A 144179-nucleotide genomic window follows, 5' to 3' on the forward strand; every position below is an offset into this window, starting at 1 on the left:
GAGAAATGTGTCTTCATAGGATACCCAAAGGAGAAAGTTGGGTACACCTTCTATCACAGATCCGAAGGTAAGACATTCGTTGCTAAGAATGGATCCTTTCTAGAGAAGGAGTTTCTCTCTAAAGAAGTGAGTGGGAGGAAAGTAGAACTTGATGAGGTAATTGTACCTGCTCCCTTATTGGAAAGTAGTTCATCACAGAAAACTGTTCCTGTGACTCCTACACCAATTAGTGAGGAAGCTAATGATGATGATCATGTAACTTCAGATCAAGTTACTACCGAACCTCGTAGGTCAACCAGAGTAAGATCCGCACCAGAGTGGTACGATAATCCTGTTCTGGAGGTCATGTTACTTGACCATGACGAACCTACGAACTATGAGGAAGCGATGATGAGCCCAGATTACGCGAAATGGCTTGAGGCCATGAAATCTGAGATGGGATCCATGTATGAGAACAAAGTGTGGACTTTGGTTGACTTGCCCGATGATCGGCAAGCCATAGAGAATAAATGGATCTTCAAGAGGAAGACGGACGCTGATAGTAGTGTTACTATCTACAAAGCTCAAATTGTCGAAAAAGGTTTTTGACAAAGTTCAAGGTGTTGACTACGATGAGATTTTCTCACTCGTATCGATGCTTAAGTCTGTCCGAATCATGTTAGCAATTGCCACATTTTATGAAATCTGGCAAATGGATATCAGAACTGCATTCCTTAATGGATTTATTACAGAAGAGTTATATATGATGCAACCAAAAGGTTTTGTCAATCCTAAAGGTGTTAACAAAATATGCAAGCTCCAGCGATCCATCTATGGACTGGTGCAAGCATCTCGGAGTTGGAATATACACTTTGATGAGTTGATCAAAGCATATAGTTTTATACAGACTTGCGGTGAAGCCTGTATTTACAAGAAAGTGAGTGGGAGCACTACAGCCTTTCTGATAAGTATATGTGAATGACATATTGTTGATCAGAAATAATGTAGAATTTTCTGGAAAGCATAAAGGAGTATTTGAAAGGAGTTCTTCAAAGAAGACCTCGGTGAAGCTGCTTACATATTGAGCATCAAGATCTATAGAGATAGATCAAGACGCTTGATAAGATTTTCAATGAGAATATACCTTGACAAGATTTTGAATTAGTTCAAGATGGAACAGTCAAAGAAGGAGTTCTTGCCTGTGTTTCAAGATGTGAAGTTGAGTGAAGACTCAAAACTCGACCACGGCAGAAAATAGAAAGAGAATGAAAAGCCATTCCCTATGCCTCAGTCATAGGTTCTATAGAGTATGCTATGCTATGTACCAGACCTTTTGTGTACCTCACCAAGAGTTTGGCAAGAGGGTACAATAGTGATCTAGGAGTAGATCACTGGACAACGGTCAAAATTATCCTTAGTGGAATAAGGAAATATTTCTCGGTTATGGAGGTGATAAAGAGTTCGTCGTAAAGAGTTACGTCGATGCAAGCTTTGATACCGATCTGGATGACTCTAAGTCTCGATCTAGATACATATTGAAAGTGGGAGCTATTAGCTAAAGTAGCTCCATGCAGAGCATTGTGATACGTCTCCAACGTATCTATAATTTTTGATTGCTCCATGCTATATTATCTTCTATTTTGGACATTATTGGGCTTTATTATTCACTTTTATATTATTTTTGGGACTAACCTATTAACCGGAGGCCCAGCCCAGAATTGCTGTTTTTTGCCTATTTCAGAGTTTCGCAGAAAAAGAATATCAAATGGAGTCCAAATGGAATGAAACCTTCGGGAACGTGATTTTCAGAACGAACATGATCCAGGAGACTTGGACCCTACATCAAGAAACAAAAGAGGAAGCCACGAGGTAGGGGGCGCGCCTACCCCCCCAGGCACGCCCTCCACCCTCGTGGGCCCCCTGTTGCTCCACCGACATACTCCTTCCTCCTATATATACCTACGTACCCCCAAACGATCAGATACGGAGCCAAAAACCTAATTCCACCGCCGCAACCTTCTGTACCCACGAGATCCCATCTTGGGGCCTGTTCCGGAGCTCCTCGGAGGGGGCATCGATCATGGAGGGCTTCTACATCAACACCATAGCCTCTCCGATGAAGTGTGAGTAGTTTACCTCAGGCCTTCGGGTCCATAGTTATTAGCTAGATGGCTTCTTCTCTCTTTTTGGATCTCAATACAATGTTCTCCCCCTCTCTCGTGGAGATCTATTCGATGTAATCTTCTTTTGCGGTGTGTTTGTTGAGACCGATGAATTGTGGGTTTATGATCAAGTTTATCTATGAACAATATTTGAATCTTCTGAATTCTTTTATGTATGATTGGTTATCTTTGCAAGTCTCTTCGAATTATCAGTTTGGTTTGGCCTACTAGATTGATCTTTCTTGCAATGGGAGAAGTGCTTAGCTTTGGGTTCAATCTTGCGGTGTCCTTTCCCAGTGACAGTAGGGGCAGCAAGGCACGTATTGTATTATTGCCATCGAGGATAACAAGATGGGGTTTTTTTTTATCATATTGCATGAATTTATCCCTCTACATCATGTCATCTTGCTTAAGGCATTACTCTGTTCTTATGAACTTAATACTCTAGATGCATGCTGGATAGCGGTCGATGTGTGGAGTAATAGTAGTAGATGCAGGTAGGAGTCGGTCTACTTGTCTCGGACGTGATGCCTATATACATGATCATACCTAGATATTCTCATAACTATGCTCAATTCTGTCAATTGCTCAACAGTAATTTGTTCACCCACCGTAAAATACTTATGCTCTTGAGAGAAGCCACTAGTGAAACCTATGGCCCCCGGGTCTATCTTCATCATATTATCTTCCACCACTTAGTTATTTCCGTTGCTTTTTATTTCGCTTTTATTTTACTTTGCATCTTTATCATAAAAATACCAAAAATAGTATCCTATCATATCTATCAGATCTCACTCTCGTAAGTGACCGTGTAGGGATTGACAACCCCTTATCGCGTTGGTTGCGAGGATTTATTTGTTTTGTGTAGGTGCGAGGGACTCGCGCGTAGCCTCCTACTGGATTGATACCTTGGTTCTCAAAAACTGAGGGAAATACTTACGCTACTTTGCTGCATCACCCTTTCCCCTTCAAGGGAAAACGAATGCAGTGCTCAAGAGGTAGCAAGAAGGATTTCTGGCGCCGTTGCCGGAGAGGTCTACGTAAAAGTCAACATACCAAGTACCCATCACAAACCCTTATCTCCCGCATTACATTATTTGCCATTTGCCTCTTGTTTTCCTCTCCCCCACTTCACCCTTGCCGTTTTATTTGCCCTCTCTTTTTCGTTCGCCTCGTTTTCGCTTGCCTCTCGTTTGCTCGTGTGTTGCATTGCTTGTTTGTCACGATGGCTCAAGATAATGCCAAATTATGTGACTTTACCAATACCAACAATAATGATTTCCTTAGCACTCCGATTGCTCCTCTTACCGATACTGAATCTTGTGAAATCAATGCTGCTTTGTTGAATCTTGTCATGAAAGATCAATTCGCCGGCCTTCCTAGTGAAGATGCCGCTACTCATCTAAATAGTTTCGTTGATTTGTGTGATATGCAAAAGAAGAAAGATGTTGACAATGATATTGTTAAGTTGAAGCTATTTCCTTTTTCGCTTAGAGATCGTGATAAAGCTTGGTTTTCGTCCTTGCCTAAAAATAGTATTGATTCTTGGAATAAGTGCAAAGATGCTTTTATCTCTAAGTATTTTCCTCCCGCTAAGATCATCTCTCTTAGAAACGATATTATGAATTTTAAGCAACTTGATCATGAACATGTTGCAAAAGCTTGGGAGAGGATGAAATTAATGATACGTAATTGCCCTACTCATGGTTTGAATTTGTGCATGATTATACAATTTTTTTATGCCGGACTGAATTTTGCTTCTAGAAATCTTTTAGATTCGATCGCGGGAGGCACTTTTATGGAAATCACTTTAGGAGAAGCTACTAAACTCCTAGATAATATTATGGTTAATGATTCTCAATGGCACACTTAAAGATCTACTAATAAAAAAGTGCATGCGATAGAAGAAATTAATGTTTTGAGTGGAAAGATGGATGAACTTATGAAATTATTTGCTAGTAAGAGTGTTTCTTCTGATCCTAATGATATGCCTTTGTCTACTTTGATTGAGAATAATAATGAATCTATGGATGTGAATTTTGTTGGTAGGAATAATTTTGGTAACAACGCGTATAGAGGAAACTTTAATCCCAGGCCTTATCCTAGCAATTCCTCTAATAATTATGGTAATTCCTACAACAACTCTTATGGAAATTTTAATAAGATGCCCTCTGAATTTGAGACTAGTGTTAAAGAGTTTATGAATTTGCAAAAGAATTTCAATGCTTTGCTTGAAGAGAAATTGCTTAAAGTTGATGAATTGGCTAGGAACGTTGATAGAATTTCTCTTGATGTTGATTCTTTAAAACTTAGATCTATTCCTCCTAAGCATGATATCAATGAGTCTCTGAAAGCCATGAGAATTTCCATTGATGAGTGCAAAGAAAGAACCGCTAGGATGCGTGCTAAGAAAGATTGCTTTATGAAAGCGTGTTTTTCAAATTTCTATGAAAATAAAGATGAAGATCTAAAAGTTATTGATGTGTCCCCTATTAAATCTTTGTTTGGCAATATGAATCTTGATAATGATGGGACTGAATATGATCCACCTTTACCTAGAAGGCGTTCTAGAAATTCGGAGTTTTTAGATCTTGATGCTAAAATTGATAAAAGTGGGATTGAAGAGAACAAAACCCTAGATATTAATAAACCCACTATTTTGGATTTCAAGGAATTTAATTATGATAATTGCTCTTTGATAGATTGTATTTCCTTGTTGCAATCCGTGCTAAATTCTCCTCATGCGTATAGTCAAAATAAAGCTTTTACCAAACATATCGTTGATGCTTTGATGCAATCTTATGAAGAAAAACTTGAGTTGGAAGTTTATATCCCTAGAAAACTTTATGATGAGTGGGAACCTACTATTAAAATTAAGATTAAAGATCATGAATGCTATGCTTTGTGTGATTTGGGTGCTAGTGTTTCCACGATTCCAAAAACTTTGTGCGATTTGCTAGGTTTCCGTGATTTTGATGATTCTCTTTAAACTTGCACCTTGTGGATTCCACTATTAAGAAACCTATGGCAAGAATTAATGATGTTTTTATTGTTGCAAATAGGAACTATGTGCCCGTAGATTTTATCGTTCTTGATATAGATTGCAATCCTTCATGTCCTATTATTCTTGGTAGACCTTTCCTTAGAACGATTGGTGCAATTATTGATATGAAGGAAGGGAATATTAGATTCCAATTTCCATTAAAGAAAGGCATGGAACACTTCCCTAGGAAGAAAATAAAATTACCATATGAATCTATCATGAGAGCCACTTATGGATTGCCCACCAAAGATGGCAATACCTAGATCTATCCTTGCTTTTATGCCTAGCTAGGGGCGTTAAACGATAGCGCTTGTTGGGAGGCAACCCAATTTTATTTTTGGTTTTTCTTTTTGCTTCTGTTTAGGAATAAATATTTGATCTAGCCTCTGGTTAGATGTGTTTTTATGTTTTAATTAGTGTTTGTGCCAAGTTAAACCTATAGGATCTTCTTGGATGATAGTTATTTGATCTTGCAGAAATTTCCAGAAACTTTCTATTCACGAAAAATAATTGTTAAAAATCACCAGAACGCGATAAAATATTTATTCCAATTGCTTCTGATCAATAAACAAATTGCCTAGGTCTTACTATTTTGGCTGATTTTTTGGAGTTCCAGAAGTTTGCGTTAGTTACAGATTACTACAGACTGTTCTGTTTTTGAGAGATTCTGTTTTTCGTGTGTTGTTTGCTTATTTTGATGAATCTATGGCTAGTAAAATAGTTTATAAACCATAGAGAAGTTGGAATACAGTAGGTTTAACACCAATATAAATAAATAATGAGTTCATTACAGTACCTTGAAGTGGTCTTTTGTTTTCTTTCGCTAACGGAGCTCACGAGATTTTCTGTTGAGTTTTGTGTTGTGAAGTTTTCAAGTTTTGGGTAAAAGATTTGATGGATTATGGAACAAGGAGTGGCAAGAGCCTAAGCTTGGGGATGCCCATGGCGCCCCCAAGATAATCTAAGGACACCAAAAAGCCAAAGCTTGGGGATGCCCCGGAAGGCATCCCCTCTTTCGTCTACTTCCATCGGTAACTTACTTCGAGCTATATTTTTATTAACCACATGATATGTGTTTTGCTTGGAGTATCTTGTATTATTTGAGTCTTTATTTGTAGACATAGAAATTTGCAAGATCACCCTTTCCTCTTCAAGGGAAAACCAACGCAGTGCTCAAGAGGTAGCACATTGTAGACATAGAAATTTGCAAAATACTTACGGATCTGAATGTGACAGACCCGTTGACTAAAATTATCTCACAGGCAAAACATGATCACACCTTAGTACCCTTTGGGTGTTGGTCACATGTCGATATGAACTATGGGTGTTAACCACATAAAGATGTGAACTATTGATGTTAAATCACATGGCGATGTGAACTAGAATATTGACTCTAGTGTAAGTGGGAGACTGAAGGAAATATGCCCTAGAGGCAATAATAACGTTATTATTTATTTCCTTATTTCATGATAAATGTTTATTATTCATGCTAGAATTGTATTACCGGAAACTTGATACATGTGTGAATACATAGACAAAACAATGTGTCCCTAGTATGCCTCTACTTGACTAGCTTATTCATCAAAGATGGTTATGTTTCCTAGCCATAGACATGTGTTGTCATTTGATGAACGAGATCACATCATTAGGAGAATGATGTGATGGAAGAGACCCATTCCGTTAGCTTAGCATTTGATCGTTTAGTATATTGCTATTGCTTTCTTCATGACTTATAGATGTTCCTATGACTATGAGATTATTCAACTCCCGAATACCGGAGGAACACTTTGTGTGCTACCAAACGTCACAACGTAACTGGGTGATTATAAAGGTGCTCTACAGGTGTCTCCGACGGTACTTTTTGGGTTGGCATAGATCAAGATTAGGATTTGTCACTCCGATTGTGGGAGAGGTATCTTTGGGCCCTCTCGGTAATGCACATCGCTATAAGCCTTGCAAACAATACAACTAATGAGTTAGTTGCGGGATGATGCACTATGGAACGAGTAAAGAGACTTGCCGGTAACGAGAATGAACTAGGTATTGAGATACCGATGATCGAATCTCGGGCAAGTAAAATACCGATGACAAAGGGAACAACGTATGTTGTTATGCGGTTTGACCGATAAAGATCTTCGTAGAATATGTAGGAGCCAATATGAGCATCCAGGTTCCGCTATTGGTTATTGACCGGAGAAGAGTCTCGGTCATGTCTACATAGTTCTCGAACCCGTAGGGTGTTGGGAATCGTAGCATAATTTAAAATTTTCCTACGCTCACCAAGATGCATCTATGGAGTATACTAGCAACGAGGGGAAAGGAGTGCATCTACATACCCTTGTAGATCGCGAGCGGAAGCGTTCCAATGAACGTGGATGACGGAGTCGTACTCGCCGTGATCCAAATCACCGATGACCGAGTGCCGAACGGACGGCACCTCCGCGTTCAACACACGTACGGTGCAGCGACGTCTCCTCCTTCTTGATCCAGCAAGGGGAAGGAGAGGTTGATGGAGATCCAGCAGCACGACAGCGTGGTGGTGGATGTAGCGGGTCTCGGCAGGGCTTCGCCGAGCTTCTGCGAGAGGGAGAGGTGTTGCAGGGGAGGAGGGAGGCGCCCAAGGCTGTGTTGCTACTGCCCTCCCTCCCCCCTTTATATAGGCCCCCTGGGAGGGGGGCGCCGGCCACAACCCATCTAGGGCAAGGGGCGGCGGCCAAGGGGGGAACTTGCCCCCCAAGGCAAGTGGGGCGCCCCCCCACCCTAGGGTTTCCAACCCTAGGCGCAGGGGGGAGGCCCATGGGGGCGCCCCAGACCACTAGGGGCTGGTTACCCTCCCACTTCAGCCCATGGGGCCCTCCGGGATAGGTGGCCCCACCCGGTGGACCCCCGGGACCCTTCCGGTGGTCCCGGTACAATACCGGTAACCCCCGAAACTTTCCCGGTGGCCGAAACTTGACTTCCTATATATAATTCTTCACCTCCGGACCATTCCGGAACTCCTCGTGACGTCCGGGATCTCATCCGGGACTCCGAACAACTTTCGGGTTTCCGCATACACATATCTCTACAACCCTAGCGTCACCGAACCTTAAGTGTGTAGACCCTACAGGTTCGGGAGACATGCAGACATGACCGAGATGCCTCTCCGGTCAATAACCAACAGAGGGATCTGGATACCCATGTTGGCTCCCACATGTTCCACGATGATCTCATCGGATGAACCACGGTGTCGAGGATTCAATCAATCCCGTATACAATTCCCTTTGTCAATCGGTATGTTACTTGCCCGAGATTCGATCGTCGGTATCCCAATACCTTGTTCAATCTCGTTACCGGCAAGTCTCTTTACTCGTACCGCAATGCATGATCCCGTGACTAACGCCTTAGTCACATTGAGCTCATTATGATGATGCATTACCGAGTGGGCCCAGAGATACCTCTCCGTCACACGGAGTGACAAATCCCAGTCTCGATCCATGCCAACCCAACAGACACTTTCGGAGATACCCGTAATGCACCTTTATAGTCACCCAGTTACGTTGTGACGTTTGGCACACCCAAAGCACTCCTACGGTATCCGGGAGTTGCACGATCTCATGGTCTAAGGAAAAGATACTTGACATTGGAAAAGCTCTAGCAAACGAAACTACACGATCTTTTATGCTATGCTTAGGATTGGGTCTTGTCCATCACATCATTCTCCTAATGATGTGATCCCGTTATCAATGACATCCAATGTCCATAGTCAGGAAACCATGACTATCTGTTGATCAATGAGCTAGTCAACTAGAGGCTTACTAGGGACACGTTGTGGTCTATGTATTCACACATGTATTACGATTTCCGGACAATACAATTATAGCATGAATAATAGACAATTACCATGAACAAAGAAATATAATAATAACCATTTATTATTGCCTCTAGGGCATATTTCCAACAGTCTCCCACTTGCACTAGAGTCAATAATCTAGTTACATTGTGATGAATCGAACACCCATTGCGTCCTGGTGTTGATCATGTTTTGCTCTAGGGAGAGGTTTAGTCAACGGATCTGCTACATTCAGGTCCGTATGTACTTTACAAATTTCTATGTCTCCATTTTGAACATTTTCACGAATGGAGTTGAAGCGACGCTTGATATGCCTGGTCTTCCTGTGAAACCTGGGCTCCTTCGCAAGGGCAATGGCTCCAGTGTTGTCACAGAAGAGAGTCATCGGGCTCGACGCATTGGGAATCACCCCTAGGTCGGTAATGAACTCCGTCATCCAGACTGCTTCCTGTGCTGCCTCCGAGGCTGCCATGTACTCCGCTTCACATGTAGATCCCGCCACGACACTTTTCTTGCAACTGCACCAGCTTACTGCTCCTCCATTCAAAATATACACGTATCCGGTTTGTGACTTCGAGTCATCCAGATCTGTGTCGAAGCTAGCGTCGACGTAACCCTTTACGACGAGCTCTTCGTCACCTCCATAAACGAGAAACATATCCTTAGTCCTCTTCAGGTACTTCAGGATATTCTTGACCGCTGTCCAGTGTTCCATGCCGGGATTACTTTGGTACCTTCCTACCAAACTTACGGCAAGGTTTACATCAGGTCTGGTACACAGCATGGCATACATAATAGACCCTATGGCCGAGGCATAGGGTATGACACTCATCTTTTCTATATCTTCTGCCGTGGTCGGGCATTGAGCCGTGCTCAATTGCACACCTTGCAATACAGGCAAGAACCCCTTCTTGGACTGATCCATATTGAACTTCTTCAATATCTTGTCAAGGCATGTACTCTGTGAAAGACCAATGAGGCGTCTTGATCTATCTCTATAGATCTTGATGCCTAATATATAAGCAGCTTCTCCAAGGTCCTTCATTGAAAAACACTTATTCAAATAGGCCTTTATACTTTCCAAGAATTCTATATCATTTCCCATCAATAATATGTCATCCACATATAATATGAGAAATGCTACAGAGCTCCCACTCACTTTCTTGTAAACACAGGCTTCTCCATAAGTCTGTGTAAACCCAAACGCTTTGATCATCTCATCAAAGCGAATGTTCCAACTCCGAGATGCTTGCACCAGCCCATAGATTGAGCGCTGGAGCTTGCATACTTTGTTAGCATTCTTAGGATCGACAAAACCTTCCGGCTGCATCATATACAACTCTTCCTTAAGGAAGCCGTTAAGGAATGCCGTTTTGACGTCCATCTGCCATATCTCATAATCATAGTATGCGGCGATTGCCAACATGATTCGGACGGACTTCAGCTTCGCAACGGGTGAGAAAGTCTCATCGTAGTCAACCCCTTGAACTTGTCGATAACCCTTAGCGACAAGTCGAGCCTTATAGATGGTCACATTACCATCCGCGTCCGTCTTCTTCTTAAAGATCCATTTGTTTTCTATGGCTCGCCGATCATCGGGCAAGTCAGTCAAAGTCCATACTTCGTTTTCATACATGGATCCTATCTCGGATTTCATGGCTTCTAGCCATTTGTCGGAATCCGGGCCCGCCATCGCTTCTTCATAGTTCGAAGGTTCACCGTTGTCTAACAACATGATTTCCAGGACAGGGTTGCCTACCACTCTGGTGCGGAACGTGTCCTTGTGGACCTACGAAGTTCAGTAACTTGATCTGAAGCTTCATGATCATCATCATTAACTTCCTCCCCAGTCGGTGTAGGCACCACAGGAACATTTTCCCGCGCTGCGCTACTTTCCGGTTCGGAAGGGGTGACTATCACCTCATCAAGTTCCACTTTCCTCCCACTCAATTCTTTCGAGAGAAACTCCTTCTCCAGAAAGGACCCGTTCTTGGCAACGAAGATCTTGCCTTCGGATCTGAGGTAGAAGGTATACCCAATAGTTTCCTTAGGGTATCCTATGAAGACGCATTTTTCCGACTTGGGTTCGAGCTTTTCAGGTTGAAGTTTCTTGACATAAGCATCGCATCCCCAAACTTTTAGAAACGACAGCTTAGGTTTCTTCCCAAACCATAATTCATACGGTGTCGTCTCAACGGATTTCGACGGAGCCCTATTTAAAGTGAATGCGGCAGTCTCTAAAGCATAGCCCCAAAATGAGAGCGGTAAATCGGTAAGAGACATCATAGATCGCACCATATCCAATAGAGTGCGATTACGACGTTCGGACACACCGTTTCTCTAAGGTGTTCCAGGCGGCGTGAGTTGTGAAACTATTCCACATTTCCTTAAGTGTGCACCAAACTCGTGACTTAAATATTCTCCACCATGATCTGATCGTAAGAATTTTATTCTCCTGTCACGTTGATTCTCAACCTCACTCTGAAATTCCTTGAACTTTTCAAAGGTCTCAGACTTGTGTTTCATTAGGTAGACATACCCATATCTACTTAAATCATCAGTGAGAGTGAGAACATAACGATATCCTCCGCGAGCCTCAACACTCATTGGACCGCACACATCGGTATGTATGATTTCCAATAAGTTGGTTGCTCGCTCCATTGTTCCGGAGAACGGAGTCTTGGTCATCTTACCCATGAGGCATGGTTCGCACGTGTCAAATGATTCGTAATCAAGAGACTCCAAAAGTCCATCTGCATGGAGCTTCTTCATGCGCTTGACACCAATGTGGCAAGGCGGCAGTGCCACAGATATGTGGGACTATCGTTATCAACTTTACATCTTTTGGTATTCACGCTATGAACATGTGTAACATCACGTTCGAGATTCATCAAGAATAAACCATTGACCAGTGGGGCATGACCATAAAACATATCTCTCAAATAAATAGAACAACCATTATTCTCGGATTTAAATGAGTAGCCATCTCGAATTAAACGAGATCCAGATACAATGTTCATGCTCAAAGCTGGCACTAAATAACAATTATTGAGGTTTAAAACTAATCCCGTAGGGAGATGCAGAGGTAGCGTGCCGACGGCGATCACATCGACCTTGGAACCATTCCCGACGTGCATCGTCACCTCGTCCTTTGCCAGTCTCCGTTTATTCCGTAGTTCCTGTTTTGAGTTACAAATATGAGCAACCGCACCGGTATCAAATACCCAGGAGCTACTACGAGTACTGGTAAGGTACACATCAATTACATGTATATCACATATACCTTTGGTGTTGCCGGCCTTCTTCTTGTCCGCTAAGTATTTGGGGCAGTTCCGCTTCCAGTGACCACTTCCCTTGCAATAAAAGCACTCAGTCTCGGGCTTGGGTCCATTCTTTGACTTCTTCCCAGTAACTGGTTTACCGGGCGCGGCAACTCCCTTGCCGTCCTTCTTGAAGTTCTTCTTACCCTTGCCCTTCTTGAACTTAGTGGTTTTATTCACCATCAACACTTGATGTTCTTTTCTGATCTCTACCCAGCTGATTTCAGCATTGAATATACCTCAGGAATGGTCTTTTCCATCCCCTGCATATTGAAGTTCATCACAAAGCTCTTGTAGCTTGGTGGAAGCGACTGGAGGATTCTGTCAATGACCGCGTCATCCGGGAGATTAACTCCCAGCTGAGACAAGCGGTTGTGCAACCCAGACATTCTGAGTATGTGCTCACTAACAGAACTATTCTCCTCCATTTTACAGCTGAAGAACTTGTCAGAGACATCATATCTCTCGACCCGAGCATGAGCTTGGAAAACCAATTTCAGCTCCTCGAACATCTCATATGCTCCATGTTTCTCAAAACGCTTTTGGAGACCCGGTTCTAAGCTGTAAAGCATGCCGCACTGAACGAGGGAGTAATCATCAGCACGCTGCTGCCAAGCGTACATAACGTCTTGGTTCTCAGGGATTGGTGCTTCACCTAGCGGTGCTTTTAAGACATAATCTTTCTTGGCTACTATGAGGATGATCCTCAGGTTCCGGACCCAGTCCGTATAGTTGCTGCCATCATCTTTCAGCTTGGTTTTCTCTAGGAACGCGTTGAAATTGAGGACAACGTTGGCCATTTGATCTACAAGACATAGTGTAAAGATTTTAGACTAAGTTCATGATAATTAAGTTCATCTAATCAAATTATTTAATGAACTCCCACTCAGATAGACATCCCTCTAGTCATCTAAGTGAAACATGATCCGAGTTAACTAGGCCGTGTCCGATCATCACGTGAGACGGACTAGTCAAGATCGGTGAACATCTCCATGTTGATCGTATCTTCTATACGACTCATGCTCGACCTTTCGGTCCTCCGTGTTCCGAGGCCATGTCTGTACATGCTAGGCTCGTCAAGTCAACCTAAGTGTATTGCGTGTGTTCCGAGGCCATGTCTGTACATGCTAGGCTCGTCAACACCCGTTGTATGCGAATGTTAGAATCTATCACACCCGATCATCACGTGGTGCTTCGAAACAACGAACCTTCGCAACGGTGCACAGTTAGGGTGAACACTTTCTTGAAATTATTATAAGGGATCATCTTACTTACTACCGTCGTTCTAAGTAAATAAGATGCAAAAACATGATAAACATCACATGCAATCAAATAGTGACATGATATGGCCAATATCATTATGCTCCTTTGATCTCCATCTTCGGGGCACCATGATCATCTTCGTCACCGGCATGACACCATGATCTCCATCATTGTGTCTTTATGAAGTCGTCACGCCAACGATTACTTCTACTTCTATGGCTAACGCGTTTAGCAACAAAGTAAAGTAATTTACATGGCGTTATTCAATGACACGCAGGTCATACAAAATAATAAAGACAACTCCTATGGCTCCTGCCGATTGTCATACTCATCGACATGCAAGTCGTGATTCCTATTACAAGAATATGATCAATCTCATACATCACATATATCATTCATCACATCTTCTGGCCATATCACATCACATAGCACTTGCTGCAAAAACAAGTTAGACGCCCTCTAATAGTTGTTGCAAGTTTTTACGTGGTTTTTAGGTTTCTAGCAAGAACGTTTCTTACCTACGTATGACCACAACGCGATTTGCCAATTTCTATTTACCCTTCATAAGGACCCTTTTCATCGAATCTGTTCCGACTAAAGTAGGAGAGACAGACACCCGCTAGCCACCTTATGCAACTAGTGCATGTCAGTCGGTGGAACCTGTCTCACGTAAGCGTACGTGTAAGGTCGGTCCGGGCCGCTTCATCCTACAATGTCGCCGAAACAAGAAACGACTAGTAGCGGCAAGAAGAATTGGCAACATCAACGCCCACAACTGCTTTGTGTTCTACTCATGCATAGTAACTACGCATAGGCCTGGCTCATGATGCCACTGTTGGGAATCGTAGCATAATTTAAAATTTTCCTACGCTCACCAAGATGCATCTATGGAGTATACTAGCAACGAGGGGAAAGGAGTGCATCTACATACCCTTGTAGATCGCGAGCGGAAGCGTTCCAATGAACGTGGATGATGGAGTCGTACTCGCCGTGATCCAAATCACCGATGACCGAGTGCCGAACGGACGGCACCTCCGCGTTCAACACACGTACGGTGCAGCGACGTCTCCTCCTTCTTGATCCAGCAAGGGGAAGGAGAGGTTGATGGAGATCCAGCAGCACGACAGCGTGGTGGTGGATGTAGCGGGTCTCGGCAGGGCTTCGCCGAGCTTCTGCGAGAGGGAGAGGTGTTGCAGGGGAGGAGGGAGGCGCCCAAGGCTGTGTTGCTACTGCCCTCCCTCCCCCCTTTATATAGGCCCCCTGGGAGGGGGGGCGCCGGCCACAACCCATCTAGGGCAAGGGGCGGCGGCCAAGGGGGGGAACTTGCCCCCCAAGGCAAGTGGGCGCCCCCCACCCTAGGGTTTCCAACCCTAGGCGCAGGGGGGAGGCCCATGGGGGGCGCCCCAGCCCACTAGGCGCTGGTTACCCTCCCACTTCAGCCCATGGGGCCCTCCGGGATAGGTGGCCCCACCCGGTGGACCCCCGGGACCCTTCCGGTGGTCCCGGTACAATACCGGTAACCCCCGAAACTTTCCCGGTGGTCGAAACTTGACTTCCTATATATAATTCTTCACCTCCGGACCATTGCGGAACTCCTCGTGACGTCCGGGATCTCATCCGGGACTCCGAACAACTTTCGGGTTTCCGCATACACATATCTCTACAACCCTAGCGTCACCGTACCTTAAGTGTGTAGACCCTACGGGTTCGGGAGACATGCAGACATGACCGAGACGCCTCTCCGGTCAATAACCAACAGAGGGATCTGGATACCCATGTTGGCTCCCACATGTTCCACGATGATCTCATCGGATGAACCACGGTGTCGAGGATTCAATCAATCCCGTATACAATTCCCTTTGTCAATCGGTATGTTACTTGCCCGAGATTCGATCGTCGGTATCCCAATACCTTGTTCAATCTCGTTACCGGCAAGTCTCTTTACTCGTACCGCAATGCATGATCCCTTGACTAACGCCTTAGTCACATTGAGCTCATTATGATGATGCATTACCGAGTGGGCCCAGAGATACCTCTCCGTCACACGGAGTGACAAATCCCAGTCTCGATCTGTGCCAACCCAACAGACACTTTCGGAGATACCCATAGTGCACCTTTATAGTCACCCAGTTACGTTGTGACGTTTGGCACACCCAAAGCACTCCTACGGTATCCGGGAGTTGCACGATCTCATGGTCTAAGGAAAAGATACTTGACATTGGAAAAGCTCTAGCAAACGAAACTACACGATCTTTTATGCTATGCTTAGGATTGGGTCTTGTCCATCACATCATTCTCCTAACGATGTGATCCCATTATCAATGACATCCAATGTCCATAGTCAGGAAACCATGACTATCTGTTGATCAACGAGCTAGTCAACTAGAGGCTTACTAGGGACACGTTGTGGTCTATGTATTCACACATGTATTACGATTTCCGGACAATACAATTATAGCATGAATAATAGACAATTACCATGAACAAAGAAATATAATAATAACCATTTATTATTGCCTCTAGGGCATATTTCCAACATAGGGTCCGCACGCTTAACGTTCGGTGACGATCGGTAATATGAGTTTATGTGTTTTTGATGTACCGAAGGTAGTTCGGAGTCCCGGATGAGATTGGGGACATGATGAGGAGTCTCAAAATGGTCGAGACGTAAAGATCGATATATTGGACGACTATATTCGTACTTCGAAAAGGTTCCGAGTGATTCGGGTATTTTTTGGAGTACCGGAGAGTTACGGGAATTCGCCGGGGAGTATATGGGCCTTATTGGGCTTTAGGGGAAAGAGAGAGGGGAGGCTGCGCCCCCCCCCCCCAAGGCTTAGTCCGAATTGGACTAGGGGGAGGGGCGGCGCCCCCTCCTTCCTTCTCTTCTCTTTTGCCTTTCCTTCTCTCCTACTCCTACTACTTGGAAGGGCTCCTAGTTCTACTAGGAAAAGGGGAATCCTACTCCCGGTGGGAGTAGGACTCCCCTAGGGCGCGCCATAGAGAGGGCCGGCCCTCCCCCTCCTCCACTCCTTTATATACGGGGAGGGGGGCACCCCTTGGAGACACAACAATTGATCATTGATCTTTTAGCCGTGTGCGGTGCCCCCCTCCACCATAATCCACCTCGGTCATATCGTAGCGGTGCTTAGGCGAGACCCTGCGTCGGTTGCTTCATCGACATCGTCACCGCGCCGTCGTGCTGACGAAACTCTCCCTCGAGCTCTACTGGATCGTGAGTTCGCGGGACGTCACCGAGCTGAACGTGTGCTGAACACGGAGGTGCCGTACGTTCGGTACTGAGGATCGGTCGATCGTGAAGACGTACGACTACATCAACCGCGTTGTCATAATGCTTCCGCTTAACGGTCTACGAGGGTACGTGGACGACACTCTCCCCTCTCGTTGCTATGCATCACCCTGATCTTGCATGTGCGTAGGAATTTTTTTGAAATTATTACGTTCCCCAACAGATCTCATCAGAAGTGTTGTACGAGGTATCACCCTCGGCACTCGATAGTAACTCTGCAGAGTCGTACAACTAAGGGGGGTGAGGTGATGTGTCGGTCGGAGATTTTTTTTGGAATATATGTGAATTTTGGGAATTGGAATCAACGCGAGATGATGCCTGAGGGGGGCACAAGGCAGGGAGCGCCCCATGGGCCCTTGTGGTCACCCCGTAAGGCGGTTGGTGCCCTTCTTTCGCCGCAAGAAAGCTAATATCCAGATAAAACCCGTGTTAAAATTTCTGCCCAATCAGAGTTACGGATCTCCGGGAATTTAAGAAACGGTGAAAGGCCAGAATCTGGGAACGCAGAAACAGAAGGAAACAGAGAGGGAGATCCAATCTCGGAGGGGCTCCCACCCCTCCGCCGCCATGGAGGCCATGGACCAGAAGGGAAACCCTTCTCCCATCTAGGGGAAAGGTCAAGGAAGAAGAAGAAGGAGGGGGGCTCTCTCAGAAGGAAATATGCCGTAGAGGCAATAATAAAGTTGTTATTTATATTTCCTTATATCATGATAAATGTTTATTATTCATGCTACAATTGTATTAACTGGAAACTTAGTGCATGTGTGAATACATAGACAAACAGAGTGTCACTAGTATGCCTCTACTTGACTAGCTCGTTGAATCAAAGATGGTTATGTTTCCTAGCCATAGACATGAGTTGTCATTTGATTAACGGGATCACATCATTAGAGAATGATGTGATTGACTTGACCCATTCCGTTAGCTTAGCACTTGATCGTTTTAGTTTACTGATATTGCTTTCTTCATAACTTATACATGATCCTATGACTATGAGATTATGCAACTCCTGATTACCGGAGGATCACTTTGTGTGCTACCAAACGTCACAACGTAACTGGGTGATTATAAAGGTGCTCTACAGGTGTCTCCGATGGTACTTGTTGAGTTGGCATAGATCGAGATTAGGATTTGTCACTCCGATTGTCGGAGAGGTATCTCTGGGCCCTCTCGGTAATGCACATCACTATAAGCCTTGCAAGAAATGCGACTAATGAGTTAGTTGCGGGATAATGCATTACAGAACAAGTAAAGAGACTTGCCAGTAACGAGATTGAGCTAGGTATTGAGATACCGACGATCGAGTCTCGGGCAAGTAACATACCGATGACAGGGAACAACGTATGCTGTTATGCGGTTTGACCGATAAAGATCTTCGTAGAATATGTAGGAACCAATATGAGCATCCAGGTTCCGCTATTGATTATTTGCCGGATACGTGTCTCGGTCATGCCTACATAGTTCTCGAACCCGTAGGGTCCGCACGCTTAAAGTTCTGTGACGATCGGTATTATGAGTTTTTGTGTTTTGATGTACCGAAGGTAGTTCGGAGTCCCGGATATGATCACAGACATGACGAGGAGTCTCGAAATGGTCGAGACGTAAAGATCGATATATTGGAAGCCTATATTTGGAGATCGGAATGGTTCCGGGTGAAATCGGGATTTTACCGGAGTACCGGGAGGTTACCGGACCCCCCCGGTAATTGTATGGGCCTTAATGGGCCATAGTGGAGAGAGAGAGAGGAGGCCAGGGCAGGTCGCGCGCCCCCTCCCCCTCTGGTCCGAATTGGACTAAGAGGGGGGCGGCGCCCCCCCTTTCCTTCCTCCCTCTCTCCCCTTCCTTCTCTCCTAGTCCAACTAGGGATGGGGGGAATCCTACTCCCAGTGGGAGTAGGACTCCTCCAGGACGGGCCATAGGAGCCTCTCGCCCTCCTCCACTCCTTTATATACGTGGCCAGGGGCACCCCATAGACACACAAGTTGATCATTGATCTTTCTTAGCCGTGTGCGGTGCCCCCCTCCACCATAATCCACCTCGGTCATATCGTAGCGGTGCTTAGGCGAAGCCCTGCGTCGGTAACTTCATCAACACCATCATCACGCCGTCGTGCTGACGAAGCTCTTCCCCGAAGCTCCACTGGATCCTGAGTTCGCGAGACGTCACCGAGCTGAACGTGTGCTGAACACGGAGGTGCCGTATGTTCGGTAGTGAGGATCGGTCGATCATGAAGATGTACGACTACATCAACCGCATTGTCATAACGCTTCCGCTTTCGGTCTACGAGGGTACGTGGACACACTCTCCCCTCTCATTCCTATGCATCACCATGATCTTGCGTGTGCGTAGGAATTTTTTTGAAATTACTACGTTCCCCAACAGTGGCATCCGAGCTAGGTTTATGTGTAGATGTTATATGCATGAGTAGAACACAAGTGAGTTGTGGGCGATACAAGTCATACTGCTTACCAGCATGTCATACTTTGGTTCGGTGGTATTGTTGGATGAAGCAGCCCGGACCGACATTACGCGTACGCTTACACGAGACTGGTTCTACCGACGTGCTTCGCACACAGGTGGCTGGCGGGTGTCAGTTTCTCCAACTTTAGTTGAACCGAGTGTGACTACGCCCGGTCCTTGTTGAAGGTTAAAACTGCACTAACTTGACGAAATATCGTTGTGGTTTTGATGCGTAGGTAAGAACGGTTCTTGCTCAGCCCATAGCAGCCACGTAAAACTTGCAACAACAAAGTAGAGGACGTCTAACTTGTTTTTGCAGGGGCATGTTGTGATGTGATATGGTCAAGACGTGATGAGATATAAATTGTTGTATGAGATGATCATGTTTTTGAAATTATCGGTAACTGGCAGGAGTCTTATGGTTGTCTCTTTATTGCATAAGATGCAAGTGCCATGTAATTGCTTTACTTTGTCGCTATGCGATAGCAATAGTTGCAAAAGCAATAGTTGGCGAGACGACCATATGACGGCACGTTGATAGAGATCAAGATGATAGAGATCATGGTGTCATTGTTGGGGAACGTAGTAATTTCAAAATTTTCCTACGCACACGCAAGATCATGGTGATGCATAGCAACGAGAGGGAAGAGTGTGTCCACGTACCCTCGTAGACCGAAAGCGGAAGCGTTAGCACAACGCGGTTGATGTAGTTGTACGTCTTCACGATCCAACCGATCAAGTACCGAACGTACGGCACCTCCGAGTTCTGCACACGTTCAACTCGATGAAGTCCCTCGAACTCCGATCCAGCCGAGCTTTGAGGGAGAGTTCTGTCAGCACGACGGGCGTGGTGACGGTGATGATGTTGCTACCGACGCAGGGCTTCGCCTAAGCACCGCTACGATATGATCGAGGTGGATTATGGTGGAGGGGGCACCGCACACGGCTAAGAGATCAAGAGATCAATTGTTGTGTCTATGGGGTGCCCCCCTCCTCCGTATATAAAGGGGGGAGGAGAGGGCCGACCAAGGGGAGGAGGCGCGCCCAAGGGGGGAGTCCTACTCCCACCGGGAGTAGGACTCCTCCTTTTCCTATTTGGAGAGGGAGAGGGAAGGAAGAGGAAGGAGGGAGGAAGGAAAGGGGGGGCGCCCCCTCCCTTGCTCCTTTCCCCTCCTTTCCACTAAAGCCCATTAAGGCCCATATACCTCCCGGGGGGTTCCGATAACCTCCCGGTGCTCCGGTATTATCCCGATCTCACCCAGAACCATTCCGGTGTCCAAATGTAGTCGTTTAATATATCGATCTTTATGTCTCGACCATTTCGAGACTCCTCGTCATGTCCGTGATCACATCCGGGACTCCGAACTACCTTCGATACATCAAAACACATAAACTCATAATATAACCGTCATCAAACTTTAAGCGTGCGGACCCTACGGGTTCGAGAACTATGTAGACATGACCGAGACACGTCTCCAGTCAATAACCAATAGTGGGACCTGGATGCTCATATTGGCTCCCACATATTCTACGAAGATCTTTATCGGTCAAACCACATAACAACATACGTTGTTCCCCTTGTCATCGGTATGTTACTTGCCCGAGATTCGATCGTCGGTATCTCCATACCTAGTTCAATCTCCTTACCGGCAAGTCTCTTTACTCGTTCCGTAACACATCATCCCATAACTATCTCATTAGTTACAATGCTTGCAAGGCTTATAGTGATGTGCATTATCGAGTGGGCCCAGAGATACCTCTTCGACAATCGGAGTGACAAATCCTAATCTCGAAATACGCCAACCCAACAAGTACCTTCGGAGACACCTGTAGAGCACCTTTATAATCACCCAGTTACGTTGTGACGTTTGGTAGCACACAAAGTGTTCCTCCGGTAAACGGGAGTTGCATAATCTCATAGTCATGGGAACATGTATAAGTCATGAAGAAAGCAATAGCAACATACTAAACGATCAAGTGCTAAGCTAACGGAATGAGTCAAGTCAATCATATCATTCTCCTAATGATGTGATCTCATTAATCAAATGACAACTCATGTCTATGGCTAGGAAACGTAACCATCTTTGATCAACAAGCTAGTCAAGTAGAGGCATACTAGTGACACTCTATTTGTCTATGTATTCACACAAGTATTATGTTTCCGGTTAATACAATTCTAGCATGAATAATAAACATTTATCATGATATAAGGAAATAAATAATAACTTTATTATTGCCTCTAGGGCATATTTTCTTCAGTCTCCCACTTGCACTAGAGTCAATAATCTAGCTTACATAGTAATGATTCTAACACCCATGGAGCCTTGGTGTTGATCATGTTTTGCTCGTGGAAGAAGCTTAGTCAACGGGTCTGCAACATTCAGATCCGTATGTATCTTGCAAATCTCTATGTCTCCCACCTGGACTTGATCCCGGATGGAGTTGAAGCGTCTCTTGATGTGCTTGGTTCTCTTGTGAAATCTGGATTCCTTTGCCAAGGCAATTGCACCAGTATTGTCACAAAAGATTTTCATTGGACCCGATGCACTAGGTATGACACCTAGATCGGATATGAACTCCTTCATTTGCTGCTTCCGAAGCAGCAATGTACTCCGCTTCACACGTAGATCCCGCCACGATGCTCTATTTAGAACTGCTCCAACTGACAGCTCCACCGTTCAATATAAATATGTATCCGGTTTGCGATTTAGAATCGTCCGGATCAGTGTCAAAGCTTGCATCGACGTAACCATTTACGACGAGCTCTTTGTCACCTCCATAAACGAGAAACATATCCTTAGTGCTCTTCAGGTATTTCAGGATGTTCTTGACCGCTGTCCAGTGATCCACTCCTGGATTACTTTGGTACCTCCCTGCTAGACTAATAGCAAGGCACACATCAGGTCTGGTACACAGCATTGCATACATGATAGAGCCTATGGCTGAAGCTTAGGGAACATCTTTCATTTTCTCTCTATCTTCTGCGGTGGTCGGGCATTGAGTCTTACTCAACTTCACACCTTGTAACACAGGCAAGAACCCTTTCTTTGCTTGATCCATTTTGAACTTCTTCAAAACTTTGTCAAGGTATGTGCTTTGTGAAAGCCCAATTAAGCGTCTTGATCTATCTCTATAGATCTTGATGCCCAATATATAAGCAGCTTCACCGAGGTCCTTCATTGAAAAACTCTTATTCAAATATCCCTTTATGTTATCCAGAAATTCTATATCATTTCCAATCAACAATATGTCATCCACATATAATATCAGAAATGCTATAGAGCTCCCACTCACTTTCTTGTAAATACATGCTTCTCCAAAAGTCTGTATAAAACCATATGCTTTGATCACACTATCAAAACGTTTATTCCAACTCCGAGAGGCTTGCACCAGTCCATAAATGGATCGCTGGAGTTTGCACACTTTGTTAGCTCCCTTTGGATCGACAAAACCTTCCGGTTGCATCATATACAACTCTTCTTCCAGAAATCCATTCAGGAATGCAGTTTTGACATCCATTTGCCAAATTTCATAATCATAAAATGCGGCAATTGCTAACATGATTCGAACAGACTTAAGCATCGCTACGGGTGAGAAGGTCTCATCGTAGTCAACACCTTGAACTTTGTCGAAAACCTTTTTCGACAAGTCTAGCTTTGTAGATAGTAACACTACTATCAGCGTCCGTCTTCCTCTTGAAGATCCATTTAATCTCAATGGCTCGCCGATCATTTGGGCAAGTTAATCAAAGTCCATACTTTGTTCTCATACATGGATCCCATCTCAGATTTCATGGCCTCAAGCCATTTCGCGGAATCTGGGCTCATCATCGCTTCCTCATAGTTCGTAGATTCGTCATGGTCAAGTAACATGACCTCCAGAACAGGATTACCGTACCACTCTGGTGTGGATCTTACTCTGGTTGACCTACGAGGTTCGGTAGTAACTTGATCTGAAGTTACATGATCATCATCATTAGCTTCCTCACTAATTGGTGTAGGAGTCACAGAAACAGATTTATGTGATGAACTACTTTCCAATAAGGGAGCAGGTACATTTACCTCATCAAGTTCTACTTTCCTCCCACTCACTTCTTTCGAGAGAAACTCCTTCTCTAGAAAGGATCCATTCTTGGCAACGAATGTCTTGCCTTCGGATCTGTGATAGAAGGTGTACCCAACAGTTTCCTTTGGGTATCCTATGAAGACACATTTCTCCGATTTGGGTTCGAGCTTATCAGGTTGAAGCTTTTTCACATAAGCATCGCAGCCCCAAACTTTAAGAAACGACAACTTTGGTTTCTTGCCAAACCACAGTTCATAAGGCGTCGTCTCAACGGATTTCGATGGTGACCTATTTAACGTGAATGCAGCCGTCTCTAAAGCATAACCCCAAAATGATAGCGGTAAATCAGTAAGAGACATCATAGATCGCACCATATCTAGTAAAGTACGATTAGGACGTTCAGACACACCATTATGCTGTGGTGTTCCAGGTGGCGTGAGTTGCGAAACTATTCCGCATTGTTTCAAATGTAGACCAAACTCGTAACTAAAATATTCTCCTCCACGATCAGATCGTAGAAACTTTATTTTCTTGTTACGATGATTTTGAACTTCACTCTGAAATTCTTTGAACTTTTCAAATGTTTCAGACTTATGTTTTATTAAGTAGATATACCCATATCTGCTTAAATCATCTGTGAAGGTGAGAAAATAACGATACCCGCCGCGAGCTTCAACATTGATTGGACCACATACATCAGTATGTATGATCTCCAACAAATCAGTTGCTCGCTCCATAGTTCCGGAGAACGGCATTTTAGTCATCTTGCCCATAAGGCACGGTTCGCAAGTACCAAGTGATTCATAATCAAGTGATTCCAAAAGTCCATCAGTATGGAGTTTCTTCATGCGCTTTACACCAATATGACCCAAACGGCAGTGCCACAAATAAGTTGCACTATCATTATCAACTCTGCATCTTTTCGCTTCAACATTATGAATATGTGTATCACTACTATCGAGATTCAACAAAAATAGACCACTCTTCAAGGGTGCATGAACATAAAAGATATTACTCATATAAATAGAATAACCATTATTCTCAGATTTAAATGAATAACCATCTTGCATCAAACAAGATCAAGATATAATGTTCATGCTTAACGCTGGCACCAAATAACAATTATTTAGGTCTAAAACTAATCCCGAAGGTAGATGTAGAGGTAGCTGCTACCTCTTGAGCACTGCATTGGTTTTCCCTTGAAGAGGAAAGGGTGATGCAGTAAAGTAGCGTAAGTATTTCCCTCAGTTTTTGAGAACCAAGGTATCAATCCAGTAGGAGGCCACGCTCAAGTCCCTCGCACCTACACAAACAAATAAAAACCTCGCAACCAACGCCATAAAGGGGTTGTCAATCCCTTCACGGTCACTTACAAAAGTGAGATTTGGTAGAGATGATAGGATAATATTTTTGGATCACGTTCCCGAGTGATTCGGGTATTTTTCGGAGTACCGGAGAGTTATGGGAATTCGCCGGGGAGTATATGGGCTTTATTGGGCTTTAGGGGAAAGAGAGAGGAGAGGTTGGGCGCCCCCCAAGGCCTAGTCCGAATTGGACTAGGGGGAGGGGCTGCGCCCCCTCCTTCCTTCTCTTCTCTCTCCCCTTTCCTTGACTCCTACTCCTACTACTTGGAAGGGGGGAATCCTACTCCCGGTGGGAGTAGGACTCCTCCTAGGGCACGCCATAGAGAGGGCCGGCCCTTCCCCTCCTCCACTCCTTTATATACGGGGAGGGGGGCATCCCTTGGAGACACAACAATTGATCATTGATCTTTTAGCCATGTGCGGTGCCCCCCTCCACCATAATCCACCTCGATAATATCGTAGCGGTGCTTAGGCGAAGCCCTGCGTCGGTAGAACATCATCATCGTCACCACGCCATCGTGCTGACGGAACTCTCCCTCAAAGCTCGGCTGGATCGGAGTTCGAGGGACGTCATCGAGCTGAACGTGTGCTGAACTCGGAGGTGCCGTGCGTCCGATACTTGGATCGGTCGGATCGTGAAGACGTACGACTACATCAACAACGTTGTCATAACACTTCCGCTTTCGGTCTACAAGGGTACATGGACAACACTCTCCCCTCTCGTTGCTATGCATCACCATGATCCTGTGTGTGCGTAGGAATTTTTTTGAAATTACTACGTTCCCCAACAGTGGCATCCGAGCCAGGTTTTATGCGTAGATGTTATATGCACGAGTAGAACACAAGTGAGTTGTGGGCGATACAAGTCATACTACTTACCAGCAGGTCATACTTTGGTTCGGCGATATTGTTGGATGAAGCGGCCCGGACCGACATTACGCGTACGCTTACGCGAGACTGGTTTTACCGCCGTGCTATGCACACAGGTGACTAGCGGTGTCAGTTTCTCCAACTTTAGTTGAACCGAGTGTGGCTACGCCCAGTCCTTGCGAAGGTTAAAACAACACCAACTTGACAAACTATCGTTGTGGTTTTGATGCGTAGGTAAGAACGGTTCTTGCTAAGCCCGTAGCAGCCACGTAAAATTTGCAACAACAAAGTAGAGGACGTATAACTTGTTTTTGCAGGGCATGTTGTGATGTGATATGGTCAAGGCATGATGCTAAATTTTATTGTATGATATGATCATGTTTTGTAACCGAGTTATCGGCAACTGGCAGGAGCCATATGGTTGTCGCTTTATTGTATGCAATGAAATCGCCCTGTAATGCTTTACTTTATGACTAAGCGGTAGCGATAGTCATAGAAGCATAAGATTTGCGAGACGACAACGATGCTACGATGGAGATCAAGGTGTCACGCCGGTGACGATGGTGGTCATGACGGTGCTTCGGAGATGGAGATCACAAGCACAAGATGATGATGGCCATATCATATCACTTATATTGATTGCATGTGATGTTTATCTTTTATGCATCTTATCTTGCTTTGATTGACGGTAGCATTATAAGATGATCCCTCACTAAATTATCAAAGTATAAGTGTTCTCCCTGAGTATGCACCGTTGCGAAAGTTCTTCGTGCTGAGACACCACGTGATGATCGGGTGTGATAGGCTCTACGTTCAAATACAACGGGTGCAAAACAGTTGCACACGCGGAATACTCAGGTTAAACTTGACGAGCCTAGCATATAACAGATATGGCCTCGGATGAGACCGAAAGGTCGAGCGTGAATCATATAGTAGATATGATCAACATAGTGATGTTCACCATTGAAACTACTCCATCTCACGTGATGATCGGACGTGGTTTAGTTGATTTGGATCACGTGATCACTTAGAGGATTAGAGGGATGTCTATCTAAGTGGGAGTTCTTAAGTAATATGATTAATTGAACTTTAATTTATCATGAACTTAGTCTTGGTAGTATTAGCATATCTATGTTGTAAATCAATAGCTCGCGTTTAGCTCCCCTATTTTATTTTGATATGTTCCTAGAGAAAACTAAGTTGAAAGATGTTAGTAGTAATGATGCGGACTTGGTCCGTGAGCTGAGGATTAACCTCATTGCTGCACAGAAGTATTATGTCCTTGATGCACCGCTAGGTGACAGAACTATTGCAGGAGCAGATGCAGACGTTATGAACGTTTTGACAAAAGCTCGGTATGATGACTACTTGATAGTTTAGTGCACCATGCTTTACGGCTTAGAACCGGGACTTCAAAAATGTTTTGAACGCCACGGAGCATATAAGATGTTCCAAGAGTTGAAATTGGTATTTCATACTCATGCCCGTGTCGAGAGGTATGAGACCTCTGACAGTACTTTGCCTACAAGATGGAGGAGAATAGCTCAAGCAGTGAGCATGTGCTCAGATTGTTTGGGTACTACAATCGCTTGACTCAAGTGGGAGTTAATCTTCCAGATAAGATAGTAATTGACAGAATTCTCTAGTCACTATCACCAAGTTACTAGAACTTCGTGATGAACTATAATATGCAAGGGATGACGAAAGTAATTCCCGAGCTCTTCGTGATGCTGAAATCGACGAAGGTAGAAATCAAGAAAAACATCAAGTGTTGATGGTTAACAAGACCACTAGTTTCAAGAAAAGGTCAAAGGGAAGAAGGGGAACTTTAAGAAGAACGGCAAGCGAGTTGCTGCTCAAGTGAAGAAGCCCAAGTCTGGACCTAAGCTTGAGACTGAGTGCTTCTACTACAAAGGAACTGGTCACTGGAAGCGGAAATGCCCCAAGTATTTGGCGGATAAGAAGGATGGCAAAGTGAACAAAGGTATATTTGATATACATGTTATTGATGTGTACTTTACTAGTGTTTATAGCAACCCCTAAGTATTTGATACTAGTTCAGTTGCTATGATTAGTAACTCGAAACGGAAGTTGCAGAATAAACAGAGACTAGTTAAGGGTTAAGTGACGATGTGTCTTGGAAGTGGTTCCAAGATTGATATGATCATCATCGCAGACTCCCTATACTTTCGGGATTAGTGTTGAACCTAAATAAGTGTTATTTGGTGTTTGCGTTGAGCATGAATATGATTTGATCATGTTTATTGCAATACGGTTATTCATTTAAGTTAGAGAACAATTGTTGTTCTGTTTACATGAATAAAACCTTCTATGGTCGTACACACCAACGAAAATGGTTTGTTGGATCTCGATCGTAGTGATACACATATTCATAATATTGAAGCCAAAAAGGTGCAAAGTTAATAATGATAGTGCAACTTATTTGTGGCACTGCCGTTTAGGTCATATTGGTGTAAAACGCATAAAGAAACTCCATGCTGATGGGATTTTGGAATCACTTGATTATGAATCACTTGGTGCTTGCGAACCATGCCTCTTGGGCAAGATGACTAAAACGCCGTTCTCCGGAACAATGAAGCAAGCAACAGATTTGTTGGAAATCATACATACTGATGTATGTGATCCGATGAGTGTTGAGGCTCGCGGCGGGTATCATTATTTTCTGACCTTCACAGATTATTTGAGCAGATATGGGTGTTGGAAATATGCCCTAGAGGCAATAATAAATAGGTTATTATTATATTTCCTTGTTCATGATAATCGTTTATTATCCATGCTAGAATTGTATTGATAGGAAACTCAGATACATGTGTGGATACATAGACAACACCATGTCCCCAGTAAGCCTCTAGTTGACTAGCTCGTTGATCAATAGATGGTTACGGTTTCCTGACCATGGACATTGGATGTCGTTGATAACGGGATCACATCATTAGGAGAATGATGTGATGGACAAGACCCAATCCTAAGCCTAACACAAGATCGTGTAGTTCGTTTGTTCAGAGCTTTTCTAATGTCAAGTATCAGTTCCTTAGACCATGAGATTGTGCAACTCCCGGATACCGTAGGAATGCTTTGGGTGTACCAAACGTCACAACGTAACTGGGTGGCTATAAAGGTGCACTACAGGTATCTCCGAAAGTGTCTGTTTGGTTGGCACGAATCGAGACTGGGATTTGTCACTCCATGTAAACAGAGAGGTATCTCTGGGCCCACTCGGTAGGACATCATCATAATGTGCACAGTGTGACCAAGGAGTTGATCACGGGATGATGTGAGTTACGGAACGAGTAAAGAGACTTGCCGGTAACGAGATTGAACAAGGTATCGGGATACCGACGATCGAATCTCGGGCAAGTAACATACCGATAGACAAAGGGAATTGTATACGGGATTGATTGAATCCCCGACATCGTGGTTCATCCGATGAGATCATCGTGGAACATGTGGGCGCCAACATGGGTATCCAGATCCCGCTGTTGGTTATTGACCGGAGAACGTCTCGGTCATGTCTACATGGTTCCCGAACCCGTAGGGTCTACACACTTAAGGTTCGATGACGCTAGGGTTATAGGGAAAGTCTGTACGTGGTTACCGAATGTTGTTCGGAGTCCCGGATGAGATCCCGGACGTCACGAGGAGTTCCGGAATGGTCCGGAGGTAAAGATTTATATATGGGAAGTCCTGTTTTGGTCACCGGAAAAGTTTCGGGTGATATCGGTAATGTACCGGGACCACCGGGAGGGTCCCGGGGGTCCACCAAGTGGGGCCACCGGCCCCAGAGGGCTGCATGGGCCAAGTGTGGGAGGGGACCAGCCCCAGGTGGGCTGGTGCGCCCCCCCACAAGAGGCCCAGGGCGCAGGAAAGGGGGGAAGGGGGAAACCCTAGGCTCAGATGGGCCTAAGGCCCATCTAGTGGGGCGCCCCCTCTCTCCCCCCCTTTGGCCGCCCCCCCAAGGCCCATCTAGGGCTGGCCGCACCCCTTGGGGGGGGGGAAACCCTAGATGGGGGCGCAGCCCTCCCCCTCCCCTATATATATTGGGGTTTTGGGGCTGCCCAAGACATGAGAACGTCTCTCTTTCGGCGCAGCCCTACCCCTCTCCCTCCTCCTCCTCTCCCGCGGTGCTTGGCGAAGCCCTGCGGGATTGCCACGCTCCTCCACCACCACCACACCGTCGTGCTGCTGCTGGATGGAGTCTTCCCCAACCTCTCCCTCTCTCCTTGCTGGATCAAGGCGTGGGAGACGTTACCGGGCTGCACGTGTGTTGAACGCGGAGGCACCGTTCTTCGGTGCTTAGATCGGAATCAACCGCGATCTGAATCGCTACGAGTATGACTCCTTCATCCGCGTTCTTGCAACGCTTCCGCATCGCGATCTACAATGGTATGTAGATTCACTCCCCTTCCCCTCGTTGCTAGAGTACTCCATAGATTGATCTTGGTGATGCGTAGAAAATTTTGAATTTCTGCTACGTTACCCAATAGTGGCATCATGAGCTAGGTCTATGCGTAGTTTCTATGCATGAGTAGAACACAAAGTAGTTGTGGGCGTCGATGTTGCCAATTCTTCTTGCCGCTACTAGTCTTATCTTGTTTCGGCGGCATTGTGGGATGAAGCGGCCCGGACCGACCTTACACGTACGCTTACGTGAGACAGGTTCCACCGACTGACATGCACTAGTTGCATAAGGTGGCTAGCGGGTGTCTGTCTCTCCCACTTTAGTCGGAACGGATTCGATGAAAAGGGTCCTTATGAAGGGTAAATAGAAATTGGCATATCACGTTGTGGTTTTACGTAGGTAAGAAACGTTCTTGGTAGAAACCTATACAAGCCACGTAAAAACATGCAACAACAATTAGAGGACGTCTAACTTGTTTTTGCAGCATTGCTATGTGATGTGATATGGCCAGAAGATGTGATGAATGATATATGTGATGTATGAGATTGATCATATTCTTGTAATAGGAATCACGACTTGCATGTCGATGAGTATGACAACCGGCAGGAGCCATAGGAGTTGTCTTTATTTTTTGTATGACCTGCGTGTCATTGAATAACGCCATGTAAATTACTTTACTTTATTGCTAAGCGCGTTAGCCATAGAAGTAGAAGTAATCGTTGGCGTGACAACTTCATGAAGACACAATGATGGAGATCATGATGATGGAGATCATGGTGTCATGCCGGTGACAAAGATGATCATGGTGCCCCGAAGATGGAGATCAAAGGAGCAAAATGATATTGGCCATATCATGTCACTATTTGATTGCATGTGATGTTTATCATGTTATGCATCTTATTTGCTTAGAACGACGGTAGCATAAATAAGATGATCCCTCACTAAAATTTCAAGAGACGTGTTCCCCCTAACTGTGCACCGTTGCGAAGGTTCGTTGTTTCAAAGCACCACGTGATGATCGGGTGTGATAGATTCTAACGTTCGAATACAACGGGTGTTGACGAGCCTAGCATGTACAGACATGACCTCCGAACACATGCGAAACACTTAGGTTGACTTGACGAGCCTAGCATGTACAAACATGGCCTCGGAACACAAGAGACCGAAAGGTCGAACATGAGTCGTATAGCAGATACGATCAACATGGAGATGTTCACCGATGATGACTAGTCCATCTCACGTGATGATCGGACACGGCCTAGTTTGACTCGGATCATGTATCACTTAGATGACTAGAGGGATGTCTATCTGAGTGGGAGTTCATTGAATAATCAGATGAACTTCATTATCATGAATATAGTCAAAAGGTCTTTGCAAATTATGTCATACGCTTTAGTTCTACTGTTTAAGATATGTTCCTAGAGAAAATTTAGTTGAAAGTTGGTAGTAGCAATTATGCGGACTGGGTCCGTAAACTGAGGATTGTCCTCATTGCTGCACAGAAGGCTTATGTCCTTAATGCACCGCTCGGTGTGCTGAACCTCAGCGTCGTCTGTAGATGTTGCGAAACATCTGACATACACGTTTTGATGACTACGTGATAGTTCAATGCGTAATGCTAACGGTTTAGAATTGTGGCACCAAAGACGTTTTTGAAACGTCGCAGAACATGTGAGATGTTCCGAAGATTGAAATTGGGATTTCAGACTAGTGCCCACGTCAAGAGGTATGAGACCTCTGACAAGTTTCTTAAGCCTGCAAACTAAGGGAGAAAAGCTCAATCGTTGAGTGTGTGCTCAGATTGTCTGAGTGCCACAATCGCTTGAATCAAGTGGGAGTTAATCTTCCAGATGAGATAGTAATGGTTCTCCATAGTCACTGCCACCAAGCTATTAGAGCTTTGTGATGAACTATAACATATCAAGGATAGATATGATGTCCTTGAGCAACTCGTGATATTTGACACCGCGAAAGTAGAAATCAAGAAGGAGAATCAATTGTTGATGGTTAGTAAAACCACTAGTTTCTAGAAGGGCAAGGGCAAAAGGGATACTTCATGAAACAGCAAGTCATTTGCTGCTCTAGTGAAGAATCCCAAGGTTGAACCCAAACCTGAGACTAAGTGCTTCTGTAATGAGAGGAACGGTCACTGAAGCAGTACTACCCTAGATACTTGGTAGATGAGAAGGCAGGCAAGGTCGACAGAAGTATATTGGATATACATTATATGAATGTGTACTTTACTAGTACTCCTAGCGGCACCAGGGTATTAGATACCGGTTCGGTTGCTAAGTGTTAGTAACTCGAAATAAAAGCTGCGGAATAAACGGAGACTAGCTAAAGGTGAGATGACGATATGTGTTGGAAGTGTTTCCAAGGTTGATGTGATCAAGCATCGCATGCTCCCTCTACCATCGAGATTTGGTGTTTGCGTTGAGCATGATTGGATTATGTTTATCGCAATACGGTTATTCATTTAAGGAGAATAATGGTTACTCTCTTTATTTGAATAATATCTTCAATGGACTTGCACCTAAAATGAATCTCGATCGTAGTGATACACATGTTCATGCCAAAAGTAATGATAGTACCACATACTTGTGGCACTGCTATTTGAGTCATGTTGGGATAAAATGCATGAAGAAGCTCCATGTAGATGGATCTTTGGACTCAGTCGTTTTTGAAAAGATTGAGACATGCGAACCATGTCTATTGGTATATATGCATGAAGAAACTCCATGCAGATGGATCGTTTGGACTCACTTGATTTTGAATCACTTGAGACATGCAAATCATACCACATGGGCAAGATGACTGAAAGGCCTCGTTTTCAGTAAGATGAAACAAGAGAGCAACTTATTGGAAGTAATACATTTTGATGTATGCAGTCCAATGAGTGCTGAGGCATGCAGTGGATATCGTTATGTTCTTACTTCACAGACGATTTGAGTAGATGCTGAGTGTATTTACTTGATGAAACACAAGTCTAAATTATTGAAAGGTTCAAGTAATTTCAGAGTGAAGTTGAAGATCGTCGTGACAAGAGGATAAAATGTCTGTGATATGATCATAGAGATGAGTATCTGAGTTACGAGTTTGGCACACAATTAAGACATTGTGGAAAGTGTTTCACAATTAATACTGCCTGGAACACCACAGTGTGATGGTGTGTCCGAACATCATAACTGCACCCTATTGGATATGGTGCATACCATGATGTCTCTTATCGAATTACCACTATCGTTTATGGGTTAGGCATTAGAGACAACCACATTCACTTTAAAAGGGGCACCACGCAATTCCGTTGAGACGACACCGTTTAGAGAAACCTAAGTTGTCGTTTCTTAAAAGTTTGGGGCTGCGATGCTTATGTGAAAAAGTTTCAGGCTGATAAGCTCGAACCCAAAGCGGATAAATGCATCTTCATAGAATACCCAAAACAGTTGGGTATACCTCCTATTTCAGATCTGGAAGCAAAAGTAATTGAAAGAATTGAGTGGGAGGATGGTGGAGACTTGATAAGGTTATTGAACCGTCACTTCAACTAGTGTGTAGCAGGGCACAGGAAGTTGTTCCTGTGGCACCTACACCAATTGAAGTGGAAGCTTATGATAGTGATCATGAAACTTCGGATCAAGTCACTATCAAACCTCGTAGGACGACGAGGATGCGTAATACTTCAGAGTGGTACGTGATCCTGTCTGAGATATCGTGTTGTTGGACAATACTGAACCTACGAGCTATGGAGAAGCGATGGTGGGCCCATATTCCGACAAATGGTTAGAAGCCATGAAATCCGAGATAAATGGATCTTTGAGAAGAAGACGGACGTGGACGGTAATGTTACCGTCTATGAAGCTCGACTTGTGGCAAAGGGTATTTCCACAAGTTCAAGGAGTTGACTACGATGAGATTTTCTCATCCGTAGCGATGCTTAAGTCCGTCGGAATCATGTTAGCATTAGCTGCATTTATGAAATCTGGCAGATGGATGTCAAAACAAGTTTCCTTACCAGTTTTCATAAGGAAAGGTTGTATGTGATACAATCAGAAAGGTTTTGTCGATCCTAAGGATGCTAAAAGGTATGCTAAGCTCCAGCGTTCCTTCCATGGACTAGAGCAAGCATCTCGGAGTCAGAATATACGCTTTGATGGAGTGATCAAAGTTTTTGGGTTTATACAAAGTTTGTTAGAAACTTGTATTTACAATAAAGTGAGTGGGAGCGCTACAACATTTCTGATAAGTATATGTGAATGACATATTGTTGATCCGAAATGATGTAAAATTTCTGGAAAGCATAAAGGGTTGTTTGAAAGGAGTTTTCAAAGGAAGACCTGGATAAAGCTGCTTACATATTGGGCATCAAGATCTATAGAGATAGATCAAGACGCCTGATGATACTTTCAAAGAACGCACACCTTGACATGATTTTGAAAGAGTTCGAAATAGATCAGCAAAGAAGGAGTTCTTGGCTGTGTTACAAGGTGTGAGTATTGAGTAAGACTCAAGACCTGACCACAACAGAAGAGAGAGAAAGGACGAAGGTCGTCCCCTATGCTTCAGACGTAGGCTCTACAGTATGCTATGCTGCGTACCGCACATGAAGTGTGCCTTGCCATGAGTTGGTCAAGGGGTACAATAGTGATCCGGGAATGGATCACATGACAGCGGTCGAACTTATCCTTGGTACCTAGTGGACTATGGAATTTTCTCGATTATGGAGGTGAAAGGGAGTTCGTTTGTCGTAAAGGGTTACGTCGATGCGGACTTTGACACTAATCCAGATGACTCTGAGTAGTAAACCGGATTCGTATAGTAGAGCAATTATTTGAAATGGCTCCAAATAGCGCGTGGTAGCATCCACAAGATGACATAGATATTCGTAAAGCACACACGGATCTGAAAGGTTCAGACCCGTTGACTAATAACCTCTCTCACAAGCATAACATGATCAAACCAGAACTCATTGAGTGTTAATCACATAGTGATGTGAACTAGATTGTTGACTCTAGTAAACTCTTTGGATGTTGGTCACATGGTGATGTGACCTATGAGTGTTAATCACATGGTGATGTGGACTAGATTATTGACTCTAGTGCAAGTGGGAGACTGTTGGAAATATGCCCTAGAGGCAATAATAAATAGGTTATTATTATATTTCCTTGTTCATGATAATCGTTTATTATCCATGCTAGAATTGTATTCATAGGAAACTCAGATACATGTGTGGATACATAGACAACACCATGTCCCTAGTAAGCCTCTAGTTGACTAGCTCGTTGATCAATAGATGGTTACGGTTTCCTGACCATGGACATTGGATGTCGTTGATAACGGGATCACATCATTAGGAGAATGATGTGATGGACAAGACCCAATCCTAAGCCTAACACAAGATCGTGTAGTTCGTTTGTTCAGAGCTTTTCTAATGTCAAGTATGAGTTCCTTAGACCATGAGATTGTGCAACTCCTGGATACTGTAGTAATGCTTTGGGTGTACCAAACGTCACAACGTAACTGGGTGGCTATAAAGGTGCACTACAGGTATCTCCGAAAGTGTCTGTTGGGTTGGCACGAATCGAGACTGGGATTTGTCACTCCGTGTAAACGGAGAGGTATCTCTGGGCCCACTCGGTAGGACATCATCATAATGTGCACAGTGTGACCAAGGAGTTGATCACGGGATGATGTGAGTTACGGAACGAGTAAAGAGACTTGCCGGTAACGAGATTGAACAAGGTATCGGGATACCGACGATCGAATCTCGGGCAAGTAACATACTGATAGACAAAGGGAATTGTATACGGGATTGATTGAATCCCCGACATCGTGGTTCATCCGATGAGATCATCGTGGAACATGTGGGAGCCAACATGGGTATCCAGATCCCGCTGTTGGTTATTGACCGGAGAACGTCTCGGTCATGTCTACATGGTTCCCGAACCCGTAGGGTCTACACACTTAAGGTTCAATGACGCTAGGGTTATAGGGAAAGTCTGTACGTGATTACCGAATGTTGTTCGGAGTCCCGGATGAGATCCCGGATGTCACGAGGAGTTCCGGAATGGTCCGGAGGTAAAGATTTATATATGGGAAGTCCTGTTTTGGTCACCGGAAAAGTTTCGGGTGATATCGGTAATGTACCGGGACCACCGGGAGGGTCCCGGGGGTCCACCAAGTGGGGCCACCGGCCCCAGAGGGCTGCATGGGCCAAGTGTGGGAGGGGACCAGCCCCAGGTGGGCTAGTGCGCCCCCCCACAAGAGGCCCAGGGCGCAGGAAAGGGGGGAAGGGGGAAACCCTAGGCTCAGATGGGCCTAAGGCCCATCTAGTGGGGCGCCCCCTCTCTCCCCCCTTTGGCCGCCCCCCCAAGGCCCATCTAGGGCTGGCCGCACCCCTTGGGGGGGGGGAAACCCTAGATGGGGGCGCAGCCCTCCCCCTCCCCTATATATATTGGGGTTTTGGGGCTGCCCAAGACATGAGAACGTCTCTCTTTCGGCGCAACCCTACCCCTCTCCCTCCTCCTCCTCTCCCGCGGTGCTTGGCGAAGCCCTGCGGGATTGCCACGCTCCTCCACCACCACCACACCGTCGTGCTGCTGCTGGATGGAGTCTTCCCCAACCTCTCCCTCTCTGCTTGCTGGATCAAGGCGTGGGAGACGTTACCGGGCTGCACGTGTGTTGAACGCGGAGGCACCGTTCTTCGGTGCTTAGATCGGAATCAACCGCGATCTGAATCGCTACGAGTACGACTCCTTCATCCGCGTTCTTGCAACGCTTCCGCATCGCGATCTACAATGGTATGTAGATTCACTCCCCTTCCCCTCGTTGCTAGAGTACTCCATAGATTGATCTTGGTGATGCGTAGAAAATTTTGAATTTCTGCTACGTTACCCAAAAATGGGCATATCTAATTGATGAAACATAAGTCTGAAACATTTGAAAAGTTCAAAGAATTTCAGAGTGAAGTGGAAAATCATCGTGACAAGAAAATAAGGTTTCTACGATCTGATCGCGGAGACGAATATTTGAGTTACGAGTTTGGTCTTCAATTAAAAAAATGTGGAATAGTTTCACAAATTCGTGCCACCTGGAACACCACAGCATAATGGTGTGTCCGAACATCATAACCGTACTTTATTGGATATAGTACAATCTATGATGTCTCTTACCAATTTACCACTATCGTTTTGGGGTGATGCATTAGAGACAGCTGCATTCACGTTAAATAGGGCACCATCTAAAATCCGTTGAGACGACACCATATGAACTGTGGTTTGGCAAGAAACCAAAGTTGTCGTTTCTTAAAGTTTGGGGTTGCAATGCTTATAAGAAAAGTTTCATCCTGATAAGCTCAAACTCAAATCGGAGAAATGTGTCTTCATAGGATACCCAAAGGAGACAGTTGGGTACACCTTCTATCACAGATCCGAAGGCAAGATATTCGTTGCTAAATTTGGATCCTTTCTAGAGAAGGAGTTTCTCTCAAAAGAAGTGAGTGGGAGGAAAGTAGAACTTGATGAGGTAACTGTACCTGCTCCCTTATTGGGAAGTAGTTCATCACAGAAACCGGTTCCTGTGACTCCTACACCAATTAGTCAGGAAGCTAATGATGATGATCATGTAACTTCAGATCAAGTTACTACCGAACCTCGTAGGTCAACCAGAGTGAGATCCACACCAGAGTGGTACGGTAATCCTATTCTGGAGGTCATGTTACTTGACCATGACGAACCTACGAACTATGAGGAAGCGATGATGAGCCCAGATTCCGCGAAATGGTTTGAGGCCATGAAATCTAAGATGGGATCCATGTATGAGAACAAAGTATGGACTTTGATTAACTTGCCCAAATGATCGGCGAGCCATTGAGATTAAATGGATCTTCAAGAGGAAGACGGACGCTGATAGTAGTGTTACTATCTACAAAGCTAGAATTTTCGCAAAAGGTTTTCGACAAGTTCAAGGTGTTGACTACGATGAGAGTTTCTCACTCGTATCTATGCTTAAGTCTGTCCGAATCATGTTAGCAATTGCCGCATTTTATGAAATCTGGCAAATGAATAAACAAAACTGCATTCCTTAATGGATTTATTAAAGAAGAGTTGTATATGATGCAACCAGAAGGTTTTGTCGATCCTAAAGGTGTTAACAAAATGTGCAAGCTCCAGCGATCCATCTATGGACTGGTGCAAGCATCTCGGAGTTGGAATATACGCTTTGATGAGTTGATCAAAGCATATAGTTTTATACAGACTTGCGGTGAAGCCTGTATTTACAAGAAAGTGAGTGGGAGCACTACAACATTTCTGATAAGTATATGTGAATGACATATTGTTGATCGGAAATAATGTAGAATTATTCTGCAAAGCATAAAGGAGTGTTTGAAAGGAGTTTTTCAAAGAAAGACCTCGGTGAAGCTGCTTACATATTGAGCATCAAGATCTACAGAGATAGATCAAAACGCTTGATAAGTTTTTTCAATGAGTACATACCTTGACAAGATTTTGAAGTAGTTCAAAATGGAACAGTCAAAGAAAGAGTTCTTGCCTGTGTTATAAGGTGTGAAATTGAGTAAGACTCAAAGCCCGACCACGACAGAAGATAGAAAGGGAATGAAAGTCATTCCCAATGCCTCAGCCATAGGTTCTATAAAGTATGCCATGCTATGTACCAGATCTATTGTATACCCTACACTGATTTTGGCAAGGGAGTACAATAGTGATCTAGGAGTAGATCACTGGACAGCGGTCAAAATTAGCCTTAGTGGAATAAGGATATGTTTCTCGATTATGGAGGTGACAAAAGGTTCGTCGTAAAAGGGTTACGTCGATACAAGTTTTGGCACTGATCCAGATGACTCTAAGTCTTCATCTAGATACATATTGAAAGTGGGAGAAATTAGCTAAAGTAGCTCCGTGCAGAGCATTGTAGACATAGAAATTTGCAAAATACATACGGATCTGAATATGGCAGACCCGTTGACTAAACTTCTCTCACAAGCAAAACATGATCACACCTTAGTACTCTTTGGGTGTTAATCTCATTAGTTACAATGCTTGCAAGGCTTATAGTGATGTGCATTACCGAGTGGGCCCAGAGATACCTCTCCGACAATCGGAGTGACAAATCCTAATCTCGAAATACACCAACCCAACAAGTACCTTCGGAGACACCTGTAGAGCACCTTTATAATCACCCAGTTACATTGTGACGTTTCGTAGCACACAATGTTCCTCCGGTAAACGGGAGTTGCATAATCTCATAGCCATAGGAACATGTATAAGTCATGAAGAAAGCAATAGCAACATACTAAACGATCAAGTGCTAAGCTAACGGAATGGGTCAAGTCAATCACATCATTCTCCTAATGATGTGATCTCGTTAATCAAATGACAACTCATGTCTATGGCTAGGAAACGTAACCATCTTCGATCAACAAGCTAGTCAAGTAGAGGCATACTAGTGACACTCTGTTTGTCTATGAATTCACACAAGTATTATGTTTCCGGTTAATACAATTCTAGCATGAATAATAAACATTTATCATGATATAAGGAAATAAATAATAACTTTATTATTGCCTCTAGGACATATTTCCTTCAGTCATGCCGGTGAGGATAGAAATCATGATGGTACTTTGGAGATGGAGATCAAAGGCACAAGATGATGATGGCCATATCATGTCACATATTTTGATTGCATGTGATGTTTATCTTTTATACATCTTATTTTGCTTGGTTCGGCGGTAGCTTTATAATATGATCCCTTACTAAAATTTCAAGGTATAAGTGTTCTCCCTGAGTATGCACCGTTGCAACAGTTCTTCGTGCTGAGACACCATGTGATGATCGGGATTGATAAGCTCTACGTTCACATACAACGGGTGCAAGCCTGTTTTGCACATGCAGAATACTCGGGTTAAACTTAGCGAGCCTAGCATATGCAGATATGGCCTCGGAACACTGGAGACCGAAAGGTCGAACGTGAATCATATAGTAGATATGATCAACATAGTGATGTTCTCCATTGAAAACTACTCCATCTCACGTGATGATCGGACATGGTCTAGTTGATATGGATCACGTGATCATTTAGATGACTCAAGGGATGTCTATCTAAGTGGGAGTTCTTAAGTAATTTGATTAATTGAACTTTAATTTATCATGAACTTAGTCCTGATAGTATTTGCATATCTATGTTGTAGATCAATAGCTTGCGATGTAGTTTCCCATTTATTTTTGATATGTTCCTAGAGAAAAATAAGTTGAAAATGTTAGTAGGAATGATGCGGACTAGCTCCGTGATCTGAGGATTATCCTCATTGCTGCACAGAAGTATTATGTCCTTGATGCACCGCTAGGTGACATACCTATTGCAGGAGCAGATGCGGACGTTATGAACGTTTAACAATGCTCAGTATGATGACTACTTGATAGTTTAGTGCACCATGCTTTACGGCTTAGAACCGGGACTTGAAAAATATTTTGAATGACATGGAGCATGTGAGATGTTCCAAGAGTTGAAATTGGTATTTCATACTCATGCCCGTGTCGAGAGGTATGAGACCTCTGACAGTACTTTGCCTACAAGATGGAGGAGACTAGCTCAACCAGTGAGCATGTGCTCAGATTGTCTGGGTACTACAATTACTTGAATCAAGTGGGAGTTAATCTTCCAGATAAGATAGTAATTGACAAAGTTCTCTAGTCGCTATCACCAAGTTAGTAGAACTTCATGATGAACTATAATATGCAAGGGATGATGAAAGTAATTCCCGAGCTCTTCGCGAAGCTGAAATTGGCGAAGGTAGAAATCAAGAAAGAGCATCAAGTGTTGATGGTTAACAAGACCACTAGTTTCAAGAAAAGGGCAAAGGGATAGAAAGGGAACTTCAATAAGAATGACAAGCAAGTTGTCACTTCCATGAAGAATCCCAAAGCTAGACCCAAGTCTGAAACTGAGTGCTTCTACTTCAAAGGAAATGGTCACTGGAAGTGGAACTGCCCTAGATACTTGGCGGATAAGAAGGATGGCAAAGTGAACAAAGGTATATTTGATATACATGTTATTGATATGTACATTACTAGTGTTTATAACAACCCCTCAGTATTTGATACTAGTTCAGTTGCTAAGATTAGTAACTCGAAACGGGAGTTGCAGAATGAACAGAGACTAGTTAAGGGTGAAGTGACGATGTGTGTTGGAAGTGGTTCCAAGATTGATATGATCATCATCGCACACTCCCTATACTTCCGGATTAGTGTTGAACCTAAATAAATGTTATTTGGTGTTTGCGTTAAGCATGAATATGATTTGATCATGTTTATTGCAATACGGTTATTCATTTAAAGTTAGAGAATAATTGTTGTTCTGTTTACATGAATAAAACCTTCAATGGTCATACACCCAAGGTGAATGGATTATTGAATCTCGATCGTAGTGATACACATATTCATAATATTGAAGCCAAAAGATGCAAAGTCAATAATGATAGTGCAACTTATTTGTGGCACTGCCGTTTAGGTCATATTGGCGTAAAGCGCATGAAGAAAAACCATGCTGATGGGCTTTTGGAATCACTTGATTATGAATCAGTTGATGCTTGCGAACCATGCCTCATGGGCAAGATGACTAAGACTCCGTTCTCCGGAACAATGGAGCGAGCAACAGACTTGTTGGAAATAATACATACTGATGTATGCAGTCTGATGAGTGTTGAGGCTCGCGGCAGGTATCGTTATTTTCTGACCTTCATAGATGATTTGAGCAGATATGGGTATATCTACTTGATGAAACATAAATCTGAAACATTTGAAAAGTTCAAATAATTTCATAGTGAAGTGGAAAATCATCGTAACAAGAAAATAAAGTTTCTACGATCTGATCGTGGAGGAGAATATTTGAGTTACGAGTTTGGTCTTCATTTGAAACAATGCGGAATAGTTTCGCAACTCACGCCACCTGGAACACCACAGCGTAATGGTGTGTCCGAACATCGTAACCGTACTTTATTAGATATGGTGCAATCTATGATGTCTCTTACCGATTTACCACTACCGTTTTGGGGTTATGCATTAGAGACAGCTGCATTCATGTTAAATAGGGCACCATCTAAATCCGTTGAGACGACACCATATGAACTGTGGTTTGGCAAGAAACCAAAGTTGTCGTTTCTTAAAGTTTGGGGTTGCAATGCTTATGTGAAAAAGTTTCATCCTGATAAGCTCAAACCCAAATCGAAGAAATGTGTCTTCATAGGATACCCAAAGGAGACAGTTGGGTACACCTTCTATCACAGATCCGAAGGCAAGACATTCGTTGCTAAGAATGGATCCTTTCTAGAGAAGGAGTTTCTCTCGAAAGAAGTGAGTGGGAGGAAAGTAGAACTTGATGAGGTAAATGTACCTGCTCCCTTATTGGAAAGTAGTTCATCACATAAATCTGTTTCTGTGACTCCTACACCAATTAGTGAGGAAGCTAATGATGATGATCATGTAACTTCAGATCAAGTTACTACCGAACCTCGTAGGTCAACCAGAGTAAGATCCACACCAGAGTGGTACGGTAATCCTGTTCTGGAGGTCATGTTACTTGACCATGACGAATCTACGAACTATGAGGAAGCGATGATGAGCCCAGATTCCGCGAAATGGCTTGAGGCCATGAAATCTGAGATGGGATCCATGTATGAGAACAAAGTATGGACTTTGATTAACTTGCCCAAATGATCGGCGAGCCATTGAGATTAAATGGATCTTCAAGAGGAAGACGGACGCTGATAGTAGTGTTACTATCTACAAAGCTAGACTTGTCGAAAAAGGTTTTCGACAAAGTTCAAGGTGTTGACTACGATGAGATTTTCTCACTCGTAGCGATGCTTAAGTCTGTCCGAATCATGTTAGTAAATTGCCACATTTTATGAAATCTGGCAAATGGATGTCAAAACTACATTCCTTAATGGATTTTTTAAAGAAGAGTTGTATATGATGCAACCAGAAGGTTTTGTCGATCCTAAAGGTGCTAACAGAATGTGCAAGCTCCAGCGATCCATCTATGGACTGGTGCAAGCATCTCGGAGTTGGAATATACGCTTTGATGAGTTGATCAAAGCATATAGTTTTATACAGACTTGCGGTGAAGCCTGTATTTACAAGAAAGTGAGTGGGAGTACTACAACATTTCTGATAAGTATATGTGAATGACATATTGTTGATCGGAAATAATGTAGAATTTTCTGGAAAGCATAAAGGAGTATTGGAAAGGAGTTTTTCAAAGAAAGACCTCGGTGAAGATGCTTACATATTGAGCATCAAGATCTATAGAGATAGATCAAGACGCTTGATAAGTTTTTTCAATGAGTACATACCTTGACAAGATTTTGAAATAGTTCAAAATGGAACAGTCAAAGAAAGAGTTCTTGCCTGTGTTACAAGGTGTGAAATTGAGTAAGACTCAAAGCCCGACCACGGCAGAAGATAGAAAGAGAATGAAAGTCATTTCGTATGCCTCAGCCATAGTTTCTATAAAGTATGCCATGCTGTGTACCAAATCTATTGTATACCCTACACTGAGTTTGGCAAGGGAGTACAATAGTGATCTAGGAGTAGATCACTGGACAGCGGTCAAAATTATCCTTAGTGGAATAAGGATATGTTTCTCGATTATGGACGTGACAAAAGGTTCGTCGTAAAGGGTTACGTCGATGCAAGTTTTGACACTGATCCAGATGACTCTAAGTCTCAATCTGGATACATATTGAAAGTGGGAGCAATTAGCTAGAATAGCTCCGTGCAGAGCATTGTTGACATAGAAATTTGCAAAATACATACGGATCTGAACATGGCAGACCCGTTGACTAAACTTCTCTCACAAGCAAAACATGATCACAACTTAGTACTCTTTGGGTGTTAATCACATGGCGATGTGAACTAAGATTACTGACTCTAGTAAACCCTTTGAGTGCTGGTCACATGGCGATGTGAACTATGGGTGTTAATCACATGGTGATGTGAACTATTGGTGTTAAATCACATGGCGATGTGAACTAGATTATTGACTCTAGTGCAACTGGGAGACTAAAGGAAATATGCCCTAGAGGCAATAATAAAGTTGTTATTTATATTTCCTTATATCATGATAAATGTTTATTATTCATGCTAGAATTGTATTAACCGGAAATTTAGTACATGTGTGAATACATAGACAAACAGAGTGTCACTAGTATGCCTCTACTTGACTAGCTCGTTGAATCAAAGATGGTTATGTTTACTAGCCATAGACATGAGTTGTCATTTGATTAATGGGATCACATCATTAGAGAATGATGTGATTGACTTGACCCATTCCGTTAGCTTAGCACTTGATCGTTTTAGTTTACTGCTATTGCTTTCTTCATAACTTATACATGTTCCTATGACTATGAGATTATGCAACTCCCGATTACCGGAGGATCACTTTGTGTGCTACCAAACGCCACAACGTAACTGGGTGATTATAAAGGTGCTCTACAGGTGTCTCTGATGGTACTTGTTGAGTTGGCATAGATCGAGATTAGGATTTGTCACTCCGATTGTCGGAGAGGTATCTCTGGGCCCTCTCGGTAATGCACATCACTATAAGCCTTGCAAGCAATGCAACTAATGAGTTAGTTGCAGGATGATGCATTACAGAACGACTAAAGAGACTTGCTGGTAACGAGATTGAGCTAGGTATTGAGATACCGACGATCGAATCTCGGGCAAGTAACATACCGATGACAAAGGGAACAACGTATGTTGTTATGCCGTTTGACCGATAAAGATCTTCGTAGAATATGTAGGAACCAATATGAGCATCCAGGTTCCGCTATTGGTTATTGGCCAGAGACGTGTCTCGGTCATGTCTACATAGTTCTTGAACCCGTAGGGTCCGCACGCTTAAAGTTCTGTGACGATCGGTATTATGAGTTTTTGTGTTTTGATGTACCGAAGGTAGTTCGGAGTCCCGGATATGATCACGGACATGACGAGGAGTCTTGAAATGGTCGAGACGTAAAGATCGATATATTGGAAGCCTATATTTGGACATCGGAATGGTTCCGGGTTAAATCGGGATTTTACCGGAGTACCGGGAGGTTACCGGAACCCCCCGGTAATTGTATGGGCCTTAATTGGCCATAGTGGAGAAAGAGAGAGGAGGCCAGGGCAGGCCGCGTGCCCCCTCCCCCTCTGGTCCGAATTGGACTAGGAGGGGGGGCGGCGCCCCCCCTTTCCTTCCTCCCTCTCTCCCCTTCCTTCTCTCCTAGTCCAACTAGGGAAGGGGGGATCCTACTCCCGGTGCGAGGACTCCTCCAGGGCGCGCCATAGGGGCCGGCGCTCTCCCCCCTCCTCCACTCCTTTATATGCGTGGCCAGGGGGCACCCCATAGACACACAAGTTGATCATTGATCTTTCTTAGCCGTGTGCGGCGCCCCCCTCCACCATAATCCACCTCGGTCATATCGTAGCGGTGCTTAGGCAAAGCCCTGCGTCGGTAACTTCATCAACACCGTCATCACGCCGTCGTGCTGATGAAGCTCTTCCCCGAAGCTCTACTGGATCGTGAGTTCGCAGGACGTCACCGAGCTGAACGTGTGCTGAACGCGGAGGTGTCGTACGTTCGGTACTGAGGACCGGTCGATCGTGAAGACGTACGACTACATCAACCGCGTTGTCATAACGCTTCCGCTTTCGGTCTACGAGGGTACGTGGACACACTCTCCCCTCTCGTTGCTATGCATCACCATGATCTTGCGTGTGCGTAGGAAATTTGTTGAAATTACTACGTTCCCCAACACTCTCCCCCTCTATCCCGGCGGCGCCGGAATGCCGCCGGGGCCGTCATCGTGACGGCGATCTACACCAACAACTTCGCCACCGTCATCACCAACTCTCCCCCCTCTATGCAGCGGTCTAACTCCTCTTCTACCCGCTGTAATCTCTACTTGAACATGGTCCTCAACGCTATATATTATTTCCCAATGATGTATGGCTATCCTATGATGTTTGAGTAGATCCGTTTTCTCCTATGGGTTGATTGATGATCATGATTGGTTTGAGTTACGTGTTTTATTATTGGTGCTGTCCTATGATGCTCTCCGTGTCGCGCAAGCGTGAGGGATCTCTGCTGTAGGGTTTGCAATATGTTCATGGTTTGCTTATTGTCTGCGTTGCGTGAGTGATAGAAACACAGACACGGATAAGTGGGTTATGGCGTATGGGAATAAAGAGGACTTGATACTTTAATGCTATGGTTGGGTTTTACCTTAATGATCTTTAGTAGTTACTGATGTTTGATAGAGTTTCAATCATAAGTGCATATGATCCAAGAAGAGAAAGTATGTTAGCTTATGCCTCTCCCTCATATAAAATTGCAATAATGATTACCGGTCTAGTTATCGATTGCCTAGGGACAAGTAACTTTCTTGTGACAAAAAGGTCTCTACTAAAACTAACTTAGTTGTTTCTTTATCTAAACAACCCCTAGTTTTTATTTACGTACTCTTTATTATCTTGCAAACCTATCCAACAACACCTACAAAGTACTTCTAGTTTCATACTTGTTCTATGTAAAGTGAACGTTAAGTGCGCATACAGTTGTATCGGTGGTCGATAGAACTTGAAGGAAATACAAATCCTACCTTTAGCTCCTCGTTGGGTTCGACACTCTTTTTTATCGAGAAAGGCTACAACTTATCCCCTATACTTGTGGGTTATCACTTACCAGCTTCGAAACCGACAAAGAGGACCGGGGGGGGGGGGAGGGCATGGCTGAGACGAGGATGGCCAGACAAAGTCCAAGCAGAAGGGGAGAAGTAGCTCCTCTTGTCGAAGAGTTATGCCGCCGCCGCTTGCGCAGATTTGAGTCGCCGCCAGCGCCAAGAAGTGAGGAAGGGCTTGTCCTAAAGCAAGAGGTGACCGGGTAAATGTGGGCTGAGGCTGATTTTGCGCCATCCCGCCTTCGCCGATTTCCTTTTGCATCCATCTCTGCACCCGTTTCCCGCTGCACCGCGGCGTACGCCATGCCCACTTTTGTGCCCAACTCAGGCTGGCTCGCTGGAAAACGACCGATTCGAGCATTCCCAGCGAGCCAGGCTCTAGGGCGCTTGAGGGGGGGGTGCTCCAGGAGGCGTTACGGTGGTCGGTGACGGACGCAGGCCACCGCTTGCCGTCCACGCCTCCGCCCCGCCTTGCGATGGCGGTCCATGGCAGATGTCGTGACACACCCTCCTTGTCTCGCTGCACGACGTCCTCCTTGCGTGATCCAGTGTTGGCGCCGGAGGTCCTCCGAAACCAGGACCTCGCGGTCGAATGGCCCCTCACCTTGTCTCAGACACGAAGGAAAGTGACGCCCACCGCCACCGGTTACCCAACCAAACCGCGCTGGAGAAGGGTTTCCGGGGCTCGAAGCGCGACACGGGCCAACAAGCAAAAGAGAGCGCCGCGAAGGCCAAAGCCTTTCTTTGTGGACGCACAATGGTAACCACAACGATTATTGGGTAGGTCCTCCTCGGACGAAGATGATGCCGATAGTGGCCGCCCGACCACCTTTGAGTTGCACGACAACTTCGGGCGGTTGTTCAATAGCCATTAGGTAAGGCTTAGTTTATGTTTTAACTATGTCATATGTTTAATTATTTGATTTATGTCATATGAATGTGCCAGCTTCAAGTTTTGTGTCAATTGAGGTCCGTTTGGAAATTTCGGAGGGGGGGGGGGGGAGGGGACAAATGGCGGATGTCGCTGAGCACCTCGCTTTCGGCGGGTAATTTGGTGACATCGACATGTCAAAATACAGACGGCTAATAACTTCATATGCACGCCTTTGGAGATGCCATACGATTCCGCAAATGGGAGACGAACAAAAGGGAGTTGATTTTGTACACACAACCGCAAGTGTTAGAGTTTACGACTTACCTATTTGTGCATCTTATAAATTAATCAAAACATCTATATAACATGGCTAACCTGCAAGAAATTCATGCAAAACTGCAATCGAGTATATCCTGCACAAAATAAGATACAAACATTCATGCGCAAAAACAACATGGAAGAATATCATACGGAAACCAATATTCAATGAAAACATCGCTCTCTTAACGTCTCGTATTTTTTTCAGCGGCACTATTCAACGCTGATTTTGTCTTTTTCATAGCTCACATCTCGTAACGTGTTTCAAGTTAAAATTTTGTGTGGCAATAAAACATCATCCTCTTAACATCCCTTTTTTTTCAGTTTTTTTGAAACTTCAAAACATCTTTTTTTTGTGGTTTTCATCGGTATTCACCGAATGTTAGTTTCCGTATGATATTCAAAACGATTGTTTTTCTCTTAACACAATTTTATCATATTACTGTCTGAATTGTTCCAGGTGCTCGACAAATCTTGAGAATGCATAATCATAGTCTTTTCTGTGAGTTTTTTTTTGGGTGAACTTTTAAGAATGCGAAGTGCCTGTGTGTTCAATTTTTCAGTTAAAAAACTCAGAATAAGTATGTCATGAAATGCAAATTTTTCTAGACCCCATCTTCATGAAATTCTGCAAATTTGTCTGAATCTTGAAATTTGTCTGAAATTACTGGGGAAAAAATCGTCTGAAATGTGTTCCCTCGAGTTCAGGCTTCGGAGGGAGGCAGAGAAGATAATTCTGAAGCCAAACAGCTCCGCCTCCGCCATGGCCATGGCCACCTTCGCTGCCACTCCCGCGCTCCTCTCCACCCCGCCCCTCAACCCCCCAGCCCCTCCAGTCCGGCCGCACCCGCCCCGCGCCTCTCCCCGCCTCCGCCTCCGCCTCCGAATCCCGCGCCGCCGCCCCGTCACCGCCCCCGCAGCCGCCCACGCCGCCAGCTCCCTCTCCTCCGCCCGCGGCGACCCGCGCGAGGCGGAGGCGGCGGTGGCCGAGCTGCTGCGGGACCACGGCGCGTCGCCGGAGGACGCGGCCGCCATCGCGGCGCGCGCGCCGGGGTACGCCGCCATGCTGGCCGACGGCGTCAGGGAGCTGGACGAGCTCGGGCTCTGGGCGTCCTGGAGCGCCGGGGCGGGCGCGCGCGCCGGCGCCGAGATGGGCGCGCTCGGGTTCGGCAGGAAGGTGTACTTCATGGGGCGGAGCCGGCGCGACGGCGCCGTCGTCCCGCTCGTCGAGAGCCTCGGCGTGCGCCTCTCCTCCGCCAAGCTCATTGCGCCCTACGTCGCCGCCGAGGGCCTCCCCGTGCTCATCCGCAGGGTGAGTGGCCATGGCATACGTTCATGTAATCAAAGTTCCATCTTGGAAGCTGCCCAATCTAGGACATCACCTCTGTATTAGAACAGAAACAGAGTTTACAGCTTGCGCCACTAGGAACTTACTAAGCACCATTGCTTGAGTCGGTTCTGTAAAAAATTCAAACTATCTAATGTAACCATTTACTGCATACAAATTAGAAAATGTGTAGCAAATTTTCGTTGACACTCCTAAATGATGGCATCGCATCTCTGATATTTTAACAGTATGGATTATGGCTGTGTCAGATAAGTTTCTTTCGACAAATGTGGCAATATTTGTTACTATCTTATGTTCAGTAGGTTGCAGCATTTGTTGCTTACGGTTTTTATTCGTGCATAGGCTAAGTTCTTGAAGGAAATGCTGTTTTCAAGCAGTGGCTATGAAACTCTAATCGGACGGAATGCTAAGCGCATGATGGCGCACTTGTCAATACCCGCAGATGAGGCACTCCAGAGTACGCTGTCATTTTTTGAAAAAGTAAGTTTCACAGTCCCAATGATTGGTAAAAGCATATCACTGTTTCCTCATAAAAGTTTCATGGCGTTAAATGTCTCTTGAAATTTTATGTTTCTCGAACAATATAACTGCAGATGGAGGCCAGACATGGTGGTCTGAGCATGTTGGCACATGGGGATGTGTCATTTCCATATCTCATCGAATCATTTCCAATGCTTCTTCGATGCTCAGAGGAGAATCATCTTAAGCCATTAATTGATTTCCTCAAACACATTGGAATTCCCAAGCCAAGGATTCCATCAGTTCTGCTGGCATTTCCTCCTATTATGCTTTCTGACGTCGAAAAGGATATCAAGCGAAGGATTCATGCCTGGGAGAAGGTATACTAAAAGTACATGATTCTCAACTGAATCCTTATGTTTGTGAACGATTTTGGAACCTGCATTTTTTTCTCTCTCTAGACAACAAGTGCAGTAATGTATTATTATTCTTTTTTTTCCTAGGCTGGCATAGAACAAGAATATATTGGTCGGATGTTGTTGAAGTATCCATGGATTCTTTCAGCAAGTGTGATAGAAAACTACAAGCAGGCGCTTTTGTTCTTCAACAGAAGAAAGGTAACTGGGGGAAAAAATCATACTATGCCAACATGGCTTAAGATATCTGTTATATGCTGTGTTTGTTTGTAGTCTATCATAATTGGATACGATAGTGTTCGTAAATCAGGTTCTTGCTTTCAGATTTCCAGTGCATTTCTTGGTACCGCTGTCAAAAGTTGGCCTCACATTCTGGGTTGTTCAACAACAAGAATGAACTCAATTCTGGTGCTGTTTGATGATCTGGGCATCAGTAAGAAAATGGTAGTTCCTGTTCTTACATCAAGTCCACAGTTGCTGCTGAGAAAAGCTAACGAGTTTTTGCAGGTATGTATATTCATTCGCTTTGCTTTTTGTGTAAACTCCATTGGTAGTGGAAAAGCTTCTTTACCTAGCTTTAGCTCTTTTTCTTCTTTTGGCAAATAACAATCTATTGTCAGTAAATATTTTTTTTGTCAGTATCATACATGTTACGTTAAGTTGACATCGATAATAGGTTTCATCATTATATTTTGAGTTTTGCAATTTTATATTGTTGCCCAATTATTCCAAATAAAAATTGCTAGGATTACGACTTAGGAGGCATGAATGTGTGGCCAACCTCTAGTCCTAAATGGTTGACATAGGTTCATAGCATACTTTCCTGTCAGTATGTAGTTGTTACACGGAGCAAGTCTTTTAGTTACATTGTGATCCATATTTAGGGATGATCTTGAGTCATATTTTTACATGTATATCTTCCAGCAACTGGTTATCTTTGTACTAATCGCCCTGCCTCATGTCCCAGGTTGTTTCCTTTTTTGAAGATATGGGTTTCGATAAGAAAGCAGTGGGAAAGATTGTCTGTCGTTCTCCAGAAATTTTTGCTTCAGATGTGGAGAATACCCTCAAAAAGAAAATCGACTTTCTTATTGACTTTGGTATTTCCGAGCGTCACCTTCCTCGTATCATTAAGAAGTACCCAGAGCTTTTATTGTTGGACATAAATCGCACACTGCTCCCCAGGTATGACAAAAATGACATTTGGTTTTATTGCAAAGTCTTAGTCAATGCAGTTGATAAGTGTATTGTTCTTGTAAACTTGTAAATGATGTTAACTCACTGCTCATCTGGCTATGAGTAGTTAGACTAGGCAGGCAGGTACCCTACACTCAATATTTATTTAGTTAGGGCCTTTATGGGTGGTTTTCACCTAATTTTCGCCGAGCTTCATATTACCCTTGCACATAAACACATAATTTCAGATGAGACATAACTAACAATTAGAAAACTGTGCCCAAGTAAAACTCTGTGTTCAAGTTTCCGGCGACCCAGCTACTCCTCATGTAAAGATCTGCTATCAGAACTACTGGCTAAGCAAGTTACACCAACACGTCACTATTGGTAAAACATTTGAAATATGTCCAGTTACAAGATAGAATCAACTGTAGCCTACCCCAACTTGTTTGGGACTAAAGGCTTTGTTGTTGTTGTTCAAGATAGAATCAACTGTGCTTATGATCTCAAGTCATTGTAGTCAATAGCTGGTTTTACTATTTGCTGCTTACCTGAAGTCTAATTATGTGATTTTCGCTAGTAACGCTAAAACGTTGTCTTAATTTGTAAATGTTAATTCTGATGTTTACAGAATGAATTACTTTCTGGGGAAGGGCTTGTCTAAGAAAGATGTCTGCTCAATGATCTCTAGATTCTCCCCACTTCTGGGGTACAGTATTGAGCATGTTCTGAAACCAAAGCTTGATTTTCTATTGCAAACCATGAAGAAACCACTTAAAGCGGTTGTGGAATATCCAAGGTACTTCAGCTATTCTCTTGAGGGGAGGATAAAGCCACGGTTTTGGATAATAAAGAGTAGAAACATAGACTGCAGTCTGACAGACATGCTTGCCAAAAACAATGAGCTTTTTGCTGAAGAGTACCTTGGAATAGAAACATGACCTGTGGCTCCTCTACAGTCAAGCAAAAGTGGTTAATTTCTAGACTTGAAACAAGAGCGGACTATGTTACTGTGTCTGATTATACAGCTTTATGATTCCATCTGGATCCGGGAAGCTGTCTTACAGATGGGAAGCCACTTCTCGAGTCTTCAACATTCAGAAGGTACATGTATTGGTCGTGTTCTTCTTTACTCATTGTTAGAATACCAGTTTGTCGTGATGGGGAGTACTTTTGCAATCGAGGTAACAAACGCCTCAAATTTTCACCATGCAAAGAAGTTCTTCAGTAGTACTCATGGCTGACTTTGCATATCAGTAGAGCCCCAAAATCTGAACTGCATTTAGATACTGGTTTCCACTTTCCAGTGTTCTTCTGGCCTCATTTGCAGACATTTCAATGTTGTTTGTTTTAGTTTTTTCAACCAGCGTGTATTTTCGGTGTCATTTAATGCACAGATATACCTATTAGGCGTGTATGTTAATTTGTTTCGGCATATTATTTTTCCAGGTCTTATATGATAAAGTCTGGTTTGCAACTTGAGAAAAAAGGAAGTATGCTCTCTAACTTTGCATGAATAGTTGAATACCAGCACGAATTATTGGATGGCCACGGCACCATTCTTTCTCTGGGAAATTTTTGGACCTTGTCCGTTGGGATATCCCCTTGAGACCAGTTGAGGAACTGAAGGCCAAACCCGACACCATTGACGACAGAGACCAACTGTTGAAATATTACCTCTGTTTCTATACATACATATGTGAAGCTGCACTTGCTTGTATCAGCAAGAGCGCTGGGTCAGCAGCAAAGCCCAACTCTTGTGCTTGGCATCTGGAGGAAGGTTCTCACATCTGGTGCGTCGCCAACCGACAGGAGCAGGAACTCTGCTCTGTTGGTGCAGTGGATTGGTATGCGCTTCTCGTTGAGGCATAGGAAGCAGGAAGAGGCGAAGGTTGCAAGGTCGGTTTCGCCGCGGATGCCTTTTTTGTTGTTGTTGTTGCAACAGTTTTACCCTTTTGTACTCACTGTATACATGGACGTGCTGTAATTGGATTTGTGATAGTAAAGAGTTGTAGATTTCACTGGATCTGCCTGCTGTATGCTGTTATATAGCTTGTGCATCACCAAACTTTCGTCGAGTACATAATTAATATATGCAACTGAACTGAGATGACCAGCATGTGTACTACAAACACCTTTTCTTTGTGTGTCCATACTTGCCCTTATTCCCAAGTTCACTATATGCATTCTGATCCTTTGCATGAGGTTTAGACAGTGTGGTTCACTGAAGAAAAATAATCCCAACACTCCATATGCAGTATGTACTCGGAAGAAGTTGCTGTGATCCTGCTCAACACATGCTTTAGATAACACATGAGTTGTTTGTAGGGAACAACACAAATGCTCAAGAAAATTTAGTCAGGTGGAGACACATCCAAATCAACAAGAAATCTTTCCCTAATTTAATAATAAAACACGGATTGACTCCTTGGGTTCATCGTCACAATACGCTTCTTTCTGTGATTTTACGCTTTCAATTTGAATTTAATAAGAAGATATATATATATATATACGAGGTGGTACTAATTCGAGGACATATGCCGCTTTAATTTGCCACCTTAAGTCCGAAAACTGTTGGGCCACACGGCCGCCGTGCTGGGCCTGGTCCACTTTTATTTTCCTTCAACTCAGGGGGCAAAAAAAATAGTGTCGGCGGCGTGGGGGATCAAACCTTCCATCGCAAAGGCTGCATCCAGCTGCTCTACTCCACAATTGCATGCTGATTTAGGATTAGGTACATAAGGAAATAGTCCGACATCGTCTGTCCCCGGCTGGGCCTATCTGGCGCCCCTGGTGTGCATATAAAATCAGCCCACCAATCCGTTAATTTGCCTATTTATAAATAGTCCCACCTTGCTATCTTAAATTAAATTCTTCTAATTTATATATGTCTTTTAGGTTTCAGGGTCTCAAGGAGCGACTCGGGAATCAAACTATTTCAAACGATCTAACGGATTAGATCTCAGAGAGAGATAACGAGGGACAACGATGAAGCCAAGGAAGAGAGACCTAATAACTGCTTGACACGTTTGGGAGTATGGAGACATGCTACAAGGATAGCTACAAGATGAATCGTTCTTGGCTCACAGCTACATGACAGCTATGTTTTTTTTACTTCTCCATCTATTTCTGCATATTAAGTCATAAAATCCCTCGATAATTGGTAAAGAGTAGAAGATATGTGCCAGAATCAACAATTCAACACATATAGTTACAAAATAAAAAAATTTATACTGATAAACAACACATCATAATCGACCAAACTTGCATGCAGAAGCGTTTTCAGAATAAAAGAAAATTAATACAAAGTAATATACCCTACTTAAATTAAATAGTATTTTAAGTAAAAACTGATTTGTATCCTTACCGATGGATTCCACTAAAATGCATAATCAATCACTATATAATCAGATTGACATAATATGACATTTTTATTTCGTCGGAGTTGTACAGTTGCAATTTAAATCTAAATAGCTGAAAGTTGTAAGAAAAGAAAATACATCAAAATCACAGCTGGAATAGTGCATTAAAGAGAATGGACCACAACCGGTCATAAAAGAAAATTACATGACTCGGTCACATAATCTAGGATGTATCATACATTGTGTAATAGTGTAAGCTACAAAATACATCCATATGAGAATGTTCTGCTAATATTTAGAATGTTAGAGATTTGCACCAAGTTTATGAGCCATGATGAGCCGTTTCTACTCGATATCATGATGTTGAAAGAGAGATGGACCCGTTGCAACGCACGGGCCCTTTTGCTAGTTATAAATAAACCAGCAATAAAATGAAATCTGTCATCAACAAGAAAAAATAATAATAATCAGCAGCAGCACTAGGACAGGTGGGTCAAGGATTCAGTGTTTCCTATTACACACTAGAGACTTGCAGGTTGTTCAGAATAATCATGAAGCAATCCATACACCAGCTGAGTTAAAATCCATCATTCTTGAGACCACACACAAAGAGACCACTAACTAGATGCTTGAGAGCAAGAGCTAGAGCTGCATTCCGACTTGCGGATCAGATGGACCGTCATCCTGAGCCTCCTGCTGCTCCTGCCTGCCAGTTCGACGAGGAGGATGTCTCCCTCCTTCGTCCCGGCTTGCGAGACAATGTCCTGCCAGAATGAGCAAATCCGCCTCACATTATTATTTTGCTGGATCATCAGCGCGCTACTCCACCGCATATTGCTACCCTCCAGCCTAAGTAGGAGAGGTGTTTGTTCGAGCGGGAGACGACACGCCGAAGCATACTCCATGCAGAAGGCCTGTTCAGAGAAGAGCCCGTCAGTCAAGATGGCAATCCAATCTCTCTCAGGCCGACGATTCATTCAACAAGAAAATGGTTCTAAAATTTGCAAGCTTAATTTTGGATGAGAAATGGACTATGCATATTGCACGTGGTATCTGAAGTTCTGAACTCACCAGATGTGCCATCTTCGAAACATCGTATGCCGTCATCACCTTCACAAAGACAGGGAATTCAGATCCAATCGCCCGGACCTTCTCCTTAACTTTCTCCTCCTGTTGCACAGTTAGCTTCGTCGCCCCTGCTTGGGGCACTATGTAGGACTTGTTGGGCATAGGAGCTTCTATACCGGCTTCATTCGAGTTGCCAGCTTTGTGTCCTGAAAAACATGCCATATTTTCTTGTGGTGAGCATACGACAACCACAAGTCGATAGTCTAAAATATGGCAAATGGAAAGAAGTGCACAGGGCAACTATAATACTATGATCTGATTTAGTAGAAGGGCAGGATGTTGAACCCATCTTCTCAGCTTTTGCACGACAGCTTCGTAGCGGCCTCTGCTCCCTCCTTGACGTTGTAGTGTCTTTTCCCAGGACTTCATAATCAGAACTCAGGTCAGTAAGTTCATTGTCAGAACTCAGGTCAGTAAGTTCATTGTCAGAACTCTGGTCAGTAAGTTCATTGTCCTCAGAACTCTGGTTAGTAACTGTAGGTGGGAGTGGTGGCTTTTCTTGGGCATTGGAAGAGTTTCCCATGGCAAAAGTTTTCTCACTACCGCTTGGGTCAAGGACAAGAACTTTGAGGCGAGCTTCCCCCTCAATTATGAAAATGAGGAAGTCATTCTGTTGTATGCACTGAGAAGCCACAAACCTATGCCACCCAGATTGGAGTACGATTTGATCCTCATTGTGCTTCTTTGCTCCAACAACGTATATACTCTTGTCAAGGGCTACAATCTTGACAACCTCCTCTTTGAACTGGCCCACAAGACTCAGTGGTATGTACTGCAGCATGTACCAAAAAAGAGAGACGAGGTTTAAAAGACAGAATCTTGATCAACATGAAAAGAATAACTAACATAACCAAAAAATGATTTGGGAAAACATGATGCAACTTACAACATGGCAGTCGCTCAAGCTGACATTGCTCTCGTCCATGGCTGCCACAAAAAGAGGAAATTCAGACTTGATGGTATTAGCCCATTCTAGCAATTTATCATCTTGTGCTTTGGTTACAAAGCTCCCGGGCAACATGGTATAGCCAAAGTGGGCTGAGCTATCAACATGTCCAGGATGAGGCACCACTTGTTCTGCACATCAAGAAAAATGTTACAATTAAAATCACAAAAGCATAGAGAAAACATTTAAGACTTGAAGACTCTAATCCACTTTACCATTCAGCACATGATGATTGCAAGGTGGTTGAGAACAGGGCAAAAACTTGTCGCGGCCGGATGAATTGAATATTTGAACCTTAAAGGTTGAATTCCCACGGTACACGAACAACATGGGGTTGTTCTCTTCTATGTGATTTGCATCCACAAAGCCCCGCCACCCAGTCGTAAGAGTTATCCGGCCGAACTTGAAGAATTTAACACTGTACGTGCGACCATCAGGAGTTTCAAGTTTGATAGGCTCGGAGTCGGGGATCATATCTCTCAGCTGGCTTGAGACCTCCCACGGTATGCACTGTCAGAAGATTCACTTTGGTTAGAGTCAGATATAAGTTTCAGCGTCTGTGGGCACTGAGTTTCACACTATATGCAGGAAATGCAGACCAGACAATTCAGATTGCATGCACTAGCAGAGGATGCGGAAAACAAACAAAGCAAAGACTCGTATGCCCGGAACACACATTATAGGCTGAACGGTTCAAGTTTACATTTAAATGAGACGATTTAATTACCAAATTGTCATTTTTGGTGAACATTAATTAATTTATAAATAGCGGACTCATGATATGTAGTGCATCGGCAGTGTTCAGTACTAGTAGTAATTATCTCCACAAGTGGTTCGCACGCAGGCAGTAGTGTACTAAATCACAAGAGCTACTACTAGCTAGCTTCACTTGCAGTATCAACACACATGTGCAGAGTGAGTAGTTGTTTTGCTGCTTCCTCTTCATATGTTGTGAGTCAGTTCTTCCAAGTAAAATACCCTGAAGCAATTCAATTCTATCGTGTATACGCCATCTACTACAGGCACACAACATAGCTAAGAAAGACAGTAAGCATTCTTTTCAGTGAAATTTTGAGCACCCCCAAATAATCATGAAAACCCCTTTCTAGGAGCATCGGAATTTCCCACTTGCAGTACTGACCAATAAACAGTTTGAAATGGCACATATAGTAGTACAGAGTGTTCTTCCTCCTGCTACCTTTTCTTCATCCATATGTTGTGAAACAAATTTTATCCCAGGCAGATTTTAGCATCCGTCACACAGCAACATTTTGATGAAATTTAACATTTTTGTCAGCGAAATCTTGAGCACCCACAAAAAAAAAAAACTCTGAAATTGAACCCTTGGCGTCGCAAGAAATGTACAGAGGAAACTGAATGGATCGAAGGAGGAGGAGGAGGGGTTGTGACCAGACCAGATGATCTTTGTCGTCGGAGGCGAAGAGGAGGAACTGCTTGGTGCCGTGGTCGTGGTTCCAGTAGCAGTAGCGCCTCCACTCCTCGCAGTCACCGCAGTCGCAGCCGGCGCCGCCCGCCCCGCCGCAGCCTGGACATGGACGCACGCACGGCGACCGCAGATCGTGTCAAGAAAAGGCGGCGAATGTCCATGGACGGGGAGTTGGTGGCAGGTCAGCTCACCTGGGTTGAAGAGCTCGCCCATGTCCATGGATCGCCGCCGCGCCGGTGCCCGGTCCGCCGCTGCCTGCGTCGCCGACGGACCCCAATGTGCTTCTTTTCTTTGGTTGATTGATCGTACTGGGGCCCGAGGGTGTGGGTGAAGCGCGCAGCGCAGCGAGCTCCCTCCCAAGCCCGAAAGGGAAACTGCGGCCGGTGGCCACTGAGCGCCCGACGCGTCACCCCTCCTCCCTCTCTCCCTCTCTCCCTCCGTCTTTTGCTTTGCTTGGGATTGGGAGGCTCCTCAATTATTTGACCTACCGCGGTAGATAGGTGGATACAATGCAGCACACACAGACACAGGTAGAGATGCGTGAGGTGATGCTCGCGTACCGTGGTGGTTCCTAAGAGCATCTCTAGCACATCCACTGTAACTCTGCGAACTGCGTTTTTCCGGACATTATACGAGATGACAAAAAAAGGCCCGCGTAGATCCTACAAATGAGGCCCGGCCTGTAAATGTTTTACGGGTGGTCCGTACCGACCGGCACTCCGGTATATATGCTGGCGCAGGATAATTTTAGGGTTCCTATCCGTCATTCCTCGCATCCATCTCCGTCGCAAAATCCAGCCCTCCGGCAGCGATTTCCGGCTCCCCCGACCACCGGATCATGGCGGCGATGGCGTTCGCGGGTGCAGGGCGTGGCGGCGGCGGCGGGAGGGGGGGGGGGGGGTCGTCGCAACGACGACGAGGCCGACGGCTGCTCCCTCTGCCCTCCGCCCTCTGGTGTCGGACAGGCAAAGGGAGGCAGCACGCCTCCATGCCGTGAAGCCCTATAGCGCCGGAGCGAGGGCGTGGGCGAGCTTCCGTCGCCTCGGGTGGTTGTTCGACCCGGCCATCCAGCGCCCACGGGCGGCCGAGCGCGCGTGGTGGGAGGCGAAGGCCGCTGCCACCGCCGGAGATGCGGCTGTAGCCACGCAGTTGCCGGCACTCCGGGAGGAGTATCAGCTCCAACAAACCCTCTCCGACACGCTGATCTACCACACGCTGCACAGCAACGAGCCCCCGCCCCGCAAGGCATCTCCGCGTGACAACGGCGAGGAGTAGATGCTAGTATGAATCATCTAGTTTTAGTACTTTAAGTTTGAACTATCTATGGGTGTGCTATGTGTGGAACTATCTTAGTTGTATGACGAATTATGCTAGGATGATATCTATGGCGCGAACTAGATATTTTAAATGAGCAGGAATTAGCCGGGATCTGTATTGCCGATCCCTCCATCGTCCAGCAAAATTGTTTACGGGACACTGTAAACAAAATTTGAAGGACGGCGGTATACGGAATCTGCTAGAGATGCTCTAAGGACATCTTCACTGGCGATCCTCAAACCTCCCGCATATGTTCGGACCGTATTGTAAACCATCCAACGCAGGTCTGTATTGGTCCACGGCACGCTCCGGATGTACTTTCTCTCGTAACCGGAGACAAACGTGGGGAGCTTTGCGGGCGTCCAGACCGCTCCCAAGCCCGCTTCTGACCACACTGGCCCACCCAAACCCCCCACTCGCCCCTTCCGTGCTTTTTTTTATGCACACGCTGCTTACCGCGCCGCATTCATGCCGTCCTAGAGTACGAAGTGGCCGGCATTGATGCCGCACAATGTGACCGGACGGAGGGCAGCGCTGACCGACGCGACCTCTCGGCAGCCGCCACTTCAATGCGGACGCAGCTTCTCGAGAAACCAACTCTGGGTGCAGCGGAAACAGAGCAACCAAGCACTCGCAATTTTCTCCTAATTATTCATGCATCAAGGTATTTGAACACATTGTACTACTATCTTCCTGCTGATGGATGATGAAGATCGTGAAACCTAATGGGCTTGGTGAATTATTTATCTCTTAGTACTTGCAGAGATGTTGAACACAATTATTTACTTTCGGAAGGGAAAAAAAGTGATCGTACAATATTGAATTCTTCTACAAGATCTTTGTGAGAATCCCTTTCTCTGATGAAAATAAAAAGGCAATCCATGAGCTAGCATGATTGCACGGGTGTCACCCCATGTGCTACAGTGATTAAGAAGCCGATCCCTAGCTTGTTGGCTCGAAGATCTTCATGTGTACATTCATGTCGCATCAAAACCGTTCGCTATTCTGAAATTCCCGGCGCCTCCTACTCTCGAGCATCAAGAACGTAGGTAAACTGTGCATCCGGATACATGAACATGACGTGCTACTATTTTTGATTGATGAATCATAGAGAATAGATGCCTATCAAGGTTTTGACCTCCTTGTGGCACACAGAGTAAGGTGCTATCGTATTGAGAATGAGTGTGGAATGAGAGCAGAGAAGGAAATAGGATACGACTGAAAGGCAGTGCAGCCATGAACGGTGCATGGAACTGAGGATCGATGAAGTTGCAGAGAGGTGTAGTGGTCTCGAGGAGATGAAGTTACAAGGAGCAGTGTTGCGAATTTAACGTAGCTTGATTTAGTGGATCTTGAGTAATAATGTCAGTATCCATATATCGTACAAATGCATGTGGATCTTCTTAAAGTCCCAACGCCGCTCATGTGGCGAAACAAGTTTCGAGGACTGATGGATTGGCCTCTGTGATATACCCTACTGAAGACAAACCTATACGAGATATTTTTTGAACTTAGTAGGGCCTCTGTGACCCGATCACAAAACCCAACCCTGCGATATGGAGCACCCTGCGCTCGGCCGACACAATTACGAATTTCGTAGAGTAGCTCGTTTGCCGTCCAAGGAAACAGAGCATGCATTGCATGCAGCTAGCGGCCCTAGCAAGTAAAAACAGAGGAGGAGCTGCTCTGCTCTGTTTCGGCAAATTGTAAAAACACCTTTACACTTTATTTTGTTACATGGGAATTGGTATCACCCACTTTATTTCTTACCCATATGCATTTATCGGATCAATTCGGGATGGTTGTTTCATTGTGATGCGTCTTTTTATTCCTTCTTATGCGAAAAGCAGGATTATCCCGGTCTCTGCATCGAGCGAAGTACACATCCATCTTTATTGCATTATTTAACAAAACCTTACAAAGTAAACACATAGATCAACCCAAAGACACCTTTCTGGTGAATACTGCCGCCCTACCTACAAGACTGGTGATGTGCCCTAACCTCGTGCCACGCACACCAAGCCGCCCGCCGGCTAGCCGGGAGCACCAACCGGTATAGCAGAACCTAAACGTGTACCGCATGCACATGCTGTAGAATTCGTCACCGTCTTCTTCCATAGTCCCATCTTCAGGAGCAGTCAATACACTAATCTTGCCAGACCCTTCTGCCCTCGGTGCCACCATGGCGCCGGACAGTGCCAGCCTCCTGTGCGTGCCCATCAAAAGTTATCCAGCACCGAGACCCCGCAACATCTTGCCGTCAAGACTCGTCGTCGTTGATACCGTAGATGGCACACCGCTCCACCTTGATCACCGCATGAAAAGCATAGGAGATCTGCACCCAACCACCAAGCGGAACACTTGTCCCTCTAACCGATGTACAACCCCAAAGATGATGCCCCCATGGGGGTGACGATGCAGGAACCTCGCCATGATCCGATCCGGAAAGCCCGAATCTAGCCCCCCCGGGGCATATAAGGAATGCGAATCGCCCCACAACGCTCCCAATGAGGTAACGACGCCTGCGGGTGCCGCTATTGACGGTTCTGGCAGAGGCCGAACCAAGCATTCGCTGGCAAATTCATGCCCATCCCAGGTTGGACCAGTAGATCGACCTCCTCCGCCATCCAGCACGCCCATGGGTGACGTCTGCTACCGGGAAACCGCACGACTGGAGCCGCACCACCGCCTGAAACCGCCGCCCAGCTTGGATGAGCCATCAACGGCGGAGGGGCCCTCACCGCCGGCGTCGTACTCGCAGCTAGGTGAGCAGTGAGTTAATCTATCGTTCCACACTCGTTCCCTCCACTATCATCTTTCCTCCTCTATTCTCACTGCACACTCGTTCCCTTCATTTAGTTATACAAGGCCACTATGGAATATACATTTTTCATCTACACAAGGCCACCAACAGTAATCGAGGCAAAAAATTAATGATTTTTTCTTATACTAGAAACTTGTTTAATACTTGCATGCATGTAGTCATAATGACATTTAGCTACTTCACCACTCGGTTTTCATGCATGCATGCGGTGTATTAGAGCATCTCTAACAGCCGCCCAACGCGCGGCGCGCTAAAAAATAGTTTGCAGCGCGCCGATCGCCTGGTTTGGCGCGGCGGGGAACGCTGGCTCCAGTGGCCGCGGTAAATTTAGCGCGCGCACGTAGCTCCAGCAGGCGCGCTAAAATGCAGCGCGCGCTCTCGCACAAACACTCTGGACTACGGTGCATAGATAAAACGATACATAGTTCAACATAGATAAAAACGATACATAGATATTTTACATAGTTCATAGCATAGATAGATACAAGAACTACGGTGCAACAATAAAAACTACGATGCAACTGGAACCTACTCTGAGTCGTCCTCATCACCCTCGCTGGTGTTGTCCTAGGTAGAGAGCCACACGTTATCCCAACGATCATCGTCTGACGAGAAGAACGACTTCCCACCGGCGTTAACGAGATCGCACTCGATATGGCCAGTGCCTTCCGCCGATCCGCCCGCTCTGCACAGCGCCTTGCCGTCCTCTCCGCCCAGAAGGCGTGCTCGTTGGCGACGTTCTCCGGTGGCGCCGGCGCCACTCCGCCATGGCTCGCTCGTCCTCCTCGGCGATGAGGAGGCGGCGCTGCCGCCGATGGTGTTCCTCACGGTCCTGGTCTGTTATCAGACGAGGCGGAGGGGCGACGGCCTGCGCCTGCTCGCGCCTATAGACGTCGTGGAAGTTTAGCTGCGCGCGAGGCCTCACTAGGCGCCATGCCGCCGAGTCGTACGCGCGGGCGGCCTCGTGCGCGGTCTCGAACGTGCCGAGGCCGAGGCGGACATCGCCGGACCGGATCTCAGCGTAGTACGCGCCGGATGGGCGCTGGCGGTTGCCGCGGTAGCCCGAAGACGCCGTGGTAGGCCGAGGCTAATCGCTTGCAAAATCTCTATGATCAGCCTAAGAGCATCTCCAGCCGTCCCCCCCCTCCCAGGAGGCATAAAAATCCCCGCCTGGAGGCGAGCCGGCAGTAGAATCGGCGCTGGGGGTGGTTGGGCATCCAACCGTCGCCCCCAGGCGCCAATATCGGCCCATTCGCGGCCGCTTTTCGGCCTAGATAAATAGAACAATGGCCCAATATTGGCGATAAACGGCCCACATTCGGTGTGGTTCGGTGTTGAATTCTCAACATAAATAATTTTTTTATCACATAGTTCATCACAGAAAATCAAATAATTCAACAAAATAGTGCAACGACAAATAGTTCAATACAAAATATATATAGTTCAATAAATAAAAACTCACATGTCATCACATGTCGAGCTAGGCGTCGCCCTTGATCCTCCATAGGTGCTCCACCAGATCCTGCTGCAGTTGATGATGCACCTGTGGGTCTCGGATCTCCTGACGCATACTGAGGTAGGCAGTCCAGGTTGCCGGTAGCTGGTGATCAACTTCGGCTAGAAGACCCTGCCTGTAGTATGGTTCAGTGTCAAACACTGGCTCTTCCTGCTCGCTCTCGATGATCATGTTGTGCAAGATGACACAGCAAGTCATGATCTCCCACATTTGATCTTTCGACCAGGTCTGAGCAGGGTACCGGACAACAGCAAATCGAGATTGGAGCACACCAAATGCCCTCTCGACATCCTTCCTGCAAGCCTCCTGCACCTTGGCAAAGTGGGACTTCTTGCCTCCTGACACAGTGTTTGAGATAGTCTTCACAAATGTAGACCATCTCGGATAGATGCCATCAGCTAGGTAGTACCCCTTGTTGTAGTGCCGCCCATTGACCTCGAAGCTCACCGGAGGAGAATGACCTTCAGCAAGCTTGGCAAAGACAGGGGAGCACTGCAGCACGTTGATATCATCGTGAGTTCCTGGCATACCAAAGAAGGAGTGCCAAATCTAGAGGTCCTGTGTGGCTGATACGTCTCCGTCGTATCTATAATTTTTGATTGTTCCATGCCAATATTATTCAGCTTTCATATACTTTTGGCAACTTTTTATACTATTTTTGGGACTAACATATTGATCCAGTGCCCAGTGCTAGTTCCTGTTTGTTGCATGTTTTATGTTTCGCAGAAACCCCATATCAAACGGAGTCCAAACGGGATAAAAATGGACGGATAATTATTTTGGAATATTTGTGATTTTTCGGAAGTAAAATCAACGCGAGACGGTGCCCGAGGTGGCCACGAGGGTGGGGCCCACGCCCACTCTAGGCAGGCGCGCCCCTGACCCTCGTGGGCCACCCGTAAGGCGGTTGATGCTCTACTTTGGCCGCAAGAAAGCTAATTTTTGGAAAAAGATCCGGGCGAAGGTTTCAATCCAATCGGAGTTACGGATCTCCATATATACACGAAACGGTGAAAGGGCAACAGGGGAGAAGGCAGAAACAAAGAGAGACAGAGAGGCAGATCCAATCTCGGAGGGGCTCTCGCCCCTCCCACGCCATGGAGACCATGGACCAGAGGGGAAACCCTTCTCCCATCTAGGGAGAAGGTCAAGGAAGAAGAAGAAGGAGGGGGGCTCTCTCCCCCCCGCTTCCGGTGGCGCCGGAGTGCCACCGGGGGCCATCATCATCACCGCGATCTACACCAACACCTCCGCCATCTTCACCAACATATCCATCACCTTCCCCCATCTATCTACAGCGGTCCACTCTCCCGCAACCCGCTGTACCCTCTACTTGAACATGGTGCTTTATGCTTCATATTATTATTCAATGATGTGTTGCCATCCTATGATGTCTGAGTAGATTTTCGTTGTCCTATCGGTGGTTGATGAATTGCTATGATTGATTTAACTTGCTTGTGGTTATGTTGTTGTCCTTTGGTGCCCATCATATGAGCGCGCGTGTGGATCACACCATAGGGTTAGTTGTATGTTGATAGGACTATGTATTGGAGGGCAAGAGTGATAGAAGCTTCAACCTAGCATAGAAATTGATGCATACGGGATTGAAGGGGGACCAATATATCTTAATGCTATGGTTGGGTTTTACCTTAATGAACGTTAGTAGTTGCGGATGCTTGCTAATAGTTCCAATCATAAGTGCATAGAATTCCAAGTCAGGGATGACATGCTAGCAGTGGCCTCTCACACATGAAACTTGCTATCGGTCTAGTAAAGTAGTCAATTGCTTAGGGACAATTTGGCAACTCCTACCACCACTTTTCCACACTCGCTATATTTACTTTTTTGCTTCTTTACCTTAACAACCCCTACTTTTTATTTACGCGCTCTTTATTTTATTGCTAACCTATCCAGCAACACCTACAAAGTACTTCCAGTTTCATACTTGTTCTAGGTAAAGCGAACGTTAAGCGTGCGTAGAGTTGTATCGGTGGTCGATAGAACTTGAGGGAATATTTGTTCTACCTTTAGCTCCTCGTTGGGTTCGACACTCTTACTTATCAAAAGAGGCTACAATTGATCCCCTATACTTGTGGGTTATCAAGACCTTTTTCTGGCGCCGTTGCCGGGGAGCAATAGCGTGGGGTGAATATTCTCGTGTGTGCTTGTTTGCTTTATCACTAAGTAATTTTTATTTGCTGTGCTTAGTTGTTTTCTATCTTTAGTTATGGGTAGGAAACGCAAAATACCAAAAAAATTAGTTGTACCTACTGAACCAATGGTTGAAAAACCACTCAAAATCTATGACAGTCCTTAAGCTTTTTACTTGGATCATCTTCGATCCCTTTGTGCTCGTGCTGAAACCCCAACCAGCTTAGTTGAGGGCAAATCTTTAGATGAGCATGCTTGTTATGTGCGACACCGTATATCTGAAAAAGGGAAACTTTTGCTGGGTCAAATTCATCGGTTGCAATGCTATGCTTGGAATTTATGTTATTTATATGATTTTACTTGTTGTTCTAAAAACCCTAAGAAACACCTTCCCTACCAATGTGGGTTTATTGATAATGGAATCTTATCTTCGTATGCTAAGGGTGTTTATAATTACTATGATGTTCAACAAATTGAAGAATTTGTTGCTTTTAAGGGTGCTTATGAAATTGCTTCTTTGATTGAAAAGTATGGTGCTACTCTTTACAAATCTGAAAATTTTGCCATACTTAAATATTGTTATGATAATTATGCTTCTAATACCTATGTTGAACCATATATTGAGAACTACTCCGCTGTCCAAGAAGAGACTAATATTTTGCAGGAGTCTATGGAAGAAGAAATTGATGAAACTGTGAGCTCATTGGATGAAAAAGATGAGGAGGAGAGCGAAGAACAAAAGGAGGAAGAGCATTAGCTACCCGTGCCCACCTTCTAATGAGAGTAACTCTTCAACTCATACTTTGTTTAATTTCCCTTCGTGCTTACCGAAAGATGATTGCTATGATGACTATTATGATCCCGTTGATTCTCTTGAAATATCCCTTTTTGATGATGCTTGCTATGCTTGTGGCCAAGATGCCAATATGAATTATGCTTATGGAGATGAACTTGCTATAGTTCCTTATGTTAAACATGAAATTGTTGCTATTGCACCCACGCATGATAGTCCTATTATCTTTTTGAATTCTCCCGACTACACTATATCGAAGAAGTTTGCTTTTATTAAGGATTATATTGATGGGTTGCCTTTTATCGTTGCACATGATGATTTTAATGAATATAATATGCATGTGATTGCTGCTCCTACTTGCAATTATTATGAGAGAAGAACCACATCTCCACCTCTCTATGTTTCCAATACGATAAAATTGCAAGAAACTGTTTATACTATGCATTGGCCTTTACTATGTGTGCATGAATTGTTCTTTTATGACATGCCGATGCATAGGAAGAGAGTTAGACTTCGTCATTGCTTGATATATGTTGCTTTGTGCTCACTACTAAATTACAAATCATTGCTAATTAAAATTGGCTTTGATATACCTTGGGATCCGGGTGGATTCACTACTTGAGCACTATATGCCTAGCTTAATGCCTTAAAGAAAGCGCTGTCAGGGAGACAACCCAGAAGTTTTAGAGAGTCATTTATTTCTGTTGTGTGCTTTTATAAAGTTTAGAAATAAAAATAATGTGCCAAGGTTTACCTTTAGGATGTTTACAATGCTTGTTGGTTTGTGCGGTGCAGGACAGAAACTTTTGCTGTAGTGCGAGATTTTTAATTTTTTACTGGAACGTCAAATGGTTTTGATTATTTTTGCACTATCTTTCTATACAAATTGTTTATTTTTCCTAATTTTGGCAGAATTTTTCAAGTATCAGAAGTATGGTGAATGTTCAGATTGTTACAAACTGTTCTGTTTTAGACAGATTCTGTTTTTGATGCATAGTTTGTTTGTTTTGATGAAACTATCAATTTATATCAGTGGATTAAGCCATGAAAAAGTTATATTACAGTAGACATAATGCAAAAACAAAATATGAATTGGTTTGCAACAGTACTTAGAGTAGTGATTTGCTTTATTATACTAACGGATCTTACCGAGTTTTCTGTTGAAGTTTTGTGTGGATGAAGTGTTCGATGATCGAGAAGGTCTCGATGTGAGAAGAAGGAAGAGAGGCAAGAGCTCAAGCTTGGGGATGCCCAAGGCACCCTAAGTAAATATTCAAGGAGACTCAAGCGTCTAAGCTTGGGGATGCCCCGGAAGGCATCCCCTCTTTCTTCAACAAATATCGGTATGTTTTCTGATTCGTTTCATTCATGCGATATGTGCAAATCTTGGAGCGTCTTTTGCATTTAGTTTTCACTTTTCTTTTATGCACCATGCTGGTATGATATAGTCCTTGGTTTATTTGTAGAATGCTCTTTGCACTTCACTTATATCTTTTGAGTATGACTTTATAGAATGCTTCATGTGCTTCACTTATATCATTTGAAGTTTGGATTGCCTGTTTTTCTTCACTTAGACAACCGCCATTTGTAGAATGCTCTTTTGCTTCACTTATATTTGTTAGAGCGTGGGCATATCTTTTGTAGAAAGAATTAAACTCTCTTGCTTCACTTATATCTATTTAGAGAGATGACAGGAAATGATCATTCACATGGTTAGTCATAAAATCCTACATAAAACTTGTAGATCACTGAATATGATATGTTTGATTCCTTTCAATAGTTTTGCGATATAAAGATAGTGATATTAGAGTCATGCTAGTGGGTAGTTGTGGATTGTCGAAATACTTGTGTTGAGGTTTGTGATTCCCGTAGCATGCACATATGGTGAACCGTTCTGTAACGAAGTCGGAGCATGAGGTATTTATTGATTGTCTTCCTTATGAGTGGCGGTCGGGGACGAGTGATGGTCTTTTCCTACCAATCTATCCCCCTAGGGGCATGCGTAGTAGTACTTTGCTTCGAGGGATAATAAACTGTTGCAATAAGTATATGAGTTCTTTATGACTAATGTGAGTCCATGGATTATACGCACTCTCACCCTTCCATCATTGCTAGCCTCTTCGGTACCGTGCATTGCCCTTTCTCACCTCGAGAGTTGGTGCAAACTTCGCCGGTGCATCCAAACCCCGTGATAGGATACGCTCTATCACACATAAGCCTCATTATATCTTCCTCAAAACAGCCACCATACCTACCTATCATGGCATTTCCATAGCCATTCCGAGATATATTGCCATGCAACTTCCATCATCATCATATACATGACTTGAGCATTTATTGTCATATTGCTTGCATGATCGTAAGATAGCTAGCATGATGTTTTCATGGCTTGTCCGTTTTTTGATGGCATTGCTACGCTAGATCATTGCACATCCCGGTACACCGCCGGAGGCATTCATATAGAGTCATATCTTTGTTCTAGTATCGAGTTGTAATATTGAGTTGTAAGTAAATAAAAGTGTGATGATCATCATTATTAGAGCATTGCCCCATTCAAAAAAAAGGGAGAGGCCAAAGAAGCCTAAATTAAAAAGGGGGGCCAAAGAAGCCCGCAAAAAAAAGAAAAAGAAAAGAAAAAGGGGCAATGTTACTATCCTTTTATCACACTTGTGCTTCAAAGTAGCACCATGTTCTTCATATAGGGAGTCTCTTGAGTTATCACTTTCATATACTAGTGGGAATTTTCATTATAGAACTTGGCTTGTATATTCCAACGATGGGCTTCCTCAAATGCCCTAGGTCTTCATGAGCAAGCAAGTTGGATGCACACCCACTTAATTTCAGTTTGAGCTTTCATATACTTATAGCTCTAGTGCATCCGTTGCATGGCAATCCCTACTCCTCACATTGACATCAATTGATGGGCATCTCCATAGCCCGTTGATTAGCCGCGTCGATGTGAGACTTTCTCCTTTTTTGTCTTCTCCACATAACCCCCATCATATTCTATTCCACCTATAGTGCTATATCCATGGCTTGCGCTCATGTATTGCGTGAGGGTTGAAAAGGCTGAAACGCGTTAAAAAGTATGAACTAATTGCTCGGCTTGTCATCGGGGTTGTGCATGATGTGAATATTTTGTGTGGTGAAGATGGAGCATAGCCAGACTATATGATTTTGTAAGGATGAGCTTTCTTTGGCTATGTTATTTTAATAAGACATAATTGCTTGGTTGGTATGCTTGAAGTATCATTGTTTTTATGTCAAATGATACACTATTGCTTTCAATCACTCGTGTCTTAATATTCATGCCATGATTAGATACATGATCAAGATTATGCTAGGTAGCATTCCACATCAAAAATTATCCTTTTTATCATTTACCTACTCGAGGACGAGCAGGAATTAAGCTTGGGGATGCTGATACGTCTCCGTCGTATCTATAATTTTTGATTGTTCCATGCCAATATTATTCAACTTTCATATACTTTTGGCAACTTTTTATACTATTTTTGGGACTAACATATTGATCCAGTGCCCAGTGCCAGTTCCTGTTTGTTGCATGTTTTATGTTTCGCAGAAACCCCATATCAAACGGAGTCCAAACGGGATAAAAACAGACGGAGAATTATTTTGGAATATTTGTGATTGTTGGGAAGTAAAATCAACGCGAGACGGTGCCCGAGGTGGCCACGAGGGTGGGGCCCACGCCCACTCCAGGCAGGCGCGCCCCTGACCCTCGTGGGCCACCCGTAAGGCGGTTGATGCTCTACTTTGGCCGCAAGAAAGCTAATTTTTGGAAAAAGATCTGGGCGAAGGTTTCAATCCAATCGGAGTTGCGGATCTCCATATATACACGAAACAGTGAAAGGGCAGCAGGGGAGAAGGCAGAAACAGAGAGAGACAGAGAGACAGATCCAATCTCGGAGGGGCTCTCGCCCCTCCCACGCCATGGAGACCATGGACCAGAGGGGAAACCCTTCTCCCATCTAGGGAGAAGGTCAAGGAAGAAGAAGAAGGAGGGGGCTCCCCCCCTCGCTTCCGGTGGCGCCGGAGCGCCACCGGGGGCCATCATCATCACCGCGATCTACACCAACACCTCCGCCATCTTCACCAACATCTCCATCACCTTCCCCCATCTATCTACAGTGGTCCACTCTCCCGCAACCCACTGTACCCTCTACTTGAACATGGTGCTTTATGCTTCATATTATTATCCAATGATGTGTTGCCATCCTATGATGTCTGAGTAGATTTTCGTTGTCCTATCGGTGGTTGATGAATTGCTATGATTGATTTAATTTTCTTGTGGTTATGTTGTTGTCCTTTGGTGCCCATCATATGAGCGCGCGCGTGGATCACACCATAGGGTTAGTTGCATGTTGATAGGACTATGTATTGGAGGGCAAGAGTGACAGAAGCTTCAACCTAGCATAGAAATTGATGCATACGGGATTGAAGGGGGACCAATATATCTTAATGCTATGGTTGGGTTTTACCTTAATGAACGTTAGTAGTTGCGGATGCTTGCTAATAGTTCCAATCATAAGTGCATAGAATTCCAAGTCAGGGATGACATGCTAGCAGTGGCCTCTCCCACATGAAACTTGCTATCGGTCTAGTAAAGTAGTCAATTGCTTAGGGACAATTTCGCAACTCCTACCACCACTTTTCCACACTCGCTATATTTACTTTATTGCTTCTTTACCTTAACAGCCCCTACTTTTTATTTACGCGCTCTTTATTTTCTTGCTAACCTATCCAACAACACCTACAAAGACTTCTAGTTTCATACTTGTTCTAGGTAATTAAAGCGAACGTTAAGCGTGCGTAGAGTTGTATCGGTGGTCGATAGAACTTGAGGGAATATTTGTTCTACCTTTAGCTCCTCGTTGGGTTCGACACTCTAACTTATCGAAAGAGGCTACAATTGATCCCCTATACTTGTGGGTTATCAGTGGCCACCGCCTCAAGTACCACACTGCAACCGCCTTTGGCGCCTTTGTACATCCCCTGCCAAGCAAATGGGCAGTTCTTCCATTTTCCAATGCATGCAGTCGATGCTTCCAAGCATCTCAGGAAATCCTCTTGCTGCATTCTGTGCTAGGATCCGAGCAGTGTCTTCCGCATTGGGTGTTCGCAAGTATTGCGGTCCAAACACTGCCACCACTGCCCGACAGAACTTGTAGAAACACTCAATGGTGGTGGACTCGGCCATGCGCCCATAGTCGTCGAGTGAATCACCGGGAGCTCCGTATGCAAGCATCCTCATCGCTGTCGTGCACTTCTGGATCGAGCTGAATCTAAGTTTGCCAGTGCAATCCTTCTTGCACTTGAAGTAGCTGTCAAACTCCCGGATGGAATTCACAATCCTGAGGAAAAGCTTTCGGCTCATCCGATAACGGCGCCGAAATGTTTTGTCGCCGTGCAGTGGAGCGTCGGCGAAGTAGTAGGAGTAGAGCATGCAGTAGCCTTCGAGACGATGCCGGTTCCTTGCTTTCATACGCCCCGGCGCCGAGCCACCTCGCCGCGGCTTTTCATTGCTCGCCGGCGCGGGTGGCGAGGACCATGAGATGTTCCTCTTCCTGGACGTCGGCCTCGGCTTCCTTCTCCAGTAGCGCGGCGAGCGCCTCCTCGTCGTACGAGTCCATTGCCGAGGCAGGCAAATCGCCGAACACCTTGCGGGCGTCGTGGGCGCGTACCCGCCGCTACACTGCCCCTCCGCAGCCGGAAACACCCGAAAAATCGCCCAGCTGCTGGTGGAGGGGCTGCCTCGGCGAAACCTCTGCTCTTTTTCTGGTGGGGATGAGCTATCTAGCGGTGGCGGGCGGTGGGCGGCGTCGGGATTAGCCGGTTGGCGGCCGAGCGCGCGGGGGGTGGGAGGCGAATCTGGAAGAAAGACTTGACTTTTCGCCTGACGGTGTGGGTCAGACGTGATTTTCCCTTGCGCCGGAGCCCCCGAGCGCCTCCCAGTGCGCCGGGTTCGGCCTGTGATCGCCGGGCCCAAAAACGGGCCGAGCCGGCGGATTTTTGCATCCTGGGGGCGCGACTAGGGCGTTTTTTCGGCGCCGGCGTCGAAAAAGTCGCCTGAGGGGCCGTTGGAGGCGCGGCTGGAGATGCTCTAACAGCTGAAAGCATCACAGTTTTGCATCAACAAAGACTTGCTTCACGTTTCTACAACATTTATGGCATGTGCATTTTGCAAGGTCATCAATTGCTAGTTTTTTTATTTGGAAAAGGAGAATAACCCCGGGTCTCTACATTAAAGTGATGCATGTAGCCATAAATCGACTGCTAGTTGTAATGTTATTCATACTGAACTTCAACAACACAAGCTGCATGGAAATATAAAGAAGCAACAGATCTAGAGGAGATGTTGATGTCGCAATAAATCAAACGTTGCCACACATAAAGGCATACTAAGTTCAATCGCATATACTCCTACAGTAAAGACGACGTTCCACCATGTGTGCTACTATATATGTGGTGGATTACATACGGATATATATAGACATATTTTAAAGTGCAGATTCACTCATTTTGCTTTTGTAGTCCGCACTGAAATCTCTAAAAAGATTTATATTTAGGAAAGAAGGAAGTATACGTTAATATGATGTCCTAATTCGTAAGTGTTAGTTGCTATGTTTACAGAATGAATTACTTCCTGGGGATGGGCTTGTCTAAGACAGATGTCTGCTCAATGATCTCTAGATTCTCCCCACTTCTGGGTACTGTATTGAGCATGTTTTGAAACCAAAGCTTGATTTTCTGTTACAAACCATGAAGAAACCACTTAAAGCGGTTGTGAAATATCCTAGGTACTTCAGCTATTTTCTTACCCATATGCATTTATCCGGTCAATTTGGGACGTTTGTTTCATTGTGATGTGTCTTTTTATTCCTTCTTCTGTGTAAAGTAGGATTATCCCGGACTCTGCATCGACCCATGCACACATCCATCTCTCTTGCATTATTTAACAAAGCCTTAAAAAATAAAGACATAGACCAACCCAAAGACATCTTCTGTGAAACTGTCGTCCTACCTACAAGATTGATGATGTGCCCTCACCTCGCACCACGCACACCAAACCGCCTGCCGGCTAGCTGGGAGCACCAACCGGTCTAGCAGACCCTAAGCGCGCACCGCATGTGCACCCTGTAGATTTCGTTGCCGCCTTCTTCTGCAGTCCCATGTTCAGGAGCAATCAATGCACTGATCTTGCCAGACCCTTCTGCCTTCGACGCCATCACACGACGTGAGACAACGCCAGCCTCCTGCGCACGCCCATCTAGCGGTATCCAGGACCGAGACCCCGCTGCACCTTGCCGCCAAGATTCGCCGTCCTCAATACTATAGATGGCACACCACTCCACCTTGGTCACCGCACGAGAAGCATACAGAGACTTGCGCCCAACCACCAAACGAAACACTTGTCCCTCCAACCGAAGTACAACCCCAAAGATGATGCCCCCGTGGGGGTGATGATGCAGGAATCTCGTCATCATTCGATCCGGAAAGCCCGAACCTAGGGTTCCCCTTGGGGCATACAGGGAACGCGAATCGCCCCTCAACACCTCCAACGAGATAACGACGCCCGCGGGTACCGCCGTTGACGGTTTTGGCCGAGGATGAACCAAGCTTTCGTGGGTAAATTCGCGCCCATCCTCGGCTGGACCACTAGATGGCCCTCCTCCGCCATCCAACATGCCCATGCTTGGGTGACGTCTACTACCAGGAAACCACACGACTGGAGCCGCACCACCGTCCGGAACCGCCGCCCCGCCTGGGTGAGCCATCAACGACGGAGGGGCCCTCACGACTGCGCCACCGATGCTGAACGATGCACATGTCTAGGACACCCGCGCGGATCTCGACCGCAACCACATCAAGGAGCCTCGGCAGAGGAAGGCCCCATAGCCACCATCGTCCCCCGCCTGGGCTTTGACCCGCGGAGCTCCGGCGGCGGCGAGGAAAGGGGCGGTGGCGGCTCGAAGTCCTAGATCGGATTGGGAGGGAGGGGTTGTTGCCCAATTATTCCAGATGAAAATTCTAGGATTATGACTTAGGGCATCTCCAACGGCAACCTGCAAATTTCCTCCCGCATCCGTCCGCGGACAGGGAGGGACTAGTCCGCGAACACAGATGTGGGAGGCTGCCATCCAACCGTAGCTCCATACACTTCAAACTCTTTTTCAACAAACCGGATCAAATTCATGCAAACACGGGCGGATTTCATACAAACCGGACGACATTCATGCAAACACGCGGATTTTCATTACAATTCGAACATTTAGAACAAAAAAACGGATCCAACTCTAAACCTATCCTATGGTTGCGGCGCCCAGCGTCGAAGCCCGTGCCATCTCCATCCGCCGTCTCCATGAGCACCAGCGATAAGACCGGTGAAGTGAAGGTGCGGTCTCCAGCGAGGAAGAGTAGAACATGGGAGACAGACCGACCCAAATGGGACACAAGGCCTTGCCGCCTACCATGCCCTACTCATCCTTGGAGGAGTCCGTGACTTGTTCGTCGCCGGTGGACGTAATGTCCACGATGTAAATTGTGGCGCCGGTGTTTATGTCTTCCCACCGGGCCGCCTGATAGTTTGTCGGTGGCGCAGCTGGCATTCTTTTCCTCCACGATCACCTGCAGCTGCGCCTCCACGGCGGCTGCTTCTTGGCCAACGACGGCTTGAGCGCGGACGGCATCGTAGATGGCACACTGCTCCGCGACAAAGTTGGGGTTCGCTGCGGCCATGGCCGCCACTGCCTCCTCGCTCATGCACTCGTCGTCGATCTGGCCCTCCGGCAGCCGGTGCTGCTCCAGGAGGAAGAGGTCGTACCATTATTTCTCCTGCGCCTGCTGGAACACTGACAAAGGCGCCAACACAAGCTGCACCTCCTCCATGGCGGCGTTGTAGTGCGCCTGCTCCATGGTAAAGCCAACATGCACAGGAGGCGCAGGAGACAGGGTGGTGTTGTTGGAGCCCGTCTCCATCGCGGGGTCGTCCTCGTCATCGGAGACCTCGGGCGAGCTGGCCTGTAAGCCGGCCTCGATCCGCCTGGTATGGCGGCGCTGCCAGGTGGCGGCAAGGGCGGCCACCGCGTGCTTCATCTCAGTGGAAAGGCTCTCCCATAGAGCTTTGTCGCGTGCAGTCATGGCGGATGCAGTCCAAGGGAAGAGGATGAGGAGCTGTTGTGGGGTGGAGTTAGCCGGGTGTGGCCGTCTTTAAATAGCGGATTTCAGTGAGGCCAGGTGTCCGGGTGCGTCAATGCGCGGCGCCGGAGTGGGCTTTTTTGGCCGGTGAGCTTGCTTAATGGCGGTATATGGACAGACGGGGAATTCAACGGGCGTGGTAGTTATCTGTCCCGCCCCGACTAGTCACGCGTCTCCAACATTGAACAGGCGCGGACACCGGAGATGCATTGCGGGTGGCGCCCTTGGCCGGTGCGCCGCTTCAATGGCGGAGTCAATGAGAGGTCGCGTCCGTCCTGAGCCGTCTTTAATGTGGAGCGGCACGCTCTACAGCGACATGCAGGTGGGCAGCTGGCACTTGGTGGGAACGCGTGCGGCGAGGGAGGAGCGTGTTTGGGTGGGCCAGGGCGGCCAGAAGAGGGCTTGGCAGCGGTCCGGACTCCCGCAAAGTCCCCCTACGTTTGTCTCCGGTTTATGGGAGAAAGAACGCCCGGACCGCGCCGCGGATCGATATAAGACCACGTTGGATGGCTTCCGCGGTCCAGACGTATGCGGCCGGTTTGCGGGTCGGCATTGGACATGTCCTTAGGAGGCATGAATGCGTGGCCAACCTCTAGTCCTAAATGGTTGATATAGGTTCATAACATACTTTCCTGTCAGCATGTAGTTGTTCCACAGAGCAGGTCTTTTAGTTACATTTGATCCATATTTGGGGATGGTCTTGAATTCTTGCATTTTTACATATATACTATATTCAAATAACTGGTTATCTTGGTACTAATCGTTGCATTTTAACATGTATATCTTCCAATAACTCGTTATCTTGGTACTAATCGTCCTACTTGTCTCCCAGGCTATTTCGTTGTTAAAATACATGGGTTTCGATAAGAAAGCAGTGACAAAGATTGTTTGTCATTCTCCAGAAATTTTTGCTTCAGATGTTGAGAATACCCTTAAAAAGAAAACCGACTTTCTTATTGACTTTGGTATTTCCGAGCGTCATCTTCCTCATATCATTAAGAAGTAGTACCTAAAGCTTTTACTGCTGGACATAAATCGCACACTGCTTCCCAGGTATACAACAAAAATTGGTTTTATTGCAAAGGCTTAGTCAATGCAGTTGATGTGTATTGTTTTTTTTAACTTGTAAATGACGTTAACTCATTGCTCATCTAGCTGTGAGTGCATATATTAGGCAGGCAGAGGCAGGTACCCTGCACCAGATATGTATTTATTTGGACGTTATTCACATATAAATTTCGCCAGGCGTCGCATTAGCCTTGCAACATAAATACATAACTTCACATGAGACATAACTAACAATTTAAAAACTGTGCCCAAGTAGAACTGTGTGTTCAAGTTTCCGGCATGTACATACCTGCTGTCAGAACTAAGAACTAGTGGCTAAGCAAGTCATCACCAACACATCACTGTTGGTAAAGCATTTGAATTATGTCTTGTTACAAGTAGTTGTATTCGATATCTGGTTTATGATCTCAAGTCGTTGTATTCAATATCCGGTTTTACTATTTGCTGCTTATCTAAAGTCTAATAATGTGTTTTTCACAAGTCAAATAAATACGCTAATATCCGTCGCATTTGAATTGCAAGTCTAATAATTTGCAGTTTTCAGTAGTTCCCATGGCTGACTTTGCATATTTGTTTTGTTTCATCTACTGCATGTTACTTTGCTTCAGCATATTGTTTTTCAGACCTTGTCCATTGGGATATCCCCTTGAGACCAGCTTGAGGAGGAACTGAAGGCCAGCCCTTGAGACCATTGACGACAGAGACCAAATGCCGAAATATTACCTCTCAGAGCTGCACTTGCATATATCAGCAAATTAAGGGCGCCGCGTCAACAGCAAAGCCCAACTCTTGTGCTTGAAACTGCCTGCTGCTATGTGTTTTGGCAAGGCCTGTGCCGTCAAGCATCCTTCCTTCCGGAGAAGAAGGTTCTCACATCCGGTGCTTCGCCAACCGACAGGGGCAGGAACTAGGGCCGGCAAAAAAGCTCGAAGCTCGCGAGTTAAACGAGTAGCTCGTGACTCGGTTCGAATCGACTCGAACTCAAAGAATAATGAGTCGAGCCGAACTTTAGTTTAAGATCGTTTATAGACCGAGTTAAACGAGCCGATCTCACAAATATTCGTGTAACTCGTTAGGCTTGATACAAAAGAAAAGTATAATTGTTTGGTCATGTATATGTTACTAACTTGCTGATTATTGTGGTCATGTACAATTGTCTGTGGTCAATGGTCAATGGTCATGTACATGGTACTGACTTGTTAATGGTACTGATAATTGTGAGTTAAGCTCGTACCTGCTTACAATGTTTATGAACATTATGCATGTTTAATATGTACATTTTACATTCCCAATTAATCATTTTTATCATGTTCGTAAGGTTTTATGTTCATATCTTTAACAAGTTTAACAAGCTAAATGAACCAGTGAGTCGAGTCAAGCTAGCTCGTTAATGAAACGAGTTTTAGCGAGTCAAGCCGGCCTCTGGTTGCAAGGTCGATTTCGCCGCGGATGCCTTTTTTTTTTGTACTCCCTCTATAAACAAATATAAAAGTGTTTAGATCAATACTTTAGTGATCTATAAATGCTCTTATATTTTTTTATGGAGGGAGTAACAGTTTTATCCTTTTGCACTTACTATATGCATGGACGTGCACTGTAATCGGATCTGCTTGATGTACATCCGTTCCATAGTTGTTGTTGTGGTTTTAGTTCAAAATTATGGAACTAAAACCAGGAAAAGAATGATTCATACTAGAGAGGTAGTATTATGTAGCCAGTGCATCACGAAACTTTCGTCAACTATATAATCAATATATGCAACTGAAGAAATTTTGCTCAGCTGAAGACACCCCAATCAGCAACAGAACAAGATTTGTCTCAACAAGAAAATAATAAATAAGCCATAACATAAAATATGTCTTCAACAAGAGAAATAATCATCATCAGCAGAGGCAGCAGCAGTAGTACATGTGGGTCAAGGGTTCAGTGTTTCCCCAGATTGCATTACATACTAGAGAGTTTGCTTAACATCACGTCATGGGGAAGGCTGAGTTTGAAGCCATCATACTACAGACCTCACACAAAGAGACCACTAACTAACTAGAGCTGCATATGAGAGAGAGCTAGAGCTGCATTTCTGACTTACGGATCAGACGGATCGTCATCCTGAGCCTCTCGCTGCTCCTGTCTGCCAGTTCGATGAGGAGGATGTCTCCCTTCTTCATCCGGGCCTCCAGGACAAGGTCGTTCCAGAACGAGGAAATCAACCTCACCTTCTTATATTTCTCGACCCTCAATGTGCTAGGCCACCGCATATCGGTACCCTCCAGCTCAAGCAGGAGAGGTGTTTGTTCGAGCGGGAGACAACACGCCGAAGCATATTCCATGCACAATCTCTGTTCAGAAAAGAGCGTGTCAAGATGGCGATCGAACCTCAGGACGACGATTAATTCAGCAAGAAAATGGGTCTAAATTTGCGAGCTTTTGGATGAGAAATGGACTATGCATATCCCCAGTGGTCTCTAAAGTTCTGAACTCACCAGCTGTGAATATTCAATAACATCGTATGGCGTCACCACCTTCACATACACAGGGAATTTAGATCCAATCGCCCGGACCTTCTCCTTAACTTTCTCCTCCTGTTGCACAGTTAGCTTCGTCGCCCCTGCTTGGGCCACTATGTAGGACTTGTTGGGCATAGGAGCTTCTAAACCGGCTTCATTTGAGTTGCCAGCTTTGTGTCCTGAAAAACATGCCATATTTTCTTGTGGTGAGCATACGACAACCACAAGTCGATCGTCTAAAATATGGCAGATGGAAAGAAATGCACAGGGCATTTATAATACTATGACCTGATTTAGTAGAAGGGCAGGATGTTGAAGCCATCTTCTCAGCTTTTGCACGACAACTTCGTAGCGGCCTCTGCTCCCTCCTTGACGTTGTGGTGTCTTTTCCCACAACTTATCATCATCACAACTCAGGTTAGTAACTGTAGGTGGGAGTGGTGGCTTTTCTTGGACATTGGAAGAGTTTCCCACGGCAAAAGTTTTCTCACTACCGCTTGGGTCAAGGACCAGAACTTTGAGGCGAGTTTCCCCCTTAATTATGAAAATGAGGAAGTCATTCTGTTGTATGCACTGATCAGTCACAAACCTATCCCACCCAGATTGGAGTACAATTTGATCATCATTGTGCTTCTTTGCTCCAACAGCGTATATATTCCCGTCAGGGGATACAATCTTGACCACCTCCTCTTTCAACTGGCCCACAAGCCACAGTGGTATGTACTGCATGTACCAAAAAAGAAACAGGCAAGGTTTAAAAGATACTAGAATCTTGATTAACATGAATAGAGTAAATAACATGACCAAGAAATGATTTGGGAAAACATGATCCAACTTACAACATGGCAGTCGTTCAAGCTGACATTGCTCTCGTCCATGGCTGCCACAAAAAGAGGAAATCCAGACTTGATGGTATTAACCCATTCTAGCAATTTGTCATCTTGTGCCTTGGTTACAAAGCTCCCGGGCAACAAGGTATAGCCAAAGTGGGCTGGCCTATCAACATGCCCAGGATGAGGCACCACTTGTTCTGCACACCAAGTAGATTGTTAGAATTATCACAAAAACATAGAGAAGGCATCGGACTTGAAGATTGTAATCCACTTTACCATTCAGCACATGATGATCACAAGGTGGTTCAGAAGAGGACAAAAACTTGTTGCGGCCGGGTGAATTGAATATGTGAACCTTAAAGGTTGAATTCCCACTATAGACAAACAGCATGCGGTCACCTTGTTGTATGTGATTTGCATCCACAAAGTCCCGCCACCCAGTTGTAAGAACTATCAGGTCAAGATTGAGGAATTCAACATTGTACGTGCGGCCATCAGGAGTTTCAAGTTTGATAGGCCCGGAGTCGGGGATCAGATTTGTCAGCTGGTTTGTGACCTCCGGCGATATGCACTGTCAAAAGATTCACTTTGGTTATGATAGAGGTGAGGGTGTCCCGATCTTTTGATGAGATAATAACTATCGATTTGGTGGAGCCGACTTTGACGATCCGACTACAAACGTGCACGACGTTGCGCCTTAGCAATCGCTAAACCAATCTCCCGAGGTTACTGACGATGCTGGAAGCACAATCAGCCTGACCACGAAGGTCTATTCCTGCACGCAATCGAAGAACAAGCAAGAATATGATAATGCAATCTGAATATTGCGAATATAGATGAAGTATTGATAAAGGTGAGGATCCGTAAGCGGTCTTGGTCTGGTTGTTGGACACAAACGAAGTACACGAAGTTGCAATGGCTAACTTTTAACTAAACAAATCCCAAGAAAAAAACTACTAGATGGATCTACTTATATAGGAGCAAGTGGTGGCGGCCAAGGAGGTGGGAGGACGTCCCAAGGCAGCCTAAAACCAACCCTAGGTCGTACAAGGCTCATGGGCCCAAGTGGAGGTGATGCAACACCTTTGGACTTGTTGTTTGACTCGGATTCTGCTGCAGCGTCAGATTGTTTCGTCCATATCTCAACGCTCCGGACGAATTTAAAGGTGAATCCATTTGGGTTGGAAAGAGGACGAAATCTACTTTCCAACAAAAAAAGAATCACCCAATTCAGAGTCCGTATGAAAAAGTTATTTGCGTTTTGAGTCAGGTATGTCTGTGCAGTCCGAATCTGAATCCAGAACGTGAGAGACTTGGACTCTATTTTCTCTTGGCCCAAAAGTGACGTGAGAGGACTTTTTGAACAGAACCTAAACTTCTCCTTTTGCCTTATCTTCATATGTGGATTGTACAAATGTCTCATACACTTGCAATTAGACAAAACACAAAAGTGTGTGAAGTATTTTTGTTCCGGATAACATAAATAGATTATTGAATAGTTTGCACTAGAAATCACCTGACAAATATGCTTGTATGCAATATTTTTGGTCGTATCCAAGGTAGTCATTGTTGGGGAACGTAGTAATTTCAAAAAATTTCCTACGCACACGCAAGATCATGGTGATGCATAGCAACGAGAGGGGAGAGTGTTGTCCACGTACCCTCGTAGACCGACAGCGGAAGCGTTATCACAACGCGGTTGATGTAGTCGAACGTCTTCACGATCCGACCGATCAAGTACCGAACGCACGGCACCTCCGAGTTCTACACACGTTCAGCTCGATGACGTCCCTCGAACTCCGATCCAGCCGAGTGTTGAGGGAGAGTTTCGTCAGCACGACGGCGTGGTGACGATGATAATGGTCCACCGACGCAGGGCTTCGCCTAAGCTCCGCAACGGTATTATCGAGGTGTAATTTGGTGGAGGGGGGCACCGCACACGGCTAAGAGATCTCAAGGATCAATTGTTGTGTCTCTGGGGTGCCCCCTGCCCCCGTATATAAAGGAGCAAGGGGGAGGCAGCCGGCCAAGGGGAGAGGCGCGCCATAGGGGGGAGTCCTACTCCCACCGGGAGTAGGACTCCTCCTTTCCTTGTGGGAGTAGGAGAAGGGAAGGGGGAAGGAGAAAGAAGGAAGGGTGCGCCCCCCTTCCCTACTCCAATTCGGACCAGACCATGGGGAGGGGGGCGGCCACCTTTTGAGGCCTTTCTCTCCTTTCCCGTATGGCCCATTAAGGCCCAATACGAATTCCCGTAACTCTCCGGTACTCCGAAAAATACCCGAATCACTCGGAACCTTTCCGAAGTCCGAATATAGTCGTCCAATATATCGATCTTTACGTCTCGACCATTTCGAGACTCCTCGTCATATCCCCGATCTCATCCGGGACTCCAACTCCTTCGGTACATCAAAAATCAATAAAACTGTCATCGTAACGTTAAGCGTGCGGACCCTACGGGTTCGAGAACTATGTAGACATGACCGAGACACGTCTCCGTTCAATAACCAATAGCGGGACCTGGAATGCCCATATTGGCTCCCACATATTCTACGAAGATCTTTATCGGTCAGACCGCATAACAACATGCGTTGTTCCCTTTGTCACCGGTATGTTACTTGCCCGAGATTTGATCGTCGGTATCTCGATACCTAGTTCAATCTCGTTACCGGCAAGTCTCTTTACTCGTTCCGTAATACATCATCCCGCAACTAACTCATTAGTCACAATGCTTGCAAGGCTTATAGTGATGTGCATTACCGAGTGGGCCCAGAGATACCTCTCCGACAATCGGAGTGACAAATCCTAATCTCGAAATACGCCAACCCAACAAGTACCTTTGGAGACACCTGTAGATCACCTTTATAATCACCCATTTACGTTGTGACGTTTGGTAGCACACAAAGTGTTCCTCCGGTAAACGGGAGTTGCATAATCTCATAGTCATAGGAACATGTACAAGTCATGAAGAAAGCAATAGCAACATACTAAACGATTGGGTGCTAAGCTAACGGAATGGGTCAAGTCAATCACGTCATTCTCCTAATGAGGTGATCCCGTTAATCAAATGACAACTCATGTCTATGGCTAGGAAACATAACCATCTTTGATTAACGAGCTAGTCAAGTAGAGGCATACTAGTGACACTCTGTTTGTCTATGTATTCACACATGTATTATGTTTCCGGTTAATACAATTCTAGCATGAATAATAAACATTTATCATGATATAAGGAAATAAATAATAATTTTATTATTGCCTCTAGGGCATATTTCCTTCAGTCTCCCACTTGCACTAGAGTCAATAATCTAGTTCACATCGCCATGTGATTTAACATGAATAGTTCACATCACCATGTGATTAACACCCATGGTTCACATCGTCATGTGACCAACACTCAAAGGGTTTACTAGAGTCAATAATCTAGTTCACATCGCTATGTGATTAACACCCAAAGAGTACTAAGGTGTGATCATGTTTTGATTGTGAGATAATTTTAGTCAACGGGTCTGTCACATTCAGATCCGTAAGTATTTTGCAAATTTTTATGTCTACAATGCTCTGCACGGAGCTACTCTAGCTAATTGCTCTCACTTTCAATATGTATCTAGACCGAGACTTAGAGTCATCTAGATTTAGTGTCAAAACTTGCATCGACGTAACCCTTTACGACGAACCTTTTGTCACTTCCATAATCGAGAAACATTTCCTTATTCCACTAAGGATAATTTTGACCGCTGTCCAGTGATCTACTCCTAGATCACTATTGTACTCCTTTGCCAAAATCAGTGTAGGGTATACAATAGATCTGGTACACAGCATGGCATACTTTATAGAACCTATGGCCAATGCATAGGGAATGACTTTCACTCTCTTTCTATCTTCTGTCGTGGTCGGGCTTTGAGTCTTACTCAATTTCACACCATGTAACATAGGCAAGAAACTCTTTTCTTTGACTGTTCTATTTTGAACTACTTCAAAATCTTGTTAAGGTATGTACTTATTGAAAAAACTTATCAAGCGTCTTGATCTATCTCTATAGATCTTGATGCTCAATATGTAAGCAGCTTCACCGAGGTCTTTCTTTGAAAAACTCCTTTCAAACACTCCTTTATGCTTTGCAGAATAATTCTACATTATTTCCGATCAACAATATGTTATTCACATATACATATCAGAAATGCTGTAGTGCTCCCACTCACTTTCTTGTAAATACAGGCTTCACCGCAAGTCTGTATAAAACTATATCCTTTGATCAACTTATCAAAGTGTATATTCCAACTCCGAGATGCTTGCACCAGTCCATAGATGGATCGCTGGAGCTTGCATATTTTGTTAGCACCTTTAGGATTGACAAAACCTTCTGGTTGCATCATATACAACTCTTCTTTAATAAATCCATTAAGGAATGCAGTTTTGTTTATCCATTTGCCATATTTCATAAAATGCGGCAATTGCTAACATGGTTCAGACAGACTTAAGCATAGATACGAGTGAAAAACTCTCATCGTAGTCAACACCTTGAACTTGTCGAAAAACCTTTTTTGCGACAATTCTAACTTTGTAGATAGTAACACTACTATCAGCGTCCGTCTTCCTCTTGACGATCCATTTATTCTCAATTACTTGCCGATCATCGGGCAAGTCAACCAAAGTCCACACTTTGTTCTCATACATGGATCTCATCTCAGATTTCATGGCCTCAAGCCATTTTGCGGAATCTGGGCTCACCATCGCTTCTTCATAGTTCGTAGGTTCGTCATGGTCTAGTAACATAACCTCCAGAACAGGATTACCGTACCACTCTGGTGCGGATCTTACTCTGGTTTACCTACGAGGTTTGGTAGTAACTTGATCTGAAGTTACATGATCATCATCATTAACTTCCTCACTAATTGGTGTAGGAATCACAGGAACAGATTTCTGTGATGAACTACTTTCCAATAAGGGAGCAGGTACAGTTACCTCATCAAGTTCTACTTTCCTCCCACTCACTTGTTTCGAGAGAAACTCCTTCTCTAGAAAGAATCCATTTTAGCAACGAATGTCTTGCCTTCGGATCTGTGATAGAAGGTGTACCCAACTGTCTCCTTTGGGTATCCTATGAAGACATATTTCTCCGATTTGGGTTTGAGCTTATCAGAATGAAACCTTTTCACATAAGCATCGCAACCCCAAACTTTAAGAAACGACAACTTTGGTTTCTTGCCAAACCACAGTTCATAAGGCGTCGTCTCAACGGATTTCGATGGTGTCCCTTTTTTTATGTGAATGCAGCTGTCTCTAATGCATAACCCCAAAACTATAGTGGTAAATTGGTAAGAAACATCATAGATTGCACTATATCCAATAAAGTACGGTTATGACGTTCGGACACACCATTATGCTGTGGTGTTCCAGGTGGCGTGAGTAGTGAAACTATTTCACATTGTTTTAACTGAAGGCCAAACTCGCAACTTAAATACTCTTCTCCACGATCAGATCGTAGAAACTTTATTTTCTTGTTACGATGATTTTCTGCTTCACTCTGAAATTATATGAACTTTTCAAATGTTTCAGACTCTTGTTTCATTAAGTAGATATACCCATATCTGCTCAAATCATCTGTGAAGGTCAGAAAATAATGATACCTGCTACGAGCCTCAATATTCATCGGACCACATACATCTGTATGTATGATTTCCAACAAATCTGTTGCTCTCTCCATAGTTCCGGAGAACGGCGTTTTAGTCATCTTGCCCATGAGGCACGGTTCGCAAGCATCAAGTGATTCATAATCAAGTGATTCCAAAATTCCATCAGTATGGAGTTTCTTCATGCGCTTTACACCAATATGACCTAAACGGCAGTGCCACAAAGAAGTTGCACTATCATTATTAACTTTGCATCTTTTGGCTTCAATATTATGAATATGTGTATCACTACGATCGAGATCCAACAAACCATTTTCATTGGTGTGTATGACCATAGAAGGTTTTATTCATGTAAACAGAACAACAATTGTTCTCTAACTTAAATGAATAACCGTATTGCAATAAACATGATCAAATCATATTCATGCTCAACGCAAACACCAAATAACACTTATTTAGTTTCAACACTAATCCTGAAAGTACAGGGAGTGTGCGATGATGATCATATCAGTCTTGGAACTACTTCCAACACACATCGTCACCTCGCCTTTTACTAGTCTCTGTTTATTCTGCAACTCCCGTTTTCGAGTTACTACTCTTTAGCAACTGAACCAGTATCAATTACCGAGGGGTTGCTATAAACACTAGTAAAGTACACATCAGTAATCTGTATATCAAATATACCTTTGTTCACTTTGCCATCCTTCTTATCCACCAAATAGTTGGGGTAGTTCCGCTTCCAGTGACCAGTCCCTTTGCAGTAGAAGCACTTAGTCTCAGGCTTAGGACCAAACTTAGGCATCTTCACTTAAGCAGCAACTTGCTTGCCATTCTTCTTGAAGTTCCCCTTCTTCCCTTTGCCCTTTTCTTGAAACTAGTGGTCTCGTCAACCATCAACACTTGATGTTTTTCTTGATTTCTACCTTCGTCGATTTCAGCATCACGAAGAGCTCGGGAATTACTTTCGTCATCCCTTGCATACTATAGTCCATCACGAAGTTCTACTAACTTGGTGATGGTGACTAGAGAATTCTGTCAATCACTATTTTATCTGGAAGATTAACTCCCACTTGATTCAAGCGATTGTAGTACCCAGACAATCTGAGCACATGCTCACTAGTTGACCGATTCTCCTCCATCTTTTAGCTATAGAACTTGTTGGAGACTTCATATCTCTCAACTCGGGTATTTGCTTGAAATATTAACTTCAACTCCTGGAACATCTCATATGGTCCATGACGTTAAAAACGTCTTTGAAGTCCCGATTCTAAGCCGTTAAGCATGGTGCACTAAACTATCAAGTAGTCATCATATTGAGCTAGCCAAACGTTCATAACGTCTGCATCTGCTCCTGCAATAGGTCTGTCACCTAGCGGTGCATCAAGGACATAATTCTTCTGTGCAGCAATGAGGATAATCCTCAGATCACGGATCCAATCCGCATCTTTGCTACTAACATCTTTCAACATAATTTTTCTCTAGGAACATATCAAAAAATGAAATAGGGAAGCAACAATGCGAGCTATTGATCTACAACATAATTTGCAAAATACTATCAGGACTAAGTTCATGATAAATTTAAGTTTAATTAATCATATTACTTAAGAACTCCCACTTAGATAGACATCCCTCTAATCCTCTAAGTGATCACGTGATCCATATCAACTAAACCATGTCCGATCATCACGTGAGATGGAGTAGTTTCAATGGTGAACATCACTATGTTGATCATATCTACTATATGATTCACGCTCGACCTTTCGGTCTCCGTGTTCTGAGGCCATATCTGTTATATGCTAGGCTCGTCAAGTTTAACCTGAGTATTCCGCGTGTGCAACTGTTTTGCACCCGTTGTATTTGAACGTAGAGCCTATCACACCCGATCATCACGTGGTGTCTCAGCACGAAGAACTTTCGCAACGGTGCATACTCAGGGAGAACACTTATACTTTGATAATTTAGTGAAGGATCATCTTATAATGCTACCGTCAAACAAAGCAAGATAAGATGCATAAAGGATTAACATCACATGCAATCAATATAAGTGATATGATATGGCCATGATCATCTTGTGCTTGTGATCTCCATCTCCGAAGCACCGTGCTTGTGATCTCCATCTCCGAAGCACCGTCATGATCACCATCGTCACCGGCGCAACACCTTGATCTCCATCGTAGCATCGTTGTCGTCTCGCCAACTTATTGCTTTTACGACTATCGCTAACGCTTAGTGATAAAGTAAAACTATTACATGGCGATTGCATCTCATACAATAAAGCGACAACCATATGGCTCCTGCCAGTTGCCGATAACTCGGTTACAAAACATGATCATCTCATACAACACATTATATCACATCATGTCTTGACCATATCACATCACAACATGCCCTGCAAAAACAAGTTAGACGTCCTCTACTTTGTTGTTGCATATTTTACGTGGCTGCTACGGGCTTAGCAAGAACCGTTCTTACCTACGCATCAAAACCACAACGATAGTTTGTCAAGTTGGTGCTGTTTTAACCTTCGCAAGGACCGGGCGTAGCCACACTCGGTTCAAATAAAGTGAGAGAGACAGACACCCGCCGGTCACCTTTAAGCAACGAGTGCTCGCAACGGTGAAACCAGTCTCGCGTAAGCGTACGCGTAATGTCGGTCCGGGCCGCTTCATCTCACAATACCGCTGAACCAAAGTATGACATGCTGGTAAGCAGTATGACTTATATCGCCCACAACTCACTTGTGTTCTACTCGTGCATAGCATCAACGCATAAAACCAGGCTCGGATGCCACTGTTGGGGAACGTAGTAATTTCAAAAAATTTCCTACGCACACGCAAGATCATGGTGATGCATAGCAACGAGAGGGGAGAGTGTTGTCCACGTACCCTCGTAGACCGACAGCGGAAGCGTTATCACAACGCGGTTGATGTAGTCGAACGTCTTCACGATCCGACCGATCAAGTACCGAACGCACGACACCTCCGAGTTCTACACACGTTCAGCTCGATGACGTCCCTCGAACTCCGATCCAGCCGAGTGTTGAGGGAGAGTTTCGTCAGCACGACGGCGTGGTGACGATGATGATGTTCCACCGACGCAGGGCTTCGCCTAAGCTCCGCAACGGTATTATCGAGGTGTAATATGGTGGAGGGGGGCACCGCACACGGCTAAAAGATCTCAAGGATCAATTGTTGTGTCTCTGGGGTGCCCCCTGCCCCCGTATATAAAGGAGCAAGGGGGAGGCAGCCGGCCAAGGGGAGAGGCGCGCCATAGGGGGGAGTCCTACTCCCACCGGGAGTGGGAGTAGGACTCCTCCTTTCCTTGTGGGAGTAGGAGAAGGGAAGGGGAAAGGAGAAAGAAGGAAGGGTGCGCCCCCTTCCCTAGTCCAATTCGGACCAGACCATGGGGAGGGGTGCGGCCACCTTTTGAGGCCTTTCTCTCCTTTCCCGTATGGCCCATTAAGGCCCAATACGAATTCCCGTAACTCTCCGGTACTCCGAAAAATACCCGAATCACTCGGAACCTTTCCGAAGTCCGAATATAGTCGTCCAATATATCGATTTTTACGTCTCGACCATTTCGAGACTCCTCGTCATATCCCCGATCTCATCCGGGACTCCGAACTCCTTCGGTACATCAAAACTCAATAAAACTGTCATCGTAACGTTAAGCGTGCGGACCCTACGGGTTCGAGAACTATGTAGACATGACCGAGACACGTCTCCGGTCAATAACCAATAGCGGGACCTGGATGCCCATATTGGCTCCCACATATTCTACGAAGATCTTTATCGGTCAGACCGCATAACAACATGCGTTGTTCCCTTTGTCACCGGTATGTTACTTGCCCGAGATTTGATCGTCGGTATCTCGATACCTAGTTCAATCTCGTTACCGGCAAGTCTCTTTACTCGTTCCGTAATACATCATCCCGCAACTAACTCATTAGTCACAATGCTTGCAAGGCTTATAGTGATGTGCATTACCGAGTGGGCCCAGAGATACCTCTCCGACAATCGGAGTGACAAATCCTAATCTCGAAATACGCCAACCCAACAAGTACCTTTGGAGACACCTGTAGAGCACCTTTATAATCAACCATTTACGTTGTGACGTTTGGTAGCACACAAAGTGTTCCTCCGGTAAACGGGAGTTGCATAATCTCATAGTCATAGGAACATGTACAAGTCATGAAGAAAGCAATAGCAACATACTAAACGATCGGGTGCTAAGCTAACGGAATGGGTCAAGTCAATCACGTCATTCTCCTAATGAGGTGATCCCGTTAATCAAATGACAACTCATGTCTATGGCTAGGAAACATAACCATCTTTGATTAACGAGCTAGTCAAGTAGAGGCATACTAGTGACACTCTGTTTGTCTATGTATTCACACATGTATTATGTTTTCGGTTAATACAATTCTAGCATGAATAATAAACATTTATCATGATATAAGAAAATATATAATACTTTATTATTGCCTCTAGGGCATATTTCCTTCAGTCATGTCCTCATCATCCTCCCCTTCTTGAAAATAAAGCCGTCCTCGGCGTTGCTTAATATGAAATGTGGCTAACAAAAGAGACAAGGTGTACATGTTGTATATGTATATGTCATCCATTTTTTACTTCCCGTGGATTTTGCACATATGACACATGTATACATGAGTAACTTTCATAGTTAATAAAATATAAAGCCAAAATATTATCACAAGAAGTAGAAGGCATGAAAGTATTGCAACTCAGTTTGCACATATAAGTGAAGCTCTTATTGATATGAAAAGATTGACAATATTCATCATTAAACCATCCCAACATTGATGAGTAAACCTTACTTGCATCAAATTTACATGCTACAACATGCTTAAATAAGCAAACATGCAATAAGTCATTTGACACAGAATCATCACCAAGATTAGAGGTCATATCAAAATGATTAAACATTGGTTCTTTTGCATCAACAGTTAATTCATTGGGTGCACTCAAAATTATTGGTATTTCAGTTGTTTGATCACATGACGCATTCATGACAGTAACATGATTCTTTAAAATAGGTGATGCGCTCAAATCAACAGGAAACTCAACACATGATGTATTCAAGTTAACTAGGCATGCATCATTCTCATGTGAAGTTATATCATCAATACCTTTACAGTTACCTTGTCGCAAAGATGTAGCTGATGTAGGTACGGATGATGGCAATGTACCATACTCTTAAGATGATGCCGCGCTCCCAATCTGAGGTGTGGCTGCTCTAGTAGGTGCAACGGTGGAGGAACCAAGCGGTGGTGGTGAGCATGAACTAGAATAGTAGTTGTTGTAGTCACCCAATGCATCCTCCTGTAACTGTCTCTCAAAGGTACAAGCACGAACATACATACCAGTAATGCAACGAGGAATATACTGAAATCGTGTCTGAATATCATGGTTCAAACCACCAAAAAATCTATTCATTGTATCATCCTCAGATTCTTCTATCTCACAATGATGCATATAAGATTTGAACTCTTGGTAGTAAGCATGAACAGTGTTGTTGCCTTGTTTAAATTGTTCAAATTTGTGAAGCAATTCACGGCGATAGTAAGGAGGGAAAAATTATGGTCTCATTACATCTTTCAAATCTTTCCAAGTTGTGGGATGGTTATCAATGTTTTTCTTACAATGCACACTCCACCAAACATAAGCAAAACCAGTAAATGCTCTAGTGGCAGCTCATACTCGCTCAAGTTCAGAAAAAGTCATGGTGACTAAAAACTTGTTCTACTTCGAGCTCCCAAGCTAGATAAATAGCAGGATTAAATCTACCCTCAAATGACGGTAAAGAGATAACCTGACCATGTGCTTGTGTGTGTTGTCCCAACTCTCGTGATGGTGATGATGTGTTCGTCGTCCAAGAACTTCTATCTCCGGAACCTGTCATGATTAGTAGAAACAAGAAACAAAATTCGAGAATAATGTTCCTATGAACTACTAGGATGTGGTTGTAAAGTGCTCACAGTAAAGCAACTATCAATATCTTACAAGTTCTTACCATGCGGCAGGTGGTGACAGGCAACCAGCGGTGTCAAATAACTCCGAAGATTGTGTAAAGCGATTGCCAGAGGAACGTACGTATACACGGTGTAGAAATATGTGGAGCTGGGTTGGCTATATATGGTAGCAAAAGATTAGCAATAATCAATTTAAAGATGCAATGTTGAATAAACGCTCAACGACGGTATTGTGCTGGTCCTAGGCTAGACCGGACTAGAGACGCGAGCCTAGAACACTAATGAGGTCACGGCGTAGCACAACTAGCATCAATGAAGGAAACTAAGTAGCTCGGGACAGCAAGATATAAGTGAAGATCACAACGGCAGTAAAGATAATGATGAAAAACAACTGCCAAGCACGATATACAACAACTCTCTCTACAACTTTCCTCTTGAAAAGTTTGAGCCAATTTTCTGATAACTTTTTTCAAAGAATGCTACTAACTCAAGCTTGCCAATGCAAAAAGAATCACTCAATTCCGAATTGATATGAGGAGTCAAAGAATTCTAAAACTGGCCTGAAAAACTGGAATAAGCTGTGTTCGCGAACTTCGGAGGGCAAAAAGACCTATTTAGAAGCCGATTTTGAGGTGTCAAATATTGAACTAGCCTCTGCAACTATGTAGATGCGGCTCGTCGCTAGCTTTCATTTGAGTACTCGCGGAGCCAAAACGGATTTCGTATGAGGAAGTTATGTCTGTTTTACTGAACAGTGCACCAAACAGATTCCAATCCGAATTCAACTACGAGACTGAGTCTAGATAGATCCGAATTTTCTTTTTTTTTTCTTCTCTTTTTTTTTCCTCACACTTTTTTTCTTTTTCTTTCTCTTTTTTTTTTCTCTGACTTTTTTTTCTCTGTCTTTTTTTTTCTCCCTCTTTCCAAGACAAACTAGATAAGATGCAGATTGGATCAAGCGAAGATGTGAACGACCTCAACTATGATTGTGACAATGAACTATGGGTAGCACGTGGTGGAAATTGATGGATGGGGTGGTGGACAGCGGAAGGGATAACGATGCAGCGGCAACGTGACTAATGTGAACAGAACTCGAAACTCTAAACGAACTAGACCCTAAGACCAGCAACTCGACACGACGATGCAACCGATAATTCAATAATGCAAACAATGAATAGAAAATTGCAAAGGCTCAGACTGGCTTGGACAAAAGGATGAATAGATCTAACTTTTTTGTGGCTTTTTCTTGGACAATAGGTAAGAAAATAAATCTAATCTAGGGGAAACTGGAAATTCTCACCGAGCAACCTGAAAAGTGATACCACTTGATAGAGGCGAGGGTGTCCCGATCTTTCGATGAGATGATAACTATCGATTTGGTGGAGCCGACTTTGACGATCCGACTACAAACGTGCACGACGTTGCGCCTTAGCAATCTCTAAACCAATCTCCCGAGGTTACTGACGATGCTGGAAGCACAATCAGCCTGACCACGAAGGTCTATTCCTGCACGCAATCGAAGAACAAGCAAGAATATGATAATGCAATCTGAATATTGCGAATATAGATGAAGTATTGATAAAGGTAGGGATCCGTAAGCGGTCTTGGTCTGGTCGTTGGACACAAACGAAGTACATGAAGTTGCAATGGCTAACTTTTAACTAAACAAATCCCAAGGAAAAAACTACTAGATGTTTGGGAGCCTAAAACCAACCCTAGGTCGTACAAGGCTCACGGGCCCAAGTGGAGGTGATGCAACACTTTTGGACTTGTTGTTTGACTCGGATTCTGCTGCAGCGTTAGATTGTTTCGTCCATATCTCAACGCTCCGGACGAATTTAAAGGTGAATCCATTTGGGTTGGAAAGAGGACGAAATCTACTTTCCAACAAAAAAAGAATCACCCAATTCAGAGTCCGTATGGAAAAGTTATTGGCGTTTTGAGTCAGGTATGTCTGTGCAGTCCGAATCTGAATTCAGAACGTGAGAAACTTGGACTCTATTTTCTCTTAGCCCAAAAATGACGTGAGAGGACTTTTTGAACAGAACCTAAACTTCTCCTTTTGCCTTATCTTCATATGTGGATTGTACAAATGTCTCATACACTTGCAATTAGACAAAACACAAAAGTATGTGAAATATTTTTGTTCTGAATAATATAAATAGATTATTAAATAGTTTGTACTAGAAATCACCTGACAAATATGCATGTATGCAATATTTTTGGTCGTATCCAAGGTAGTCATGTCCTCGTCAGGTTAAGAGTCAGATATAGGTTTCACCTTTCTAGGAAACCTCAGCAGCATTGGATGCATTTTTTCTTTTTCACTTGCAGTACGTATTCTTCACACATAAGTATATGTTGTGAAACAAACTTATCCCAGGCAGATTTTAGCATCCATCACACAACAACATTTTGATGAAATTACGCCTTTTTTCAGCGGAATCTTGAGCACCCCAACAAAAAACTCTAAAATCGGACCCTTCATCCTCGAAATGTACAGAGTAAACTGAATCGATCGACCGAAGAGAGCAGAATAGAGAGAGAGAGAGAGGAGGGGTTGTTACCAGATTATCTTTGTCGTGGGAGGCGAAGAGGAGGAACTTGTTGGTGCCGCCGTCGCCGTGGTCGTGGTTCCAGTAGAAGTAGCGCCTCCACTCCTCGCAGTCCCCGCAGTCGCAGCCGGCCCCGTGCGCCCCGCCGCAGTCTGCACATTGACGCACGCACGGAGACCGCCGCAGGCCGTGTCAAGAAAAGGCGGCCGGCGTCTCCCAAAGCAAGGAGAACGAAATTTCTTGCAAGAAAAGGACGCATTCTTCTCCGGTCGGGGGCATCAAGAAGGATGGGGGTCACCTGGGTTGAAGAGCTCGCCCGTGTCCATGAATCGCCGCCGCCGCCGCCGTGCAGAATGGAGAGACGGACGGACCCCAAGCTGCTTCTTTTCTTTGGTTGATCGTATTGGGTGTGGGTCCGCGGCAGTGCACAGTGAGCTGAGCTTCCAAGCCAAATGGGAAACTGCGGGCGGTGGCACTGAGCGCCCGGCGCGTCGCCTCGCTTCCTTTCTCCACTCAATTACTGTTTCACCCACCACGGTAGATAGATATAGATAGATACGGAGTAGATGAATCGTGTACGGCCACCTCATCTTATTTTCACCGGTTAAAATCTAAAAAAAAACCAGTTCAGTCTCTACATTTTTTTTACCCTCCAATGGTGGCCACTAAATTTGTCCGGACCGGTCCGGATGACTAAAATCTCACAAGCCGACATCAAAATCCCACCCATATTATTCTCTTGCCGCGTTTGCTCCAGCTTGACCGCATTCATTTCGGCAAACCGCCTCCCGCCTACTTGCATTATGTTGGCGTGGCGATCGAAAATTCGCTCTTTAACGTGGCACCCTCTCCTTCACCCTCGCCCTCAACTCGTCGCGGCAAGCAATTCATCGCGTGTCGCGACCTTCTCGTCCTGTGGAGCAGTGTCCTCGAAGAAGCACATGACGTCCTTCGCGAAGTCGCCCATGGCGCCGCTGAACATCCGATCCAGAACGTGCCCTCGAGCAACTCCAACACGGTGACCCAAAGGGGCGTCAATTTTGTCCGCTTTTTGTCCATTTGGGTCGGCCGACGGACGATTGTGTCCGTTTGTTCACTTTGGGTCGGCTCATGCATGCCGATACATTTTTTTTTGCATGCCTACTTATAAAAAAGTTTCGTTCAGATTTAACTTAATTAACCATTAAACGGCCGGTCAACCGCCGACCATAGTCCACTTAAACATTAATGAAACTAAAATTAAACATAAAAAACTTGCGCCCTCGCGCGCTGCCCTAGGCGTTGCCGTCCTCCCCGGGGCGGTGAGGTCGATGAAGTCAGGCGGCGGGCGCAGCCTAGGGGAATGCGGTCTGCCACGCCACCCTTGCTGCTTCTCCATCTTCTACCCCCTACCCCCGCGACTGCACTGCTGCGCGGTGGGCGTGCTCCTCCTCATCCCCCTCTCCCGTCGCTCTTCCTCTTCCTCCCGTGCCCAGCGGGCACAACACTCCTCCTCCTCGCGCTGGGCTCGCATCTACCCCTCACCTCGGCGCGCTCCTCCGCTAGTGCGCACTGCCTCCAGTGCTCCAGGTTGGCAGCCTCCTACTTCGGCGTTGCACCCAATGCGATAGGTGGCGTGCTGACCCATTCGTGGACATAGCCGTTCCATGCGTACCTCTTCGGCTCATGCTCCGTGGGCGGCGGCTCAGCCTTGGGCTCGGGGAGCGGGGGCAGGAGGCATACCTGGTCCCCCGCAGCAGACAGTGTCGCCTCTAGTGCGGTCTGGTAGGCGGCCTCCTCCTCCAGCGCCACTTCTGGGGGCGGCGGCATGAAGCCGGGATTGAGCTGCACGCCGCCGCTTTGGGCGACATCGTGCTCCGTCGCGAACTAGGCCTCCCAGTTGGGGGAGTCTGGCGCGTATGCTGGGTTTGCCCGCTGCGCCAGCGCTAGGAGGGCGTGGCGCTTGTGCACCTCTTCCGCGTGCGCCCGCGTTGTCCACAACACCTCCGGCCCCGGGATGAGGTGCGAGTCAAGGTGCTAGCCGTGGGGAAGGCTAACATCCGGCCACGGCAGCGGCTGGCGTTAATGCCAGTGCCAGCGTGCTTGGTGCACTTGGATGTATAGCTTGTCCCGTGGCTGACAACCACTGGCCACACACGGGATGAGCTCGGAGGCTATCGGGGGAGGTGGCGGCGGCAAAGGTAGCGCGCGGGACGAGCTGGCGCTGGCGCCGAGCTTGCCCCTGCCCTTGTCGAAGAAACCCATCGCGAGCAAGGGTTTTGATGTCGCGGCGAGGGCGCAAGCGTGGCCAGATGTGGACAGTGGAGAAGTGGATGAGGCCGTCCCCTTCACACGCTTGCATTTAAAAAGGATGACGATCTAGATGCTTCCACTTGCTGCCATGTGGGCTCGAGTTAGGTGGCTGCATTGACTACGACCGCGGGTGGTGGTTGGGCGGCTGACAGATGGGGCCGCGGCAGACATCGAGCGGACGCGCGGAGCATTCCTCTCGTGTCCACGTGGATACAAACCGGCACAAATATGGGCCTAAAATGCGCTGAGACAGACAGTAAGCGGACGCATTTTGGGTTTAGGTCGCTGCATTGGCCCGTTCTTTTGGTTCACTCCGATGCAAACGAACACGCGCGGACCATTTTTGTCACCGCATTAAAGTTGCTCTTGGGCCAACGCCAACGTGTATATCACCAAAACGACCGCAAAATGTTCAGACCGAAACTTTTTGTACATTTTTGACCCTGCAACGACAGTAAATTTGTTTAGACCGGTCCGGACGACCAAAATCCCACAAACTGACATCAAAACCGGGGAGGTTTGGGGGAGTCCAGATGTTCAACATGTGCGAACTCCGATGCCCAGGCCCACCCATATCGTTCTCCTGCAGCGTCCGCTTCGGCTTTACCACATTCACTCCAGCAGACCGCCTCCTGCCTACCTGTATTCATGTTGGCGCGACGACCAAGAAGTATCTCTTTAACGTTGCCCCCTCTCTTTCACCCCCGCCCTCAACTCTTCGTGGCAAGCAATTCATCGGGTGTCACGACCTTCTCGTCGTATGGAGGAGTGTCCCCGAAGCAGCACATGGCATCCTTCGAGAAGTCACCCGTAGCACCGCTGAACATCTGATCCGGAACGTGCCCTCGAGTGGGGCCTGGTCTTCGGCCGCTCGAGTACCTACTCGAGGGCGTGCTCCGGACTCCGTCCCAATTGCCGAGGCACTGTGGGAGAGGATCCGCGTCTCCGAGCACGGGGCTAGCGACCGGAGCAACGACGATGGTCCTGTCGGCGGCGATGTCCCCACGTCGCTAAAGATCTAGGTTCAATTTGTTAGGTACATTTTTTTAGAAAAGGAGGATGACCCCCGGCCTCTGCATCTGGGAGATGCATCGGCAACTTTATTGATTATTCTCGAGGACCTTACAAAGTATTACAACAATATGCATGAATCCACCATCTTGGCAACATATGCCACTACTCCTATCCATATGATGAAGGGGTGCTAGTTGGGCCAAATACCCAGACCACTAACCTAAGCCTATCATCAAAAGCCAAAAGCCCCAGCTGAGCCACATACCGGGTCTGGGGCATAACCTGGTCTGACGCACTCACATGTGTTGTCGCCGCCATCTTCCACAGGTCCGTCTTCAGAGCAGATATTGAGGCTTCTACCTTGTCAGGCCACTCTGCCATCGACGCCACCATGACGCCAGACAACTATCTCCTCATGCGCGAGTCCATCACTGCACATCGGGCGATGAGTCTCCACTGCGCCACGCCATCGAGATTTGCTGTCATCAATGTGTTAGGTACATATAGTGTTGAGCTAGTTGTGTTTAAATTTGAATTAAGTTGGTGCAATGTATCCATACTATGTTTGAATATAGTTTGAAATCGTTTATATGTCCAGACACCGTCTAAACTTTTTGGGTTGAGCATTGGGTACCTGCATTCCTAGCTGATGTCTGCGGATATGTGAGCACATGGCCCGCTACACTAAACTGGTTGTGCGAGAAAAACCAACGGATATAGTTCATTGGCATCCCATCCTTTGGTTTAGGATGTGACTAGCACAAATGTCTGTGTGTTACAACAGGAGAATAAGTATTGATGTATGGAATAAATAATGTAAATGATCATTCCTAAAATCCAAGGCATACACTGAAAAAAATATAGATCACAAACTGAAAATAAACCCAAAAGTTTGGGTTTTTGGTGCATATGTGAATGGGTATGATAATCCTTCAGACTATGTAGTGCGGGAACATACATCGTAAATGGAAAGAAAACAATTCTATCATCAACAACTGGTGTGCAATGATAAAAGAATGAATTTCAAATTTGCATTTACTACATGTTCTTTTTAGTAAAGTTCACTGCATGATATAGCAGGGTCAATAGAAAGATGGAGCGGGTACAACGGGAGAGCATTGTCACCCGTGATTTCAAAGGGCAAACATGTGTGTCTAATAAATTGATACGCCTTTACACAAATATTCAACACTTAATGTTATGGAAAATCTAACCTAGACAGCTCAATCCGAGCTTGCATGTGCAATTGTTGAGTTCCTCCTGTGCACAACTTTTTTAGCGGAACTTGCTGCTGTTTTATTACCTAGGCGGCCTCGGCCGCAATAATGTCACAAATACATATTGGGGAAATAGAAAACCAAGTCTTACATAACTTATTCAGGGAGCCTTCCCTAGTTAGAATGTGCGGCATGATTCGCATTACGCCTAGCACAATTCACCCTAACATCATTCATGGTTGAGAGTTGAGACTAGCTCTTTGATCTCTTCGATGAGAGGTCCATATGGTGATCTATCCAGTCCGTCCTTCATTAGAACCTGCATGGCACCCTGGTTCCTCCTCTGCACAACTAGACATGCAAATTAGCATATGAGAGTCGTATTTCTTCTACACTAAAAGTACCATAGAAAGAATGATTCCGGCTAATACAATAAAAAAAACAAAAGTGGATCTGACTAAAAAGAGAAAAGCTTAACTTATCACTACTTTCAAAGCATAGTTGAGGTCAGAGGTTGCCTTCCAACGTTTGGAGCAAGGGTTTTCCTGCCCGGTACATAGCAACGGCCGGCGGCTGGAAGACGATGGTGGTGGGATCAATCGACGGATGTGGCATGGATGGGTTTGGGAAGAAGAGGGTGCCAATCCGAACGAAGCTTCGGGGCGATCAATGGCATGGGAAAGATGCCGCTTGGTCATGTCGTGGTTGTTCGTCTTAAATATATACATAAAACCATGGTAGATAGGTACTATCATTAGATGGAGAGGATTACGGTAGTGTGGCAGATGGGACAGGAGGATCCAGGTTATTAGGGGTGTGGCGGATGACAAACATGGTCCATTTGCCAGCTGCTGGAACTCCAATTTCTATGTATAAAATCAATCTCTCTCGGGTTAAATGTCTCCTCTATTTCTCTCTCGGTATAAATTGCAACAAGCAGTATATGTGTCAACGGGCAGCTCTCTCTAAAATCGTCTAGCAAAGTGCCAATGCAATTTTTCCTAGTAAAGGGGTTGGACCGTTAAAATCGTCTAGTTTCAGAGAGACAATGCCCGGAGTAGAAATACGGAACCGGCAATATGGGTCGACGCTGCTGCATTGTCTGATGGTAAGATGCTTCACAGAACAGGACGATATCCTATCGGCACACATGCGGGAACGTCGCACCACAAGATCGATCTTCCAATGCTGGATAGCTGGCAAAATCAAGCAACCTATCTTGAAGGGCTACACCACTAAGGTCCAGCGCCGAGACACAAGAGCAAAACAGTGAGCGCACGAATTTTGGTCATCACAGCAAAACAGATCCATAGGTTCACATAGGGTTGGCCAGGTTATGAGAAATCATCAAATTCAATCACTGTTTATCCAGAGGTAGTATCGATCGGCTTCAGTTAGCAGCAGTAGCGAAGGAATCGCTCGATCGGGTTCAGTTAACAGCCATCGATTGATCGCTCGGCTTCAGTAACGCGTAGCCTGCAGTGCAATCGCTCGGGTTCAGTTAGAGTCCAACGCCTCGCTCGGATTCAGTTAGAGCCCAACGCCTCGCACCCACGCGCGTGCGTGTACGAGAGAAACGCACATCGCTCGGCCCCGACCACCCACTGTAACCGGGAACACCCCGATATTTTCCTCGCTGTCGCTTCTATCATGGTTTTTTCTGTCATGGACGGCCCAAAGTGTTGAGGATCGTAGCAGAAATTTAAAATTTTCTACGCATCACCAAGATCAATCTATGGAGTTTACTAGCAACGAGAGGGAAGGAGTGCATCTACATACCCTTGTAGATCGCGAGCGGAAGCGTTCAAGAGAACGGGGTTGATGGAGTCGTACTCGTCGTGATCCAAATCACCGATGATCCTAGCGCCGAACGGACGGCACCTCCGCGTTCAACACACGTACGGTTGGGAGAGACGTCTCCTTCTTGATCCAGCAAGGGGGAAGGAGAGGTTGATGGAGATCCAGCAGCACGACGGCGTGGTGGTGGAAGCAACGGGGATCTCGGCAGGGCTTCGCCAAGCTCAGCGAGAGGGAGAGGTGTTACGGGGGGAGAGGGAGGCGCCAGGGGCTTGGGTGCGCAGCCCTCCCTCCCCCCTTTATATAGGGGCCCTGGGGGGCGCCGTCCCCTGGAGATCCCATCTCAAGGGGGGGCGGCGGCCAAGGGAGGAACTTGCCCCCCAAGTCAGGTGGGGCGCCCCCACCCCCAGGGTTTCCAACCCTAGGCGCAGGGGGAGGCCCATGGGGGGCGCACCAGCCCACCAGGGGCTGGTTCCCTTCCCACTTCAGCCCATGGGGCTCTCCGGGATAGGTGGCCCCACCCGGTGGACCCCCGGGACCCTTCCGGTGGTCCCGGTACAATACCGGTGACCCCCGAAACTTTCCCGGTGGCCGAAACTGGACTTCCTATATATAAATCTTTACCTCCGGACCATTCCGGAACTCCTCGTGATGTCCGGGATCTCATCCGGGACTCCGAACAACTTTCGGGTTACCGCATACTAATATCTCTACAACCCTAGCGCCACCGAACCTTAAGTGTGTAGACCCTACGGGTTCGGGAGACACGCAGACATGACCGAGACGACTCTCTGGTCAATAACCAACAGCGGGATCTGGATACCCATGTTGGCTCCCACATGCTCCTCGATGATCTCATCGGATGAACCACGATGTCGAGGATTCAAGTAATCCCGTATACAATTCCCTTTGTCAATCGGTACGTTACTTGCCCGAGATTCGATCGTCGGTATCCCAATACCTCGTTCAATCTCGTTACCGACAAGTCACTTTACTTGTACCGTAATGCATGATCCCGTGACCAATCACTTGGTCACATTGAGCTCATTATGATGATGCATTATCGAGTGGGCCCAGATATACCTCTCCGTCATACGGAGTGACAAATCCCAGTCTCGATCTGTGACAACCCAACAGACACTTTCCGAGATACCTGTAGTGCACCTTTATGGCCATCCAGTTACGTTGTGACGTTTGGTACACCCAAAGCATTCCTACGGTATCTGGGAGTTGCACGATCTCATGGTCTAAGGAAATGATACTTGAAATTAGAAAAGCTTCAACAAACAAACTACACGATCTAGTGCTATGCTTAGGATTGAGTCTTGTCCATCACATCATTCTCCTAATGATGTGATCCCGTTATCAATGACATCCAATGTCCATGGTCAGGAAACCGTAACCATCTATTGATCAACGAGCTAGTCAACTAGAGGCTCACTAGGGACATGTTATGGTCTATGTGTTCACACATGTATTATGATTTCCGGATAACACAATTATAGCATGAACAATAGACAATTATCATGAACAAGGAAATATAATAATAACCATTTTATTATTGCCTCTAGGGCATATTTCCAACAGTCTCCGACTTGCACTAGAGTCAATAATCTAGTTACATTGTGATGAATCGTACACCCATAGAGTTCTGGTGCTGATCATGTTTTGCCCGTGGAAGAGGTTTAGTCAACGGATATGCGACATTCAAATCCGTATGTACTTTACAAATATCTATGTCTCCATTTGAACATTTTCATGAATGGAGTTGAAGCGACGCTTGATGTGCCTGGTCTTCTTGTGAAAACTGGGCTCCTTGGCAAGGGCAATAGCTCCAGTGTTGTCACAGAAGAGAGTCATCGGCCCCGATGCATTGGGAATTACTCCTAGTTCGGCAATGAACTCCTTCATCCAGATTGCTTCATGTGCTGCCTCCGAGGCTGCCATGTACTCCGCTTCACATGTAGATCCCGCCACGACGCTTTGGTTGCAACTGCACCAGCTGACTGCCCCACCATTCAAAATATACACGTATCCGGTTTGTGACTTAGAGTCATCCAGATATGTGTCGAAGCTAGCATCGACGTAACCCTTTACGACGAGCTCTTCGTCACCTTCATAAACGAGAAACATATCCTTAGTCCTTTTCAGGATGTTCTTGACCGCTGTCCAGTGTTCCATGCCGGGATTACTTTGGTACCTTTCTACCAAACTCACGGCAAGGTTTACATCAGGTCTGGTACACAGCATGGCATACATAATAGACCCTATGGCCGAGGCATAGGGGACGACACTCATCTTTTCTCTATCTTCTGCCGTGGTCGGGCATTGAGCCGTGCTCAATCTCACACCTTGCAATACAGGCAAGAACCCCTTCTTGGACTGATCCATATTGAACTTCTTCAATATCTTGTCAAGGTATGTGCTTTGTGAAAGACCTATGAGGCGTCTCCATCTATCTCTATAGATCTTGATGCCTAATATGTAAGCAGCTTCTCCAAGGTCCTTCATTGAAAAATACTTATTCAAGTAGGCCTTTATACTTTCCAAGAATTCTATATCATTTCCCATCAATAGTATGTCATCCACATATAATATGAGAGATGCTACAGAGCTCCCACTCACTTTCTTGTAAACACAGGCTTCTCCATAAGTCTGTGTAAACCCAAATGCTTTGATCATCTCATCAAAGCGAATGTTCCAACTCCGAGATGCCTGCACCAGCCCATAGATTGAGCGCTGGAGCTTGCATACTTTGTCAGCATTCTTAGGATTGACAAAACCTTCCAGCTGCATCATATACAATTCTTCCTTAAGGAAGCCGTTAAGGAATGCCGTTTTGACGTCCATTTGCCATATTTCATAATCGTAGAATGCGGCAATTGCTAACAAGATTCGGACAGACTTCAGTTTCGCTACGGGTGAGAAGGTCTCATCGTAGTCAACTCCTTGAACTTGTCGATAACCCTTAGCGACAAGTCGAGCTTTATAGATGGTAACATTTCCATCCGCGTCCGTCTTCTTCTTAAAGATCCATTTATTTTCTGTCGCCCGCCGATCATTGGGCAAGTCTGTCAAAGTCCACACTTTGTTTTCATACATGGATCCCATCTCAGATTGCATGGCTTCAAGCCATTTGTTGGAATTTGGACCCGCCATTGCTTTTTCATAGTTCAAAGGTTCACCGTTGTCCAACAACATGATTCCCAAGACAGGGTTGCCGTACCACTCTGGTGCGGAACGTGTCCTTGTGGACCTACGAAGTTTAGTGGTAACTTGATCATGATCGTCATCATTAACTTCCTCTCTAGTCGGTGCAGGCACCACAGAAACATTTTCTTGTGCTGCGCTACTTTCCGGTTCGAGAGGGGTCATGTCATCAAGTTCCACTTTCCTCCCACTTACTTCTTTCGAGAGAAACTCTTTCTCCAGAAAGGACCCGTTCTTGGCAACGAAGATCTTGCCTTCGGATCTGAGGTAGAAGGTATACCCAATGGTTTCCTTAGGGTATCCTATAAAGACGCATTTTTCCGACTTGGGTTCGAGCTTTTCAGGTTGAAGTTTCTTGACATAAGCATCGCATCCCCAAACTTTAAGAAACGACAGCTTAGGTTTCTTTCCAAACCATAATTCATACGGTGTCGTCTCAACGGATTTCGACGGAGCCCTATTTAAAGTGAATGTGGCAGTCTCTAAAGCATAACCCCAGAATGATAGCGGTAGATCGGTAAGAGACATCATAGATCGCACCATATCCAATAGAGTGCGATTACGACATTCGGACACACCATTACGCTAAGGTGTTCCAGGCGGCGTGAGTTGTGAAACAATTCCACATTTCCTTAAGTGTGTGCCAAATTCGTGACTCAAATATTCCCCTCCACGATCTGATCGTAAGAACTTTATTTTCCTGTCACGTTGATTCTCAACCTCACTCTGAAATTCCTTGAACTTTTCAAAGGTCTCAGACTTGTGTTTCATTAAGTAGACATACCCATATCTACTCAAGTCATCAGTGAGGGTGAGAATATAACGATAGCCACCGCGAGCCTCAACGCTCATTGTGTTGGGGAACGTAGTAATTTTAAAATTTTCCTACGCACACGCAAGATCATGGTGATGCATAGCAACGAGAGGGGAGAGTGTTGTCCACGTACCCTCGTAGACCGACAGCGGAAGCGTTATCACAACGCGGTTGATGTAGTCGTACGTCTTCACGATCCGACCGATCAAGTACCGAACATACGGCACCTCCGAGTTCTACACACGTTCAGCTCGATGACGTCCCTCGAACTCCGATCCAGCCGAGTGTTGAGGGAGAGTTTCGTCAGCACGACGGGGTGGTGACGATGATGATGTTCCACCGACGCAGGGCTTCGCCTAAGCTCCGCAACGGTATTATCGAGGTGTAATATGGTGGAGGGGGGCACCGCACACGGCTAAGAGATCTCAAGGATCAATTGTTGTGTCTCTGGGGTGCCCCCTGCCCCCGTATATAAAGGAGCAAGGGGGAGGCAGCCGACCAAGGGGAGAGGCGCGCCATAGGGGGGAGTCCTACTCCCACCGGGAGTAGGACTCCTCCTTTCCTTGTGGGAGTAGGAGAAGGGAAGGGGGAAGGAGAAAGAAGGAAGGGTGCGCCCCCTTCCCTACTCCAATTCGGACCAGACCATGGGGAGGGGGGCGGCCACCTTTTGAGGCCTTTCTCTCCTTTCCCGTATGGCCCATTAAGGCCCAATACGAATTCCCGTAACTCTCCAGTACTCCGAAAAATACCCGAATCACTCGGAACCTTTCCGAAGTCCGAATATAGTCGTCCAATATATCGATCTTTACGTCTTGACCATTTCAAGACTCCTCGTCATATCCCCGATCTCATCCGGGACTCCAACTCCTTCGGTACATCAAAAATCAATAAAACTATCATCGTAACGTTAAGCGTGCGGACCCTACGGGTTCGAGAACTATGTAGACATGACCGAGACACGTCTCCGGTCAATAACCAATAGCGGGACCTGGATGCCCATATTGGCTCCCACATATTCTACGAAGATCTTTATCGGTCAGACCGCATAACAACATACGTTGTTCCCTTTGTCACCGGTATGTTACTTGCCCGAGATTTGATCGTCGGTATCTCGATACCTAGTTCAATCTCATTACCGGCAAGTCTCTTTACTCGTTCCGTAACACATCATCCCGCAACTAACTCATTAGTCACAATGCTTGCAAGGCTTATAGTGATGTGCATTACCGAGTGGGCCCGGAGATACCTCTCCGACAATTGGAGTGACAAATCCTAATCTCGAAATACGCCAACCCAACAAGTACCTTTGGAGACACCTTGTGACGCCCCCGATTTGACCGTACACTAATCATGCACGCAAATGTGTACGATCAAGATCAGGGACTCACGGGAAGATATCACAACACAACTCTAAATCAAAAATAAGTCATACAAGCATTATAATACAAGCCAGGGGCCTCGAGGGCTCGAATACAAGTGCTCGATCACAGACGAGTCAGCGGAAGCAACAATATCTGAGTACAGACATAAGTTAAACAAATTTGCCTTAAGAAGGCTAGCACAAAGTAACAACGATCGAAAAGGCAAGGCCTCCTGCCTGGGACCTCCTAACTACTCCTCGAAGCCGAACTCCATGTAGAATCATCCTCGGAATCTCTAGCTCCTGGACTCCAGCATCTGGTTGCGACAAACAGGTATAGAAAGGGGAAAAGAGGGAGAAAAGCAACCGTGAGTACTCATCCAAAGTACTCGCAAGCAAGGAGCTACACTACATATGCATGTGTATATGTGTAAAGGGCCATATCAGTGGACTGAACTGCAGAATGCCAGAATAAGAGGGGGATAGCTAATCCTGTCGAAGACTACGCTTCTGGCAGCCTCCATCTTGCAGCATGTAGAAGAGAGTAGATTGAAGTCCTCCAAGTAGCATCGCATAGCATAATCCTACCCGGCGATCCCCTCCTCGTCGCCCTGTTAGAGAGCGATCACCGGGTTGTATCTGGCACTTGGAAGGGTGTATTTTATTCAGTATCCAGTTCTAGTTGTCATAAGGTCAAGGTACAACTCCGGGTCGTCCTTTTACCGAGGGACACGGCTATTCGAATAGATAAACTTCCCTGCAGGGGTGCACCACATAACCCAACACGCTCGATCCCATTTGGCCGGACACACTTTTCTGGGTCATGCCCGGCCTCGTAAGATCAACGCGTCGCAGCCCCACCTAAGCACAACACAGAGGTCAGCACGCCGGTCTAACCCTATGCGCGCAGGGGTCTGGGCCCATCGCCCTATGCACACCTGCACGTTGCGAACGCGGCCGCGAGCAGACCTAGCAACCCGCACGATCACGGCGGTTACGTCAAAGCGGTCCAACACAGCGCGCGCCACTCAGTCGCTGACGTCAAGAAGGCTTCGGCTGATACCACGACGCCGGGATACCCATAACTACTCCCGCGTAGATGGTTAGTGCGTATAGACCAAATGGCCAGACTCAGATCAAATACCCAGAACTCGTTAAGCGTGTTGTTTATCCGCGAATGCCGACTAGGGCCAGGCCCACCTCTCACCTAGGCGGTCTCAACCTGCCCTGTCGCTCCGCCATAAAGTAACAGTCGGGGGCTGTCAGGAACCCAGGCCCACCTCTACCGGGGTGGAGCCACCTGTCCTTTCAGCCCCCTCATCAGAATCACTTGCGGGTACTCAACGAGCCGACCCGACTTTAGTCACCACATGTGTCATGTATATAATGTATATAGTATATACCCGTGATCACCTCCCGAAGTGATCACGGCCCAGTAGTATAGCATGGCAGACGGACAAGAGTGTAGGGCCACTGATGGAACACTAGCATCCTATACTAAGAATGTAGGATTGCAGGTAAGGGCATCAACAGTAGTAGCAAGGATAGGCTATGCATCAGAATAGGATATCGAAAAGCAGTAACATGCTACACTACTCTAATGCAAGCAGTATAGAGAAGAGTAGGCGATATCTGGTGATCAAGGGGGGGGCTTGCCTGGTTGCTCAGACAAGAGAGAGGGGTCATCGTCGACGTAGTTGATCACAGCGGCATCAGCGGCAGTCTCGGGGTCTACCGGAGAGAAGAGGGGGGAAGAAACAGTAAATACATAGCAAGCCAGTGCATAACAGGACAACAGGCAGAGCTAGACGTGTTCTAACGCGGTGTGAGGTGATACCGGTGAAGGGGGAAAACATCCGGGAAAGTATTCCCGATGTTTCGCGTTTTCGGACAGACGGACCGGAGGGGGAAGTTGCTAGTTCGATAGGTTAGGGAGGTGTGGTGGACGAACGGACTGCGTATTCGGATTCGTCTCGTCGTTCTGAGCAACTTTCATATAGAAAACATTTTCATCCGAGTTACGGTTTAAAAGATATGAATTTTCAAAGTTTATTTGAATTTCTGGAATTATTTAATTAACAGAAAAAAGGGATATGACGTCAGCATGACGTATGAGTGACGTCAGCGGTCAACAGTCCGGGTTGACTGGTCAAAACTGACACGGGGGACCCACCTGTCATAGTCAGTGGGTTAACAGAGGATTAAACTAATTAGTTTTTAGTTAATTAACTACTGGGCCCACCTGTCAGTGAGTGATTAGATTAATTAATTATTTTATTTATAAAACATTTCCTTTCTTTTTCTTTTTCTTTTTATTTTTGCGGCGGGGCCCGCATGTCAGTGACTGGGCCTGCCCAGTCAGCAGTTGACTGGGTCAACCCAGTCAACTGGGGCCCGTGGGGGCCACTGGCAGTGAGCCAGGGGTGGGGCCCGGCCGGCCACGTCGGCAGGGCACCGGAGAGGGGCTCCGGCGAGCTCCAACGCGGCGGCGATGCGCGGGTGAGCTTCGGGTTTCGCCCACAGGGAATCCCCGGGGCTGTGGTTTGGCCCATTCGAGCGGCCAGTCCACACCGCGTCGAATGGAGGTGGTGGCGTGGCTGGGGACGGCCGGGAACGTCGCCGGCGGCGAGCCAGGTGGTGGTGGGTTTCCGGTGAGCGGCGAACAAGGGGCTACGGGGCACGGTGAGGGCAGCAGACGCGCGTGCTGGACCACTAGGAACCCCAGGAGCACGATGCGGCGCTCGGCCGCATGTGAAGGCGACCATGGCCACGGCGCCGAGCTCGTTGGCGGCGAGGTTCTTTGGGCGAGCTACGGGAACGGGGCTACGGGCGTCGGAAAGCTCGGGAGAGAGAGGGGAAAGAAGCGCAGGCTCACAGTGCTGCTGCAGATGTGCTCAAGCCTGCTCGAGGAGGGCTCGGTGCGGCGGATTCGACGGTGAAGCTCGTCGGAGAAGAGGAGGAAGACGGCAACGTAGGGGACGATGCAGAGGCGCTCCTGCTCGGGTGATTCGTCGGGGAGGAATAGGAGGTCGAGGCGGTCCTTCTTGGCGCGGAGGAGAGACGAGGCGGTGTCGGGGACCGCGTGTGTTACGCCGGCATGGCCATGGCAGCGCTCGGGTGCGTTGGGGAATGGGAGAGGCGGCGAGGGCAAGCAGCAGCTCGTGGGGAAGGGGGGGAGATCTCTCGGAGGAGGCAGGGGGGGCATCGCTGGCGTCCTTATCCCCTCGGCGATGTGGCGGCGTGGGGCGGCGAGCAGGTCCGGCGGGGACGGCGAGGGGCGTGCGCCCTCGGTCGGTTGAACAGACGAGGAGGGGGGAAGACGACAAGGGGAGGGGGGAGGTGCTGGGCCGCTGGACCGGTTCGGCCGGCTGGGCCAGTGGGCCAAGGCCCTTGGGGAGCCGGGGGGGTTTTCTTTCCTTTTGCTTTCTTTTTACCTTTTATTTATTTTTCTTTTCTGTTTTATTTCTAGTTTCTCTTTTATTTTGTTTTAGTAAATTACCAAAGTGACACCTAAATAGATTTTACAAATTATGCCACTGCCACAATAGTTTAATACTTATAACAACTTAGTTTTGAAAATGTTTATTATTTTTAAAGCATTTAAATAATTGTATTTGCTACTGTTTTATTCATTTTAGAGTATTTAAACATTTTATAAAAGTGTGGTCTCTCCACCATAATTACCTATGCAATATTTGGTTCACTCCGAACATTTTAGTTTTAATATTTGAAAACTTTTATTGTTTGCCTTTATTTAAATTTTGAATTTGTTTCAGTTCTGAACTATCGAGAGTTTATCAACAGTAACCGCGGTGACATGGCATCATTAGCAGGGGATCACTGTAGCTTAATTATCTGGGCGTCACACACCTGTAGAGCACCTTTATAATCACCCATTTACGTTGTGACGTTTGGTAGCACACAAAGTGTTCCTCCGGTAAAAGGGAGTTGCATAATCTCATAGTCATAGGAACATGTATAAGTTATGAAGAAAGCAATAGCAACATACTAAACGATCGAGTGCTAAGCTAACGGAATGGGTCAAGTAAATCACGTCATTCTCCTAATGAGGTGATCTCGTTAATCAAATGACAACTTATGTCTATGGCTAGGAAACATAACCTTCTTTGATTAACGAGCTAGTCAAGTAGAGGCATACTAGTGACACTCTGTTTGTCTATATATTCACACATGTATTATGTTTCCGGTTAATACAATTCTAGCATGAATAATAAACATTTATCATGATACAAGGAAATAAATAATACTTTATTATTGCCTCTAGGGCATATTCCTTCAGTCTCCCACTTGCACTAGAGTCAATAATCTAGATTACACAGTAATGATTCTTACACCCATGGAGCCTTGGTGCTGATCATGTTTTGCTCGTGGAAGAGGCTTAGTCAACGGGTCTGCAACATTCAGATCCGTATGTATCTTGCAAATTTCTATGTCTCCCACCTGGACTAAATCCCGGATGGAATTGAAGCGTCTTTTGATGTGCTTGGTTCTCTTGTGAAATCTGGATTCCTTTGCCAAGGCAATTGCACCAGTATTGTCACAAAAGATTTTCATAGGACCCGATGCACTAGGTATGACACCTAGATCGGATATGAACTCCTTCATCCAGACTCCTTCATTTGCTGCTTCCGAAGCAGCTATGTACTCCGCTTCACATGTAGATCCCGCCACGACGCTTTGTTTAGAACTGCACCAACTAACAGCTCCACCGTTCAATGTAAATACGTATCCGGTTTGCGATTTAGAATCGTCCGGATCAGTGTCAAAGCTTGCATCAACGTAACCATTTACGATGAGCTCTTTGTCACCTCCATATACGAGAAACATATCCTTAGTCCTTTTCAGGTATTTCAGGATGTTCTTGATCGCTGTCCAGTGATCCACTCCTGAATTACTTTGGTACCTTCCTGCTAGACTTATAGCAAGGCATACATCAGGTCTGGTACACAGCATTGCATACATGATAGAGCCTATGGCTGAAGCATAGGGGACATCTTTCATCTTCTCTCTATCTTCTGCAGTGGTCGGGCATTGAGTCTTACTCAACTTCACACCTTGCAACACAGGCAAGAATCCTTTCTTTGCTTGATCCATTTTGAACTTCTTCAAAACTTTGTCAAGGTATGTGCTTTGTGAAAGTCCAATTAAGCGTCTTGATCTATCTCTATAGATCTTGATGCCCAATATATACGCAGCTTCACCGAGGTCTTTCATTGAAAAACTCTTATTCAAGTATCCCTTTATGCTATCCAGAAATTCTATATCATTTCCAATCAGTAATATGTCATCCACATATAATATCAGAAATGCTACAGAGCTCCCACTCACTTTCTTGTAAATACAGGCTTCTCCAAAAGTCTGTATAAAATCAAATGCTTTGATCACACTATCAAAGCGTTTATTCCAACTCCGAGAGGCTTGCACCAGTCCATAAATGGATCGCTGGAGCTTGCACACTTTGTTAGCTCCCTTTGGATCGACAAAACCTTCTAGTTGCATCATATACAACTCTTCTTCCAGAAATCCATTCAGGAATGCAGTTTTGACATCCATTTGCCAAATTTCATAATCATAAAATGTGGCAATTGCTAACATGATTCGGACAGACTTAAGCATCGCTACGGGTGAGAAGGTCTCATCGTAGTCAATCCCTTGAACTTGTCGAAAACCTTTCGCAACAAGTCGAGCTTTATAGACAGTAACATTACCATCAGCGTCAGTCTTCTTCTTGAAGATCCATTTATTTTCAATGGCTTGCCGATCATTGGGCAAGTCAACCAAAGTCCATACTTTGTTCTCATACATGGATCCCATCTCAGATTTCATGGCCTCAAGCCATTTTGCGGAATCTGGGCTCACCATCGCTTCTTCATAGTTCGTAGGTTCGTCATGGTCTAGTAACATAACTTCCAGAACAGGATTACCGTACCACTCTGGTGCGGATCTTACTCTGGTTGATCTACGAGGTTCAGTAATAACTTGATCTGAAGTTTCATGATCATCATCATTAACTTCCTCACTTATTGGTGTAGGTGTCTCAGAAACTGGTTTCTGTGATGAACTACTTTCCAATAAGGGAGCAAGTATAGTTACCTCATCAAGTTCTACTTTCCTCCCACTCACTTTTTTCGAGAGAAACTCCTTCTCTAGAAAAATTTCCGAATTTAGCAACAAAAGTTTTGCCTTCGGATCTGTGATAGAAAGTATACCCAACAGTCTCCTTTGGGTATCCTATGAAGACACATTTCTCCGATTTGGGTTCGAGCTTATCAGGTTGAAGTTTCTTCACATAAGCATCGCAGCCCCAAACTTTAAGAAACGACAACTTTGGTTCCTTGCCAAACCACAGTTCATAAGGCGTCGTCTCAACGGATTTTGATGGTGCCCTATTTAACGTGAATGCAGCCGTCTCTAAAGCATAACCCCAAAACGATAGCGGTAAATCAGTAAGAGACATCATAGATCGCACCATATCTAGTAAAGTGCGATTACGACGTTCGGACACACCATTACGCTGTGGTGTTCCGGGTGGCGTGAGTTGCGAAACTATTCCGCATTGTTTCAAATGTAGACCAAACTCGTAACTCAAATATTCTCCTCCATGATCTGATCGTACAAACTTTATTTTCTTGTTACGATGATTTTCAACTTCACTCTGAAATTCTTTGAACTTTTCAAATGTTTCAGACTTATGTTTCATTAAGTAGATATACCCATATCTGCTTAAATCATCTGTGAAGGTGAGAAAATAACGATATCCGCCACGAGCCTCAACATTCATCGGACCACATACATCTGTATGTATGATTTCCAACAAATCTGTTGCTCTCTCCATAGTTCCGGAGAACGGTGTTTTAGTCATCTTGGCCATGAGGCACGGTTCGCAAGTACCAAGTGATTCATAATCAAGTGGTTCCAAAAGTCCAACAGTATGGAGTTTCTTCATGCGCTTTACACCGATATGACCTAAACGGCAGTGCCACAAATAAGTTGCACTATCATTATCAACTCTGCATCTTTTGGTTTCAATATTATGAATATGTGTATCATTACTATCGAGATTCAACAAAAATAGACCACTCTTCAAGGGTGCATGACCATAAAAGATATTACTCATATAAATAGAACAACCATTATTCTCTGATTTAAATGAATAACCGTCTCACATCAAACAAGATCCAGATATAATGTTCATGCTCAACGATGGCACCAAATAACAATTATTTAGGTCTAAAACTAATCCCGAAGGTAGATGTAGAGGTAGCGTGCCGACGGCGGTCACATCGACTTTGGAACCATTTCCCACGCGCATCGTCACCTCGTCCTTAGCCAATCTTCGCTTAATCCGTAGCCCCTGTTTCGAGTTGCAAATATTAGCAACAGAATCAGTATCAAATACCCAGGTGCTACTGCGAGCATTAGTAAGGTACACATCAATAACATGTATATCACATATACCTTTGTTCACCTTGCCATCCTTCTTATCCGCCAAATACTTTGGGCAGTTCCGCTTCCAGTGACCAGTTTGCTTGCAGTAGAAGCACTCAGTTTCAGGCTTAGGTCCAGACTTGGGTTTCTTCTCCTGAGCAGCAACTTGTTTGTTGTTCTTCTTGAAGTTCCCTTTCTTCTTCCCTTTACCCTTTTTCTTGAAACTGGTGGTCTTATTGACCATCAACACTTGATGCTCCTTTTTGATTTCTACCTCCGCAGCCTTTAGCATTGCGAAGAGCTCGGGAATTGTCTTACTCATCCCTTGCATATTATAGTTCATCACGAAGCTCTTGTAGCTTGGTGGCAGTGATTGAAGAATTCTGTCAATAACGCTATCATCCGGAAGATTAACTCCCAGTTGAATTAAGTGATTGTTATACCCAGACATTTTGAGTGTATGCTCACTGACAGAACTATTCTCTTCCATCTTGCAGCTGAAGAACTTATTGGAGACTTCATATCTCTCAATTCGGGCATTTGCTTGAAATATTAACTTCAACTCCTGGAACATCTCATATGCTCCATGACGTTCAAAACGTCGTTGAAGACCCGGTTCTAAGCCGTAAAGCATGGCACACTGAACTATCGAGTAGTCATCAGCTTTGCTCTGCCAGACGTTCATAACATCTGGTGTTGCTCCTGCAGCAGGCCTGGCACCCAGCGGTGCTTCCAGGACGTAATTCTTCTCTGCAGCAATGAGGATAATCCTCAAGTTACGGACCCAGTCCGTGTAATTGCTACCATCATCTTTCAACTTTGCTTTCTCAAGAAACGCATTAAAATTCAATGGAACAACAGCACGGGCCATCTATCTACAATTAACATAGACAAGCAAAATACTATCAGGTACTAAGTTCATGATAAATTCAAGTTCAATTAATCATATTACTTAAGAACTCCCACTTAGATAGACATCCTTCTAATCCTCTAAGTGATCACATGATCCATATCAACTAAACCATGTCTGATCATCACGTGAGATGGAGTAGTTTCAATGGTGAACATCACTATGTTGATCATATCTACTATATGATTCACGCTCGACCTTTCGGTCTCCGTGTTCCGAGGCCATATCTGTTATATGCTAGGCTCGTCAAGTTTAACCTGAGTATTCCGCGTGTGCAACTGTTTTGCACCCGTTGTATTTGAACGTAGAGCCTATCACACCCGATCATCACGTGGTGTCTCAGCACGAAGAACTTTCGCAATGGTGCATACTCAGGGAGAACACTTATACTTTGATAATTTAGTGAAGGATCATCTTATAATGCTACCGTCAAACAAAGCAAGATAAGATGCATAAAGGATTAACATCACATGCAATCAATATAAGTGATATGATATGGCCATCATCATCTTGTGCTTGTGATCTCCATCTCCGAAGCACCGTGCTTGTGATCTCCATCTCCGAAGCACCGTCATGATCACCATCGTCACCGGCGCGACACCTTGATCTCCATCGTAGCATCGTTCTCGTCTCGCCAACTTATTGCTTTTACGACTATCGCTACCGCTTAGTGATAAAGTAAAACTATTACATGGCGATTGCATCTCATACAATAAAGCGACAACCATATGGCTCCTGCCAGTTGCCGATAACTCGGTTACAAAACATGATCATCTCATACAACACATTATATCACATCATGTCTTGACCATATCACATCACAACATGCCCTGCAAAAACAAGTTAGACGTCCTCTACTTTGTTGTTGCATATTTTACGTGGCTGCTACAGGCTTAGCAAGAACCGTTCTTACCTACGCATCAAAACCACAATGATAGTTTGTCAAGTTGGTGCTGTTTTAACCTTCGCAAGGACTGGGCGTAGCCACACTCGGTTCAACTAAAGTGAGAGAGACAGACACCCGCCGGTCACCTTTAAGCAACGAGTGCTCGCAACGGTGAAACCAGTCTCGCGTAAGCGTACGCGTAATGTCGGTCCGGGCCGCTTCATCTCACAATACCGCTGAACCAAAGTATGACATGCTGGTAAGCAGTATGACTTATATCGCCCACAACTCACTTGTGTTCTACTCGTGCATAGCATCAACGCATAAAACCAGGCTCGGATGCCACTGTTGGGGAACGTAGTAATTTCAAAAAATTTCCTACGCACACGCAAGATCATGGTGATGCATAGCAACGAGAGGGGAGAGTGTTGTCCACGTACCCTCGTAGACCGACAGCGGAAGCGTTATCACAACGCGGTTGATGTAGTCGTACGTCTTCACGATTTGACCGATCAAGTACCGAACGTACGGCACCTCCGAGTTCTACACACGTTCAGCTCGATGACGTCCCTCGAACTCCGATCCAGCCGAGTGTTGAGGGAGAGTTTCGTCAGCACGACAGTGTGGTGACGATGATGATGTTCCACCGACGCAGGGCTTCGCCTAAGCTCCGCAACGGTATTATCGAGGTGTAATATGGTGGAGGGGGGCACCGCACACGGCTAAGAGATCTCAAGGATCAATTGTTGTGTCTCTGGGGTGCCCCCTGCCCCCGTATATAAAGGAGCAAGGGGGAGGCAGCCGGCCAAGGGGAGAGGCGCGCCATAGGGGGGAGTCCTACTCCCACCGGGAGTAGGACTCCTCCTTTCCTTGTGGGAGTAGGAGAAGGGAAGGGGGAAGGAGAAAGAAGGAAGGGTGCGCCCCCCTTCCCTAGTCCAATTCGGACCAGACCATGGGGAGGGGTGCGGCCACCTTTTGAGGCCTTTCTCTCCTTTCCCGTATGGCCCATTAAGGCCCAATACGAATTCCCGTAACTCTCCGGTACTCCGAAAAATACCCGAATCACTCGGAACCTTTCCGAAGTCCAAATATAGTCGTCCAATATATCGATCTTTACGTCTCGACCATTTCGAGACTCCTCGTCATATCCCCGATCTCATCCGGGACTCCGAACTCCTTCAGTACATCAAAACTCAATAAAACTGTCATCGTAACGTTAAGCGTGCGGACCCTACGGGTTCGAGAACTATGTAGACATGACCGAGACACGTCTCCGGTCAATAACCAATAGCGGGACCTGGATGCCCATATTGGCTCCCACATATTCTACGAAGATCTTTATCGGTCAGACCGCATAACAACATACGTTGTTCCCTTTGTCACCGGTATGTTACTTGCCCGAGATTTGATTGTCGGTATCTCGATACCTAGTTCAATCTCGTTACCGGCAAGTCTCTTTACTCGTTCCGTAACACATCATCCCGCAACTAACTCATTAGTCACAATGCTTGCAAGGCTTATAGTGATGTGCATTACCGAGTGGGCCCGGAGATACCTCTCCGACAATTGGAGTGACAAATCCTAATCTCGAAATACGCCAACCCAACAAGTACCTTTGGAGACACCTGTAGAGCACCTTTATAATCACCCATTTACGTTGTGACGTTTGGTAGCACACAAAGTGTTCCTCCGGTAAACGTGAGTTGCATAATCTCATAGTCATAGGAACATGTACAAGTCATGAAGAAAGCAATAGCAACATACTAAACGATCGAGTGCTAAGCTAACGGAATGGGTCAAGTCAATCACGTCATTCTCCTAATGAGGTGATCTCGTTAATCAAATGACAACTTATGTCTATGGCTAGGAAACATAACCATCTTTGATTAACGAGCTAGTCAAGTAGAGGCATACTAGTGACACTCTATTTGTCTATATATTCACACATGTATTATGTTTTCGGTTAATACAATTCTAGCATGAATAATAAACATTTATCATGATACAAGGAAATAAATAATACTTTATTATTGCCTCTAGGGCATATTTCCTTCACATTGGACCACACACATCAGTATGTATGATTTCCAATAAGTTGGTTGCTCGCTCCATTGTTCCGGAGAACGGAGTCTTGGTCATTTTGCCCATGAGGCATGATTCGCACGTGTCAAATGATTCATAATCAAGAGACTCCAAAAGTCCATCTGCATGGAGTTTCTTCATGCGTTTGACACCAATGTGACCAAGGCAGCAGTGCCACAAGTATGTGGGACTATCATTATCAACCTTACATTTCTTGGCATTCACACTATGAATATGTGTAACGTCACGTTCGAGATTCATTAAGAATAAACCATTGACCAGCGGGGCATGACCATAAAACATATCTCTCATATAAATAGAACAACCATTATTCTCGGATTTTAAATGAGTAGCCATCTCGCATTAAACGAGATCCAGATACAATGTTCATGCTCAAAGCTGGCACTAAATAACAATTATTGAGATTTAAAACTAATTCCGTAGGTAAATGTAGATGTAGTGTGCCGACGGCGATCACATCGACCTTGGAACCATTCCCGACGCGCATCGTCACCTCGTCCTTCGCCAGTCTCCACTTATTCCGCAGCTCCTGCTTTGAGTTACAAATATGAGCAACCGCACCGGTATCAAATACCCAGGAGCTACTACGAGCGCTGGTTAGGTACACATCAATAACATGTATATCACATATACCTTTGGTATTGCCGGCCTTCGTATCCGCTAAGTATTTGGGGCAGTCCGCTTCCAGTGACCGTTTCCCTTGCAATAAAAGCACTCAGTCTCAGCTTAGGTCCATTCTTTGTCTTCTTCCCGGCAGCTTGCTTACCGGGCGCGGCAACTCCCTTGCCGTCTTTCTTGAAGTTCTTCTTACCCTTGCCTTTCTTGAACTTAGTGGTTTTATTCACCATCAACACTTGATGTTCCTTTTTGATCTCCACCTCCGCTGATTTTAGCATTGAATATACCTCAGGAATGGTCTTTTCCATCCCTTGCATATTGAAGTTCATCACAAAGCTCTTGTAGCTAGGTGGGAGTGACTGAAGGATTCTGTCAACGACCGCGTCATTCGGGAGATTAACTCCCAGCTGAGACAAGCGGTTGTGCAACCCAGACATTTTGAGTATGTGTTCGCTGACGGAACTATTCTCCTCCATCTTACAACTGTAGAACTTGTCAGAGACTTCATATCTCTCGACCCGGGCATGAGCTTGGAAAACCATTTTCAGCTCTTGGAACATCTCATATGCTCCGTGCTGCTCAAAACGCTTTTGGAGCCCCGGTTCTAAGCTGTAAAGCATGCCGCACTGAACCAGGGAGTAATCATCACTACGCGACTGCCAGGCGTTCAGAACGTCTTGAGTTGCTGGGAAAACAGGTGCATCACCTAGCGGTGCTTCAAGGACATATGCTTTCTTGGCAGCTATGAGGATAATCCTCAGGTTACGGACCCAGTTCGTGTAGTTGCTACCATCGTCTTTCAGCTTGGTTTTCTCTAGGAACGCGTTGAAGTTGAGGGCAACATTAGCATGGGCCATTTGATCTACAAGACATATTGTAAATATTTTTAGACTAAGTTCATGATAATAAAGTTCATCTAATCAAATTATTAACGAACTCCCACTCAGACAGACATCCCTCTAGTCATCTAAGTGTTACATGATCCGAGTCAACTAGGCCGTGTCCGATCATCACGTGAGATGGACTAGTCATCATCGGTGAACATCTTCATGTTGATCGTATCTGCTATACGACTCATGTTCGACCTTTCGGTCTCTTGTGTTCCGAGGCCATGTCTGTACATGCTAGGATCGTCAAGTCAACCTAAGTGTATTGCGTGTGTAAATCTGGCTTACACCCGTTGTATGCGAACGTTAGAACATATCACACCCGATCATCACGTGGTGCTTCGGAACAACGAACCTTCGCAACGGTGCACAGTTAGGGGGAACACTTTCTTGAAATTTTAACGAGGGATCATCTTATTTATGCTACCGTCGTTCTAAGCAAATAAGATGTAAAACATGATAAACATCACATGCAATCAAATAGTGACATGATATGGCCAATATTATTTTTCTCCTTTTGATCTCCATCTTCGGGGTGCCATGTTCATCATCGTCACCGGCATGACACCATGATCTCCATCATCGTGTCTTCGTGAAGTTGTCTCGCCAATTATTACTTCTACTACTATGGCTAACGGTTAGCAATAAAGTAAAGTAATTATATGGCGTTTCAGTTGACACGCAGGTCATAAATAAATTAAGACAACTCCTAGGCTCCTGCCGGTTGTCATACTCATCGACATGCAAGTCGTGATTCCTATTACAAGAACATGATCAATCTCATACATCACATATATCATTCATCACATCCTTCTGGCCATATCACATCACATGACACTTGCTGCAAAGACAAGTTAGACGTCCTCTAATTGTTGCTGCAAACTTTTACGTGGCTGCTATAGGTTTCTAGCAAGAACGATTCTTACCTACGCCAAAACCACAACGTGATATGCCAATTTCTATTTACCCTTCATAAGGACCCTTTTCATCGAATCTGATCCGACTAAAGTGGGAGAGACAGACACCGCTAGCCACCTTATGCAACTAGTGCATGTCAGTCGGTGGAACCTGTCTCACGTAAGCATACGTGTAAGGTCAGTCCGGGCCGCTTCATCCCACGATGCCGCCGAATCAAGATAAGACTAGTAACGGCAAGTAAATTGACAAAATCAACTCCCACAACAACTTGTGTTCTACTCGTGCATAGAAACTACGCATAGACCTAGCTCATGATGCCACTGTTGGGGATCGTAGCAGAAATTTAAAATTTTCTACGCATCACCAAGATCAATCTATGGAGTTTACTAGCAACGAGAGGGAAGGAGTGCATCTACATAACCTTGTAGATCGCGAGCGAAAGCGTTCAAGAGAACGGGGTTGATGGAGTCGTACTCGTCGTGATCCAAATCACCGATGATCCTAGCGCCGAACGGACGGCACCTCCGCGTTCAACACACGTACGGTTGGGAGAGACGTCTCCTCCTTCTTGATCCAGCAAGGGGGAGGGTGAGGTTGATGGAGATCCAGCAGCACGACGGCGTGGTGGTGGAAGCAGCGGGGATCTCGGCAGGGCTTCGCCAAGCTCAGCGAGAGGGAGAGGTGTTACGGGGGGAGAGGGAGGCGCCAGGGGCTTGGGTGTGCAGCCGCCCCTCCCCCTTTATATAGGGGCCCTGGGGGGGCGCCGGCCCCTCGAGATTCCATCTCAAGGGGGGGGCGGCGGCCAAGGGGGGGAACTTGCCCCCCAAGTCAGGTGGGGCGCCCCCCACCCCCAGGGTTTCCAACCCTAGGCGCACGGGGAGGCCCATGGGGGGCGCACCAGCCCACCAGGGGCTGGTTCCCTTCCCACTTCAGCCCATGGGGCCGGGATAGGTGGCCCCACCCGGTGGACCCCCGGGACCCTTCCGGTGGTCCCGGTACAATACCGGTGACCCCCGAAACTTTCCCGGTGGCCGAAACTGGACTTCCTATATATAAATCTTTACCTCCGGACCATTCCGGAACTCCTCGTGATGTCCGGGATCTCATCCGGGACTCCAAACAACTTTCGGGTTACCGCATACTAATATCTCTACAACCCTAGCGTCACCGAACCTTAAGCCTTCATGGCCTGGCATTTTGGCACCAAGGGCTTTTTCTCAATTAGACAGGCCTACAAGCTGAAGAGAGTCTTTTTCGAGCACCAAGCTGAAGGCCATGGTGGTGTGCCACAGGTGGTGGGTAACTTAAATGAGGGAGGCGAAGCGAAATGGAAAAGAATTTGGAAGATGCCTTGCCCAGGGAAGATTAGACACTTCCTGTGGAGAATGGCGCATAATACACTGGCCACTAAGGACATTTTATGCAGGAGGGGAATGGAGATTGAGGACCATACGTGTTTTCTATGCAGCTTGAGGAACAAGTCAGGGAAACACATGTTTTTTGAATGCCACGAGGTCAAACATGTGTGGAGAAAATTGAACCTGGAACATGTCAGACAACAACTTGCTGAATGTGCTTCTGTCGACGAGACCCTCGATATGCTGTGGCAGCTGTCAGAGAAAGAACGAATGCAAATCATTATTATGTGGTGGCAGTGGTGGTGTCAACGGAACAAGGTGCGGGAAGGGGAGAAGCCCATGGAGGCCGACCATTTCGCTTTTAGAGATGCATGCATTGCTGCGGAATACCAGGGCTGCTTCTGCAAAATTGCCAAAGTCAGTCGAGAATCAACAACGCTGGTCCCCGCCGCCCTAGATGTGTTAAAGTTTAATGTGGATGAGGCTCACACACCAGGTAACCAGCATCGTGCCTGGGGCGTGGTGGTCCGAGACAATGCTGGGGCAGTGGTAGCTGCACGCGCAGGCGAGTTGAACATGTAGCTTCTTCTTTTGACATAGAATTGCATGCTGTGGAGAAGGTGATGGACCTGGCGGCTGAACTTGGGATGGTGCGGCTGATAATCGAGACTGACGCGCTCCTGGTGGAACAAGCCCTTAATCGACGTGCACCATATTTCTCAAGACAGGCCCAAGTGATTGAAGATGTCAAAGTACAAGCGAGTCTTTGGTTCTCCTCATGTGAATTTGTCCATTGCAAGAGGGGGAAAATATGCCTGCCCACCCCTAGCCATGCTAGGCCTGTCTCTCACTGCGGGAGAAGTTCTTGTAGTCGATGATGATGTACCAGCTCTTGTAGCTGATTCTGTAATGGGAGATTTAGCCCAAGATGTTGCGTAATAAAGCAGTTTGCTTGCTCAAAAAAAACAAAGCCTAGATCATGAAAATGATGGGGTGGAGGCCATCACAACATGACTTTAGACATGTCCATATCCGAGGACACTGATGGGGCGGAGGCCATCCAACTGCAAGCTTGCCTTAGTCCGGCCTCCTTCATTTGACGTGCATATCTAGATCAATATCTATTTAAGCATAATTTAATAGTTTTCATATTCAATTGTTTTCAAAAGTTACTAGTCCGGCTGTCTATACGAAAGACCTCCATCGTCTCCCCGTCTGTTTGTACATCATTTCCAGATAACGCTCTGGGTGTGAACATAGCCACATAAGTGACGACGTAGCTGCAGGGTTGGTAGTTACTTGTGCAACACCGCTCCCTGTGGGATCGACATACTCTACTTACCGTGAATGGCAATAGCCCTGTGCCCTTGCCGGTCATCAACACTCTGTCTCGATGCGAGATCTCGCTAACTTCCTTAAGCCTCCTACTCCTATGGAAGAGATTACATTTGGCGTCTCCTTGAGCTCATCAAACTACTATTTAACTTTCCACTGGCCCACCATGAAGATTAGATGCAATCAGTCTAGATATTGAACTCCCAACAACACAGAAGGCGTGGGCTTTGGACGCCATATTTGGTGAGCAAGTAGCTAGGAGCAAGGTGCCTTTTGAAGACATGGTTGGTAGGATTTTGCACATGGAATTAACTGTTCTACATATGACCAGATAGAAATATATAATGTTAGTGGTATGATATGGACCGTCGGTTGAGAGAGAGAGAGAGATAGAGAGAGAGAAGGAACTAATAATATCAGTGGATTGAACCCACAAAATTTTCAGCATGGAGTCTAGTACCGAAGGAAAAGACTTTCACGGTCGCGCGTGCCAACGCACGATCTGGTTCGCGCAAGCCCAATCAGCTCACGACCATGTTGTTTCCCTTTCCAAATCAACCAATGTTGTTTCCTTGTATTCGAATGATGGCCCCATCAAAATAGGATGATGTTGCAATGCCTAATTTTTGTGATAGTTTTTTTTTGCTTTGACAATATGCAAACGGTGCTGCAATGCATGATAGTTTCTTATGTTACTGCATTGTTTCATTCAATTGCTAGAATTGCGAAATATTTTTTGTAACCTTGGATATGTTTTGCTACAATGGTATATGTTTTTGTGTCATGTTTATGTGTGAAAAGTGATGATCCTAATATGAAAAACATGATGTGACAACGTGAGCAAAATGACCCATGCGCGGTCCAACTTCCACTACCATGCACGTACTCAACTATGCCATATACGCTTGTCCAATAGGGCTACAATACTATGCTAAGTTGCTAACCTAATCATATTTATTTTAAAATATGATTAAGTTCGGTGGTTTGCTTGTCTTTTTCCTCTATGGTTGAAGGGGTTTCTATGTTCTGGTCAACACCTGCTTCTATTTTCGTGTCTGCTCTGTATTCTCTTCATGTTTGTTTCTAGTAGTATATGCTTCCCTATTTATTTCCGTGGTTTCAATATTCATTTCTGCTTTGCAAAAAAAAAAGAAAACAAAATATGATAGCACCCGGTTCTGTATGTTTTCGCTCCGTTTTCATCCCTACATGAAACGTAGGTTTCTATCTAACATCCCAAAATAGGATGATGTTGCAAATGCCTAATTTTTTTGATAGTTTCTTTTTTTGCTTTGACAATATGTAGACGGTGCTGCAATGCATGCCATTTTCTCATGTTATTGCATCAATGTAATTCAATTTCCAGAACTACCAAATATTATTGTTGTAACCTTAGATACGCTTTGCTACAATATGATTTTTCGTGTCATGTTTATTTGATTTTCCGACTTTTGGTTCGACATGTGCATTTTGGATGTTGAAATAAGTCAGAATTTCAATTGTGTTTAAAATTCTGCTTGGGACATATTGTGACGTTCACTTCTTTCTCGATTTTCCTCGGAAAGCGGCCATCAATACGTACCATGGTCGAGGTGCCCACATAGTTTGGTGCGGCCTGGTTAATTATCTGTTCAACTTCCGATACATGTTAGATGTTGCCGACCGACGTGATCGTCAGTTACATGAGACCAAGAATCGGGTTACGGGAGTGGGGATGGAAATGAAGGAAGAAGAGATGATGGGCCTCATGGAGAAACAAGGAGACCATGCATCGATCACTTACTGAGTGGCCTCGTCATAGAGCATAAAAATTCAGCAGTGAGAGTTGAACAGATAATTAGAGAAATACATTAGCATCTCATTTACAACCTTGATTCTTTTGACCAACAGTCTTAATTCTCTTTTGCAACTACAAAAGCCAAAGTGTACCATGGAGGTTAAATTGGAGTATGGAAAGAAAAAAAAAAGACTTGTATGAACAGATGCAGTAATTAGCACGGGTAGCAGGGTGCTCGATGCAAAACCGCCAACCCCACCCCCACACTCTCTTCTCACAGAAGCAGCACGGCCCGGCCAGGCCCAGACCGCACCCGACCCCCCCGATCTGGTTGAATCCGTCCAATCCAAGGAGCACTCGCAATCGCACCGGCGGCGGAGATGGGCGGCGACCATGGCGGCCACGGCCCGAGCGGCGGCGACTTCCGGCAGAAGGTGTGGAGCATGACGGGCGGGCCCTATTGCCGGCCCGTCCACTGGCGCCGCAACACCGCCATCGCCATGGTCGGCATCTTCCTCGTCTGCATCCCCATCGCCATGAAATCCGCCGAGCTCGAGGTATGTATCCCCCTGACCTGCCCCGCCCTCCCGTCCCAGCGCCGCTGCCCGAACCAACCCCCTAGCCCCCGCCGTCGCCCCGTAATCCGGCGCTGACCCGACGACCTCTGACCGGGGGACGAGATCTGCGCCTGCGGGGAATTTTTGCCGGAAGTGTTAGGCATGGTTGGTTGGTATAGATTTTTTCGCCGTTGGGTAGCGCTGGCAGGGACAGGTCGAAATGCGGAAGTGGTGCCCAATACTAGGTGGTTCTGCTCTACTGCATTTAGCTGCAGAAATCGATGATCTCAGTGGGCCTGGTTTGATCCTTGGTAGGGGATTCAGTGTGGGCTACGAAATGCATTCTTCTGAATTCTCGGATGGAATGCAAATCTTGCTTTTCTGTCTGCAGCAGCCGTGCTTGTTTAGGTTGTATTGTGTTGAACTCTAGAATGGGATGCAAATGTATGGAACTTTGTACACAGAGCATGATTGCTGGTCTTTCTCGCTTGCTAGACAAACTTCCAGCCAATACTGTCCATGTTACTTGTATAAAACAAGTAAATGACATAACTGCACCTGCACGTAGCATTTGTTGTGGTACTCGGCAAGAACAGAGCAATGTTTCCTTTATTCGAGAATGGGTTAGATTTAATCTCATGTTCTTGACTGTTTATTGTATACTTTTGGGAATTCACCACACAGCATTTTGTTCCCTCGGTACTGGTTCTGCCACTAGCGGCACCCATTCCATATAGGTGTACCTGCATAATAGAATCAGACCTTTTACAGGCTTCATGTGGGCATCTGCTTTTTGCTAAATAAATTGTGAATCATGCACTGTTATGATATAGTGCTAATGCTCCATGTTTGAGTTGGCCACAAACCTGGTTGTTAAACTTGTCTTTGTCAAAACGTTCTTTGCATAGACTGGTAGATGTGTTGGTGGGCAGCTGCCTGCCATGGTAGACCAATGAAACATTTTATTTGATGTTTCAAAACGAAATTTGGGGAAAGCATAAGCAGCTTGTTATATCCATATTGCATATGAGCTTTGATGTAATTTATAGCAATACAAATGCATACCAACTAAATATCCGGTTTTCCTGGTGTATGTGTTAAATATCTGATTTTCCTGCTAGATGTTGTTCTGGCCAGCTGAATGCTATGGTGGACTAATGAAATATTTTATCTATGTTCAGAACAAAATTAACTGGCTGAAAAGCATCTTTATTTCTAGCAATACAAGTGCATATGAACACATTTTTTTTCCTCATATCTTATAACAAAAAATGGTACTCCCTCCTATCCGAATTAATTGACGCACCCTCTATACAATGTCTATTTTACATTGTATAGAGGCTGCCTCAATTAACTTGGATCGGAGGAAGTACTGTAGTTAGTACCTTTTCTCCTTCTGTTTTTCTTCTGATTGATTTTCCCCTATCTCAATCTTCGGAAGACATGTCTCCATGACAATTTCCATAGGACCAGGTTATGGTATATACTGACCCAATTTAGTTTTCTGTTTTTTGTGTAAGCGCTGACGAATGTGATATACTCTTGTGCAGCAACGCCCGCACCACCCAGTCCGGCCAATCCCATCCCAGCTTTGGTGCAAGAACTTTGGCAAGAAGGAATACTGAAGGATGTGCCGACTTTCACAGAGAAAGTCATTCTTTTACCTTTGTGCCTTCTTTTGTCATAACGGGTCCTCAGCGATCGAAGCTGGAAGAAGTACGCGACCATAGCGTTATGTAACTCTTGTGACTTCTTATTATCACATACAAGGAGTGCCTGTTTGTTTGCGATTCAAATAAACTCGCGATGCATGAGCGCCTCTATGGATCTACTTTAGGATCAAATCCTATGGTTATAGACATCGTTTGTTCTCCTTTTTGGTTTCCCCTTGTGTGTGGATGTTAGTACTGATTTTCTTGTATTCCTGAAGTTATGATTCTTTGGGTTCATCTCAAATATCCGCTGGTTGTGTTCTTTGGAAGATCAAAATGTTACCTCCTGTCATGTGATGTCAGCCTGTAGCTGATCCCTGCTATCCTTTGAATTTTTGCACTTCTGCTTTTTGTAATGCCTTCTGTCATTTGCTTTGACTTGTGAGCTGCAGGACTCGTGCCTGGTTGGTGTTTTCTTTTGATACAAAATGAGGCGCACTTACTCTACATTTGAAAAGAAAGATAGCGATATTTGGACCGGAAATCCAACTCGGTGTCCAGGCTCATCTGCTCCCACTCAGAAAAAAAATCAAAACAAATACAAGAAGAATAAAAAAAATCTATTTTTTGTGTGATAGATAATTTGATGTGTGAGGTCCGCTCCAAATTTTGATTCATTTGGACTTCTGAGCAGCTCTCGGCAAAAAAGACAAATCGGGTCAGAACAGTGCGTGAATAGTAAACTGTTTTATAGACCCTGAATTTGTCTTTTTTGCCGAGAGCTTCTTAGATGTACAAATGAGTTGAAATTTGGAGCTTCTTTGATTTTTTTTGAACTTTTTTAGTATTTGTTTTGATTTTTTTCTGAACGCGGGTGCAGATGAGCCTGGGAGCAGAGACCATGTGTCCTATTTGGACCCCTTTTTTTGTGCAACAGGTAACCAGTGCTTGAGGCATATGCGTGTGTTAAAGAAAGTGTGAGGCAAAAATGTGTGTTAAAACGAAAACAAGAAAACGTTACAAGGTTTTTTGGGAGCCTTCTCTTATTTTCAAATTCGCTAGCAAGCGGTCGTTGCTTTAGTACGACTTTGTTGATAGAATATGAGTGTTTTGAAGTGTAGACGACTCCACTCTCGAACAAACATGAATGAAGGGAGCATAAACCGACGGTGGATTTTTGGGATTATAAACTGAGAGAGGATTTTTAGCTCCATGGGGCTCAACTTTTGCCAAAAATAAATAAATACTTTTTTAAAGTTTTAATATTTTCTTTAGGAAAAAACACATATACATAAGGATGCATACTTAATGTGGGTAGTACATTTTCATGATAAAATACGTTTTGATGTGATCTACACAAAAACATACAAAGATAATAAACTTTTATAGTGAACAATACATGTGATAGAAATGCATGATCTTGTTATTGTGTAGCTCACATCAGAATGTTTTTTTTACATAGTACTGACGATTGATCTTTTTGTTATGTACCCCCTTCGTTTTTATTTACTCTGCGTATTAGCTTTGACCAAAGTCAAGATTTATCAGCTTTGACAACATTTATAGACAAAAATATTAACATATACAATAAAAAAAATCAAAACCATTAGATTCAATATTGAATGTACTTTCACATCAAATAGATTTGTTATGGTAAATGTTTATATTGTTTTTTATAAACTTGGTCAAACTTTGCGAAGTTTGACTTCACTCAAATCTAATATGCAGAATAAATAAAAACAGAGTGAGTACAATGTCTTACGGATGTCCAATGTACACCTGAACAACTGCTTAACGTCAGCATTTTTTGTTCTGAAGTGAACCCCCTCGATGAATGCATGCGTGTGCCGCGGCTAGAGAGAACTCTACTATCGACATCCTGTTCAAACAAGATAAGTAGCAGCTTTGATATGGGGGTATTTTCCTCCACTGCATTTTTTTTTGTCGCCATTACTGTACTGTAGTAGCATTTGCTCAATTGCATTGAGCCTGACGACACAACAAGCTAGGGCTACAATGGAACCTACCAAATTGCGGTAATAGCATGATCCGCAAGGCCTACATGGGATCCGCACATGGCATCCTCGGGTTCTCCTCCACACACTATTTGCCATTGTTGCGACGCTGACGACAGATCCGACTTTCACCCGCTAGGCTCGAATGGTAGATGTTACGCGGCAACTGGATGCGAGTCCCACCCCGAGTGATCACTATTCTCTATCACAGCTATGGCGGTTGCGGAGCTGATGGCTCGCCCTTCTCGTAGTCGTCCTACTACCCCCGTACAAGCACCATCAGAGGCATAAGCTTTTTTTAGTTCGATCTATGGCGCTAAAATCTGTTTCTTACGCAATCGTATTATAACAGAAAGTCTTTGCAATGTAGTCGTCCTAAAACATGGCTCAGCAAACAAACTTCACCAACAGACGCCACCTCTGCATGGGATAATAACGTGGGCACCCACGCAAAGGAGAGATACACGTGGCATAGCAGTACGTACTGGAGTACTAACCCATTTTCCTCTGTGTGTGTGAAACATGGTCATTGATAATTTTGTTATTAACCAGGGCTTGCTGGATGATAAATCAAAGAGATCACACCCCATTGGTAGCGGTGAGTCGGTTGGGAGTGTACGGTGTACCGAGAGGACCAAGCAGAACATAAGCTAAAAGCTTTGACTCATTTCCTGAGCTTTGGCATTGTACTCCCTCCGTTCCTAAATATTTGTCTTTCTAGAGATTTCAAATGGACTATCACATACGGATGTATATAGACATATGTTTGAGTGTAGATTCACTCATTTTGCTCCGTATGTAGTCACTTGTTGAAACCTCTAGAAAGACAAATATTTAGGAACGGATGGAGTAGCAAAGTTAGATATTCTGTTTTTTTACAATGAGAGAAGATACTATGTTGGTTAGATGGAAGATAGTCTTCTTGTGGCAGCGGGAGATATAGTATTCACTTCGGTCCTATTCTTGTACATCCAAGCTTCATAACAATTGATTACGTTCCTTTGTTGACTTTCGATGATGTAACTTCTTGCTGACGCGTTTCTTGTGTCGATGGCGGTATGCTTCATGAGATGATTGGTGTTAAGAATGAAAATGACATACATGTGTCATCATTCATTGGTAAATGTAGTGCACAATAAACACCTTATTGTGTACCACTCTCTAGAATGGTGCCAACTATTTCTTTTTCTCGGTGACACACAGACATTTAGCTAGTACTTTTTGCATCTTAAGTACTCATTAATGGATTTTGTTTTCCTGGTTCTAACATTACATTGTTATATGAAGTGAATACACATTAGATAGTTCCCGCATATAAGCTTCATAGATGAACATTTTGAATCCATTTGCTAGGGGTTTGCAATGCTCTATGGGTGCTTGAATCACCATTCAATTTATGTTCTTTTGCAGATCACTTCTGTAGTTTGATGGAGAGTACTTGAAGCATGGTTGTTGTCGTCTAATGTCTCATCAAACTTTTGGTTGCGGGAAGTGGTGCTTGTACATTCGATTCTCATCACAAAGTTTTCCGGATAAACATCACTCAAACAAAGCCGGATATTCATGGACCTGGCATTATTGAAGCAAGTGAACTTTTCCACAAAACCAATCAAATTCCTCCATACTTCAGAGTCTAGTGAATATTAACTACAACATTTTTTATAGTGACATCCATTTATTAGCCTAACATCTGATGGCCTGCAAGACACACATGTTAGTGTAGCACCTTCGTGTAAGTATCCCCATAATAATCGTCCCAACAAAGAGCGGAGGAGAGTATTTATGAGTGGCATTTCAGTCACACACAGTTGTCACCAGTCTCGTAGGAAGTAATTGTTTGAGTATCTACCTAAGTTATTAGTGTTCTTTGGAACAAAATAAACCAAAGGAGTAAAAGGTTTGGATTGTAGCTACAGGAATAATAACAACTTGGAAACAAAGAACATAAATAAAAGACGGAAAATAAGGTTGATTTCCTGCAAAAGAGAGATTAGGTGCGGAGAAACTTCGGATCATGGCTTACATCAAGTATGCCAGTGGGGCGGTAATACCATTTATATTGCCGCAACATGGTAGGCGGATCACCCTAGAATTGTGAAACTCCTCCACGCGGGGTTATATTTCGCTCTATGGTCATGCTTCCACATTGCCACAACATGGTAGTATCCACAATTAAGGTTGTGAAACCGGAACCATGCTTAAGTTCGGTGGTTCACCATTGTCTCATGTTGTCTTTGTTCCTCGTAGATATCTCCACATGTCGGGTTGAAGGTCATAGATTTCCTAAACAATATGTGTTACCTATGTAGTACTTTAGATCATGTTGTCTGGGCTCTTAAATTGGACAACACACATTGTGCTCACCGGAGAATAACAACTTACTAAACAATCATAAGACGAGAAACACGAAAGACGACATATAGAATAGGTATAAATGAATCTCACCATTCACCTACATCTCCACCGTCTGGAGGGAATTACTCACACATCATAGAACAATAACCAATCATCTCAGAAAACAATCCAATGGTAACCATATCAATAATACTGTGATGATCCACAATAAAATGAATGTCGGAGTAAATGGCCACGGGTAGCCTAACCGACTCCCCCTGGCTCTTCAAAAAATTACCAGGCCAATCGCGCCTTCAAGCATCCAGAGCACAGGGCTGTCTTCCCCTGGCCGGCTATCACCCAGGCCGACTACCAGAAGGCGACCCGGCCTCAGAAACCTTCCCAAAGAGAACCACAAGATGGCCGACTCCAGTAAGCCGGCCCCAAGAGGACCGACTCCCAGAAGCCGGCCAAGACTGCACCCTCAAGGGCTGCACCCACATAACGGTGATGAGGCGGGACGTGGCTACAGTACAACCTGCCACCACCAAATCCCGGAGCACGCGTGGCCACAGTGCGCCGTACGGGTCGGCCATCCCCCGTCCGGTACGGCACTGTTGCCATGTTGACCATGACACCACCCACGACAGGCGCCAGTACGGCCCGTGGGCGGCGGGCCCCTTCAGCCAGAGAGACGCTCGAAGGCGGCCAGGCCTCCCCTAGTCGGCCTGGGGCGTAGCCGGCTCCTAATAGCCGGCTACCGCCTTCCCTTGAAGTATGTGCATCATTAAGGAGACAAGACGAGGTAAGGCTACAGTGAGAGCCCGCAAGACGGCGGCACTGTGGCCATGCTTACCTCGACAAAGCCCTCGTCATCAGAGGCGAGGCTACAGTATCCAGCCACCGACAAGACCCCCAAGCGGTGGGGCCGGTTTGTCGGCCAAGAGGCCAGCAGCCGGCGGGACCCACCGGTCGGCGGGCCCCAGCGGTCGGCAGAGAAGCCGGCGAACACAGACACTGACGGCTGGGACTCGCGCCCAGCCGGATTACCATTGTATCCCTCGGGGGTAGGCCTATATAAATCCCCCAAGGCACCCATGCAAAGGGTTGATCTCATAGAGTTTTAGACACCACGTAGAGAGAAAAGGAGATCTAGCCTTGCCCTTCTTCTTCCTCTAGCCAAACAGCTCAAGGAGCCTCTTGTAGCTACTTGTATTGATCTAGTGATCATGCGGAGACCCCGCAGAGCAGGATTAGGGGTGTTATCTCCACGGAGAGCCCCGAACCTGGGTAAAATTCGCCGGCGTGCATGTCTTCGCCTTATCCCGTTTTCAGGCACCGGCGATGTCTTACTGGCTCCCACAATGATAAGCCACCCGTTGGCATATGTCGCACCTACCACCCAACATTTGGCGCCCACCGTGGGGCCAGGTGCACCGTCGTCCGGAGACCTGTTCTGGACGGGAACCCTTTTCCTCCCCCGCGAGCGTAGCCAGCCTGCCACGCCCGATGGCGCTTGCCCCGACGCGCTGCAAGGCATCGACGACGCCTGCGCGGCGAGCTGCCTCGCCGATCTTCTTGGCGAAGCTCGCATCTCCGACGAGCCTGCGTCCAACACGGGCACAGACTGCCCCGAGAGCCGCCTCGTCAGCCTCCTCGACCAGCTCCACGTCTCCAGCGAGCTTGCTGTGGACTTGGAGTCGGTCGGCTCCACCGACCCGATGCTGGTCGACTCCGACACGACATCGCTTGACGCCTTCCCCACCAACGTGGTGATCATCGACGACCCTCTCCCTCGAGCCTACAGTGGCAGCAGCGCTGTCACTGAGGTGTTGGTCATCAGCCACGGCGCCGTCTCCGGCGAGAACGCCCACGACGCCCTACAAGCGGCGCTGCATGACTTGTCCGTCCCCATCCCGGCCGACGCCGAGACACTGGAGGCACGCCGCCTCGCCCTCGTCGCGGAAGGCCAGAAGATAGCATCCATGAGGCGCCTCACTGAGGCTCACCAGCGCGAAGTCGACCGCGCCGCCTTTGGTACGCCGCCTCCTGGCGGGCCGAAGCGAGCCGGCTTCGTCAAGAAGCACGGCGCAGACATCGCCAGCATGCTGGGAGCAGACCGCCCAGTCTACGCCACGCCGCTCGAGAACCCGCGTGCCGTCCAGGCGGCCGCAGACGAGTTGAACGGGCTAGGGGCTGACAAGCTCCCCTACATGACTAAACGCATCCAACAGTTGATCGACGCGGCCGCAGGGCAGCATGAAGCCAGCGCCCGCGCTGAGAGTCCTCACCCACGCCGAGAGCAAGGCGCGACATCCCGGATGCCGACTGCAGATGGCGCCCACGCAAGAAAAGACAAGGAGCCGGCTGCTAGCCGCAGCCGGACTCGGCTCACCATCGAGCGCGACGCAGAAGGCCGCCCCCGAGCTGTGGAACGACGCGGCGATCCGCCTCCTCCCCCGCCTCGTGGGGAGAGATATCCCACCCCGCCGCCTGTCACGCATCCGACTCTCGGCGGCCGACTAGGCCACCGCGAGGGAGTCGGCGAGAATGACGCCCGCCACCGGATCGACCGCCTAGCGCGATCCCTGGCGCTAGAAGAAGAAGATGATGTCGGCCCGCCTTGCTTTGGCCCCCGCATCCGCGACGAGCCCTTCCCCAAAGGGTTCTCGCTCCCAAGAGACACGCCAAAGTACAACGGCTCCGTGAAGCCGGAAGACTGGTTGATCGACTACTCCACCGTAGTCCGCATAGCAAATGGCAACACGCGCGTTGCCGTGAAGTACGTCCCACTCATGCTTCAAGGCACGACACGCACTTGGCTGAACAGTCTCAAGCCCTACAGCATCAACAGCTGGCTAGACTTCACGGAAGTCTTCGTCCGCAACTTCACCAGCACGTACAAGCGGCCTCCCAAGCCTCGCCAGCTCTCCTTGTGCATCCAAGGGCCCAGCGAATCAACTCACGACTACCTCACGCGTTGGGCCGAGCTCCGCAACTCCTGCGAGGGGGTGCACGAGGTTCAAGCCATAGAGTACTTCACCGCCGGGTGCCGAGAGGGCACCCTCCTCAAGCACCGACTCCTCTGCGACGAGCCGACTACCCTCGACGAGCTGCTGATCATAGCAGACAAGTACGCCACTACCGACTCCTCGATGAAGACCGAGCTCCGAGTGGATGCCTCTGGGAAGGTACTCGCTCCGGCTCCCAAGACGCCGGCTGGCGACTCCAACCGACGCCCTTATCAGAACGACAACAAGCGCAAGGCCCCCATGCCGCCTTCCACCAGTCGGCAAGTAGCCACAGTCGAAGACGAACAAGCCGAAGAGCGGCCCGCTCCCAAGAAGCAGAAGGGCGGCAGGCCGGCTTGGCAGCCGGCTTTCTCCTACAAGCAAACCCTTGACGCCCCCTGCAAGTTCCACAGCGGCGCGAAGCCGTCCAACCACACGACACGGAAGTGTCATTGGCTCACACGGATCTCCAGAGGCGAGGGGCTGGTGCCGCCTCCACCTGCTGGCCCGCCGCCTCCGGCCCCTCAGCAGCCGGCTATTCGCCCCGCAGTCGGAGCCATCCAAGATGAGTTCCCAGATGAGCACGCCGCCTACGTCGTCTTCACGAGCCAAATCGAAGATAGGCGCAGTCGGCGCCGACCGCACCAAGAAGTCAACGCAGTCGCCTCCAACAACCCCGAGTTTATGCATTGGTCTGAGAAGCCTATTAGCTGGAGCCAGGCCGATCACCCAGAGGTGATGCCGTCTCCCGGCTCCTATGCATTGGTGTTGGACGCCACCTCGCGACAGAAAGGCGAGCCGCCCGTTTCTCCCGTGTGCTGATTGACGGCGGGAGCAGTATCAACATACTGTACCGTGACACCATGGAGAAGCTGAACCTCAAGACGAGGCAACTCATGCCAAGCCGGACTGTGTTCCATGGCATCGTACCCGGCCTGTCCTGTTCCCCAATCAGCAAGATCAAGATGGATGTTCTCTTCGGAGACAAGGATCACTTCCGCCGAGAGGCGATCTGGTTTGAAGTGGTGGATCTAGAGAGCCCTTACCACACATTGCTTGGCCGACCAGCCCTGGCCAAGTTCATGGCTGTGCCCCACTACGCCTACCTCAAGATGAAGATGCCGAGTTCGAAGGGGATCATCACCATAGCCGGAGACTACAAGAAATCTTCCGAGTGTGCTGCAGCCAGTAGCCGGCTGGCCGAATCCCTTGTGATTGCTGAAGAGAAGAAGATGCTGGACCGAGTCGTGGCCATGGCCGGCAAGCAGCCGGCCCTGTCCCCTGACCCCAAGGAATATGATGCTCAAGGCTCCTTCCAGCCGGCCAAGGAAACAAAGAAGATACCTCTGGACCCGGAGAACCCGGAAAGGTTTGCTGTCATTGGTGCAAACCTGGACAACAAATAGGAAGGCGAGCTCGTCAACTTCCTCCGTGAGAATCGGGACATCTTTGCATGGTCCCCAAAGGACATGCCAGGTGTTCCGAAGGATTTCGCCGAGCACAAGCTACACGTTCGAGCAGATGCAAAACCAGTCAAGCAACCTCTCCGCCGACTGTCAGAGGAGAAGAGAAGGATAGTGGGAGAAGAGATAGCCCGGCTCTTGGCAGCCGGCTTCATTATGGAGGTGTTCTTTCCAGAATGGCTTGCCAACCCGGTCCTAGTACTGAAGAAAAACAACAAATGGCACATGTGTATAGATTACACCAGCCTCAACAAAGCCTGCCCCAAAGATCTGTTTGCCCTACCCCGAATTGATCAAGTGATAGACTCCACAGCCGGATGCGAGCTGTTGAGTTTCTTGGATGCCTACTCAGGCTACCACCAGATCAAGTTGGATCCAGCCGACCGCCTGAAGACCGCCTTCATCACACCATTCGGAGCTTTCTGCTACCTGACTATGACATTCGGCTTGAGAAATGCCGGTGCCACTTTTCAGCGTTGCATGCAGAAATGCCTCCTCAAGCAACTCGGCAGAAATGCCCACGTCTATGTAGGCGAGATCATGGTGAAGACGGAGAAGCGCGGCACCCTGCTGGAATACCTCAGAGAAACATTTGCCAACTTGCGCCGGTTCCAGATCAAGCTCAACCCTGAGAAATGCGTGTTCGGAGTACCAGCCGGCCAGCTTCTAGGCTTCTTGGTCTCCGAACGCGGCATTGAGTGCAACCCAGTGAAGATCAAGGCCATTGAGAGAATGGAGATTCCTACCAAGCTGCGAGACGTCCAGAAGTTTACCGGGTGCCTGGCCTCCCTAAACCGCTTCATCAGCCGGCTAGGAGAGAAGGCTCTCCCCCTGTACCGACTCATGAAGAAGTCCACCCACTTCGAGTGGAACGACCAGGCAGACCAAGCTTTCCACGAGTTGAAGAAGATGCTGACCACGCCGCCTGTCCTGGCAACGCCGACTGAGAAAGAGCCCATGCTCCTTTACATTGCCGCGACTAGCAGAGTGGTCAGCACAGTGATTGTGGTCCAACGCCCAGAAGAAGGCCGAGCTCAGTTAGTCCAGAGGCCGGTGTATTATTTGAGCGAAGTTCTGTCCACCTCGAAGCAAAACTACCCGCACTACCAGAAGATGTGCTATGGAGTATACTTCGCTGCCCAGAAGCTGAAGCCCTACTTTCAAGAGCATCCCATCACGGTCGTATGCACTACCCCGCTTGCCGAGATCATAGGCAGCCGGGATGCATCCGGCCGGGTGGCTAAGTGGGCCATTGCGCTGGCTCCCTACACGATCTTCTACCAGCCCCGCACCGCCATCAAGTCCCAAGCATTGGCCGAGTTCCTTGTCGACTGGGCCGAGACCCAGTACCTACCGCCGGCTCCCGACTCCACTCATTGGCGGATGCACTTCGATGGATCCAAGATGCGCACCGGCTTGGGAGCCGGCATCGTCCTCACCTCTCCCAAGGGCGACAAACTCAGATACACATTGCAAAATCATTTTGCCGCCTCCAACAATGTGGCCGAGTACGAGGCGCTCATACACGGGCTCCGGCTAGCCAAAGAGCTCGGCATACGCCGGATCCTGTGCTATGGCGACTCGGATCTGGTAGTCCAACAATCATCCGGCGACTGGGACGCCAAGGACGCAAACATGGCGAGCTACCGATTCCTCGTCCAGCAAATCAGCGGATACTTTGAAGGATGCGAGTTCCTCCACGTGCCATGGGCCGACAACGAGCAAGCAGATGCCCTGGCACGGATCGGCTCCACCTGACAAGCTATACCGGCCGGCGTCTCTCTTCAATGCCTCCTCAAACCGTCTGTCAAGCCGTCTCCAGAATCAGACTCCATCTTCATACCGCCTGCCCTTGATGCAGTCGGATCCGGCTTGGGGAACCCAGTAGGCGGCTCGGGGACTTCGACAGGCGGCCCGGGGACTGCCGTAGTCGCACCCGGCTCGGGGACTTTAGAACCCGGCCCGGGGACTGCAGCAGTCGGCCCGGGGACTGCAACAACACAACAGGCGGTGGCCGACTCCAACTCTTCAACACCCAACCCGCCCACCCTGGTCGCAGTAGCCGTATTGGCGATAGAAGAAGTCGCAGCTCCATCATGGGCCCAACCCATCCTCAACTTCCTAGTAAACAGAGAGCTGCCGACTGATGAGATCTCGGCAAGACAAATTCAACGCCGAGCCAGAGCATACACAATAATAAACAGAGAACTTGTTAAGCGTAGCGTCACTGGAGTCTTCCGGCGCTGCGTCGAGCCAGAGAAGGGCATAGCAATCCTCAAGGACATCCACCAAGGCGAATGCGGCCACCACGCAGCCTCAAGGTCACTTGTCGCCAAAGCTTTCCGCCACGGTTTCTTCTGGCCCACTGCTTTGGAGGACGCCAATGAATTAGTCAAATGATGCAAAGGGTGCCAAGTCTTTAGCTCCAAGCAACACCTGCCGGCTTCTGCACTCAAGACCATCCCCCTCACCTGGCCCTTTGCCGTCTGGGGGCTGGACATGGTGGGCCCATTCAACACGGCGCGCGGCGGCATGACACATCTGCTTGTCGCCATAGACAAATTCACCAAGTGGATTGAAGCGAAGCCAATCAAGAAGCTGAATGGGCCGACTGCCATGACATTCATCGCAGATATCACCACCCGGTATGGTATACCACACAACATCATCACCGACAACGGCACGAATTTTGCCAAGGGAGCACTGGCACGTTTCTGCGCGACACAGGGCATCTGACTAGACTTAGCGTCCGTTGCCCACCCGCAGTCAAACGGCCAAGTCGAGCGAGCGAACGGCCTCATCCTCTCCGGCATCAAGCCCCGACTGGTTGTACCACTGGAGCGTTCGGCCGGCTACTGGCTGGGTGAGCTGCCGGTTGTCCTCTGGAGTCTGTGTACTACCCCGAACAAGTCAACCAGCTTCACTCCTTTCTTCCTTGTATATGGTGCCGAGGTTGTCATCCCAACTGACATCGAGTTCGACTCGCCTCGAGTCACCATGTACATGGAGGCGGAGGCCAAGGAAGCGCGAGAAGACGGCGTCGACCTGCTGGAAGAGGGTCGGCTATTAGCACTCAGCCGGTCTGCCATATACCAGCAGGGTTTGCGCCGTTACCACAACCGGAAGGTCAAGCCAAGGTCCTTCCAAGAGGGCGACCTTGTGCTCCGGCTGATCCAGCGAACAGCCGGCCAGCACAAGCTCTCGGCCCCTTGGGAAGGCCCCTTCGTCGTCGGCAAGGCCCTAGGCAACGACTCCTACTACCTGATCGACGCACAGAAGCCGAAGGCACGCAAGAGAGATGATTCCGGCAAGGAGTCAGAACGACCATGGAACGCCAATCTCCTCAGAAGATTTTACAGTTGAAAGCAGTATGTACCACGCTACCTTTTGTATTAAGTACAAGACAACGGGCCCCCCGAGGTGTACTCGGGGACTACCCTCTTTTATCTATGTATGACGAGTGTCATACCTATGAATGTATTGTTACATTTGATTTTCTGTCCGGCACCGGGTTCGACCAGTCGGCCCGGGGACTTGCCGCCTTGAGTTATATTAAAGTTCTACCTGCAGTCAGACAAGTAGTGTGCCAGCACCCGAGCCCTCTCTTGTTGAAAGTCGCAGCTCGAAGAACCGACTGACCGACTGGCAAGAGCCAAAGGCAGGAAAGGATGCCCACATGAAAAATGGCTAAGGACTAATGAACCTATATACCACAAGCCGGCCTCCTACCACGCCTACCGGCTGTCAGAACAACCGGCTGGCCGGCTTCCCCATTCACCTTGCCACAATCCAAGAAAGCTAGAGTACTTGCCCTCCCAACCGGCCAAGCACTTCTCCAGCCACAGACTACAAATCAACTGTCCGGCTGGGAAGGCGGCGACCAAGGGAGGGCGGCAAAGGAAACAGCCAAAGGATGAAAAGCAAGAACAATGGAAAGCCAAACACATGCATGATTATATTTACACAAAAGGCCTTCAATAGGCCGGCAGTCAACATAGTTTGAAATACACCCCCAGTGGGTGGAACTGCGCAAACTTACCAAAATATTGTTCAAAGAGTAACAAAACAGGAAAGTAAAGACGGCAGATCAGGCCAAGGGCGCAACAGGCGAGCCGGGCTGGTCGGTGGAGACGGCAGTGCCGGCTGGAGGAGTGGCCGGCTGGCGAGTCTCGGCTTGATCATCACCGGCTGCAGGCGGTGCGCTCGCACGCGCCTCGTTGCTGGAGGCACGATCAAGCTGAGGCTGGCCGGCTGCTCCACCATCTGGCACGACATCTTCACCATCCTCCTCCTCCTCCTCCTCGCCCTCGTCGCTGGAGTCAATCTCCTCCGCCGAGTCCTCGCCATCTGCTGAGTTCAGCCCGAACCACTCCTTCGGCTGAGCAACGCCGTTATCATCCACCTCAGGAGCAAAGGCACTGGTGTTGGTGTACTCGGCGATTGCCGAGGCACGCTGGATTATAGCCGGCCGCGCCGGCTCCAGCTCCGTGTCGGCCTCCTGCCGCCAGGTGGCCAGCTGGTCCAAGCTCAGCTCAGGATACCAGGCTTTGACGAACTCCAGCGCCCGCCTGGCACCTGACCGAGCTGCAGAAGCCTTCCAGGCCTCGAAGCGGCCGACCGCTACCTCCAGCCAGTCGGCAGTCCGACTGGGGGTACGGGGAATTACCTCGCCGGGCCAGAGAGCGGCCATCACTTGCGCCCCAACACGCTGAAGCCGGCGGAGCATGCGGTGAGCCGGCTGGAGGCGGGCTTGAATCGCCAGGAGCTATTCCTCAAGCGACCGGCGAGCGTTCGGCGCGATCTCAGCGCCAGCCTGCCTTTGCGCCTCGCGGTGGGCCTCGATGACCTGGTTGGCGGCAGTAGAGTAACCAGGGAAGTACTCTGCACAAGAAAGAAAGAAAGAGAAAAAGAAAAAAATACAAAGTTAGAGAATGAACCAAATGGCAAGCGGCAAGCAAGGAACGAAGAAGAAGGCGGCCTACCGTCAACCAAGTCTTCGATCTGGGCGTAGCCGTTGATCAACGACTGCCTCGCCTCAGCCCAGCTCGCTGCCTCGGTCTCATACTCGGCTTGGAGGGCGGCCTCGCTGTCCTGCACCGCCTTCAGGGCCGCCTTGTGGCTCTCCTCCTGGTCGGCCAGCTTCTTGACCAGGCGGTCACGCTTCTGAGCCAAGGCGTCGAACTCGGCTTCCTTAGCGCGAAGGGCGGCCTGGGTCCCACCCAGTTGCTCCCTCAGTTTGGCGTTGGCCGCTGCAGATATGGCAAAGAAGAAAAGAGCAATAAGAAATAAGTCGCCAGGAAAGATCCGGCCCGACTGCTCAGCACTCGGCCCGAATCTCGGGGACTACACCCAGTGGGTCCGCTGACGCGCCCCCACGTGAGATAAAAGAAAGGAAGCACCTACCCCGGCTCTCCGTTAGATCAGCGGTCTTCTGGGACAGCACCCGAGCCTGGGAGTTGAAGGCAGCCGCACGGAGGTTGTGGTAGTCCTGCAAGTCGGACAGAGAAGTGAATAAGAACAAGATAGCAAACAAAGTCTACCAAGAAGTTTCAAGCCGCCTGCTCAGCAGCCGACTCGGAACTCGGGGACTACACTCAGTGGGTGCGCTGACGCGCCCCCATGGAAGAAACCAAGACCAAGAAGCAAAAACGGGAAGACTCACCCGAATGGCTGCCCGTGTCGCGAGGAACTCGTCATTGTACTGCCTCAGCACGGCGGCCTGGGACTGAAGCCGGTTCCGGACTTCTTGCGCCGCCACATTCACCACAGCCGTCCCACCACCCGGCGTCCACCCCGAGCTGGCGCTGGCCGTCTCCACGTCCTGGGCCGACAAGCTGGAGCCCGCGGCCTTCTGCGGGTACGGCGCCGAAGTTGCCTTCCCCGCGTGCTGGCGCGATGGCGACCGGACCACCAGGTCCGTCCTCGCAGCCGGCTCGCCTCTAGCCGATTGCGCAGGCAGCGCGTTAGGCCGGCTGCCTTGGGCCGCCCCAGTCGGCGATGGCGGTGCGACCTCCCTCTCCTGGACAACAACGTCGTCCTCCTCCCTCTCCATCCCCGGCAGGTCGCCACCGGCTTCCTCCGGCGGGGGCTCCGGGATCACGGGCGCCACGGCGCGCAGGGGGGTGACAAGCAAGGCCCCGGCCGCTGCGGCTGCAGCCTCCGCCTGAGCCTTGGCTGCCGCGTCGGCTTGTGCCTTCGCCGACTCCTCCGCCTCCTCCTGCGCCTCCTTGGCGGCAGCCGCCCTCAGCTCTTCCGCCTCCCGCTCCTCCCGCGCCTCCCGCGCATTTCGCTCCGTCGCCGCTTGAAGCTCGGCGCGGGGCTCCACGCGGCGGGTGCTCCCGGATCCTCCTGGGGATCCAACCACGGAGGCGGCAGCGACCCGCTCAAGAGAAAGCGGAGCCCTGTTTTTTGAGTCAAGACAAGGATTCAGAAACCGACAAGAAAAGAAGAAGGAATGCGTGAGAGAATCGACACTTACGCTGAAACCTTTTGCGGCTGCTTCACCACCTTGCGGAAGCGGGCCGCCTTCGCGGCTGCCTCGTCCCGCCTGGTCGCCGCCGCCCCGCTCTTGGGCTTCTTCGGCCGACTGCCGAATAGGCCCGACACGGCCCGGCACTTCTGCGCGCCGCCTCGGGCAGCCGGCGCGGCAGATGAGCCCGCGCCTTGATCAGACGCCGGCTGGCGGCGCGGGACGATTTCCGCCTCGTCGTCATCCGGCCAGTCGTCGAAGCTGGCTCCAAGCCCAGAGCCGCCTGCTTCGCCGCCTCCCGCCTCGGTGTTGTCGTCCATGCCGGCCGCCCCCAAGTCGGGGTCCTCCAAGTGGTGCGCCGCCCAGTTGGGGAGAAATTAGCGATCCACCCCCGCTGACCCGGCCGCCGGCCGAAGGAGAGAGTTCTGCCAAGACGAGCCGACTGGTCAGAGTCGGCCAAGAAAAACTTTGTGACTAAAGTACTAAAGAAGAGAAGATTTAGAAAGCATACCATAGGCGGAGGATTGGCACGGGAGTATGGCTCCTTACCAAACTGCCACTCCTCGGAGAGCTTGCAGTTAGCGAGATAATTCACCATGTGAGCTACCTCGTCATGAGGCATCTCCTTGGTGCACATCTGACTCGGGTCGAGTTGGCCGCTCATTTGACAGATCAAATGAGGACGGCTTTGAAGCGGGAGCACCCGGCGCACCAAGAAGGCGGCCAGCAGGTCGGACCCAGTCAGGCCCTCTGACTGGATCATTACCCGGAGTCGGGCGACGACGGTGGCTCCAGCCTGCGTCAGCGTCCTGGCCCGATAGGACCACTGGGGCCGCCTCTCAGCCGGCGGGCCGGCTACGTAAGCCGGCAAGTTGACGTAGTCGCTTTGCGGGGCAACGTTCTTCACGTAGAAGTACGATTTCTGCCAGAGCTTCACCGACTGGATCAGCGTGATGACAGGGAAGGGGTTGTCGGTTGCCGACCTCCGCATCGCGATGAAGGCGCCGCTCTAAGCCGGCACGCCCTGCATCCGGGTGCCGAGCTTGGATTGGAAGAACTCCCCCAGAGCTCGAGGGTGGGAAGAACGCCAAGAAAGCCCTCGCACAGAGTGACGAAGGCAGACAACAGCACCATCGTGTTTGGAGTGAGGTGGTGCGGCTGGAGCTGGTAGAATTCAAGGAAGGAGCGGAAGAAGGCGCTAGCTAGCAGGCCGAGGCCGCGCAAGAAATGCGAGCGGAAGAGTACCCGCTCGCCTTCCTCCGGCGCCGGCGTGATCTCCTTCTCCGGCGCGAGACGGACCTGCACCTTGTCCTTGCCGGGCAACCGCCGCGTCTTGCGAAGGAAGTCGATGTGGTCCGCGTGGACGTTGGAGCCGTCCCAGTCTCCGCCGTGCTGCATGACGGCAAGAAGCTGACGAGAAAGGGTGCGGCGGCGATGAAACCACGGCCCCGCGGCGACGAAGCTGCGGGGTAGTGCGAAGATTAGTGGGACGGCGCAGCGGCGAGAGGCTGCTGCGATGGAGAGAAGGAAGAAGAAGATGGCGGAGCGAGGAAGAGCGTGCGAGCGTCTGCCGCTCCCCCTCCTCCCCCTACTTATAGCCTCGTGCGGCGGAGCCGAGGAGGCGAGGCGTGGGGGGAACGTGGGATTAACTGCGCCCACTCCCCCACGTCCCGCGATTATCGCGCCCTAACGACGTGCGGAAACTGCCGTCGGAAGGTGGGCGGCCTGCTTTGGGCCACAGAAAATCCACGCCTGGGCCTAGGGATGGGAGTGGTGGGCCCCGGCCTACGGCGGCGTCCCGTCGCGCGCGTGGGCTGGCAGGCTATTTTCAGCCGAAGGTGCCACGTGGCGCGCGGGCGGCGAGCGGCCGGCCCGCAGCCCGGCGAGCGCACCGGCTGGCTCCCGCTTTCAGACTTCAAAAATCTCGCCAAGACAGCGCACCCAACCGAAGCTGGTTCCTAGCTGCTGGCTCTTCAAGATAGGAAGCTGACCGAGCTTCTCGACCTCCTCTCAGCCTCGAAGCCCAACCAGCTTCGG

General features: G+C 46.5%; 4 protein-coding genes across 4 annotated transcripts; 2 read left to right on the plus strand and 2 right to left on the minus strand.

The window, feature by feature from the left end:
* The first annotated feature begins 48725 nt into the window (after positions 1 to 48725).
* Positions 48726 to 53527, plus strand: LOC109755576 (uncharacterized). Its single transcript, XM_020314471.4, has 8 exons — positions 48726 to 49327; positions 49706 to 49843; positions 49957 to 50202; positions 50326 to 50439; positions 50563 to 50745; positions 51206 to 51423; positions 52046 to 52518; positions 52864 to 53527. Exons 1-7 carry the CDS (start codon positions 48779 to 48781, stop codon positions 52353 to 52355), a joined length of 1758 nt encoding a protein of 585 aa, XP_020170060.1. The 5' UTR covers positions 48726 to 48778; the 3' UTR covers positions 52356 to 52518; positions 52864 to 53527.
* Positions 53528 to 55139: 1612 nt separating this feature from the next.
* LOC109755578 (B3 domain-containing protein LOC_Os12g40080) lies at positions 55140 to 58743 on the minus strand. The gene is made up of 7 exons (XM_020314473.4): positions 58489 to 58743; positions 58266 to 58396; positions 57066 to 57360; positions 56791 to 56981; positions 56154 to 56676; positions 55848 to 56050; positions 55140 to 55690 (listed from the first exon to the last, which is right to left on the minus strand). The coding sequence occupies exons 1-7, from the start codon at positions 58514 to 58516 to the stop codon at positions 55394 to 55396; spliced, it is 1668 nt and encodes a 555-aa protein (XP_020170062.1). The 5' UTR covers positions 58517 to 58743; the 3' UTR covers positions 55140 to 55393.
* Positions 58744 to 79245: 20502 nt separating this feature from the next.
* On the minus strand, positions 79246 to 96505 carry LOC123494080 (B3 domain-containing protein LOC_Os12g40080-like). The gene is made up of 7 exons (XM_045228711.1): positions 96295 to 96505; positions 94709 to 94848; positions 80796 to 81090; positions 80526 to 80716; positions 80181 to 80409; positions 79663 to 79865; positions 79246 to 79518 (listed from the first exon to the last, which is right to left on the minus strand). Exons 1-7 carry the CDS (start codon positions 96503 to 96505, stop codon positions 79246 to 79248), a joined length of 1542 nt encoding a protein of 513 aa, XP_045084646.1.
* A 28383-nt stretch (positions 96506 to 124888) lies between these two features.
* On the plus strand, positions 124889 to 127187 carry LOC109760838 (uncharacterized). Its single transcript, XM_020319642.4, has 2 exons — positions 124889 to 125198; positions 126749 to 127187. Exons 1-2 carry the CDS (start codon positions 125022 to 125024, stop codon positions 126821 to 126823), a joined length of 252 nt encoding a protein of 83 aa, XP_020175231.1. The 5' UTR covers positions 124889 to 125021; the 3' UTR covers positions 126824 to 127187.
* The last annotated feature ends 16992 nt before the right edge of the window (positions 127188 to 144179 follow it).

This window comes from Aegilops tauschii, chromosome 5, assembly GCF_002575655.3.
Source record: "Aegilops tauschii subsp. strangulata cultivar AL8/78 chromosome 5, Aet v6.0, whole genome shotgun sequence".
Classification (NCBI taxonomy): Eukaryota; Viridiplantae; Streptophyta; class Magnoliopsida; order Poales; family Poaceae; genus Aegilops; species Aegilops tauschii.

Excerpts from the sequence above, each read along its gene's own strand:
- LOC109755576 (XM_020314471.4), top strand. The coding sequence starts at position 48,779 with ATGGCCATGGCCACCTTCGCTGCCACTCCCGCGCTCCTCTCCACCCCG. Across the intron at positions 50,203-50,325 it reads GGATTCATGCCTGGGAGAAG|GCTGGCATAGAACAAGAATA; the intron begins GTATACTAAAAG and ends TTTTTTTCCTAG. Across the intron at positions 50,746-51,205 it reads AAGCTAACGAGTTTTTGCAG|GTTGTTTCCTTTTTTGAAGA; the intron begins GTATGTATATTC and ends CTCATGTCCCAG.
- LOC109755578 (XM_020314473.4), bottom strand. The coding sequence starts at position 58,516 with ATGGACATGGGCGAGCTCTTCAACCCAG. Across the intron at positions 57,361-58,265 it reads CCGACGACAAAGATCATCTG|TGCATACCGTGGGAGGTCTC; the intron begins GTCTGGTCACAA and ends ATCTTCTGACAG. Across the intron at positions 55,691-55,847 it reads TTTCGAAGATGGCACATCTG|GCCTTCTGCATGGAGTATGC; the intron begins GTGAGTTCAGAA and ends TTCTCTGAACAG.
- LOC123494080 (XM_045228711.1), bottom strand. The coding sequence starts at position 96,505 with ATGCCGCCGCCCCCAGAAGTGGCGCTGGAGGAGGAGGCCGCCTACCAG. Across the intron at positions 94,849-96,294 it reads CACGCCACCTATCGCATTGG|ACTGCGGCGGGGCGCACGGG; the intron begins GTGCAACGCCGA and ends GTCAATGTGCAG. Across the intron at positions 79,519-79,662 it reads TTATTGAATATTCACAGCTG|AGATTGTGCATGGAATATGC; the intron begins GTGAGTTCAGAA and ends TTTTCTGAACAG.
- LOC109760838 (XM_020319642.4), top strand. The coding sequence starts at position 125,022 with ATGGGCGGCGACCATGGCGGCCACGGCCCGAGCGGCGGCGACTTCCGG. Across the intron at positions 125,199-126,748 it reads TGAAATCCGCCGAGCTCGAG|CAACGCCCGCACCACCCAGT; the intron begins GTATGTATCCCC and ends ACTCTTGTGCAG.